The sequence below is a fragment of the Papilio xuthus genome, unplaced genomic scaffold (genome assembly GCF_000836235.2).
Source record: "Papilio xuthus unplaced genomic scaffold, Pxut_1.1 DF826938.1, whole genome shotgun sequence".
Lineage (NCBI taxonomy): Eukaryota > Metazoa > Arthropoda > Insecta > Lepidoptera > Papilionidae > Papilio > Papilio xuthus.
In genome coordinates, this window is record NW_013531711.1 from 392,404 (window position 1) to 536,582 (window position 144,179).

Sequence of the window (144,179 nt, forward strand, 5' to 3'; positions counted from 1 at the left end):
TGGACCAGTTTATCTTGTGTCGACGCGAGGGGGAAAACCGCCGCAGAATCACACCTCACTCACGTCACTTTGTCGTCAATAGAGCTTTTAATAACTTTCAATGTAGAAAAATGTAATCTAGAAAAACCACGTTACTTTCGTTCTGAACTGTGGATAAAAAATCCACTGACTTGTTTATAACAACTCCGACCCGAACTACGAGAAGTAACAGATTTTTAAGAATTATGATGTACTAGCGTCTACGTACGCGCGAATTAAAAAAAAACTTAATGAGTAGCTTATGTGTTCTTCCAGACTATGTTCTACATCTATGCCAAATTTCAGCTAGTTCTGTTAATCCGTTTTTGAGATACCTTCAAACAAACATCCATCCATCCATCCATCTAAACATTCGAAATGTTAATATTAGTAAAATTTTATTTACATTTCATACAAATTGAGAGTAAGTAGGTACAAAAATTAATTATTCTAAATAGGGATGGCGTCAGGCTGTCGGCGTCTGTAAAAATTAAACCAAAAACTATGTGCTCCGACCCCAATTGTGTGGGATAAAGCCATTTAGATGAGATAAAATTCCTGATTCAATTTGCAATTGTCAGGGTCGAGTAGACTTAACTAGACAGTGTTTATAAGAAATTGACCATTGACCTACCTCAATTATATTTATTTTCTTTGAATTTACGCGAGCATGTGGTTTAGGTTTCCCGCGCTTTATCTCTCATGATTGTAACATCATGACCAATATTATAAACTTGCGGTACATTTTTTACTATCAATGCTGACATTACTTACGCATGTTTGCGGTATGAAATTCTTGAAGGTTTTTTTTAATAGGTTAATTATTAATACCTAAGTATGTTGAAAAATAATCTTGAAAGTTCTTCATATCGGTTTAATGCTAGCATTTAAATTATTTCCGTAATTTAAAAATAAAAATAAGTATATATTAAAACTGGTTGGTTGCGAATCGTAATATACACCTATACCCAACTTGTTAGGAATGAGGAAGCTGACATGAGCCAACTTTTTGTTTAGAATTATTAATTATTTCTATAATACAAGTTGTACAAGGAAATTATGATTCTAATCAAGCATCTTGCATCTAGTTTTGCATCAGCTTGCATGTTTTCAAAGCCCCCCAAAATATTTAAACTTGTTACTCTTTAATTCCATTCATAGGAATCCTAAATACATTTTTCCTTACATTAAATGATCAGCTTGTACTCACCGTTGCGTTTTGCTGTCAAATCTTTGTATTAACATATCGTCATCCCTGTCATTATCTTTGACAAAACAGACATAACAGTATGTTTCAAACTGGGATTCTGGTCACAGAAACCCGCGAAATTATCCTGTAATGGCAGAAAAAACCCTAATCCTTAGTCACAGGAAATAATTGACAATTAAAACATAATTTCAAAGTGCGCGGGCGCTAGTGTCGGTCAGGACTAGTTTATAATTGTCATCAGACACGCGACGAACTAACGCCGATAATTATGTCAGGTTTTATATAAAGTACATAATTAAGTATTTACATTTACAAACGATTTAGGCCTGTAACCCAAAGGGGTAGTCGGAGGCCACGGACCTCCATTCAGTATGGCCAAAAGAAACCGTGCATACCACTTTTCGCCTATTCGAAAGACGGAATGTGACGTGTGGCGAAAATTTCTTATGTATAAAAAAATCCTTTTTTCCTACGTTTACGTTTTTCCTACATCACATCACTTATAGCAGAATCTAACATAAACTTTTTTTATTGAAACTTCTTAAGCGATTCAGAAATTTATTAATGAATCGCTAAACTTGTACGACTTTAGACCCTTTGATACTTATACCGGAATATGCTTGAGTTTATGGTGTTTTTTAAAGTTCCAAAATGTCTAAAGTTCTTCTTGTGATTCATGTTCTTCAAGACATACTAATATTGTTGCTGGACGATGACTTAGAGTCCTCTGAATCATTCGCTCGATGATAAAACAAAAGGAAACGATGCTGCGACTACAGAGCGACAATAGCAAAGTTTTTCCCGTTATTATACTTATAACAGTTCAACAATATTTGAATTCATCATAAGCCGGGAATTACTAAATTGAAATTTTAAAGTTAATTAACGCCTAAGGATTATCCTATAACATTTATAATCAAGAATTTTTATACTGAAATCTAGAACGTACAACGCCTTTTGCCTTTTATAAAAAAATGGCACCCAAAATAATACCACATCAACAGAGCAAAGAAGAAGTAGGTGACCAACCATAGCGTTTAACATATAATACGATTTTAACACAGGCAACAAAAAGTCTCCTTCGTTTAAACTTCGAATAAAGTGCTAAAGGACTAATTCCTAATAATGCATTAAGAAGAAGCAACAGGTTTAAGGTGGGGAATCATTCAAAAAGTTAGACTCTCCGTATCTCTTTATAATCTAGGTTCTATCATGTATAATGTCTTATTTTCTGTATTTCAATAAAATTGACTGAAACCTGTTGACGTTTCAAACATATAAAGGCGGTAACCATTTTAGTATTCATCATTTTTCATTGCAGACAACTTCCGTCAGTATCAATAACCAGCTGCGCATTGTCGTCATAAACACACCGGTTGTACATTTTTGGAGGTTAACTACGTTTATTGTAAAATATATGTAAAGTAATAATATATTCCTAACATATAAGCAAGGTTATAAAGGATTATAGTGTTACTAAATATAGTTTTAAGTGATAATATATAGACCAGAATAAGAAAATTGTCAATAAACACCATAACAGAGAGAACAATACAGATTTATGACAATTAAAGGACATGATTGATAAGTTATGTAGTCGAATTAGATAAATCTAGGTTAGAAGTGACTCGTTATAATTCCCTTACAATCGTATCTGGTACAACTTCTATTCGATGTGAACAGAATTTCAAGCCTTTATTCAATATGAAAATTAAATTTGAAAATGTAAGTCAAACGATACTTATATTTACACAGTTTGTTTAAATATAAATACACACAGTGTGTGTCAGATTTTGTACAAAAGGAAGATATATCTTTTAATTAATTTCCAGTACGCCTGTAAAAAATAAATAGCAAAATACCAGAACCCTAAAAATCGTAAATTTAAAAAGTAGATTATCAAAAAAGTTTAAATTGTCGTTTTTATACAATCTAAGTGGCATATTTTTAAAGTAGAAACAGAAGAAATTAAACCCTATGTATCCTAAAACTAACACTTAGGAACTACATTTACCTTCTAAAGTATAACAGAAAAAGGCGCCAAATGCTTTGCCAAATTATAGCTTTTCGTTTCACAACATTGTTCTTTTAAATTTATATGTATAATTACCGTATGATAATATATATTTATAGCACCATAAAATTTCATTTGAATTCAGCTATCAGTCGTGGGGAAATCATTAAAAACCGATTCACTAGAAAAATATACTCGTATAGTCATCAGCTTATCAACGTTGATAACTCTTTATGTTTGATGACAGCCATTTTGTTGTGTCAGTGGACTTGCAAGTGAGGACGCGTGCGCACATTGTTGTAATTTTTTTTTTATTGAAAAAAAAACAATCAAAATGGGTTGTGGTGAATTCTTAGTTAAATACATTTTGTTCTTTACGAACTTATTTTTCGCGGTAAGTATATTTTTTTTTCATCAATCAGATTTTTTTTAAAAGTGGTCCTAAGCGTGTTCATTTTCAATGAGTAATATTTCCTGACACACCTCTTTTGTTCTTGTCATATCCATTGCATTATTACATACTAGCTGTCGCCCACGACTCCGTACTCGTAGAATTAAAATGAATTTACAAGTAGACTATGTTCTACGTCTATGCCAAATTTTAGCCAAAACCTTGCAGCCGTCCCGGAGATACCTTCTAATAAACATTTATCCATTCATACACAAATCTATCCATACATTCGTATTTTCAATATTAGTAAGACATGCTCTTGAGTACTTTTCCTTATAATCTAGTCACTCAAATTGATACTTAAAATAGTATTGTTATCGTAAGCATTTCCTATAGAAAAGTGACATAACTTAGATTTTTCTATTTCTAATTTATTTTCCATTTAATATGCTGGGAACTATACTCTATCTTATATTAATAAGACCCTAAATATTGTTTATAAGATCTGTTCAAATTGCAGTAACAATAGTAAAGTGTAGGTACTATGCGTTGTAATAAATCGATTAGTAATACATTTTTCAACGTATTTTGCGTATGACGTATCATATTAAGGATTAATATGCAATAACGTAGCTTATATTTACAGTAATGAATCATAAAAAAGGGTATTGACAGACAGATAGACGGACGGACAACAAAGTGATCCTTTAAGGGTTAGTTTTTTTTTCTTTTCGAGGTACGGAATGAATGCATCACATAATGTATTAGAGGTTATGATGTGATGTTACCAGACGTTGAAATGATTAATACGAGGAACATTTTAAGTTTACACAAGTGTATAAAATATGGAAATATAAAGAACTATATTACTTATTGTAACTGATTACAAAGCACGCGCATCGTCCGTTTCTGAATTAAATTGCTTGATTTTACGCATAAAAGAATGTGAATATTTCAAACGCAAAAATTATTGCGCTGGCATTTTCTTTTAACATATTGTTATCTATACTAATATTGTAGATAAAAGATTTGTTTGTTTGTATTGAATAGGCTATGAAAATATTGAACCGATTTGAGAAGTTCTTTTACTGTTGGAATGCTACACTATCCAATAAAATATAGATATTTTTACGACATTTTTTTTAATTCCGCGCGGACGACATTGCGGGCAACTACTATGTTCTATAAAATAATTTAAAATATAGGAGAAAGATGTAAGGAATATTATACTACTGATGTTATAAATAAACTTTAACACATACTCTTGTCATTATCGTGGTACGAATCTAATCGTGATTATATTATCGTTCAAGTACTTGTAGAAAATCAATTTACCGCGAAAAAGATTTAACATTACAAGTAAATTGATAAATGTTTATGTATATCACATGAATATTCATAGCGCTTAGTCTTACATATTTTTAAGAAGTAAATAGCCTAAATGTAACAATTTTTTCTATGACTTTTTTTTAATTTTTATACGCATTATGAAAATGAACTCCAACTATACTAGCACCATTCGTAAAAGATCGCAGAAGTGATTTACGAATTCTTCTCTGGAAATTTCACTAAAGAGTAGATATATTATATTAATCTTCTCTATTCTTTTTAATAGAGAATCTATTGCAAATAGATAATGCCCCTACCATTAACATAAATTAAAAAATGTGTTCTCGAAACAAAGGATACACGAGTTAATTTAATTCATATATGAAAAAATCCTTAATGTCCAGTCACGTATCTTGTTTACATTATAATTTCGTGAACGTTGTATTAAAGAGTTAACCTCTTTTCCCGTGGCTCGCTATCAACTTATCAGTACTGATAACGGCGGCGGCCATCTTGTGATATCAGTTGGCTATCGATCCGGCGACACGTTTACGCATTTTTTTGCATAAAAAAATTAAAATGGGGTGTGGTGAAGTACTTGTACGATATATCCTGTTCATTTCGAACTTATTATTTGCGGTGAGGATTACTATTTTTTAATATTATAATAACTTTTGATCAAAGTTCAAATTTAAACGACACAATTTGTATCATATTCACTCATGCGCAACTATTAAATGTTTCCTTCTTAAAGTCTGATTGTTCATGTCGGAAGGAACTTCTTTACACTTTAATTTAAAAACACAAACAATATAAATATATAGTAGATAAGAATCTTTGGTCGTAGAAGAAAATGTAGCGCCTTGAGAACACTGTGACATAGATTTTAAAATTTCATTCTGTTATTATAACATTCTAACTACACTAGATTTTTAATGGTGTATGGACCAGATATATGAACAAAGATATGAGCTAGTGACGCTATTGAAAGATAAACCACACCTAGAAAACAATTCCTTGAACATAACCTAAACACCTTTTTACCATTATCCTTAAAATATACGACATATATTTTTAAAGGATAAGTATATAAAAAAAGCAGAAAGATTGATGAATGAAATATCTCGAGCATTAAAAGTGTTAAATAACACTTGAATGCAACATGCGCAGGAGCTTTGACTTTGAGCGAGACGACAACTTGGAGCTCAATTAACATGTTCCACTGTCGAAAAACAAGACGTCGATATGTGTCGACGTGTGTTGAGAGAGAGAGAGCATGTTTTGATACATACTTTAACATAATATATTGTTTGTAGCTCGCAGGTCTGGCACTGCTGGGCCTGGGCGTGGCGGTGCAGCTGCAGGGCACTGCGGTCATCGACATCGCCGACAGCAGTTATCAGGTGGCGCCCATCGCTTCCATGGTAGTCGGCGGCGTCGTCTTTCTCATCGCCTTTTTCGGATGCTGCGGCGCAATCAGGGAAAGCAACTGCATGCTCATCACTGTAAGAATTGTCCCTTAACCTACAATAAGTTCCCGGCGTGCCAAATGAAATGTCGGGTAATGTACCAAACGTGAATTATCATATGACGTAATCCAAAAGGAAGTAAGCAAACAATTGTCTGTCGTTTTATTTTTATTATTTGATGCACATATGTTATATTTCATTGTATCATAATAATGAATTAAGAGTTAACGGGGAAAGTTAATCAACACAACAACATAGTAACAAGTTCCTACATATTTTTATTGCAGTACTCGTTGTTTATGATTATCCTGATGATCTTGAAAATAACGCTGGCGAGTCTGATCTTCGTGAACCTGGACAGTCTGGTGCAGGGCGTGCCTAACGTGCTGAATGACGCTTTCAATAGAGATAGGGTCGCCTTCCAGGAGATTGAAAGAGCTGTGAGTACAACGCATTCAATATGTTATTTCTTAATTATTTAACACGTTAACCATTATATAAAATTGACAAATCGAAAAGTTTTTCGGCAATATTTTAATGGTATGAAAAGATGGAAAGAACTTTTGAATTAAATTGTATAATATAGGTTTTTAATGTTCTAATTTGTTGTTTAATCATAGTGTTTGACATCATATACATTGATAAACGGATAACATATCCTATGATTGCTATGATGTGCCCGTTTCACACGAAACAATATTATCAGTCGTAGCGATAACGCTGCGGATGCGATTATCGTGAATTCACCATAAAAACACATGAATAAAAATGTATTTTCATCTCTGTCACATATTTTGATGAGACAGAGATAAAAACACATTTCCGAATATGTTTTTCGTTAGTGAATACTTCATTTATGCTTCGTGATGAATAAAACACTTTGTAACAATGCGTTTCTAGAGGCACGATCTTTGTTATACTCTGTTTTTAAAGAGCATGTGAGAATCCTTTTTAGGCAAGCGTTGAAGAGGCAACCGAGATTTTAGCATTATCGTTAATTTAAAAAACAGGGAAATGAGAGGGACGGCAAATAAACTGGGGTGTGTTCACAGTTCACGTGCTGTGGTCCGACGGGTCCGTTGTCGTATATGAATATCGCTCTGCCGGAGACTTGCTGCGCGTCTCAGCCTTGCACTCCACTTAACGCGTACTCCGGCTGCGACAAGCAAGTCCAGGGTCTACTCGAGACCTTCGGACTCGCCATCGGCGTCGTCTGCATCGTTGTTGTTGCTATTGAGGTCAGTTTCGAGGTTTATGTTTGAGTTTTACTGTAATGTGACCCATTCGAAGTTAGGTCACCTGTGATGTTAAGTATTAAGCAGACATTCAATCTTACAAATATTTTAAATAGAAAATAGTCCGAAGGAACACATAGACTATTTTTTTTAATCCGCAAGTTACAACCGTTTGCGTTTGTTAATTTTTTACCTTTTGTTTTGCAGCTTGTGGCGGTAGTGTTCGGCTTGTGCCTGGCTAATCACGCGCGGAACAAGAACCGGCGGTCGCACTATTAGGCCGATAGATGGCGCTTTACTACATTAGCATATAAGTTTACTAAATGCAAGGCATAACGTCTTTAACAATTTTGATAAAGTTATGTTAATCGACCGATTATGTAAAATTAACCGTTAATTAAATAATTGTATGTAATAATGTTTATGTACGCATTTAGTATTAGTTAAGGCGGGTTTTGTGACCCAATGTACAGTCAGGGTGAAATGAATGTTACGTTTTTATAACTAATAGCGAAATATTTTAGGCTTCTAAAGAACAAAATATATCTTTTGTATTATTTTACATTTCCAAATGTTTATCTACATCCGAAATTGTGTAAATGTACTAAACAATCCAAATAAAAAAATAAATCTAAGTATTTTTTTGGTTAAATATTTTCCCGTCCCTAAAATCTGGAGAGGTACGAAATAAAACGACATAATTTTCATAATCCAAATGTATTGAATACAAAACAAATCTAATAAAATTGTCAGATGGCAATTTCAAAATATTCTATACATAATAGTTTTATAATAGAGGAAACGCAGAGGCGCGAACTAACCTATACGCGTGCACGGACGTGGGGGGGCATCTCCCAGCCGAGCTCGCGCTATTGCCAATTTACTATTTAATACTAAAATCATTTAAATATAAACATCTGATTGGAGCATTAAAATGGTGGTGTCCTCGTGTTTGTGACAAATACAGCCGCAACAGAAAGTATTGAGCGCTCGCTAAATTAAACAAATTTCATTCAACACAATTCCAGCCGCCATTCTCAGTCAGTGCGCTCTCCGACTTGATGTCAAGCGTTGTTTTGTTTTCATCCCAAAAAAATATTAAAACCTAGACAAAACATCTGACTTTGCAAACAAAAAACTTTATTAAACCTTTCATATTACGAATCATTATTGCAAATTCTTAAAATTCAATATTTCATGAATAAAAGACAAGGTTTCCTAGGCGATATTTTCGCTTGCAAGTCTAGTTTTGCCTGATTAAATAAACAATACTTGTATGTATAGGAACAATTATTAGAGATAGAAAATTGCTAGAGGCTAGTTCTCTAAGCGATTACGGATACACGTAGATACAAATATACATACAGACAGACAGACAAAGTTTTTATTGAGGACATTGAATATATAAGTTGAATACACCTAATGTCTAGTAATAATTGATTACACATTTTATTTTTAGACGTAAATCAAGTTGAATTTTATTTCGATCCGTCTGTTCGATAGACACAATGAGAATGTACAAAATACAATTGTTAAAATATATAAGAAACAGCAGCATTCGTGTGTTAAGAAAAATGAATTTAATTAAATCCAAACAAATATTCGTCTATCACAATGATGTGTCTACCGACAAACAGCAGGTTTCCCATGAAAAATTTCTCGTACAATACAGTTTTGAGACACAAATTTAAAGTTGATAAAACACATTTGAGCAACAAAGGGCATATTCCAAGGTTTCCAGGTTACATATAACATTGAGATATAATAATTTTCCCCATTAAATACATACAAATGTCTGTACGCAGGACAGTTACATCAAGATGTCCGCCGCTACTCGGCCAGACCACGTAGATTAAATATTCCACTAGCTTATTACCGTAGTCAAATCATGAGTAAATATACGATATTGTTTACAAAACTTTTGGAATTCATTATGGGTACAATTTAACATTGATGCGCAAGATGTTTTGCGGAGGCGGCCGCCGATGACGTCACGACAGCGCTACGTCCTTACAGTGACTTCAAATTTATTTTTGACCCGACTCTAGTGATTAATTAGCAGCTGATAATATATATAGTAGGTATCGGAGTGTAACAGTGACGTGACCGGCGCGGGGGGCGGTGCTGCATCACAGACTTAGATGGCGTCGATGTCGACGTCATCCTCGCCGTCGTCGGCGGGGGGTGCGGCGGTGGGTGCGGTGGGCGCGACGGTCGCGGCGGCGGGTCGCAGCGGCGCGCGGTCGTCGTACTCGACGTCGAGGTCGTCGGGCTGGGCGTCTTGCGCGTCGTCGCTGTCCTCCTCGGCCTCGGTGAGCCACTCGATGAAGGGCTGAGCGCGGCGGCGCACCTCCGTCACCACCTCCTTGGGCGCGTACTTGCGCGACGGCTTGGCCGCCCAGTCCAGCACCGCGCGCTCCTCTATTATGTCCGTGTCGTACAGCAGCTTTAGTATCGCCGGCACCTGCACACGTTCAATAACAATATTAACAAACTGACGAATTGGAGCATTGAAATATAATAACTTTTTTTTTAACTTAAAACAATGGTAAATTTAAAAGTAGTAAGCGACATGATGAGCGTCACCTTGGGCAGCAGGTTCTGATGCAGCGCGCAGAGTGCGGTGAGCGCATTGAGCACGGCGCGCTGGGCGCGGGGCTCGCCGCGCGTCAGACGCAGCAGCAGAGGACGCTGCTTCTTCACGTCCGCCGCCAGCGAGTTCGGCCGCACCAGCACCTCGAACACCACCAGCGGCGCCTTCTCACGCACCTCCAGCCTGCAACCCACACATATCACACATTGTTTAAACTTGCAATGTAATATACGTGCAAATTATCACAATAGTACAATAGATGTCGCTGTAATGTAATGCAAGCTAGTTGTCGCGTGCGATAGATGTCGCTGTATGTAGCATGTCTCACCGCTCGGCCTCGTGCACGATGTCGGAGACGGCCTTGCTGCCCTCGGCGGCGGCACTGTCGGCGCGCTGCTTCACGAACGCGTAGAACAGATCCATGCGCTGCTTCTCGTTCTTCTCCGTGTCCTCGGACAGCGTCATGCTCTTAGCGCCCTCCGTCAGATCTGGAACATTCGTATAAACACGTACAGGCTAACTTAGTAATGATACGCGGTTTGAGATAAGTTAATATTCACATGACGTTCGTTTAAAAGTTTATCTATGTGAAAAAAATATTGTTGTGAAATGGAAGATAGTGCACCTTGCATGCGCGCACGCACGGCCTCCTCGCTGACGTCAACAGTCCAAGTGCCATCGTCGTCATCGTCACCATGTTTCGACTTGTCTTTCTTGTCCTTCTTGCTGCTGGGATTGGGTGTAGTCGGGGTTATTGGTGCGTCGCCCTCCTGCAATAAATCATTGTACAAATTGTTTATTTTATACATATTTAACTCTAGAACAAAATAATACTATTTTAATACTACTTTAACCAAGGTGTGTATTTGTAAGGTTGTACATACATTTTTGGCATCATGGTTCTCCTGGCCGTCGTGGTTGCCGTTGGCGGGTGGGCCGGAGCGCTTGGAGCGTTTTCCCCGGTTGCCCTCTGTCAGCGACGAGCCCTGCAAATATTTAAAATGCAGTCAGTATATTGAAGATGACTTTAATTCGACATAAGTGAGTGATAATGTACCTGTACGCTGGGGTCAGCGGCGGGCGGGTTCTTCAATATGAACGTATTGAGCTTGTGGTTGAACTCGAGGGCGCCGTGGTAGCCGCACGCCTTGCAACCCTGCGAGATGCTGTTCTTCTTCGTCGACACGATCAGCTCCGTCTCCGGATTGTCGCACTCCGGGCACAGCACGAACTTGCGAATGAACCTGACCAAAAAACAAACACGCTATTACTTTAAACTCAAAAAGCATCCGACACGTGCAAACTATTTGAGATTTTTCAATGTTAGAAACATAGAGAGTATAATTATACTGACCCGTCCAGCAGGTCCTGAAGTTTGGCAGAGTCGTGACTGCCGTTGACAATGAAGCGCTCGTTCTTGAAATCGAACTGGGTCTGCGCGCCCAGCTCGCACCCGAAGTACTTGGTGGGGTCTGTAAATTTAGTAGGGAGAAGTTTAGAACAATGTACTCGTGTGTACTTAACCTTGAGAATGTGTGAAAGTGTAATTGCACTCACAAGTGGCGGGTCTGCCGAGCGCCTTGGCCACTTCGGGCATGTTGACGATGACAGTTTTGATGCCGTTGCCCTTGCCCTCCACCTTCGCGCAGATGCGCGGCATCTTGTAGCGGTAAAATGCGTCCGCCACATTCCGGTTAACGTTGACCGACCCCATGGCGACGGCCTTATGCTACACTACGCTATGCTACAAAACTAACTAATTGTCCTCGAGACGGTTGGATGGCGACACTGAATCTGAAACAACAAATATATTGTTAGGTAACCGGAACACTAGTAAAGTCTAGTTGCCAGCTGCAGGGGTTGGAGAGTGGAGTACCTGCAGTAGAGAGCGAGAGGCGCGAGGTGCGCGTGGTGCGCGTGGTGCGCGGGGGCGGCAGGGGAGCGGGCGGGGCGGGGACCCGCGCGCGCGCCAGTCACGTCTGCCGCAGCGGCAGCAGCTTCCGGTGCCTACTGCTGCTTAGCTTGGATGCTCTGCGACACACCACAGTATACTTTAGTATATTGTTGAGGTGGGGACATGTAGTGAGTTGCGTTGTGTTGGGGTGCTGTTGGGGTGGTCACCTGCGGGCAGTGGTGCTCGGGTTGTGTAGCGTCATGCACGCTCGTCGGCAGCGGCGCGCTCCCGACGCGACAGTCCGCCCGCTCTCCGCGCTCTGTACTGATGCCTCTGCAACAACACGCACACATACATCAAACCATCTGTTGTACGACAACACATTACAAAAAGATTAATTTAAAAGGCATAAGTATGCGTTAAAACATGATTCGTAAAAAAAATAGTACATTTTGAATTCCGAATCCCTTAACCTAAAATAATGTGTAATACATATAAATTTGCTTATGGTTGAACAACGAATACTGGAGCAAAACGGAGACTGGTTGACATCAAATGGTTCAAATAATTTGAATACCTTCAAAGTGAAGGAAGGGATAATTTGTTGAATAGCAGGATTAGTTACACAAGATCATCACTGGAAATCTGTTCAAATAAAGGGACCTCTTTCTTTTATCGTATAAAGATAAAATGCAAACATCTTGTAAGACACGACTCAATACAATGCCCTGTACCAACATACATATTATATCTATTTTTATTCATTAAATAGACGGTAATAGCTTTCTTTATTGCGCGCTTTATAGAAAAAGAAAAGAGTAAATACGTCTTTAAGAGGTGAAAACGTCAAACAAGCAAGCGTTGTGCGATAATTTGGTTAATTTTATATTCCATTAATCGTCATATCACACGTGTGACGTGCGACAATATCAAACAAGGCGGCTATCACTTATTTGACGTCTGAACACTGCTATAATATTAACACATATTGTGTAATAATATTTTAACCATCCAGAGCTTATAAGGGGCAATAAAAAAACTTGAGCGCGTGTATCGCAACACGAACCAGTTCCGTGCCAGTGACAAATTACCATGCTGACGTCACAGCGGCAAAAACAAATTTACTAATCGTTTTGTAGTAAAAATCTATGCGACTTGTAACGGTGGAAGCCGCACCACGCGGTTTCGTTGCAAAAACGTTGCCATGTAGGTTAGAAATGTCATACAATATATTACGGTATTATGAAAACTGCAAAACATTACTTAATTTATATATAAATGCCACACTGCCCGCAAGAAGTTTAATCACTTAGGCAGATCTTACTGTTTTGTTTTTATTTCCTTTGTTTATGTCAAATTATTTTCAACTTAACCTAATTATAGAATATTAAGTATAATCATTTGTTTTCCCTTTTCGCACAATCAACAATTGAAAAAACCACTACATAGACAACCCTATGCAACAGATTCGCGAACTCCAAACATCGTATAAATTCACGTGTACTGAACGATAACAGCTCTACTAGTTTGCTTCCAGACGACTCGTGACTTTATTACATTGTAGTAACGACCAAATTCCTTTGAGCAGTAATGCCTGTGACAATTTAACTAGTCGTTATAGTACACCTATGTCCTTGAGCGATGGTCAGCGATTGGCCGGCGGTTTACGGACCACGCACGTAACGCAGCAAAATTCGCAATAAAATTCCGCATACGTAGAATATGAAAATCGATATGTAGGAACGCAAAAAAATAAGCATAGTTCTATCGCTACGTCTCTATATAATAGTTATACTAATATTCATCTCTCTATAATATGCTTTAGTTGGTTTTTTTTAACAAGAATAACAAAGCTTCAACTCGTGGTATGCTCTCAGCGAACACTACTAGAGAGCTGTTCAGGGGGTGCTCAAGGTAGGTGTCGCTACAAAAACTAAAAGCCGGGGTCGGGCACGCCAATCTACGCCATCCGCAATGCGGCCATGAGTACACGTGGAGTTGCGACACAAGACGACATATTGCCGTTTACTACTACTACAACCAACACTTTTTCATTGTTTTTGAGATACCTTTTTTCAGGTTATTTCGCAGCGAAAACATATGCATTGCATTTATTATCACGTACGCCATAGGACCACCATCTAATACCCTTATCCATAATACCTATCACAAACTAAGAGGTGAATCTTCATGAGATAACAAAGTTATTTTGTATATACTATGAACTATGATACAAACTGCATCATTCAGTTGCTTAGCAATAGCACTAGTAGATAGAGACCCGGCCGACACTGGATCGCATTCGTAGCCGCCTCACGCCCACAGCCACGGCCAAGGACAAAATGATTGACACTTGCACATGCATACACGTCGTTACATTTGGGACAATTATTCAATTAACGGGCAAGAGAAAAACTAGCCGCATCTGTATAACATTTTTGGCGTATCCCTGAGAAAGATTAGTCGTATGTCGAGATATACGACAATAAAATCGTACTACAAAATGTCTGTGGGAAATGTAATGAATGAGACATTGTGTTTAATTGTGAGAAGTTATATGTTAAGACGCATCTGGCTGTACACAATGCTGTGTTGTTGATGCTCATTTACTTAAATACATAATAAGGTTTGAAAAAAAACTCTAATATGTCGTACAAGCTTTCCACGGTGCTGGTGGAATTCGCTAAAAGAATGCATAATTAAAGAATGTAAGCTTGCTTTCAAATGGATTAATGCGTTGCGGATCATTTTGCGCATAGCTTCGGCAAATCACAGAGCGCTCAGTTTACAACTCGACACAGAGATCGTGTTGCTTGCATTCCACAGTATCATAGTGTCATAATAACACAACACGGGAAATCTTTATAAACACAAGCACACCACCGTATGCATACTTGTGCAACTTGGGCAAAATGTTCCTTATCTCCTTGGTGGTAATGGTTAAATTTGAATTTTGGTCGTATTAGTTGCTACGCTAGTTGTGCGCAACCTACGACAATGTTGTCATTTACACGACAATCATTAGACAAACATTTAATCGACAGACCGACATGATTCGTTCTCTAGTGCACAGCTGTAGCGGTACGATGCATTGTTCAGCATATTCAAATGTCGGTTAATTTGTACAATGTTTTTATTTAAATATAAACGTATAACCTTAAGTTATTAAATCATATTTGCAGTATATATATTTGAAAATATCGTCAATCTAATGTGTTTACTGAAATGTCACGTGTGATTACAAAGACTGTGATATGGGATATGATGAAATGACTACCCACAAATCATAAACCATCATTATTTATAACCGCTTCATCTTGTGTGATGCGGTGTTCACTAGATGTCAATCAGAGGGCACCCGAGCGCGGGATGTAATCACTTCACAGAGACTTCAAATCTATTGATATAAAGTTTATAAAGTCCTCACACGTCTTTATAAAATGAATTATCGTGACTAGTATAAAGTAATACAAATAATCAATTGAACTAAAATTTAATTGACAAAGATTGACAAAGATAATTGACTTATTAATCGTAGTATCTCTCTTAATGTAAAAACTTGGCAATCTCGTTTCAAGAAATAAGGATATGGTTCAAATAGTGGGCGCTTGCTTCACAACTTTTTGTTTATCGCAATAAAATTACTACAGCCGCGACGCGAACTAACCAAAAGTGAAATAGCTTTTTAATCACATTCACTTTGATTGCATAACTCACGCGCTGACGAAATGCTAACGTCCAAGAAAATATTTCTCCTACAAAATCTTTAATTGGTCACGAAATGAGACTTTAAATTTAGATTTCTTATATTTAACTGTAACCAATTATCGACATTTGTAAAGATAATACAGAAACGCAGCAATGACAATGAAATTACAAATGTCAACAGAAATCTTGTTAAAGGCGCGCACTTCAGTCCCACGGGCCGCGCGACCGTACCCTAGTCATCTCTTAGTGCCTGAACTGTATCCTGTTTACATATAGTCTAACCATGCAGGGTTGTCATGTTTGCTTCAAACGGTAATACATTTAATTATTTTTTAATAATGAAAATATTTTCTATAACAAATAATTTCTGATGGAATATAAAATAGTATTTTGATTTCCATTATAAACAGAAACATACCAACGTGGCGGAGATATGTAGTAACCTATACTATCATAGTATTCGATAAGATGTTAAGCAATAATCATTTATTTATAGCAACAATGAACAAATAGGCTGGCAACCCTACAAGAGTTGCACCCGCTACATGACACTACGCAGAAACCGTAGCACGAGTCAAGGTTGCTGATCGATAAAGTGCAAATTATCGCTAGTGATGTGACTCCTTCACATCGACAATTCACTGTGCCATTAGAGCAAACTTCATCGTAAGATTTTCACAAGTAGAATTATATAGGCCCGCGCCGGACGAACCGCATGCACGTATTAACAGGATTGATGCGATGCGGGCGGCGCGGATTATGTACGCAGCGCTGCGTAAAATCATAGAAAGAAAATTAAAATCCGTTGCGAGCCTTGAGTACGGTGTGTCCGGCGCGGGCCAATGAACGCGTACCTTAAATATTATAAAAAATATAGGTCCATTACTACGGTGCAAATTTAAACTTTCCGTCCTTCAATATCCAGATATCGCAAACCGATGACGTCACAGTCTTCGGCCGGACGTATCACCAATTAGCAGCCAGGATGCTAATTGACACGTATGTGCAGTGGAAACTGCGCCTTTTTATATATACTCTACTTACATAGAGTATGTCAAATAGAGTAGTAGTCATATATTTTTCCTAAACAATGAAGGCTAGAAATGAAAATAATTTTAATAAAAAAGACTACAGATTTTAAACTTTACATCTTTCCTTCTTCAGTACCTTTTTAGCTGTTGTAAATGTTGATATGATTCCTAAGTAATCTAAGTAAAATCGAGAAAATTGTAGCCGTCAAAAAGGCCGACGTAGTAAAAGTAATTAATATCAATGAACAAGTAAAACTTTCAAAAGTTGCTAAATTAAAAATCAAAAACTCAATTACCGGAAGTAGCGTGGCCAGTAGTGCGAGCAGCTCTTAAGATTTAAAAAAATAATCACTCGTCTATGGCAGCCGCCATTGCAGCGCAGTTTGGTACAGATTGCGTCGTCGGATGCAATTTATCATTGTGTAGGACTGCAATTCGGCGTCCTTATGAGGCATGGGGTGGCAGAGAAGGCTTCGCAGGACACGGCGCGGGGAGTGAAGGGTTAGGTTAGCTGGGGGATGGGGGATGGAGGAGGGGGTTAGATTGCGCGGGGCTCGAGCAGCCGTACGCATGTGCCGTGCTATCGATTGAGCGTTGTCTGCCTCCTGGAAAGCCTAAAGCAGTTTGTAAAATACACACCCACGCGAAAGCTGCTGATATTAAATACGCACATGTATGTAACATTTTGAAAGTGGGAGATAGTCGATAAAAGAATTTTTAGCATATTGATAATACGCGGGCGTGTACGAATGGAGCGTGAACGGATGACGCAAACAAATGGATGTCCTATCAACTCTATTGTTATACGAGATCACTGACGCATAAAGCAGGATACTGTTTGAACTACTTACTTAATATTATTTAAAATTACAAACTTTATCAGTGACTTTGTAACAACTGATAATGAAGCAAAGTTCTGAAATAATTTAAATGGTGGATTAAATTCGTAAAGATTATTTTATAATTGCTTCCAAAGCGAGTACGACTCTTTTTCACTACATTTAAACTTAATCATTACTTCATCCTGTACCACAAGCCTTTGTCTCATATACTTTAGTAATAACTCTAATCTGTGCGTTCAAATGTTCAAGACAAGTCAGCGTCCGTTGCGATCGAGTCATCCTCCGAGATCCCCGGTGAGTCATTGCGGTGGGCAGCGTTCCCACGTGCGGGCACCATCTCGGCGCACGACACGGGGAAGACACGATACTGGCAAGTGACACGACAAATCGTCTCTCGATGGCACGATAAGGCCGCATTACTAATACTTCGCAATGATGTTAACCAAGCAATTAAATATTTGCAGGACTTTCTTATAGCTTTCAATTCCTATATAACTTATTAAAATAAAATGTCTCTACGAAAATCTTTTATAGTAATTACTATTATAGTAAGAAAATGAGTAACCAAAGAAACATGTAAACATATCGTTGTCAATACAGACTGACATTCTTAGACCTAGACGGTAAACAGTTTGGTGAACCTAACGCGCTCACGTTTCGCGGCTCTAGGGCCATTGAACTAAACAAATGTAAGGTCGCACAGTATAGTGCATCGACGACATAACTCGTATTGGCCTGCATTCGAGATAAGTACGGAATGCAACGACAAAAACAACAACCTGTATGTTTGTATTAATATCATAATGTGCAACTAGTAGACCACATATGATTACATGATGAATCACCTTTTATAACAAAAGGCAAACTTGTGGCAATCTAAATCGAATGATAGATATATCCCTGTTGCTGTGGTGTTTGACTGTAGTGATCCTTCTATTCACACAGGCATTTCAAAGGGACAATGTATTTAAGTTTTAGTGCAGTGGAGTTCTTCGTTAAGAAGCTAAAATTTACATCAGGTTGACGTAGTTATAAACACTGGAACTTTCTCTGCCCGGTCAAAGATGACATTTTGATTTATCATAATATTTTCGGTATAATTTTGATAGATGTGAACTGAGCAAATATATGGTTGTTTCATATCCTTGACATGTTTATCATCGATTTTATACCAAAAACTCTATAACTCTGACCTGAAGATGAGCAATGTCTCTTCTAAACTTATCTATTTATTTCGAAAAAATCTATTCAAGTTACAATGACGGTCTTTATATTGTTGTAAATAAAACTAATTCCAAGACAACAATCTATCAGCGATCAAATCTTCTAGACAGGTTAAGGCGGACTATATGCCAACTGGTTGGCACCAATGTTTTCATTTAAATCGTTACCTAGGCTATGGGTACTTGCACTTTTGGCCGTGTGAATGCAAAAGGCGAGTGCGTTAACCTCTGACATAACGAGGCACGAACCAGCACCGCGCGCTCGCCGAGACGGCTTCCGGCAGCCGATGCTATAACACTCTTATGTAAAACTTGTCAAATGCGAGTCGAGTAAAAAGTACCTATGCTAAAACCATCACGCGACTCATCTTGAAAGTGAAAACTAGATACAGCGTGTGAAAAATAAATTATTCGCTCCGATTCACTTTGGACTTCGAGCAGAAAGCAAGAGAAGGGCGTGAAGGAGCAATAATTATAAAAAGCTTTAGTCGCATCCTGTATAATCTTAACTTAATTGACGCCTGTTGACAATGTATGTATATCCAGACCCTACCAGGTCAGCGCGTAGGCTGCATCGATCGCAGACTGCGCCTTGCACCCTCCGCCATTGCGCCCCCACACAGCCACCCCCCACCACACTACGACCGTAAGCGTACACGTTTACAGTGACGGCATACTAACGTAATATACCGTAATACTACTGATTTAGTGTACGACCGTCTCGTTCATTAAAATCACAGGTTGACATAATACCAAGTAGACTTTTAATTAATAGGTGGCAAACGAGTAAGCGGCCATCTGCATTCGTCGAAATAGCAAAGCGACCGCTGCACATAGACATCGCAATTGCAGATGCGTTTGCCTACCTTTAACAAAGGAGGAGACCCACAGAAAAAGAATACTTTATGCCTCTGACACGCTCATCGCGCGGCTCATGATACTTAGACGCCAAACTTCTGTGTGGTCGTGGTATTTCACCGAGAGAACCGGCCAAGTCGTGCAATAGATGTTGGTGTTGCTACCGTCACATCTATCAACAAAGGGATGTTCAATGTTCTCACTTTGTATAGGAGCTATTGTTGAACTTTCTTTAAGTCGTAATAACATGCAACACTCAAATTTTATAAATCTACGATATTACCCTAACTACGAATCAAAATCAATAATCATACGATTATGACCTCTGTCCTAATTAGCATAAAACACACATTTTCTTGTGCATTATTTATGAAAGCGTAACAAAACGTTTAATGTATTATATTGGGTATAATATTGGGTTGGCCTTTAGTATTCCAGGCATCCTAAATTCAATTTAGTGTGAACGAGCGTGTAGCCTGTGTGAGGGGGGTGTAGGGGGCTGTAGAGGGAGAGGCTCGTAACGATCGCGGAGGCTGCGCCGGTGCGCAACTAACAGCCCCGGGGTTGTACCTACCACCCACGCTAATGTAATACACGGAAAATTATACATATATCATTCGAACAATGTGAAATTTAATGTTAATTTTTATTAAGCTTTAGTTTCGACATTTAAGCTTATTTCGAAAACAATTTAATCTCGCTAGTGGTGTTTCTTTAAAAACTTCAATCTGAACTCAACTTGAATAACACGTAGACTGCTAATAAAGTTTTTATTTTAAATCCACGCAAACGGAGTCGCGGGATGACATGCTACTTTTATAATAGTTAAAACATCGAAAGGAAATGGATATAAGATTGAATTCCGCTCATGGAATACCAACATAGATATTTCTTCCTGCGGATGGCGCAATATGCTAGGGGTTGGGGAGGGGGTTAACAATTGTCATAGTAACTGTAGCGAAACATCGCAAAACTTATCAATGAGTCTCGTAATATTTTCTATTACATACATTTACAACATTATGTTGTTTAAACTTCAATATCAATGAAGTGATTCGATAATAAGATTTAATCGATCGAATTAAAAAAAAGCGTCATCATTAAAAAAATGTACATTACTTTTTTGACATAACCAGTATAGTTATTACACAAAATCAAGTGTCACTGGCAAGGCACGAGTTCGCTTATCACATTAGCATGTTATCGCCACGCTTTTATATCTATTAAAATTATCATGACATCAAAATATTGAGTAAAAATTTACCGCCTGCATGAAATTGACTAAGTAACGACGGCACTAAAATATACATCATATACTGTAAAAACTGTCCAAGAAAGTTAGTATTAAAATTTTGATATTCTAAAGCAAACTATTCAGAAACTGTTTTTTTTTGTTACAACAGAAGGGGGCAAACAAGCAGCAGGAACACCGAGGTGTTCAACGACATCCATGGACATCAGGTCATGTTTCAAAAGTATAATTTTATGTTAGCAATAAGATGATGTAAACAGTCATGTCGATTAACATTCCTCCTTTTCATGTAGTATTATACTGTTTGTAAAAAATTACATTCTCAAACAGATTGATTATGCCAAGAATCCTATTTCTTACAAAGATTTATTACAGGTAGTAACAAAACCCATATACTATCAACTTGTATAAATAAAATTAATTAAAACTCATACACCATTAATTTTAATTTGCACTTTGATAAGCAGTTTATGTGCAGCAGTATAAAGCTGTAGACTGTCGCTAATTTTATTTCCCATCATATCAGTGGTTACATGCATTTCTTATATACTTGAACTTGATATGTACATAGAATTTAAAAACAAATTCTATTCTAAAAAGAACTGTTTATTATGTCAGCCAAAGAAAAGAGTTAAACGATGGGTTCTCTCAAGATTTAGCACTTTTCATTGCACTGGTTGCAGGCAATAGATATAAATAATGAATGAATATTTACTTTTTATAATAACCAATATCACATTCTCCAAGGTAATATATAAAATTCTCACACAATTCAATGCATTCTTGGTTCAATGGTTTGAATGTACAGGGTTACAAAATTTCAGATAAAATATACATATAGAACTTACTGATCAAATGTACATGAAGAATTGTGAGATTGGTGTTAAATAAATATATGGCTTCTATATGTTTCTTTTCATATATATCCCACTTTAAGTATATATTGTAAGTTTCTTGTGACACATAAAATTTGATTTACATCTTCGGGTACATGCTTTTAATAAGTTATAAACTGTTACATTCTGCTATAAAATGATTGATTGCTAAATATGTGAAGCAATGTGAACTGTATTACAACATTAATGATTTCATTTTTAATTTCATGAAATACCAAGATATTGTGGTGATATAAGGTTTCAGATCTATTATTGGAGAACTAAACTGTAGTGTTAAGGTTGACTAAAGATATTGTCTTATTGGACAGAGTTAATAGAAAGAAGGGAGAAATTATCAACAGTATGTGGCTATGAAATTATGATTATATTATAAATATAATAAAATCATATCACAATAATATCATTCATAAAGGAAAATATTAATGTACCATCCAATAAGCACAATAATAAAATGAACAATTTGACTTCCGAATTGAGTTTTGATTTTTTTTTAATATACAAAAAGGACACTTACCTTTATATCTTGCTAAAGTCATATAAAATGGTAGCGCCCCACTGGACGAGAGTTCACAGATGGGATGAATTGTTGATCTTTCGAAGAAGCTGGCACCAGCGAAACACGCGACTAGCCGGGGTAACCAACCTGCCACAATACAATATTACTTCACTACGGTCTGGAAATAACACACACATACATATTGCTATAAGGAAAAATAAATCAATAGCAAAACCAAATTTGCAAGCCGAAACGCACCAGCTGGCGAAAACGTGGTGTCTAGTCTAGTGCACTATACGTATACCTATATAAGTAAATATGGATTGAAGATATTCGATAGTACCTTCCTCTGTATGACGAAGCGCCTCGCGAATTCTTTCTCTATGTTATATGGTAAAATTTCACGAAAGAACTTGATTCACACTACTACAATCGAACGCAAAATAAATTAAATATCATTAAACGCGTACACGAAACCGTGGCCAAAAATGACGACAGAAAATAAATGAAAATGCACACTTTCTTATGTTTCTGGAACTACGTTCACACCGGAAGCGAGAATTTTTTTTAAACTCAAAACATCGAGCATCTTACATTTGAAAACGTTTAAATTTTGTTTGATAAAATATTTCATTTCTATTTCTTAAGATGCTTATTACTAAAACGAAAATTTACGATATTTGTACTAATAGTAAAATAGAAAAAAACGTTTTATAACAAAATACTGAACAGGAAATATAATATTTGAATTAAATTGTCTATGAGAAATGACAATGACAGTTGTTTTTTCCGGATATGCGAAAAAGAGGTTTGTTGGTTAATTGCGCGATTTCTTCGAAATATTAAGTGATATTATACCTTTTAAAATGCTTTTGTTGTTAGTTTTCTATTTTATAGATATTAGTCGATTAGGCGTAAGTAAAAAATGATTTGTTAACTTAGAATGTTTGTTCAAAAACTCTGTATCTACAGCGAGGAAAATTAAGTTTTATCTCAACTGTATGAAACATAGATCATAGACTGTCAAACTGTCAAATCTAATCCAAACTCAAAAGTCGACTAAAATGCGAGACTAATTTAATTTTTTACCATTATTTGGTATTTTCTCTCATAAACCGAAAAATCGGTTGTGTTACTATTTGAATATTAAATTGAACTATAAAAGTTAGTGTGTATAGGACAGTAAATATTTACAACTATGGTAAATGCAGTATAACCTTCTTGTTACATAGTTCATTGATAAGGTTATAAAACTTACAATTATCATATTTTATTTCAGCATTCGTGTCGTTTAATATTAAATAGCCCTGCGCGCTGGAAATGTGTCGTTCCAAACAATTTCAAACCTTCTGTAGTTGCTTCATGTCAATCGGATCAGGTAAGCATCAATTATCATAAAATGATGAAATTATTGGTTAAATTTGACCAAAAAGGGAAATACAAACTACTATAACATTAAATTTAATTTAATCGAAAGGAAAAGATGATGTGCAACTACTGCATACTTAATTTTTAAAATTTGGTGTATTCTCATAGGAATTTTATTAAATATATAGAATGTATTTTTTGTACAAGTCAGAGGAAGTTTAATATTTCAATACATACATTGTTTGCGCCTTTTCGTATTCTTAATTAACTTGTAAAAACAATTACACCATCAAACAAGCAATTAACTTATTATTATCACTTATAGTTTGCAATTCAAGTATGTCGCAGTTACTCAGCAAGAAAAGGTTTCTTTTCATCCATCATCGAAAACATCAAAGAAGATATTGCGAAAAACAAAGAGATGAAAGAAAATATCAAAAAATTCCGAGAAGAAGCACAGAGATTAGAGAATTCAGAAGCACTACAAGCAGCGAGGAAAAAGTTTCAGGCTGTGGAATCTGAGGCATCAAAAAGCTCAGAAGTTCTTAAAGACACATTAGAAGGTATCAAAGGAAAGGTTGAACATGTTTTAGAAGAGGCCAGTAAAACGGAATTTGCTAAAAAAGCTGGTGAGTAGAATTGTAAATAAATTCTTTATTTATTATCTGACTGACAATGAGGGTAATGTTTTTGTGCATATGTAAGTTTGTTTTTATGTATTTGGGCTTATATAATACATAATACATATGGAAATTCTACTGTGATAGCCTGGCTTTTTCTTTATCTTATATTTATATAAATTGTTGATTATTGAAATATATTCATATTACAAGGTTGTGATTAAAATAAATGAATTCTTACACATATATTGATATTGCAAATATTACTAATATTATAAATGCAAATGTTTAGATGGATGGATAGATATTTCTTAGAAGGTACTCTCCGGAACAGCTCGAGTAGACCATAGTCTGGAAGAACGCAGAGGCTACCAATTAAGTTTTTTTTTTAATTCCTTGCGAATGATGTGGCGAGCGATAGCTAGTTGATAATAACTTATGTGGATATAAAATTTGTACATATCTATGTATAAAAGGACATACTGTACTTTTAAATTTCAGGGAAAATTACAGAAGATATATCTAAGTCAGCTAAAGACGCGGCGGAGAGTATAGCTGATAAAGGCCAAAGGCTCGGACAGACATCAGCTTTCAGGACCATTTCACAGGTAAAATTACAAATAAACTAGAAATATATCATGTATATCTTGTGTCGGAAGTCAAGACGCATTTTGGGACACTGTACCAGTACAGTATGTTATGTAGTTAGTTGTGAGTGCACAATTTCCTCAACTCAACAACAGGCCCATATTTTGCTTGTGAGCTGTATGTTATGTATGAAATAAATAATTATTGTAAACTGATTAGATCAGAAGTCACATACAAGACTTTCCAAGATATGTAAATAAAACTTCATCATGATCAGGCTGCCAAATTGCATGGAGGGTTTCCAACTCTATCGAGTTGGAAGAATTCTGAGCCGACCCTGAACCCTGGATCACTTAGAACTTATCAGTTGTGATATCTAAATTCACCCCATTGGTATGAATTTGTTTTCAGGCAACCGAGGTAGTGAGGAACGAGATGTCGCCGCGTGGGCTGGAGGGCCGCGTCTACACCTCGCCTATTGCACTAAGAAAGCGAGTTGAGGTGAGCACATTTTTGTATTTTTATTTTAAATCTTTTAACTAGAATATAGTATAATGTATACTAGCCTAGCCTATGGTAAATTAATTTTTTATTTTCCCTTCATATTACATATAATGGCTGACTAATATCGTAATATATTTGTGTGTGTCAGGTGGCGGACGAGGAGCGCAGCTTCGCGCCGGACACGGAGACGCTGGGGTTGGAGCTGCACAAGGACTCCAAATTTTACCAGCAGTGGGAGAACTTCAAGAACAATAACCAGTATGTCAACAAGGTCAGTACATCTATTAGTTTATTCTGGTCTCAATAAGATTCTAGTTATGTTCTCAAAAATGATACAACTTCATCTTATTTGTTTTGTATTATTAGAAATCAGTAGTCATGTAATATTGAACATATTGTTATTCTTTTATTTTGTGTTGTAAGTGTAATAAAAATTCAAATAGCCATGTATGTATAAAATGTTAATTAAAATTATTTTGTAGGTTCTCGATTGGAAAATACGATACGAAGAATCAGATAATGCAGTTGTTAAAGCTTCAAGATTCGTCACTGAGAAAGTCGGCAGCCTCTTTGGTAATTTATTCGAGAAAACTGAACTCTCAAAGACCTTAACCGAAATCTGCAAAATCGACCCAAACTTCACCGCACAGAAGTTTCTAGAAGATTGTGCCAATGACATCATACCTAATATCCTAGAGGCAATGGTACGAGGAGACCTGGATATACTGAAGGATTGGTGTTACGAAGGGGTTTTCAACATCCTGGCCACACCAATCAAACAGTGCAAGCAACTTGGCTACCGACTGGACTCAAAGATATTGGACATTGAACAAATAGAGCTGGTGATGGGCAAGATGATGGACCAGGGCCCCGTCCTCGTGATCACATTCCAGTCGCAGCAGATCATGTGTGTCAGAGACGCTAAGAACAACGTCCTCGAAGGTGACCCCGACAAGGTGATGAGGGTGAACTATGTGTGGGTGCTGTGCCGGGACCCGCAGGAGCTGAACCCCAAGGCGGCCTGGAGACTGCTGGAGCTCTCAGCAAACAGCGTGGAGCAGTTAATTTAAGTAGTTGTTGTTTATAGTTGAATTAAAATCGTTGGAGCTCTAATATGGTTTTATATCAAACCCTCAACCAATTTAGGTAGAAATCTTAGTACAAATTAACAACTTAAGGATTCCATTTTGACGACATGTGATATTTTTCAAATGCGTTTTAACTATGGAGGTTAAGGTAACTTACAAATTTAATAGTAATCTTGTCCATTTTTATTTATTTATAATACGATGGAGATTTTAATAAAATGCTTTATATATTTGTGAAACTATACTTATTTTCCTTAAAATTTCTCAATAGACCTTGTGTTGCAAAGAGCAAACTTTCAAGCAATGTTAGTGTTAGGAAAATAAAAAAACAAATTTCATTAAACATGTTTCTTATTAGAGGCACATTCAAAAAGACGGACAAAGCCATCGTACAATAATATATACACAAAGTACCTAAAAGATTATAGTGCTTATAACTAGGGAATGAGAGTCGACTGAAACCCAAAGAAACGATCTCAAACGGTGACTAGGTTACATGCGGAGAAGTAAGAACTGATACGATGCGAGCTTTTTGTACTGATATTTGAACATTTAATTCTACGATAGATAAGAATTAGGTACAGTTTAAGCCGGAAAATGTGCGTTATTGCAATTATATGCAACAATAAAAATTATAATCAAAAATTAGTCAAATTTACATATTAAATAAGTTAAAAAAACGTTGAGTGTTAAAAAAAACTTAATCTAATTTGTAAACTATACGATTAAAAACAGTGCCAACTTCCCTAATATTATGCTTAAAATATTTGAAAATTATGCTAAAAAGCTCAATCACATTATCAACTACATTACTCAGTGTTGCAAGTTTAAAAATATTTAAAAAAATAATTTCAATGTTGCCAACGCAATAAGCTAAATATAACCTAAACGTGTCAACAATTCGACGGAATCCATATCAGACATAACCAGAACTATTCTGGCTCATCAAATCTTGTGTCTTTTATACATTGTTATAAAAAGCTGTGATAGAAAATTATAGATAAAACAAATTATGCATTAACACATTAAAAGGCCATTTTTAATGCCACACTTATAGTCGTCAATTAAACGTTGATTTTTAATTCTAAATCAACCCTAAGGGAGATTTAACTACAAGTGTTGCATTAGATCTCAAACTTATATACAAAATATTGTATTTTCACAGCAAATATTGTACAATGGGTTAATTTTTAAAAAAAATCCATTTGAATTATTGTTTTTTCATTTGTATGTAACACAGAATTTATAAAAAAGAAAAACCTTTATTCTGATGTTTTAAAATTAAAAATAAAAAGCAGTCGATTTTTTCGCGCCAATCCTAAATCCGCCATTTTTTGACATTACATTGAAACGCGTATTTAAAATACTGGATACAATAGAAATATTAAAAATCACATTAGAATTGGAATTTGTATTTATAATACGCATAATATAGAATTCAAAAACCACATTCATCAAATCCCAAACGCACACATACTCGTAGTGGTAAATTTCATCCAATTTAACTTTCCTTTCACTCATTTTAAAACAGGTAATTTAAGGAGAAAATAGATTAAAATCTCACACAGAATGCAAACATTTGTGCAATAAATACGCCCTAAAACTAGTCCAGTTGGACTGTTTTGAAATTGGATTTTAGTGCGCAGATCTCAATAAATTGGTTACTCTTTTCCTTTGAACGACGACCGTTTTAATGTAGACCTCTTCACGTATACGGAGACGGAAACTTATCATGTGTGACGTCATGACTGCCGACCTTTGCAGTATGTCTCGAGAAAGAGGTCGTGAGGTTGTGAGGTGGAGAAGCACAGTAGAGGATCCACTACAGCAGGGAGGTGGTGAGGCATGCAGTGTGAGGTGGTGAGGATCAGTCGAGGATCCACTGCAGCACTGCGGTGTCGAGTCCGCCGGCGGAGAGCAGACGCGAGTCGTCAGACAGGAAGCGCACGCAGGTCACGTGGGAGGAATGTCCGCCGTACGCGTGGCTCAGAGACTGAAATATACCAATATTACTCTAACTTTATATTGCATACACAATTGTATAATAACATCACTCTCTTGAGTGAGTTACACAACAGTAGTAACTATGAGTTATAGATCATCACGTACCTTGGGCTGAGTGACAGGGTACGCGAACAGCTTCACCTTGCCGAAATCATCGCCCGTCGCCACCAGACGTCCGTCGTTGGATCTGTTCATACAAGATATATTAGTAGCGTTACACTAAATTTAGGATCAAAATGCAATCAGTTTATGACATTTTTGTCACGAGGAAAAATTTACATTATGTGTTTATTACATAAAAACAAAGAAAATGTGTAAATTACAAAAAGTAGTGAAGTCAGGTAGTACAAGGTACCTGGTGCAGGAGTTGATGTCAGTGCCGTCAGCGTTCTCCGGCCAGACGCCCAGCGTGTGGAAGGTGATGGGACAGCTGGAGGTGGACCACACCACGTCACGCATCGAAGTCGGGTTTGTGATCTGACGGCATGTCGTCGCGTTCCCTACATATAAATACATTTTTTATTACGAGATATTACGAACAGATTGTTTAACAGAAAAATAAAATAAAATGATGTTTAATATAACTTTAATCTAAAAGTAATATATCTAGAAGAATCCAGAAGATGAGAGAAGATACTCACAGAACAGCAGTTCATAATCTCCGGAGTTGCTCCTTATGTACTGGCTGTCCTCCGACCAGTCCAAGTGTGTTATGTAACTCGAGTGACCCTGACAATATATATCTCATTGTTAGGTATTTTACATAGATATTTGTATATACATTTAACAATATGTTTAACTACATAGCAAAGGCGTAAACACTAACTACTAAGCTAGTTTTAACTACACTACTAATATTACACTACAATTTAAGATAAAAGATAAATAAACTTGTATGAGAATAAATATTAATTAATCAATAGTCCAACAATTTTCTTTTTTATTAATCCAGTAATTCTATCACTATTTCTTCAGTAATTCAGTCTAAGCCGAAAAAAATTAAATTTTTAACAATTTTTTTGGGGGTAAAAATCTGCTTTTTCAATTTCTTATATATTTTGATGTCAATATGATATATATTTTTGGCGTGTCTACATATTTTTTTTCAATTACAGAAATTATAAAACATATAAAAATTATGTGGGACAAATTTTTTTTTACTATAATTAAAATTTAATAAAACACATAAACAACTACTATAAAAGCCTCAAGTTTATGTTAAACAAAATATTGTAAAGTATAAATGCGGTTGCGATGCTACATAATGTATTGTTACCCGTCTACGTTTTCTCTCCGTGCACTAGAAATGCATGAAATCGTCATAAAATTCACATAAAACTTTTGTCTAATATATAATTGATGATTGTGCATGTTGTAGTCAAATTGTTTCATATTTATCACTAACAAATTAAACAGTAATATTGTGTAAAGACATTTCAAAGATGACACAGTATGGACAATAAGAAATTCAAAACCCATGCATGAGGTTAAATATATAAACCTTGGTTTGGTGGATAACCACTAGGATGATAAAATGGATTAAGCGTTGGTTTCTAAGACCAAAATCTCTGTATCGTCATCCCTATCATCTTTATTAAAACAGAGTTAAAAATAAGTATTTAACGAGAGATTTTGGTGTCAAAAACCCACGATAACACGGTTAAATTTATAAAAAAATTCAGAATAAGATGTAGGCAGTGTAATTTGGTATAAGTTGTACTAACCAGACACTTGCCGAGGCGGGAGTACCGAGCGCCGGAGTCCTGCACCTGGTACACGTAGATGAAGTTGTCGCGCGAGCCCAGCGCCACCATCTCGTTGTTGGGCGAGTACTGGATCGTCTGGATCGGCTCGCAGCTGTCAACATGCGTTGTTAAAATCTTTATAAATTGAGGTAAAGTTTAGGTAGCTTTTTTTTTAGTTATTTTTAGAGATACTTTTTGGTAGAATAATGATGTGAAATGTAATATTTACCCATCGTGATGGCTGGCGAGCAGCTCCCTGGAGTGAGGGTCGAAGACCAGCCAGCGACCCGACAGGCAGCCCACCGCCACCGCACCGCCGTCACGCGACCACGCGCAGCACTGCGCGCGCTCCTGAAACAATACATTGATGAATTCATTTTAAAAGTGCCGCTAGATGGCGCTGTAATTTATTTGCAATTCGGAAGATGGCGCTGTTTACATTATTTGTTTGCAAATCAATAGATGGCGCTGTTAGTTTTTTTTGACAAGACGATCTTGCATGCATTAGTGTACCTCGATGTCCTTGCTCCAGACAGTGGAATGGCTGAGACCGTCCCACAGCTGCAGCAGGCGGTCCCACCCCGCCGTCACGAACTGCGGCAGCGAGGGGTGCGCCGCCAGACCCCACAGCTCCTCCACATGACCTGACACAAAATTTATTACATTGTAAAAAACACTAAGATGGCGATTGGATTTTTAGATAGTAAATATGGAGGAATGGTATGCGTATTACCGAGTACGGCTGGCGAGAAGCCGAGCTGCAGGTCTCCGTGCAGGATGCAGTTGCGCGTGGTGCCCACGTACAGCTGACTGCCGCGACCCTCCGCCACCACACGCACGCCGCCGTAGTGACCCTCGATCTGTACAAACATCAATGTTAGTAATACACAGAGCTGAAGATGAGGATCTTCGTAGTAGTGATGTAAGCTGACCACATTCTCGATGCCGGTGGCGTTCAGCTCGGAGTCGAACATGACGAGGCGGCCATCCTTGCCGCCGCCGGAGAGCACGCCACCGTCCTTGAGGCAGCACAGCGAGAACACCGGCCCCTCGTGCACGCCGCGCACCAACTTCGCGATAGTGTTGGTGCCGCGCCCCCACACTATTATGTTGCCGTTGGAATCCCCGGACAGCACGTCACCTGCCGCGTTATTTGGACATAAGTCAATAAATCCGACTCGGTGAACAATTTCAGTTAATGAATTTTGACTAACCGTTGGGATTAAAAGCCAAACAGGTGACATATTTGGGTTTATCCCGTCCCTCGAAGACGCCCATGCGCTTGTACAGCATGTTGGTCTGGTCCAGGGTCCAGAAGGCGATGTGGTTCTTGCCGCACGTCACGATCTGGTTGCGGTCAAGTGGGTGAAACTCTACCGCTACCACCGTGTCCACAGAACACTGTAAGCCAGAGCACATTAAATATTCAAGTTATGAAAAGACAGGAGAGTGAAGCCGAATGACATCTTAGATGAAGAAAGTACAATGACAATGTTTAGTAACCTTTGAAACGTTGAATATTTGTGGGCTATTCGAAGTAGGTGGGTGCATACCTTGGTCTCGGCGAGGCAGTGCTTGTCGGGGCGCTGCCAGTCCCAGACGGCGATGGTGTGGTCGGGCGCTTCGTCCAGCGCGGCGAGCAGCGCGCCGTCAGCCCGCGAGAACGCGAGCCCCGCCACGCCGCGCTGCAGCTGCCCGCCGCCCAGCACCGCCAGCGTCGCCAGCGACACTGAGTTCCACACGCGCACGTGCGGCTACACGATTAAATACATTTCGAGTCACTTCCGTTAAGCATATCAAACAAATTAAGGCAAAAAACTACCAATGATGTCCGACTCGAGTGACCACTTTAGTCAATGGTTACTAACTATTCAAGAAAAACAATTACACTCCGTCTTATTCGTAAATTAATTAAATAACGACAGTGATTTGTACTTTATTAACTTCACAATAAAAATTCGAACTCACCCTGGCATCGACCCTGTCGTGTCCGGCGCACTGTCCGCTAGCCACAATGAGCTTGTTGGGGTGTATGGCGAGGCACTTGACGTCGTCCGTGTGGCCGGTGTAGTGCCGCTGGCATTGCTCCTCCACGTTCATCAGGACCACCACCGCCGCCACGAAGTATACGATCTCACCGGTCGGCAGAAGATACAGATTGCTGCGACAATCCTTGCCTCTGGAACAAGAGGTAACCAGATTATAAGAAGCATTTTTACCTGTACAGGTACGAATCCTATGATGAAAGTTGAATGACGTGACAACCGAGAGTCGTATATATTTTACGCGATGTTTAAGAAAGGAGAAGAGACTAGAAATAGGAAATTCCTGACTTTAACAAGACAATACAGTTTTAAAAGGTTACCTTGACGTTAAAAAGGCGGCTTTTGAAAAAGCCAAGACAATGATTTTAAAATAATTAGGTACTAATCAGTACATAGTTTGATTCAACGTAAAAGTAAACATTGGCAAATATTTGTTGTGTATGTATTTATTATGTTAGTCCGCGATAAAATAAATAAGACATGTATACAACTTGATAACCTTAAGTATACATTTCATGTAATGCGCGATGAAGAACCATTGTTATACCGAAGTACATCTACCAGAAGTATTCCATTGTACAGTACTTGTCTAACAAAGCATTGAGACCGGTCTAGGTTTGTGATAGACCGATGACTCAGTGGTCATCGGCCCACTTCCACAGCTGAGCGGCCAAGCGTGACGGCGTTCGGATCCGGCCTTGGGCACGTGCGTACTCCGAATTAGAACACAAAATACAGAGTACAAAAGATTAAAAAATGGTTGATTTTTTTCTTTTGTGGTAGATTAAGACGTGATCAGTGAATGGAGAGCAATTCTGTTTTTAACCAGCTTGTAATAATCATAGCGTAAATGTAAGTGTTGTGTTGTGTTTATACGTAAAAAATAAATATGTGTAAGTTCGTTCTAGTCACGTAGACGACCATAATTAGCTCCCGCACCTGCGGAGTCTCGCGGCGCGGATTAATATTGCAAAGTCCGTTCTCAGTCGCTCCTTGTTCAATTGCTAATTATTCTTAAACAGCGTGGATTACGTTTAGTATGGGCACTGCGAAAAACAAATGAAAATCGAGACCGGTAGTCAATTTTGCAATACCAATTACTAAGAGATAAGATTCAATTGTAAAAGATTATAAATCATTGTATTTAATTGCCTTCTATAAAAATAATCAACGGTTACTGCGACACACCAGTTTTCGGAGGCGTACGTGGGCTGTGAACTATTATGTGCCTTCAACACAATAACGCCACAATTGGTAAATTGACCAATGAATTTCAGTCCTGCTAAATTATAGCTCCTGTATATTTATAGTGTTGAGTTTTATTTTTCCTAGGTTTCTAGTACACAAAGATAGAAAAATGTTACTAATATTTTAAATGCGAATATTTGCATGTATAAATGGATGTTTGCTAAACGGTATCTTCTGAACAGGTACATGGATCTTGATGAAATTTGGCATATCATAGTGTGACACATATGCTACTAATTAAGTTTCTGTTTAATTCCGGCGGACGGTGTCGTGAACGACAGTAATCGTAATATTTTTTTAACTTCGAATAATATACCTACTATAATAGATATTTTCTTAAAATCATCGAAAATATGTAGAAATTCGACAAAGGATTGTTCCTTGTCTTATAGGGGAAAAAAATGAGCAAACAGAAATAGATAGCTGTTGTTGACATAACTAATTCTTCACGAATTCTTTATGCAATTTAATTTGATAACTTAATTTAATTATGTTATACCGAATGTATTGTTTTCTATAGGGAAAACATTCCGCTTTCAAGTAAATTAAAGTCATGAATAAATATGTTAACATTTACTTAATTGTTACTTGTCGCAATTACGTAATGTGTAGTGACATTCAACATTTTTATTGAGAAATATTGAGTTTGTTTTTATATCATAAGGTGGCAAGCGAGCGAGCTGCCACCTGAAAACGCTGAAATAGCGACTGTTGCCCATAGATATATGCAATTGCATATGCGTTGCCTACCTTTAATCGACGGAGGAGAGGATGCACAAAAAAAAATCCTTTCCATACATCCTCTCATCCGGAAAGTTCACTTCCACTTTCCATGCTTTCCTTATAAGAAAAGGGGTGGGAAGAGAAAGAGGACTAAATGAGGCCTCCGGGACGCACACTCATCAGACGAAACGCGGAATTGCTTCCACTTCACGCCTGTCTTCTATGTGGTCGTGGTATTTCACCGGGCGAGCCGGGCCAATTCGTGCGAAGATAGAAGCGGGCTCTACCACTGTTTAAAAGTTATTAATTTAATAAATGGTTTTAAAAATACATATTTTCTGTAGGTATATATTCTGAAAATTGGTAATTCAATATTGATTTTATCAAATAATTTAAATGAATTATGGTATAAATAATTAATAACAATTTTTCAACAATATAGGGCTGTCACGCAATACGGTTGTACAAAGCTTTGGTAGATAATGATGAGAATGACATTGTCGTGCTGGGCGCAGTCATAATTGATGTGGGCACTATCTGCCGGCCTTGAGGTGCGGGAATGATCGATATGTTACCGTTGTACATACATACATACAAACAAAATGGTGCTTTATTAACTTGTAAATGCTGATATGGTCATGGTAAATTTACTGACTTAATTCTTATTTCGAATTTCCACCTTAGGGTGAAAGAGGGTTATGATAAATCGCCCTGATAAACCAAACCAGACAATGCTTGCTTTGCTTTAACCATTTTTCTGGGCATAGTTGACTTTGGTTACTAAGAACTCTACATTAAGCGATATTTATGTAACCTATCCACGTCTCTGAGTACGGCAGTTAATCTTCTATCAGTAATAAAGTTCCTTCCACTCACCTGTAGCCATAGACCCACTCTAACTTGAGCTTGCTCTGCGGCGGTGGCGCGACCTTGGCAGGGTCCAGGCCGTCCTGGTCGGAGGGCCCGTACAGTACCACGGGCCTGCCGCGCAGGAACATGCGCATTGACCCTTCCTCCTCATTGTACTGACAGGTATGGGTGCTGCATGAGAAACATCAATATACAACTGTTTTATCTTTTCATTAATTACTCTTACCGTGAGTTTTTGAGACCAAAATCTCTGTTTAAAACATATTGTTATCTCTACTTTGTCAAAGATAATGACAGAAACGATATGTTTCATACAGTGACTCTGGTCTCAGAAACCCACGGTTAATGTTATATCGCTTCTCGTTATAATGAATCATTAAAATGCGCAGAGAAGATAATCCAAATGTATTTTTGAGAGCGGATACAAAGAAATTCATTTATCCATCTTATCTTTATTTCCTTCGATTTATTTTTAAGAAGACAAACAACTCTTATATTATTAAACTCATAAAATTCTTTAAAATACCACACGAAGTCATGTACTTACATCGAAATTCAGTGTTACAAAAAACTAAATAAAAATGTATAAGGCAGACTGCATACAGTAGAGACACACCCAAGCCAATCCTACAGAGTTATTGTAAGCCCGAGTTTCACTTTGGTGCGGTACAATTTATTAAAAACATTGCAATATTGATTCCGATTTAATCAAACATAAATATAAAGTCTGAATCTATATAAAGTCTGATATTAAGGATCAGTATCCAAACTTTAAAGTGTTAAAAGTACTTATGGCCATTGGTTGTCTTTTTAGCACCAAATTTGGATAAGTATCCATGTGGGTCAAGTTAATACTTCTTGACCATACGATACACAGTCCATTTAAGGTCTGTTTATTGTTAAAAAAACATGTTTTAATCCAAAAAAATTAAAGTGAAGTGAAATGTTTTTTTTATTGCGACAACAATTATTATACCATACCAATTTTGTAATTTTTCTTTTTTAACAAACGATATAATAAAATTAATTTCAACAGTATTTCAAACAACAACCATTTTAATTACCCAACAAAAACTATATTAAGATTAGATTTAAACAGTGAAAACCCAAACATTTTATTAGTAATTTAACACAAACTTTCCCATGACTGTTAGTCACGTACAGGTAAAGTAAAGCTGTTAGTGAGATGTGTGTTAGTAGGTGAGAATAACTTGCGTGTGTTAAAGCTATGCGTTATTTTAACTGATTTGCGGTTAAAATGTAACAATTTGAGTTAACGCACTCATATAAACATAAACATTGTAAAATGGAATTAAGGTTACTCAAATGTTCTTTTTACCAATGGTATCAAAAATTGTATGGATGAAAAATCCTCATTGATAAGCATAAATAAATGCTTTAAGTTATTAAGTAAATGCTTAAGTGCATCCGTGCAATGTTTCTTAATATTTCCCTATTTTTCCTAACTATATTTACGACCTTTCAATCATCGAGTTTTAACAGCAATACATCTAATTATTTATTAAACAAAAAAAAAATGTGCTTAATTTAGAAAAAATGCGAGTAATCACACAATTGGCAGCATGCTGGTGTACAATAAAAAGTTAAATTAACTGAAATTTGTAATTATAATTATGCATAAAACTCCCACTTACATTGGAGTGAATGACATCTCTAGTCGTTTAAAAAAAAATCAGCTCCGAAACCAAACAGACGCCTACACGCTGCGCTTCCACAAAGCGTACTGACTACATGAAAATAAATCTAAAATAATAAAATAAAACAAGCCTTTATCTTTATCTAATCTAGATATCTGACTACGGTTATGGTATAGTAAACACTGTTATTACCTTTCATCCATGGCGGTAAAATAATGACAGTTGTTTTTTTATTACGTATCGGGCAAATGAATCGAAATCGGAATTAAAACTTTTTAAAAACCGGTCCGCGGCGCTGACACCGTGCAGCCAGATACAAGACAAGTTCCAGACTGCGCATTCGCATGAATACAACTCTGGCAACTAAATGACCTTCGTCGTTGTGTCACATCCATTGTCGATTTACTAACCTATTATTCTGCTTATATACAACAAAGTAAGCAATGTACAGCGTTAACTTTAAATAGTCCGTTTTAAGTAGAATTTTCAGAACAATTGTCATCAAAAGATAAAATAGTTTGCACGTTACGGCGTTTTACATTGGTATAGTGAATCATTCGTCAACGTAGACCAGATGACGTCGTCTTTTGAAGAAAAGTGGACATTTAACAAGGAAAACAAGTTTACACTTTGAAACTAAATAATTACATCTGTGGTTTATATGTACTGTGGTCACCTAGGTACGTTGAAACCGCAGGTTTTAAATAAATATCTCAGGGTACTTGTTACTTGACAAAATAATCATTTGCCTCACATTTTGTATATTAACATAGTAAATGTTGTGATAATGAGAGAAAATATATTTTTTTAACGATTTTAAATAAAAGTCGAACTTTAAAATTTGCCGTCTTTTTCAATATCGCCGATGTTTCCAATTTAACAGTAACGCATATAAGGTATCGTATTTTACGTTCAGAAATTATCATCACCGAACCTTTCACGTCTCCTCTGCTAAATTTCTTTCAAACGCATTGTGTCTCATATATGTAAAACATAATATAACCGTGAAAGTGCTTCATGATAAACATTTGCAATAAAACTCAGTCAACATACTTGCGTTGTTTCCCTCGCTTCCTGTTCAACAACCATGAAATTATCATTTATTTTGCCGATTAAAAAAAAAGTAGAATCTTATATATGACTAGCTTTCACCAGTGATTTCCGTCAGCGCGGGATTAAAATATAGATAGTAGTCGATTCTCAGAGCCACTAGATGCATATAAAATTTCATAAAAATCGGCCAAACCGTTTCGGAGGTGGTATGGTGATTAACATTTGTGACACGAGAATTTTATATACAAGACTAGTTGGCGCCCGCTTCTCCTTCTGCGCAGTATTAAAAAAAAAACTTAATTTGCAGCCTATGTGTTCTTCCAGACTATGCTCTACATCTATGCCCAATTTCAGCAAAAACAATTCAGCCGTTCTGGAGATACCTCGAAACATACATTCATCCTAACATTCACATTTATAATATAATGTTAGTAAGATATACAAATTTACTCTCCCTGGGTGGTAAATAAACTTATTTAATATACTGTCAAATATCCATCAAGCCAATCCAATCATCATCAGATAAGAGCGTCGGTGGCTCTGGGGTCAAGCACTTGACTTGCAATCTGCAGGTTGTGGGTTCGAATCCCGCCATGTACCAATGTGTTTTTCGACTTCCGATTTACATATGTACATTTATCCGATGTTCTTACGGTGAAGGAAAACATCGTGATGCAACCATATCTGAGAAGGATTTCAAAGATATGTGTGAAGTCAACCAACCCGGATAGCGACGTATAGTGAGCTGATGATAATATAATCAGATAGTTGTCCAAGAACACAGAGACTCTTCATAACATGTTTACCTACATTATAGTCCTCTATGTTAAGTCTTTTAATCTTTGCAACTTATAACAGTTTTGTATCGATACAATTTTAATTTTAAATTACTAAATAATCCAAATTAGGTCGTGTTATATGGTTTAACTTATATTTGAAGGACGTAAAATGAGTTAATGTAATCTTTACTTCATAGTTACTATTGTGAAAAATCTACGTAATTTTTGCTTTGATTATATATTATGTAAATAAAATTATATTTGAATTATTACTCTATTTTAAATGAAATAATTTAAATTACTTAAAACATAAATTTATTATCGTAATTATAATAAACCATATTTATTTTAATATCATTGCATACGTTAGTTATAATACAAAATATTAGTATGAAGTGATCTGTGGTATGTTATACAAGTCGATAGTTAAAGAAAAGCTTTCCCAGAAACCACCACCATAATAAATAGACTTACCCATGTTTCAATATGGGTCCATTTTGCGACGGCTTAGAATATAAATTTAACAAGGATTTTGTTGTTGTAAATCTAAGGACGAACAAAAACATAGATTAGATTTGAACTGGACAAATCTAGATAGATCTAAACAAAGCACAAAATGAAGTATAGTGTTAGAAAAAAAAAGAAATAATAATAGTAGTAATATTTTGTTCTCTTAAGCTACATACGTTTAGTTTTAAAAACAGTTTTGTCTGAATATTTAAAACTGTCGTGTATATAAGTGAAAACTGTTTATTTAATATATTTTCTTGCATTTTTAACACGTAAAATATTAGTACGAATTTTCGTCTGAAAGTGAATCCGCAAGACGATTCGGTGGCAATGAATGTATTAAGTAAAAAACATAAATAACTAGCTGATGCTTTCGACTTCGTCACGGTATTAAAACACTTAGTAGGTAGTCTGTGTTCTTCAAGGCTATGTTCTATATGTGCGACAAATTTCATCAAAATCCAATGAGCCTCCGCAGAAACCTTCAAACATCCATCCATCCATCTAAACATTAGCGTTTATAATATTAAGTTATTTACGTATGTTTTCTGCAGCTAGGAACAAAATACTAGGGTCTTAATTATGTACATAAGATAGTATTAAGATGAGACAAAGTATATATGATATGAAACTATGTACTAACCTGCTACTTGGCAATAATCCTTGAGCATTGAAATCTCCAGTAGAGTTCCACCTCTTTGTCAGTGCGTTGGTAGCGGAGGCGCTCTGGTTACTCGATGTTGAGTTATTGCGGGATCTACATGATGGTCTACTTGGTGAAAAGCTCTTGGGTTATGTGGTTAAAGTTGACGCAAAATGGCTGACGGCAGGATAGACTATCTACTGTTATTTAAAAAATTATTTATAAATATACGATATTGGTTATTTTTCTAAGAATGGATTAGATTTTACAAATATATTTTGTATCAACTTTTATCACATAATGGATTATTAAAAATAATACTTTCTAAAAAGCATGGGCTGCAATAATTTTAGTAACTAATAAATAAATGACAGAAATATTAAAGTTGTTTGATTCTTGTCTTTTTTTATACATAAAAGTCTAAATGTTTGGGTCTATTGTTTGATGGTATTCCTTGATGTTTTTCCGTCACTCATATAATATTTTTTTTTTATAACAGAAGGGGCAAACGAGCAGCGGGAACACCGAGGTGTTCAACGACGCCCATGGACATCAGCAATACCAGAGGAACCGCAGATGCGTTGCCGGCCTTTGAGGTGAAATATTGAAATTAAACCATAAAATAACTTACTTCTAACATACTTCTACTGACCGTTAAATATGCTATAATACTATTGAATGAATATGGTAATATGAGAAGAATAAATTATTTCGGCCACTTTCGTTCAGTTGTTTTGGATATATGGGAACAAACTACTAGGGAAATATTTACATTTATAACAATAATGATTTAATGACTACTGCTTGTTAAAAAAACTTTTTATTCACGTAATAAACTCTTAGACGACACTTGAAGTTAAAAAAATAGTAACAAAATTCTTGCAGTGCCACCCCTGTTTGCGCGCTCCTCCACACATAGAGTTGCCCATCTAACAATGGTGCGGAGTTGCATATAACCATACAGTTTACTAACCATAAAGTTTGTATCTTGTATACTTGCGGTACCCGAAGTGAAGTTACCTGTATGTCTGTGACGGGTGCGGTGCGAGGTGCGGGGCGGGGGTGGCGCGCGGCGATGGCGAGGGCGCGGGGGACAGCGAGGAGGAGGACGCGGGTGAGTCTGACTGCAGCGACCCCGTCGACTGATGCTGGGGGCCGCGTCTGCAAGTGTAACATATCACAGTAAAGACAACGTTCTATTATAATACTAGCTGCTAGAATTCAGATAAGTTACAAGACAATTATTTTGAAAAAGTTTGTTTATTCGATAGTTTATTTTCTCTGAGTAATATTTTGTCAAATGTTTTTTTAATGACATATTACCTCTGTGGTAGTGAACTGGCGCTGGATCCGTAGCTGGAGGTCCTTTTGGCCGTCTCTCTGTAGGAGGGCTGCCTCAGCCGGACTTCGCGCGTGGGTGTGCCTGTTGTCCCTGTAACCAAATAAACATCGATTTGTTATTGCTTCTTTTCTACTATAATGTTATTAGAATGATAGACAATTGGTGGATTATATAACCTTCAAAACTGCTTAACAAAGCCGTTTCTCTTGCCAAAAGTATTCGTTATTTTTTATAGTTCTTTGAGAGCCTCTATGTCACTATCATTAATGTTAAGGTAAATAATTTCTCACCAGTGTAGGTGCCGTTCCTATGCGCAGGCGCAGGGGCAGGAGCTCTGCCTTCGAGAGCGTTGAGACGTCGCAGCGCGTCGGCCAACGTGGAGCGCAGGCAGAGCAGCTCCTCCGCCTGCCGCGCGCACCGCACCTCCAGCTCTGCGACGCGCGCCGCCAGCCCGGCGCCCTCTCCTTCTAGCATCTCATCTGGAAAACAGTGTACAGATAATTAAATAAAGATAATCTATAAATATTCTAACCTAAGATACTGCGCGGAATGTTACACCGCCATCCAATATCAGCCAAGCAGTATAGAAAGAGGTCAGAATGTAAACAATAGCCATCCGAATTGCAGTCGGACAATAAGCTTTCGTTTATTCCAAGTAAGTAAAATCCGCAGAAATAGTAATCGTTATATCACTTCACTGAGATTGTTAGGTACAATTTGACCTTTAAACTACGTAAACAGGCGAGACCCTGTAGCAATTTTTTTAATTTATGTTACCGAGTAAACATCACACGATTATTAACTTTTTAATGGTTTAAATTCTGTGCATTATCATATTAAAATATAGCTTAAATGCCTTTTGAAATATAGCTTCAACGTTTCCGTGTACCGTTTTGTTTGCTCAACAAAGCTGTTTTGCAAACGCTTTGCTAGCCACACATTTCATTGCGGCTGAACGGAACCGTTTTGCAAAGTCGTCTAACAACTGTTGACATCTCATTGTCTTCAACAATGCGAGCCCAATTGTGTGTAGAAAGCATTCCAAGCGATTTTGGCTTCTATTGTTCGTTATAACGTAATACAGAAGGAAATTTGTATATTGTGCAGGTGACGAAAGATAAATTGACGTTACATTGCTGCGTTAGTATTTAGTGAAATCCTATATATTCTTTTAAATTGCTCTAATTTCCTGTCAAAGTCCTATCAAAAACGGGCTAACCATTCATTTTTGTCTTACACTGTAATTTATTGCTTATACACTTGTAATTAAGTCTATTATGTGTTACACTTACACCAAGCGGTGTAGACATCGTTCATCGTGTCCCCGGGAGAGTCGCTCGCCCGGGAGCTCTGTTGACTATCCATCTTCTTAACTCTACTCAAACTTGCTTCTCAATAATACAATGGGCACATCATTTACATAGACACGCCTGCATGTAATAAAGGTGTTATTAAATAGTGAAACTGATTCTGGCTGTAGGTATAAAGCTATTCAAACTTATAGCTTCATTCAATACTACTACACTAGAAATGATTCAAGAAAACAGTGTTTCGGCCTTCCTCACACCCCTACTTAGATCTTTGATACGTAAACTTACGCTTTATAAAAATGAATTTATGCTTTGGTTACAGCATAATATTTTATTTAACTCCAAACAATTGAATACCGTTATACAACAGGGCTTTACCGTAATTTGTTATTTGCTCATTGACTACCATTTTTAACTTGTTTAAACACATGTTCCATTTAGTTTCATTGTTTTAAATCGTTTAATATGACCTGTTCTGAATTAACAATGGTTTTGGTTTACCGTAAAAAACGTACATACATGTATGAGACTGGAAATAAACGGTAACGTACGGTAGGTATAAATATTATCTGTAGAGTTCCGTAAACCTTTAAATTAGTTTTATTAATTTTTAGAATACTTAAGCTCTATGAATTACGTGCTTAAATAATGTCTTGGTTCTTACAATTTTTTACAGCAATGGTTTTTTTATTTCGAAGTTACGGATCACTAAAACTAGAGGGAATATATAATGACCGGGATTTTCCTTTGTAATGTAGTGATGGATTTAAAAACGCATCAGAATATCGTTAAGTTATCTAAGTTAGAAGCGTGGTGGGAGCGGTGGCTTGCTCTTGCGGGTTGCAATAGTTCAGGTAACCGGGGAATTATCATTACAAGGATTTTTATTATATTTTATTATTATTCTAATGATAAGAATAAAGATTTTGTTAAAATTTAGTTACTGATGCATAAATAAATATTTTTCTGTAGCTGCAATGTAGAATAAAAATATGTAGCCTATCTGTTCTTCCAAGTTATGTTCTACATTTATGCCAAATTCCAGAGAGATCCAAGTAGCCGTTCTGGAGATACCTTAAAACATCCATCCATGTATACATTCGCATTTATAATGTTAGTAAGACGTATTTATGTAAAGATGCATAATGTTTTTAACAAGAGGCAGATATGTGTATAAACAAGTAAACATGTTTTTCATGTTCCAAGGTCGACATAATGGATTGCATCATGGGTTTTGTATTACCTTAAGCGATGATAAATAACACGTAGATTGTTGTCTTTTTTATCGATTAATAGAGGATACAAAAAGATTGTCATTGTTGTTAACCCAAAAGCTGTTATGTCTAACAATATCATCCATGTAGTGTAGTTTAAATAAGCATAGCGTCAGCTCTATACTCAAAATTCAAACGTCTATGTCTATCATAATCATTGACGATTTTGAAGTGTCAATAATTGGATGACAAACATATTGCACGAGTCAATTACATTAGTGACGATGAAAGCTTTTAAATGTTCCGTGAAAATCTGTAAGTCACTAACTCGATTGCTATCGGGGAAATCGTGGTAGAGAAAACTAGAAAACATAAGCTAATATTATTCGAAAGCTATACGAAACAACAGTCATGCTGTTATTAGAAGTTTTGAGTTAGAATTTTATTACTACGTAACGGTGAGTTTCCACTAACTAAACCTCTCATTATTTCTAACAAAACATAGAAACATAACGACATTCTTCTCTGTTATTCAGGATGTAAAAATATGAGTGAATAAACAATACGAAAATCTCTTTGTATATAATACTATTCCACATATTAAAGGCTGAAGCGTGATGAAGAGAAACAAATATCTTTCAAGCTATTGTAAGTAAACATGTATATTATTTAAGTATAACATTTCTTATAAATTTTTACTTGGTCTTTTTAAGAATTCTCTTTAACGGACTTAATTGACATTTAACCTTTTCTTTTTAATTACTTTGTAAATCCTCGGCATTTAGTCAAGAAATGATAACGGTAAAGGTTAAATACCGGAGAGTGAGTGTCAGGGTGTTAAATGTTACCGTAGATGTCCACTGCCACACTTTAATTAATACCAATTTACGTCTCTATTTTTCCAAAGTAAATGAAAGGGACAAGAATGTGCATTGTAAGTGTCACGGTAGTGGAATTCTACGGTCAAACTGGTAGAATGGAAATGACAGCCGACTGACGACAGCAGGAAATCTTTATTTGGTAAAATTGGATGGAACCGGTTCACACTGGTTTGACTGTAGTTGCAACTGATTTATTGCCGATCACTATTGTTATATTAACGTAAACAAATTGCTCGTAACGTAGTATTGTGTATATTATTTATACCATAAACAACATGAACAGATTAACAAGATGGTAGTTATGAGAGAGATAAATTTACTTTTTTAATGCGAAGCATCTATGGAATATTCTAGTCAACCAACTCGCACTTGGTCAAGGCCTAGTCGCCCATAACTTAGGGTAGGCTTCGATTCGAGCTTCTCAGTGGGGACTTATAAGTCCCCACTGAGAAGCTCGAATCATCATCATCAGCTCACTATAGTGAGCTGATGATGATGATATCCTTTGTAATAGGGACGATACATTTGTATGTCTTTAACAACTCTCTTAGGGTTATTTCTCTATGCAAGTTACAAACAAAAGGAAACAATTTAAACGTTTTATTTGCCATGATCGTTTACTAAATAAACTTTACGGTAAGGACGTAAGATGATATCAGTATGCCGACCGCCATAGCGCACGGAATTCGAAACGGTACTTCGAGGTAACATTTGCATCCAGAATTAACATGTTTCATAATTCACGAATGTTAAATAACTGTACATACCTAATATATAGAAATAAGTAACATAAAGTGAAACTTTAAAGTATGTGTTGGATTTTATGTTAAAACTTTAGTTATCTTATCGTATAATTTAATCATTTAATCCTTGCTATGGTAATTATTAAAATTATGAGCAACAAAAAGATAATAATTTTAGTATCTTAAATAAATGGATCACCTTATCAATCTTGACCCACTGTGTTTACATCGTTTTAAGATATAAATAAACATCCGCCATGATAAAAAGGTCATAATATACTTCTTGATTAAAATGTATAGATCTTAACAACAATATTTTTAAAGGCAAAACCTGACAGTATCATCGCAGTATTTATTGCAAATACTAAACAGTTTTCTGCCCTTTTTACTCCCATAATGTTAGAATAAGACAACGCAAATGTGTACAGGCATTCTCACGCCGAAGAAAGTTAAGGTCGTGAGAAGTTTTCACATAAAACAAAGACGTTTGTTACATTTTTATCTATACCAGTACTCCACGAGCTTTAGTTTCTTGAAAATTTATTTTTTAATCTGTATCTTTCTTTTAAAAACAACTTGTAACAACATAATCACTTGCACTGCCTTGCCCTTTAGTTATCGTCCGCGACCTTCATGCAAATCGGTAAAGTGGTTGGAATTCGCACCGCTGGCGCGTCGTGGCGCTGCCGTCGCTAACCTGTTTGCAAACCCTTTCGCTGTCAGGCATCGCTTGAAAGCTCTAGGTTAAAACTAGTAACGTTTGCACAAGAGTTATAAAATCACTCTTCACTTTCTCACTTACGTGATAGACAATAAAAACTACATATTAATTATGGCGACAAACAATACATCTTAGCTAAATAAAGTAAAAAAAACGGCTAAAAATCGGAAAATGCTATTGATATCGCATAGGCAGTGTTGTAATTAAATAGACCAAAAGTTACTGAAGGTAGGTTCTATATCCAGTTTTCCAATAATCCTTCGCTTTAGAACTTAAAACTGTGAACACAGAGGGCAAGACTTTAGGCATAAAGCTATTTATAAACTAGAGAAAATGTAAAAGTGTCAGATGTCCCTGACCGCGACTGACACCGGACGCGTTTACCTGCAGGTAGCCGCGCGTCACAAGACTGCTTGGTATGCTACACGGGTATTCATGAATAACTCATTGTCTGTCCGTATGTACCAAGCCCAATGTCGTAGAGGTCGTGTACATGTCCTGTTCACAATTACCGTGTAATTTGGACAGCCTTTACACTTTATTATGGAAGAAATTATGAAAGGAATACTGATTAGGTTATCTTTCAAAAGTTTTGGTGAAGAGATGTGACTTTTGAGACGAATAGAATGCTAAACTAACTTTGATCTTTAACCAATAGGTTAAACCACAAAGTTGGTTTAAAAAATTATTTCACTTTTAAACACAGTAAGATCATGTAAAACATGGCGCGCGACAATATAATTTGGACACATCACTGATTAAAAAAATCATAATGTAGTATGAAAAAGTGAACTTGGTATTATATGAGGAGTAAACACGAATGTTTCCTACGATACAAAAAGCTCACAATAATAACAAAGTCAAAATTATTTGAAGACAAATTTATGATTTTAATAAACATTTCTTTAGAAAAATGGCACGTTGGTACGTAAAGGTTCGTCACCCCTGGCACAGATGTATAGTACGTATTTACAAATAAACTAACTTCGAAAACCTGATGACGTCAACTAGTTGTGATACAAATCGAGGACAATCGCATATAAACATATACAACTATGTTATGTTATACAGTTTACATATATATACCATATTGCTTAGTATGACGTCATGACAAAAATCGTATAGCTTTATTTTTTATCATATGAGCTAATCGAAGAGATTATCAATAGCGAAACTAACATAATAATATTAGATTAATAGCTGCGCCCGCGTCTTTGACATTGTGAAATAAAAAAAAATACTCAGTTACTTGCTATAATCTATCTCTGTTCCAAATATCTAATTCCGTTTGGATGTTCAGGAGAAAATTTTGGAATTTCTGTTAGAAGTAAGAAAAACCATTTTGTCTTAATTTTATGAATATTTTCCATAAGTTTTTAGTTCTTAGGAACTCAAATTATAATAATTTGTAATACAATAGGTCACCTTGGTCATTAGACAGTTCTTATAATAGAATGTCCTAAATACCTTGGCCTGTATTGCCAACCTTCGGACAAAACGTCAAACTAACAAAGTAAATTTGGGGCGATTAACTTAAATCATTTCAAAACAAAACACAACTTTACGACAAAAAAAACTTTGCAATTGTTTTGATTGATGAATGATTTTTCGAAAACGAAAAATTGATTTTTATTTTTTTATTTTTGTCCAAAACCATTTGAATGGTACCTTGCGGGACACGCTGTATACAACAATTCGATTAAAAGCTACAGCGAGGTGTTGAATAGAAGTATGGCTTGTCGGACACTAGTCTGAAACGGCCTGATTGAAACAGCTTGTCGGACATATAGTCCGACATGGTAGCTAACGTGTTAAGACTCGTTGTCAAGCATATTTATGAAGTGAAGAAATTATTTTACGTGCTTTGAATCTGATAAATCATTTTCCTCTTACTTATTGTCTTTTCGTATTGTTATTTAATGTAAAGGCGTGGTTCGTACAGAGATAGTTGGCGTGATGTAATTAATTGGCCTACTGAGCCGTTTTTTTTTCAACATGAAGATGATACAACCTTTCAATTCAATTAGCTTAAAACGCATCCCAAATAGCACATTTCATGGTTGTTCTCATTCCTTTTAGGTGTGACCAATATGATTAGAAATTTATTTAGAGTGTACCTAAAAATCTCTAATTAAGCTACCTAAGTCACATGGATCTTTAGAAAATGACCAGACTGTAAAATTCTGGATTACGTCGCAAAGCAAAATTTACAAATAATAGTACATCTTTTTCGATTAAAATTTAATAGCAATTCATTGATTAAATGGAAAATCAAATAAGTTATAAATGGCAAACAAAAGCCTGTTGAATATTAACACCTAATCGATATTATTGAAAACATATGCATCTTTGCATGCGTGCAAAACAAGAGGTCGTTCACCGGTCAATGAACCTAAACTATTAAACCAAACCATAGCACAGCATTAACAATCCGGAATCAGTTGACACTAGTTTAAAACACCACTTAACACTTTAAAACACTAAAAACACAGGTAAACCGGACGATCTAGGCAGCACTAACTGAATTATCAATTGGGAAAACCAGCTGTTCAAACATCACTGTGACATGGTTCCCAACTGGGAAATACGAAAACGACCTTAAGCGTTCCACGTAAGAGAGAATTGGATGCATCTTGGGACTCTGTGGTAATAAGGTAGCTTAGGGCATGCGCAAAGGATTCTTTAGGGGTTGAAAATTCTCCTACTACAGTAATATGAGCTCTATAGTTAAGTTCCAAAGGTTTATTCTTCATTGTACGTTGATTTCGCATGCGCGGTAATGTTGTAGATTTGACACATAAGCAGAGTCGAATGTGACACGGTTTAGTTTGGTGCGTTACGCAATTGTCCGCGACACTGTTGGAGGCATACAAACCACCTTTATGTTTGGTAGTTGCTCAGTTGCGTCAATTCAATTGCTTATTGCTGTAATCAATTTTTATTGTTGACAATGAAATTTTACGATTGGAAAGAATTAAAACGCAATTACTGATTAAAATATTTGTTTATTTAATATTCATTTCTGTCCATCTGGATGTCCAATTAGGTATTCGTTTGTCATTATGGTATGCATACAATCTTTAGACAAAATTTACCATACCATCTTTGAAAACAACTTTTTGTAATTTTACATCAATTAAGTTAGGAAACAGATTAAAAATAAATGTGTTAACTAACAATAATAATTTTAAAATCTGGACTCCTTGTTTGTAACTAATGGATGAGGTCGTATCTCAGTTACATCATTACTGCAAATTGATTGCAAACTCGAATCGGATGGTAAATCTAACTCGTGCAATGAAATCATCACTAAAAATATGTCCACATAAAACACACGTAGACTTGCCAAGGCTATTCGTTTTGTAGTATTGTCATATCACGTAATTGTAGGTGCGAAGACATCTCCTGTTTAATAAGATCGTTTATTCTTGTAATTCTAAAGTATTGAATATTATCGCTAAATACACCAAAAATAGTATCTAACCAGGGTCTTACATTTTCATTCATTTCTCACTCTAACCGTAGGTTTCTGACACCATAATCTTTGTATAATCATCATTGACAAAAAATGGATAACAATATGTTTTAAACGAGAACTTTGGTTTTAGCAACCCACGGTAAATCGATTGTAGTTCTATTACATATGTATCTAGCCGTCGCTCGCGATTCCCTCCGCGCGTAATAAAAAAATAATTTGTAGCCTACGTGTTCTTCCAGACTGTGTTCTACATCGTTGTCAAATTTCAGCAATATCCATGCAGACGTTCTGGAGATACCTTCAAACAAACAACCAGTCATCTAAACATTCGTATTATATTATAATAGTATGACATTAGCTAAAAAAACAAATACAGCACTGAATCATGCCTTTACATTCTCGTACATTTCACGGACTAATTCAACTGTGGTTCTATTATCGATGTACAGATTATCCATCTGTACATCACTAAGTGTCAATATTGTGATGACAGGCGGGGCAAGGTCGCTGACGTAATGTTGACAGAGGCAATCAATAGTCAATGAGTATCCGCTTCTGTCGCCAAACGCGACCTTCGGCGTCACATCTCGTGTCGATTGCCGTTTACCTTATCTGATAATTTTTCTGTCGTGATTAGAATAATGCAAAAGGATCTTTTTGTTGTAAGCCACTATATATAGACACTCGGTTTATATTAATGTTCATTGTGACCTACTTTACTCTATACTTGTATCCACAAAAACAAGATTTATCTATATTTAAAAAAAAATTAGCCGTGCTATTGTCGAGCGAAAGTATTTTACAAATGTTGGCAGATTTATCTTAGCAAGGACGTCTCGGATACCGCGCAGTTCCTATATTTACTATAGACTTATTGACACAACCACAATGCTTAATAGAATCTTGTCAGAAATTTGAACACGTTAGTTTCTGATCCTTTGCAAAAAGCTGTGTAAGGACAAGACAATGTTTTAAAGAACTTATAGAACCTTAAAGATGAAATGTTACAACAAGTAGCATGTAACAAGAAGCATGTCCTTAACGTCATATAATTTTAGTCATTGTAAAAAAGCGTTTGAGAGCGGCGATGGCTCAGTGGTCAAGCACTCGACTTGCAATCTGCAGGTCCTGGATTCGAATCCCGCCATGTACCAATGTATTTTTCGATTTCCGATTTACATATGTACATTTATCCGACGTTCTTACGGTGAAGGAAAACATCGTGATGCAACCTGCACATATCTGAGAAGTAATTCAAAGATATGTGTGAAGTCAACCAACCCGCACTTGGCCAGCGTGGTTGACTATGGCCTAATCACCCTTAGGGTAGGCTCCGAGCCCCTCGGTGGGGATGTGTAGTGAGCTGATGATGAAAGCGTTACGATAATTAAGACAATACATTTTGTTTGTTCGTCGTATCGCGGAATTGAATGCAAATTTAATAACTGATACAGTCACGACTACTGATGCGGATAATTATATTCATGAATATTCATTAATGCCATATACTGATTGATTTACATATCTTTTTAAAAGAGAAAAAAAAGAAAAACCAATGATATATCTTTCCACGATAATTTAAACCTTTAAAGATGCTTTCGCGCAGTTGTACGAATCTATTGAATAATTAATAAGTGTCTCAATCTGATCCACAAGTACGTCCAATCTCTTTCAATTGTCGTTCAAGGTCTCAGTAATGATTTGCAATGTGACGCCACTTACGATACAACGTCTGGTCTAAGACATTAGCACACGTATGTAAATGTACGATAAAGTTTTGGATCTTTTTTCCGTGGTTATACAGTTTGTTAAATCGATTACTTTCCGTAAAAACAAACGTTGTTAAAATTGCACACATGCTAGTTATAATATTGTTATTAATAAATCAGATTAAGAACAAGAAAGAGAGAGTAAGGCGCGAGAGGGAGAGGGAGAGCGAGAGATAGAGATAGAAAGCGAGAGGGACATAAGTAACAAAAAAGAGAGACGTGATTGAGAATTTCAAAGTGCACTCATGTTGGAATTTTAACCTACGTATATCCATTTTTGCAATACCAGATATAAAATACATCTTTGTACAACAGTTTCTTATCTCAGAAAAATGATAGGATAGTGATACTTGACCAATCGAACCAAGTAACATTAATTCTAATTAGTAATAGTATCATTAAGCCGGGATTATTCGCGTTGCAACCTTGCGCGGGCGCAACCAGCGGAACTCACTCGTCTGGGTGCTATTGCGACAGTGTTGAGACCTATTGGCTCATTTGCTATGTACATAATTTATTTTATATTGCTAAAGTTGTATTAATCTATATTTGAAGATCACACTTTGATTGTGACTTTCATAATTTAAACATGTACCAATTTTACTAACTTTAAAACTAATCTAAAGATATGTAAGGGTCTGAAATAGCTAAGTTTACTTTAGAAATGTGCAATTTTTCCTAATTGACTAAATCATAACATGGATAGACTTAGTTTGGACTATGGGATGTCATTGGGTGCGGGAGGCGGAAGACCGCTAATTCTGGAAGACATTAGGGAAATTCCATATACACCAGCAGACAGACAGATTAATTTTAAACAAAATTCATTAACTACGAACATACTTCAGTAACAAAAATTAAAAAATCAACAGTTCAATGACCCGCAAGCACTTAACTTCACTAAATATAACGTAATAATACGTTGTCCGTTACAAATGATATAGGCTAGCGGGCTATTTGTTTAAATGTATATAACATGTTATTATTCAATGTAATGACTTTAGCATGTCTATTAAAAGTTATTGAAAACACGGACAATAATAGTTCATAAAGTAATAAGATTTTTGTTGAAAATTCCCTAAAGATATTTTAGTGTATAAAATATATAGAGACTCCAAAGAATTAAAAAAATAAAGCAAACAATTAAAATAATTAATTAATTAATAATTTATAGTATTATTTTGGTAGTTTCATTAATTAGTCACTTAATAATTAACATAGAGTTAAGTAATTCTTATTTAAATATAATATATATATTATTTTAACAATTAAAATCTAAGTTAGAAATTATAGGAATTTTTCATTAAACTAGGTTAATTTACTACAATTTTGAGAAATAATATAGTTAGATAATTATTTAATGAATTAAATAATATTCATTTAAAAGCACGTAAGGGGCGTTTTACGGAATTAAGATAACGGACTCAAATTAATATAATATACATAACTGTAAATCAAAACACGTTAAGCGTAAAACATGAACATTGTGATTGTGTTCCGTACAGACGCTAAATATTATACGACTAGCTGTCGCCCGTCACACCGTCCGGAATGTCATGTCATGTCATGGGAAAAAACATAAGTAAGCCTATATGTTCTTCCAGACTATGTTATACATCTATGCCAAATTTTAGCGACATACATACAGCCGTTCTCGAGATACTTTGAAACAAACGTCCATCCATCCAAACATTCGCATTTATAATATTAGTAGATATATATTAAGTAAGATAGGGTTGACCCTTTTGAAAGAAATTAGGTCTCCAAAAGTAAACATTTGTATATTTTCATTCTTTTCAAGGAAAGGAAAGTTATTCGTTGAGAATATTTCCAAAGTATATGTATTTTTTTTTACAATCAAAACACTTTATATATGAAATCTGCTTTTTAATAACCCTATTCGAGGATATATAATAGCAGATGTTGATAACATAACCGACTGAACATACCGTATCTAATTACACGTGTTGCAATCTCACACGAGCGACATTTGTTTTTGTTAATAAAAAATAACTACGTATACAATGTTCTAGAAAACTGTCTTGTCCATACTTAAATGACAATAATTTCTTTAGCGCTGATAAAGTTCAGGAGTGGTAATAACTCATCAAATAACTCGGTACTTGATTACATATTTCTGAATTGTAAAGTTCGAACCTATTTATGTAAACAGCATATGGCCAATTATAACTTCAATATTTCAGCAATTTTAGGTGAACTCTTGCTTTTTGATAAAGGTAGAAAAGTCATAGATACACAAGGGTTAAAATCACTTTTCCTTCCATCTTTATTGAAAAGCGTCAATAATAACCAATCAGCACAATTAACCGACAGTACTACGACTCTACTACTACTACTACTACTAGTTTCCATCTTTCGACCAAATGTCCACTAAGACCAGGTGGGATCGTGGTCAAGTGCTAGCTTATAAAACATACTACGAAGGTCAACACATTTTATTACAGAACATTGTAATATAGAATACTCGAGGGACAGTTAGGCGAGTCAGCGAAGCGAGTCGTTGTTGCCGGCGGTCACAGGTTCGCTTCCCGCGCACAAAGCACCGGACGCGGCGACCGGAAGCAGGTGTGCCGGTGCACGGAGACCACACAGTTAGTCTCATATGTCAAACGTTATGTTGCATATAAAATATAGTAGCATTTAACATCTGGTAGTTAAGTCAAGCACCTGTTTATTCCTTAGTTAGGAAAATGTATTTAGAGAAGTATTTATACTTTCGAAACATTGGTATTGTCATTTCTTTTATTCTTTATTGAAAAAACAAAGACAAAAGAAAAGCGTTACTGTAGTGGAATTTTACGGTAATGTATCCTAGAACAATTTCCTTTATCATATTTCTAGTTTATTCATGAATTAAAACAAAACAAAATTAAATCATAATTAAAATGTCATAAGTTCTAATGACGTCACAACGTAATATAATTATCAAGTACGTGTAAATGATCTGTCTTTGAACGCAGTAATTAAAAAGCATTGATTGTTGAAAGTGTCGATGTCAGAGGGCGCTGTCTCCTCTCAAGAAATTACCAAGCTATTGTATTACATCGATGTTTTCTCATGACATGCTCTAATTATTCCTATTTATGTATGAAGAAATCTTGTATGCAATATCACTAAACTAACTAAACAGTTAAATATATAGTGTTATTGAATTTTTGTCAGTTTACACTGAAAAACTTACAAAATATAATTGTTAACTATCACATTATGTAAAAAAAAACAGAGATAATATTATACTAGCTGTCATCCGTGACTACGACCGCGGGAATTTTTAAAAAACTTAATAAGAAGCCTATGTGTTCTTCCAGACTAACGAAAAATTTCATCAAGATCCATCGAGCTGCACCGAAGATACCTTTCAAACATCCATCCATCTAAACTAAACGTTCGCATTATATTAGTAAGATTAAAACTATCTCAAAAACTATCCTAAACATAGTAATTTTACATATATTAGTAAACTATTATTATAACATGTTGGCAAAACATATATCTGCTGTTACCGGACGGCAGTTTGCAGTCATGTTATTCCCAACATAATAGCAGCAAAAACCATATAATAACGGTTGCGTGTCCACAATAAGCATTATGTTACCGTGTGTACGCACCATAATGTAGCACATTAAACATCAGACACGACAATACATAATTATTGTCCGTAGCAAGAACTGAATAGACTATTTATTTACTAGTCAAGTCTAAGTCCGTTTTAATCTCTCAAGATCGCTTATGTAGGTTTATATTGCATCTTGAGATGAATCTTACTAATATTGTAAATGCGAATGTTTGTATGGGTGAATGGTTGTTAAAATATATCTCCAGAACGGTTGCATATATCTTGCTGAAATTTGCCATAGATGTAGAACATAGTCTGGAAGAACACGTAAGCTTCCAATAAAGTTTTTTTTCCATGTTATAGGGTCTTTTAAGATATATTAAGCAAAATACATGTAACAATTCGTATTAGTATACATTTTACATAAAACTAATTATGTAATAGTGTATTTACTATGTTATAAGTTATAGTTACTAAGTTTAGTCACGTTTGTGTTGGCGGATGTCACGTAGTCGACATCGCGACGGCTCTCTAATTACAAAAACATGCGCGAAAAATATTCATTGTTTACATTGGTGGCAAGGGAGGGGACGTAGAGGGAAGGGACATCTGTACGTCCTCTGTCTATTAGGCAATGGGCAGGGGTCACTTCGATGTTTTAGGTATTATAAATGAACGACTATGCCTGTGACAGTTAGGATTTATTAAATTGTATGAGTGGGTACTTACTGGCGTGGTCATCGTCGAGGAGGTTGTGATAGCGGTGCTGCTTCTCGGGTGCTTCGAGCCTCATCATCACGCCGCGGTCACCACTGCATCGCAACTACCTGATAAAACATAATTAGTACTACATAAGAAATACTACAAGTTTACTAGAAGATGGGGCATTAAGCACTACAAGTAGTGAATTTTAGTTTTACCAAATAAGAAACTAACTAATTAATAACTAAACTAATTAACAATTAACATTTACACTTTACATATACAAGATATTTATAGTCGAAATAAAATGGCAATCAATTATCGACCTAAACCGTGAATTATACAGAATCGGCATACGGTAAAGACGCGACGCAGACGCAGAGCAGGCGTGCAGCGAACGACGTGCTTGCGCCACGGCGCTTGAGTGTAGTTCACATCGTGTCGCTTAACTACATTTTGTATGGAAACTTTTTGAATTAGCAAGATGTCTGCGCCTCGCCTTCATTTACGCCGTTTCTGTATAATTCACGCCTAAGTATTCCTTATGAGTTACTCTGCTACTTGGCTTCCCTTAAATGCATGATTTTTAATACCATAAATTGACACAGGTAGATAATTAAGCATAGATAAAGGGAAAAATAAAGAAAAAAATATTTATTTTCCAAAAAGTATATTTTTATAAAAAAATAAATAATTTAATAAAAGCAAAACATACTGTGTTTGAGTTACCGTTTAGAAATTATGTAAGGACAAATACACTGATGTATAAATACATCATCATGCACCACGGAGTTATTTCTGATATGTAGTGACTGTTCGTATGTTTGTATGACCAGTTGCGGTCGTAATACGTAACAGTGGGTGTTGCGTTACCCTTCGCTTCAACATCTGATACTTTTGATATTAATCTGTTTAAGAAATGACGGCCATTCGGTTTGGTTAAACTTGTTACTGCAATCGTAACTCCAGTAACTAAATTATATAATTTATTTCGCCAATTAGTAGTATTCGAATACCAAAACTAATTTTATTAATGTGATAAATGCCTGGATAAATAAGCCAGTACAGTAAAACAGTAGGGCTTAAGCTTATACAGGCGACAGAGACTCCAAGCTGTATATACCAAGCCAACGTTACTGTCCTACTGTACTGGCATAATATAAACAAGACACAAGTTTGACCATAAACAATTGACGACACAGAAACAGTAGGCTATGAAAGAAATAACAAAAAGCGAACGTCAGTTGTCTACGTAAACTCGTCGATAATCACGAGCGTGACAGCTGATAACTGTGATAAAGTGTTACGAAGCAGACTGGCGCGAAATCGAGCTCAAACTATACTGATTTATGTAGAAAACATTTGCCGTTTAATACAAGCTAAGAGTTGGACGTTGATTGAAGATCTAACTGTCTTATGCAACACGTAAAGCCTGGAAGAAGAATAAATATTGTGTTTAACACATTTTAAAACATCGTTGGATGCTTACTGTTTAGTTTACTATTAAGCAATTTATAAAATATCTCATGTACAAGGGTTAAAATTTCCAGAAATATGAGCCTGTGAATTTCTTTATTCGTACGTAGATGTGAAGTAATTGCGAATGAAAGGAAAAATAATGATTCAAAAAACACTACTGAATAACTATTGAGGCTAAAAAAAACATAATAATTACATTTAACAAAATGATAAGTAAAATATTGTTGAAACTTAGAATATTATCTATTTATATTCATTTGCATTGGGACAAGGTCAAAGATAGGCTTATCTTAGATAACATAGTTATCTGAGATGATATCGTTCTTATCTTTTACCTTTCAATTTACCGTTTGAATACCGGGACACAATATCTTCCGGCTATGTCTCCTCTCCCTCCTTTATGAACCGAGTTTTGCGACAAAAATTTCAACATTTTATAAGAAATGTAGCTCTTTCGTCGAATGAGTCGATGTTTTGTTAAAAGAACATGACAACAAAATTATCGTACTTAGAAAAAACTTCCTTTAAATAGTACCTATACATGGTGGAAATATCCTCTTTCTATGTGTCCCCTCCTCTGTCGACTTTAGATAACGCATCAGCATTTACGGATTCCATGGGCAGCTTTCGTTTCGCTATTTCGGCGAATTCAGGTGGTCGCTTTATCTGATATAAAAATGCTTTAAATTGCTAGATATGAAAAGCCATATCAATTAACAAATTTAAATATAGAACTTCATTATTAAAACTTGCCGACATTTTAATCCTAATTTAGACGCCTAGGCATCGATTGTTATCGCTGTGATTAAAAGTAATTTATCTTATTAAAATATCACGGCACGTGTGTGTAGGCAGGAATAAGTTGAAGTATTACAATAGACAAAAACAACAATTACAATGCAACAAGCCAGCGTAGGAAGAGCGTTGGTGAAGTAACAAAAAGTAGGCGCCGGCGCGCTACCTGCGATTACATCCCAAATATTACATCGTAATATCAATAGATTTAGTAAAAATGAAACTTATTTAATTTCCTAAAAGACATGATTTAATATACATTTTTAAACCTTGAAAACATTATACGAAAAGAAACACACAAAAATAAAATTGTTTTTTTGTATAAGAGAAGTGGGCAAACGAGCTGTGGGACCCTTGATAAAAAGAGATCACTGGTGCCCATCGAGTGAACCGCAGATGCGTTGCCTATTTTAACAACAGCGGTACGCTCGCTTCTTGTAGAACCCTAAGTTGTAGTGATTTGGAAATTACACCAGACCAATTTACAACGTGGCAGTATGTGGCAGTAAGTGGCGCGAAAGGTTTGTATTAGTGACAACCATAATGTAATAGGTAACTGAATGTAAACCCACGTTAAATCTAACTCATGTAGGCATTTCACGGCGCGTGTGCACTCCGGTCCACTTTTATAACATTTGAATTGTCAACGTATCACAATATTATCAATTTTATAATCCCTGGCGCGATTATAATCACAATAGTCCATTCGAGCGCAAAGGGTAACAATAGACAAACCACAGACAAGGCATTGAGTGTGATCAATTGATGCGATTGCCTCATAAGTGGTCCAATGAATGAGGTCCGCGGACCGCCTGCAACCTGTTGTCTTTATGACATCCTGTCAATCTGGCTTGTGTGGGGCCACAACAAGAGCGTCTACATACAACTATATAAAAATAGCTTTAGGTACCCGACCTACTGTAAGTACTCCGAGGAGCTGTAACTCCAAAGCCTGCGGGCTAACATTGGCAAAAAAATCGTTCAATAGATTTTTCTCCCGCTTCGAGTAATTTGTAGATAGTTCGGTTCACTATGCGAAACCTAAGATAGTTACAAATTTCTGCTTTTAGGTTATTTAAAATATAACGTCATAAAAGAAAAAATAATTACTATTTCTTTGATTTCTTCTTCAGTTCTTTCAAAACTTACTTAACTTTTACTAAAGCATAAACAATATGTAATTTATCTTCGCTCTTCGCTTGTTTTATGGCCCAAATAAACAAGTCTTTGTGTGCAGATTTGGCGGATGGCGAAAGTGTATGCCGCTGGGGCCCGGCGCGGGAATCGAACCGGCAACTTATACTGCTTGATATATAGCTCATTTAAATAACTTATTTAGATTATGTACATACAATTAAGAAAGAGGAGAAAACAATCTTTAGTATAGCAATAAATTGAAATTACTGCAATTATTATAAACAAATATAACTAATTACAAGACTTTTAACAGTGGTAGAGCCCGCTTTAACATCTTCGCACGAATTGGCCCGGCTCGCCCGGTGAAATACCACGACCACACAGAAAACAGGCGTGAAGTGGAAGTAATTTCGCGTTTCGTCTGATGAGTGTGCGTCCCGGAGGCCTAATTTAGTCCTCTTTCCCTTCTCACCCCTTTTCTTATAAGGATAGGATAGGAAGTAGAAGTGGACTTTCCGGATGAGAGGATGCCTGGGTAGGGAAAATGTTTTCTTTCTGTGCATCCTCTCCTCCATCGATTAAAGGTAGGCAACGCATATGCAATTGCATATGTCTGGGCAACGGTCACTTCGCTATTTCAGCGATTTCAGGTGACCACTCACTCATTTGCCACCTTATAATATAAAAAAAAAGACTGACTGTCTGTCTCTCAAGTACGATATTTCTAAACTAGAATTAAACTTGTAGAATTATCGAAGTATTTAACTGCTTTTTAATTTTGAATCGAGGTTTATTAACAAATGAGAATAGCAAAAGTACAAAATTAAAGAGTTTCGGTCATCAGATTTTTAGACTTTTCAATTCTTAGTTATATGTTTCTAAGTATATAAATAGGATTCTTTCGTAACTGAATAAACGTGACCGATATAAACGAAAGTAAATAATGAACGATAATAAAATTAAATATCTTATAAAAAATTTACATATATTTATATAATTTAACCAAATACAGTTATTTGCAACAGACACGCTCTAAAATGAAACGATTTGCGCAGTCGTTCACCGCTCCGGTCACTTGCACAACTATACACGCTAATTGAAAAGGTCGTTACTAAAGTAAAATATTTCATTAAAAAAATTGAGAGAAATTACTGCAAAAATTATTCTTAACTAGCTTGCCCTCGCCACTCCATACGTGCGGGATTAACAAAAATAATTAGTAGCCTATATGTTCTTCCAGACTATTTTCTATATGTATGCCAAATTTCCATCCATCCATCTAAACATTCGCATTTATAATATTAGTAAGAAATAAGATGAGTAAGATTAAAAATGCTTGGTTACAGCGATGATGTTGAACAATAAAATATTTAAAAATAGTTTTTATTTTAAATAATGCAAATATTTTATACGTAATTTGTCTACAAAATACCATTGATAACAATAGACATTCATTTAAATATAAACACTTTACTACTGCAATGTACTTTCATTCTGCGTTATGAAAGTACAATCGCGTAGCAATGTGTTTACCTTATAGTTAGAGGTAATGCCAAACACCATACGTCAGTGCGATCGACGTCAAACAAAAAATCTTCTTACGTATTGTATTCAACAACTCACGACTGCATCCCAGAGGGGTAGGCAGAGCTATAACTATCGTTTATCAAGGTCGTCTCTTAAAAATTTCCTAGTATTCTGATCTATTTATATTCTGTAATTTTATTATCACGTAAAACATTGATAACTGTGTTAAAAATACAATATTCTGATAACTTCACTGTGTCCGAAAATTCAAATGATAAAACGAAAAGAGTAAATTTTAAATGGAAGAGTACACAGGTAACAAGAAAAATTATCACAAACGTGTCAAAAAGATACCTTTTAAAGTTATATTAAAGATTCATTATGCCATAATAGGGTACAGCAGCAGTGTAACAAATATGTTCAGCATAGTTAGGGGCGCTGCTATCGGTTGGTTCTGTCAGAAAATATATAATAGAAAAAAAGTTGACAGCTCACTATACGTCTTCACTGAGGGGCTCGGAGCCTACCCTAAGTTAAGGGTAATTAGGCCATACCAGCAAGCGTACCCGTAACCCGGCCATATGGCGAGGAGGAGGGCCAGAGGGGTTTTAGTGGGTATGGCCGCACGACTGTAGGCGAGTCCCACACTCCCTGCGCCACTGCACAAGTGGCCCGGCGCAGGGGTGTGGAAGTGCATTTCCCCTCAAAAAAAAAGCCATACTACGCTGGCCCAGTGCGGGTTGGTTGACTTCCAACTCAGATGCAGAGACTCAATGCTCAGATATGTGCAGGTTGTATCACGATGTTTTCCTTCACCGTAAGAACGTTAGATAAATGTACATATGTAAATCGGAAATCGAAAAACACATTGGTACATGGCGGCACTCGAACTCAGGACCTGCAGATTGCAAGTCAAGTGCTTGACCCCTGAGCCACCGACGCTCTTAAACTATCTATTACTAGTCCTAAATTGATTCTTATGATTTGTCAAACAATTTAACCGTAGAAAATTTGAGGAAAAAGGTTAAGTTATATGTTATTCAAGTGATTATGTAAAACACTGCATTCCCTTCACTTGGTAATTCCGCGTCTTTCAAAATACCGTTTAAGTGCTGCACTGAATTACTTTACATAACTTATAATCTTCAAATGTTTTGATCTAGAAGGTCGCAGAACACTAAGCTGTCTTCAAATTGATTACCGAAAATATTCTTTTTCTGTTAGACTATAAATAGACATCTTCAAAATACTATATTATTTTGGACATTATTAGTTAGAATCCTTTGGCGCGAATGACGTGCTTTCGTTACAAAGTTCAATGTCAGAATGAATAGTGAGGGGATTGAAACGTCGAAATTTTAGTCAGGCTAGTGTTTAGTCAATACACTGCCCCATTTTCGGATTTTCTTCTTAATTATTTCTCCATTAGGAAATATCTGTAAAATCATAAAGTAAGTAAACAATTCAAGAAATTAATTTTGTTCCATTTAACACGGAAAAAACACTACTAAACTATAACGAAGAGATAACATATTTTTATCAGTATTATTAAAGTGCGAGCATTTTATCATTTTGTACTAAAAAAACAGATTTACGGAGCGCAATTACGTAATTATTGTTACGTTAGAATTCCCCAAAATAATATAGAAAGTATCAAATTGTTTTAAATTCAATACTCGTAAATACCTATGCAACAAATGCAACTGACAACTTACAAATTGTATCCGTTAGTTTTACATAAGTTTTTTTTTCTTAATCTGAATTCGAAGACCATTGCGAAAAGTATTGCGTGAATTTTAAACATGATTTCCGTAAAACAAAACTGAAATTATTTAAATTTCGCGTCTGTTATTTTATAAATTTGTAATTAGGTATTTTCATTTGTCACGTGATTTTTTTTAATATTTTCAAATAACGTAAAATTTTTTTCAATGATTATAAATTAACCTTTTTGAATATTATAATGGAAAAAATGATGTACTATTTATTCTTATTAATTGATTCTAAACGACCATCGAATATAATAACGTCCATTAGATCTTATCTTTAATTTTTTTATTAACAAATAAAAAAATAGTTACCATCTATACTAATATTATAAAAAGGATTGATTTGTTTGTTCGACTCCGAAACTACGGAACCGATAAATATTACTATATTTTTTAATCCACACGGCCAAAGTCGAGGCAACTGCACTATCAAAAAAAATGTCAGTAACACAAATTAAATGATTCCCGTTGTTGGTAATGTCCGTATTCTGTGACCTTGTATTGTATTCATTCACATACGTTGACAAAAAATCAATTACCATCAGTACGCGACTTGCACTCACATACCAAAGGCAATTGCGTAAGAACTTTTTTAATATAAAACTAATAGAACATTTGCATTTCCTACAATTCCCAAGCCAATCTCTTCCTGCCTCCTAATTTTTTAATTTCTTTTCAAGTATATTAATGCTCAGCTTAACCTTATAAGGTTGATAAAGGGTTACGTTAAGATTGCAACACAACATTGTCAATCTTTTTTTTAAATTATTTGTACGTCTTTAATCGTTATTTCTCATACGTAGTTAGTGGAGGTAATATTGAGGCCCGTGGGCTCTGCCTACCCCTTTGGGTTACGGGAGTAAGTTGTGTACTGTTCTCCTACTTGTCGTCAACCGAAATAAGAAGAATATTATATTGTCGTTTTTAAACTCTTCACTACAAAAGAAAAACTTGAAAGTGTAAATGTGTGGCCGCTTTAGAATCCGGTTCGTGGTTCATTACCGCAGCTACGGATTAGCAAAGACGCTATGCAAGGTGCAGTGTCGTTGACTCTGACCTTACCCGAATTCTTTGAGAGAAACTCAAAATTTATACATTTTTACGACGAACTTTAACATCAGTGGCATGTGTTTATTAAAAGCAAGTAGACAAAATTAACTATGAAACAGACTATGATACAGTGAAAACCTTATGAAATTCTAGAACTTTTTTATCGTAGCCAAGACAGGAAAAGACAAAAATCATTGGTGTGAATCATGCGGTAAAGATCTTTCCGTATTTATGACCTCGCGCTAAATACATAGAAGTCCATGATTTTACCCCTCTAGCATTACTTTAATGAAACATTCACTTTATTATTAATAACCTCTCACCAGTCCACATCATTTTTAAATTAACAATCTAACGATTAAGAGTAAATGTGTACTTTCATAAACCTAGATAGCCAGTGGGCATACACATTACACGGCGGAAGACAATGTAGTGATAAACACGATCGACTTTCACTGAGCGACTTGACCTCCACCTATCGGCCAATTTCAGACAACTCTGCACTAATTCACACGTATACCGTGAGAACTTAAATCTGCAGCCAAATCTTTTCTCAGACTATATTGTTCTGTATCAATCAGATCGGAAAAGGGATAATCTAGACTAGAAGAGATAGGCGACTCTTTCAAACTGAGTTTCAGTATTTCTTTGAATTTAACGATGTCTCTAATCATGTTTGTTTGTCTAGTCGGTCAAAATAATGTTCTTTAAAACATTCAACAACGCAAACAAAAAGTACCTACTTCTTTAAAATACACAGTAACATGTTCTAGTTACACGAAAGTAGTTGACACATATGTTCAAATATTTGGCTAGACAATTTCACTTTACGTTGACTATTTCTAAATCCCTACGCACATTTGATCAAACATTTGCCCAAACGTTGCCAACATGTCAACAAAGTGTTCCCTGTGGGGACGGTGACCTCGGCTGAATGTTACCTGTACGACGAACTTAGGACGCAGGTATAAGTGTTATAAACACTCAAAAAAATAAAGCCCTTGGAATTTTTATGTTGGTATTGCACGTGTATTTTTTTGTTGTGTTGGTTCTGTATACGTTTTCGAAATAAGTGTTTCAGATAAGATAAATGTAACTGGAACCCTCTTCTGATGCACTCGAGGATTCCACTGAGAGGGTTTTAGCGGGTCAAACCCCACATATAACCCTACCTTCCCCCATGAGGCAGGATATCTTTTACAGATGATAAATTTATTTTTAAAACTATAATATTTTCTGTCTAATGTTTCGCCTTGCTCCGAGTAAGGAGAGATTACATTAATATAATATGTGAAATATTTTAAGATAAATTGGAATGTTTGTGTCAAATGTGGCATTTCTTTTTAAAGAAAGTAGAAATATATATTTCTATTTATGTTAATCCGTCTAGACTTTCAAATTGAGTGTTAAATCTTCTCCCATTAAATTACGAAATTAAAACATATGACTAGAAGTAATAAAAACATAATATCGGTATGTTTTTGTATTAATGATTGAGAAATTATTCAAGATAGACCAACACGGAAATATATTATTTTCTCTGTTTTCTTAGCAAGAATGAGCGAGACAGCAATATTTTTGGGTTTTAGTGTTTCGACAATGAAAACCCAATGGTTATAACGGCAAAAAATTGTGTTATACATAATCTATACTTATAATCAGTTCTTTCGATCGAATTTAGTCAATGATTGTGTTATCCATTTATTATTTCTTCGCAGTAATTTTCAGACGGGAATGATATTATGTTACCAGTACCCGTACAATCCCGACCAAATAACTTTCAAATAAGTTCCAATACAGTTTTTGTTACGAGTTTTTATGATGTCTATAAATAAGCGACGACAGTTAAATATGCATAAATCACCAAACTGGTTATTAACTAGTTATATCTACAACTTATACGACAATCAATTCCGGAAAACCAATGTCGTAGATGTCTTTTTTTTTAAATTACTTAAATACAATTTTTTTAATATTTTGTGTAGATTTATTTATTCAAGTGATAAGAGTACAAAAGGATTTACTATAAAATTATTTGTTAATTTAAAAATATTACTCAAGGATAACACATATTCATTAATACTTAGCATTGGGACAAAATACTTTTTTTTATATCTACACTTATAAAGGGCAAAATCTGTACACTAATGTGTTTGTAAGGAATAAACTCAAAAACTATTGGGCGGATTTCAAAACATCGTTCAGCATGCACGCTAGATGCACTGGTGCCATATGAAAGACTATACATTTGTTAGAAAATATATAAACACGCGAAGCAGTGGCCCCTCTTATTTTTACATTTTTTTTTAATTTTAAGTAACCGAGCAGCATCAATTACAAGAATCTACTTATCGGAAAGGTCACGGAGGCCTCTCAACATCACCAAACAACACATCACGTTATTTTAAAGTATTTCAAAATCGTCGCATACCGTTAAAGGTCACCATAGAACTAGAAACACCATAGAAAACTTACCGAAGAACAGAAATAATCCAACACGATCGGTTCCGTTAAAATTATTGCTACGAGATTTCTTTGACAAAATCACGAGAAAATCACGGTATTGCACTTAAATCACAAATTTTAACAACACACACTTATTTCTCACTTCACAAATTGTCATTATATCGTATCGTTTTGCGTGAGAAGTTTTGAGTGGAGATAATACGGTACGTCGTCGCTTCGATAACAAATTCAAACCGTGCGCTGACGGTGGCGGTTGGCGCGACACTAGCGCTGCGCGGGCGCTCGCCGCGGCGGCAGGTGGCACTACTCCTACCTGTCGATGCAGTAAGGTCAGCAAATATGTATAAGCAATATATCATTTACATTTTTTATCTTAAAGAATGTCAAGTAATATGGAAAAATAGTCAGATGCAGAGCCAAAGCTCTATTAATTTTGAATTTAGGTATATTAGGCCACAGGCATCAAATAAAAAATTATTTTAGTTCTAATTTAATTTCTGACCTAATTTACTCGATAAATAAGGGAAATGCAAATTTTTATATTAATTGCTGATTTTAGTTCGATTATGATATAAATGCATCATCTTTTTTATTTGAAGACAGTACTGCCTTATGAACATTTTTATAAGAATGAACTTTTGTAATGAAAAAAAAAATGGAGATGACAGATGTTAGTGGCAGATGGCAATAAAAATATTCGCTGCTATTTCAACCGAGTGCTCAACTGGCCACAGTTTACTAATCAGGTGTGTTAAAATGTTGTGGCCAGCTCTTTATTTTGATATACATTCGAATACTTTATTCGATTTTCAAACATCTTTAAAAGTAAATAAAATATAGATTATAAATATATTATACAACCATGTATTGTTTTACTTAAGTATTAATAACATTATTATTTAAAAGAATCTGGTTTGTGGTTGATGTGGGCGAAATATAAAAATATGATCTCTTACTTCTACGTAACATAAAACAGTTCTGGAATATTCTGATCTGTCTATAATTAATATTTATACTAGCGGTGTCTCGTGACTACGTCAGCGTCTATAATATGTTTGCGTTCATCAGCTACCTTCCAGTCAAAGTCCCGTAAAAATCGGTAGACGCGTTTCGTAGATTAGCCGGAACAAACGCAGTTATGCGGACAGACAGACAGTACGAAATATGATTTACATATAGACACTTAAATTTTATTAATATGTTTAATTAAAAAAAAACTATAAATAGTTTTACAAGCTGGTAAACATAAAATAAATTAGACAAATAACACACCCATTTTAAACGTCCACAGTTGCATTTGAAAGGCCAAGTTTTTGCAACAACATGATTTCTAAGTTCATAACAAGTACCAAGTTTTCGCAAGCTACATGTCGTACGCACCGCGCCTACTTCCACATATGAAACACATATGAAAGTAAAAGTTACTTCATTATCATTTACAAGTATCAATATGTCTTAGTCGTGCTATATGCGTATTGCTATCAAATGATTGGGGTAGATTCTTTGAAAAGAATTACTCACGTCAGGAAGCGTGGGTTTTTACTAACAAAATAGTTCTTTTTATTTGTATATTTCGAAAATGGTACGTCTTCTAATACAGCTAATTATATTATTCATAGTATTTTAATTGTTTCTCTGAAGCTTTAATTTCGCTCCCTGCGGCGGGTGCGGCTGCGGGAAGGTTAATAACAAGTCCATCGATCAATGAATTAACTATTCAATTATATATTATTTTTAACTTTCTTATCTACGGCTCTTTGATATTGTAGCGACGCGTAAGGCTGCGTCCACAGTTAATAAAATCTAGCAAAATTTATAACAATTTTACTAATACAACAATTAGAATGTTTGTATGGATGTTTCTTAGAAGGTATCTCCAGAACGGTAGCATTTGGCTTAAATTCACTATGAATATAGAACATAGTCTGAAAAACCTAGGCTAATAATAAATATTTAAATGCCCTCCGCGGACGGAGTCGCGGGCGACAGTTACTTCAAAAACGAACATTATAAGAAGACATCTTTAGTTGGATTGTCTTTCTATTTAATTTTCGAAATTTTAACTCAAAATTGTTAATATTTCGCAAATTCTTCGTGAATACTTCTACAATTTCCTTATGCATTAGCCTTTACATTGCGAAATGTAAGCTTCAGGCGAAGCGTAGTCTCGTTAATACAAATACTATGCCTCAATTTATTCAGCAATGTCAAAATAGAATGCGGTTATCTTCGATCACTTCGCTAATGCGCAGCTGTCTCAAATTTGTAATTACTTTTATATAGTCTGTATCACATCTTAAATCCTTCAGAGACCTAAAAGTTTAATGTAGAGGAGTGGGCGTTTGTATGGAGATATATATATTTTTTAATCTTTATTTCAAGCCTAATTATACTTTTTACTATTATTACAAATGCGAATGTTTAGATGGATGGGCTTTATATAGGTATATTCAGAACGGCTGAACGGATCTCGATGAAATTTGACATACATATAGGACATCTGGAAGAACGCATAGACTTATTTAGTTTTTTCTTAATTACTCACGGACGGGGTGACCTCAAGAAATTTATTATGTTGTTATAAGTTAGTAAGTAACTTAAAATATGTTGGTTCGGATTTAATTACTTTTCCTACCCCAAAATTACATAACAAATTTCATTGAACATATTGTAATCTGTACTATAGTCTTAGGCAGCTCTCTTGCAAAATTCCTTGGTAATAATATGATCGAATAATTTATAATAAGTTATAAATGCTTGACTCAGAATCATTCAACTAATTGGTAGTTAGCATCTATTAGTGTACAACACGCTGTCACCTCCAAAGGGCGGGAAGGGTCAAGGCAATCGAGTGACCAATGCAGTACCGTTTAATTCATGTTACTAAGACGGCGCCGGACTTTCAGTTGCACTGATTAATGTAACTTAGTTAACTTGGTCCGGTAATGTATTACCAGAGTAGTAAATATATTAGTCATTTAAATAGTTAATTATAATTAATCGTTAGGTAACCTTTGTGTCTTACCCAAAAATAACTAAGCGGCGATTTCCTTTTGAAAGTTTGATAGTAAAATTAATCACGTATCCTTTGTCCAACGAATTATATACGATATTATTCATTCAGTAAACGTATACACAATGAAAGTTTTAAACGATACTACAGGATATATTAAATTCTTTTTTATTGAATTTAGTAGCTATATATGTAACTAGCTGTCGCCTAACTCAATCCGGGCTGAGTTAAAAAAAAAAATAGCAGCCTCTGTGTTCTTCCAGACTATGTTCAACATACATGTCAAATTTCAGTAAGATTCATGGCGCCGTTCTGGAGATACGATACATCCATCCAATTATTCGCATTAGTAATATTGGTTAGATAGCTGTATACATTTCTTGGAAGTGTGTTGTTTTGACTTTAAGCAAAGAAATAATTATAAATTAACCACTATATCATACTTCATACCGATTGCTTTTATTCACATTTTTATCGACGTTCAATTTTATCCTTACTTATGTGCTTGGTCTACTAAAGTCTAATAAATTTTTCCTTGTTATCTTGTTAGTAAAACGCCTCAATAACATGAAGGTTAACCATTAAGTTCAAACGCAAGGTTCCCTAGGCGGCTCAATGTTATCCCTTATTAGTAGATTAAGTCCGTAGTTACACAGGTCCTTATAGAGAGCGCCATCTGTCGGTCGCCGCCGGAAGGTCGCAACCGAAATGGTTAATACGGAACATCTTTTCTTAGGGTACTGTAAGCTGAGTCTTCGCAAAATACAATTTACTACAAGCAGTCTACCTATTTTGCAAGTAAAAATATTTCTCGTCTCCGTCTTCTACATTAACTGTGAATTTAAATTTTCTTACGACACGTTTGGAAACAAAAATTCTTCTCGAAAACCAATACCTTGGAAGTCCCTAAGTGATAATAAAAAAAAAAATTAGAATTAACTTTTATGTTGAAAATCAACTACTTATTATCCTAAATTTTACGGAACCCTTTGTTCAAAAGATGTTTTCACATGTAATTTTGTCGAATCGATATTCCAGCTTGAGTTTAATGTTTCGGAATGTCTTCATTACCTGCAACTTTTTGTTGTCTTGTGCGATGTTCTAAAAATAATTCACCACCTTGTTCTTCTGAATTTTTTGTGGTACTATCATTTGCCGTCCTATATTTGGTATGTTTGTATCATGCACCTTTTGTGTGTTGTTAATTCACCTGTCACATTTGTTTAAAAAAAAAAAATAGATTTCTCATACTAATCCTACATAAATAGTGCCTTAATAACCATTTAACATAGACTTAGTTTTAATATACATACCTAAAGAATACAACTCACCGGAACACAACGAGACGGCTTTACTATAGATCCCACGATCTCATTTACAAGACCAAAATAAATTCATTTTATCTTAAACATAATCGTTTCCTATTTCGTATCGATTACGCAATTCCTCACTAACTGTAGACGTTGTTAATTATACGAAGGATATTTAGAACCAGTTCGTAATGTGCTTGTCGGGCCATATCCGTTCCTAGGCCGGCCTTTGTCGTCCTTTTGCGGGGGTCGAACTGGCCCCACGCGGAATGCAGCTGACTCACGACTGGTGGGCCGTTTGAGGCCTAAGTTTGTAGAACAAAACGTATTTGTGTCGTAACCGAAGATAGCAAGTCAAACTGGATTGTGATTAATTTTATTGGAGAATGTCAAATACAATATTTAGATTTTGTATAAACAAGCGATTGATCTGATTCACGTTGATATTTGTTTTTGTGCATTGTTAATGCGAATGTTTGAATGTATGGACGGATGGATGATTGTTAGAAAATCTATAGAACGGTTCAACGGATCTTGATGAAATTTAGGACATATGTAGAACATAATCTGGAAGAATGTATAGGCTAACTAAGTTACTTACTAAGGTTTTTAATACCGCGCGAACATATTCACGGGAGACAGCTAGTCGTCAATAAATATTTTTAATGAAAACAGCTATACTTAAGTATTAGGAATTTGTAAAACAATGAGTTGTATTTCTGAACATTTGCTGCGTAGAAAATCTGGTATTGTGTTAATGTATTTGCATTCTTTTACTCCAGAATTACTGTAACTTGTGGATACATTTAAAGCATTTTAGCACAGGGTAAGGCAAGTAATCAACATTTTAATTATGAGTGAGAATGTAATTTAAGAAGTAATAAGATCTAATGAAAGTTAAAGAGAATTGAACGGACAAGTAGCAGCGAGAAAGTGACGAATGTGTACTGATGTCGAACAAAGATTAACTTCATTAGTAGACGTATGGGAAATTGACGCGTCAAAAGTACTGCCTAAGGGTCCTTTCACACACACCGAGGCTGGCAGCAGAACAGATGACTGAAACAATTTTTTTTTACTTTGAACATATTTTTATCCAGAGTTAGCTAAAAAAAGACATGAAATTAAATCTTGTTTTAATCTTATAAAGCTCCATATTATTTATAATAAAAATCTGCTCAGTTGTCGTGAACGGACCCTAATAATACTTTAACTTTTTTATTGGAACTGTGAGTCGATATTTAGTTATTTAATTGCTTATAGAGTCCTTTAGTGTAGATTTCTTATAGTAAATCTAGAATCTACACTATGAGAGCTACTTAGTGTTCATTTGACGACTATCTATATGCAAAAATATTATTTACCTTATCTATTATTTACTAGTTTCGCAATTCTATATAAAACCCAGAACTGTTAGTACAAAACGCAAGCACATAAGTTTGAAGTGCTTAGTTAGTACTTAAAGCGGTTAATGCTTAGCTTAGCTGGAGAAAGGCCTAGGCTGGACACAGGGCGGCTCAGGTCGTTCACACCGCATACCGCAAATGCCTGGATCCGGTCTTTCATGCTTTATCCCGGTTTCATTGACTTAGAGTCGAGGTGGAGCCACAGTGAGAGCGAACTTTTGTAACAATAATATTGTGGTTTAATAAAGTTAGTAACAAGACTTGGTAGCGAAACAATCTTAGGAGTAAATGTAATTAAAAAAGTAGAATCTCAAACTTTCTATTTTAATTTGTATAACATTTGAATTTTTAAAAATAAAGGCTCTTATTTCGTTTAAATCAAAGAGAATTTGATGTTTAAGTAAACCTGGTATATTATTGCATGATGGTAACATCTATGATATTAAAATTGACTTAAATCTACTACCAATTTTAGCAAACGTCCGCTGAAATGGCAACCCCACACTAGATGTACACAAATAGCTCGTGCAACGGGCAGACAGGAAGCACTTTGAAGCACACAGTCGCAAGTGACCAGTCTAAGCGTGTTGGGATAGGCAGGGCAACAAAATGTGCTTATCGGTGCAGTTAAATTAAACGAACTTCCTAGTCTCAGATAACTTTATGGAAAACTAGCTGTCACCCGCGACTCCGTCCGCGGGGAATTAAATAAAAACATAATAATACGCTACTATGTGTTCTTCCAGACTTTGTTATATATCTATGCCAAATTTCACCGAGATCCATTCAGTCGTTTTGGAGATACCTTCAAACATCTACCTAAACATTCACATTCATAATATTAGTAAGATACGTGATTGATTAATACAAGTTTGCTGTAAATATTCTTGGTTGTATAACGTATAACTTTTTTATTTTAAATTAAATATAACTAATCGTTCCAAAGACTTAAACTTTTCATATAATAATAGAGACCTCTGAATACTTTGTAACAAACTAGGGGCGTTCTATAATCAATATATTTAACTTAACGATCTTTTTAAATCAACACTAACAGCATGTTCAATACGGGCTCTAATCACATCGTGGCTTTCATTTGCTTTGTTATCAGCGCTCGTTATCGCACCATCAGCAATTATTTTGTCAGCTCTGCCGCCTCCCAAATACTTTCACACTTGTATATTGAGGTCACATTCAATTTATGCCAACAACTACTATTACGTGTTAGTAATGTAGAGACTAAGAATATTTAACAGTGGTAGAGCCCGCTTTAACATCTTCGCATGAATTGTCCCGGCTCGCCCTGTGAAATACCACGACCGCACAGAAGATAGGCGTGAAATGGTGCAATTCCGCGTTTCGTTTGATGAGTGTGCGTCCTGGAGGCCTAATTTAGTCCTCTTTCCCTTTCCACCCTTTTCCTTATAAGGAAAGGATGGGAAGTGGAAGTGGACTTTCCGGATGAGAGGATGCATGGGAAGGGAAAATATTTTCTTTCTGTGCATCCTCTCCTCCGTCGATTAAAGGTAGGAAACGCATATGCAATTGCGTATGTCTATGGGCACGTGGCCGCTCGCTCGTTTGCCACCTTATAAAATAAAAAAAAATAAAAAATCCTAGTAATTTCCATAGCTATTGGTAGTGAAGGGAAAGCAAAGTTTATGATTTATTCTATTAACTGATAATTGTCATCACATATTTATTGTGTTTGTAGAAATATAGTTTACGCTTCAAATAAGATAAAGAAAAAACATACAGACGAATTGAGAATCTCCTCCTTTTTGAAGTTGATTATAAACAAGAGTAATTAGTGTGGAAAACATTTTTTGTTGTAATTATTCATTATTGGTATAAAAAATTGAGCTGTAAAAGGATTTATTGTTAAATCATAAAAAAAAAATATTTGTTTCCGATTTAAATAAAACGTCCAATAAAATTGTCATGGGAATTGAATCTGTGAATTCACTTTCAAAAGTAAATTTGGCAAACCACAATCAGTTTTTTGTTGTGTATACACTTAGGTACACAATTCTCTTATACAAGTTTTTACTTTCGTTCGCTCTGTTGATTTGTTTTCATTATCAAGCTGTTTGTTAAGTTTTTTATTGCGAATATTTTTTTGCGTGTCGAAATTTGTTTTACTAACTCGATAGATTAACAATGTTTTTTATTACTTAATTGAAATGTAGGCAATCGTTTACTCGTTATACTGAGTTTAGTTATGAAGAAGTAATGAAATTAACAGAGGAGGCGACGCACAGAAAGAAGATATTCCCAACCTATGGGTCTCCTTCCCCGCGAAAAACTTTTCTTCTGTTCATCCTTACCTAGTGCAAAAAGGGTGGCAAAGGAAAGCGGACTAAAATTAGGCCTCCGGCATGAAACGCAGCGTTGTTTCCATTTTATGCCTGTCTTCTGTTTTCTTGGTACTTCACCGGGCGAGCCAACACATTGTTGCAAAAGATGTTTATTACGGGCTCCAGCAATAGCGAAATTTATCCAAAACTCTCTAGCATTTCCAATGTTACGAGAACATGACTGTGGAACCACAGTGTAAAAGACTACGATCATTTTAGCATACCTGGGATCTTTTTTCTCACAAGATTGTAAACAAGCTAGTGAAAATTGCATTGTATCAGTCCATTGAACCGTCAGTTGGTCAACGCGGCTTCGCTGACTTGCTGGGAACGCGGCTGTTTTATAGGATTGCATTACTGCAACGACATTGTTGCAGCCTCACAACTTGAGGCGATGCTTCCTAGTCTTGTACCGTAATGGAGTACCGAAAAATTATAGTAGATAAAAAACATCTTATTTGGATAGGAAGTATGTTTAAACACGTTTAATTGTGTTTATAATGTGTAAATTTACATGCATAAATTTATTACTATGTTTATTGTTATTACATGAATTTCTTAAAAGCGAAAACAAATAGGCAAAGTTGAATGACTGGTAAAGAATGCAATGCAATAATTTTTTTTATTTCGAAGTGTTGTTTCTAAACAATCGTGTAACCTGGATTTAGGTAAAAGTGCGTAATAAGCGCCATTAGATGTCTTCACTTCGTTTACTATTTGCTCATCGTTCTAAATATCTAATTAAAGAATTCGAAACATATTATAAAGCGTAAAAGTATTGCCTTCTTTCTACAGTAAATTGTGGTATCGTTGATCGTAGCGTATTGTTACTTTGTCAATTTCAATTAGTCATTAATTCAATACGAAAAATATAGTCATTTGGCAATTAAATAATAATATCACAAGGGATAAACATGTGCTTGAAATATACACGGTAAATATTTACATTAAACTTAGTGAAAGCGCCATCTGTTAATATAAATACGAAGTCTTCTTTTATAACTTAACATAGCAATGGAAAGATGGCGCTGTTACATATAACGGCTAATAAAATTGCAACGATTGAACTTTTTAATTTCACTGCTGCATTTTGAGTGGTTTGCTATTTGATATATGTTCTAAAAGCTAGTTAAAAATAAAGTTGGTACAAAAATAGGGAGAAATAAATTTTATTTATCACTACATACATTTATATTAAACTTAACTATTCATTTTGGTATTTTCTGTGATAAATAACATCTCTTGTTTTATAATTGTTACAAATATACAGATCAAAAATAATAGATGATAAAACCCTGGATTGTAATAACAAAAAGTGTGAGCTTTCGCTGTGGAAATAGAAGTACTAAAATTTATTGTTTTTCTTGTTTTTAAACAGTTATAAAGCAGTGCTAACATACAATTAACGACAATAATTATTAAAATTATCTGCTTCACACTGGCTTATTTAAATTACATAGTTCTTTTAAATTAAAATTTACAATTTTTGTAATTTTTCATTTCGTGTCATCAATAAAGTAATTTATTTCCTTATTTTAACATTAAACGTGAAACAGCATTGCTGGGACTTGTTCTCTTCATTCCAGAGAACCATCTTGATGGGGAATTTGCCCTGGAAAATAACAACTATTCATTACAATACTTGTCTAAATAGATTTAATTTTATCTTATTATCAAAATAATGACAATGGTGATGCAACCTGCACATATCTGAGAAGAAATTCAAAGATATATGTGAAGTTAACCAACCCGCACTTGACCAGCGTGGTTGTCTATGGCCTAGTCAACCCTAACTTGGTTTAGGCTCCGACCCCTCGGTGGGGACGTATAATGAGGTGACGATGACCAAAATAATCTTTTATTTATTGTTAAAATTACAAATTATGATAATTGATGCATCTTAATAATACCAAGAACAAATCGCCGACTAATTCTATCATCGGATGTAGCCTTTGATTGATTGCGGACGCAAATTGCTACAATCCCATAACATCCGGTAGTCACTAACAAATCATGTAATAACTCGACCTAACCTCTTGAATTTCTATATCTACTCATTGTCTTTTTACTGTGTACCTAAAGGTTTAAGCGAGATATTAAATATCCTAGTTCCTTCAATAATAATTAGAGTTTGAAATTTAAAGAGGATTTATTACGTATGATTTTTAGTGCTTGAGATTTATCTAGGCAATTTCAATTGGAACATACCGGTAGCATCTTGCCCAGAGTGAAGTGTACGTCGAAGTTCTTCCTCTCTTCTGCCTCTAGGGGACAGTTGACAAGTCCGCATATCTCCTCAGGTGTTTTGATGATAGTGTCATAAGTATTAGTTTTCTTATCATCACTGTATAATGCCAGTTTTATATTGTTTGCGGGGAAATCTGAAAAAAAATTGATGATGTAAAATATTATTTGACTAATTTTTAACATGCAACACTGTTATTTATGTTAATAAAAAATTTTGAATTCGTCTCAAATACGTAATGATATTTGTTTAACTTCTATAGAAATATTCATCGTAAATAATCTTTTATAATAATAGGTCGCAACATAAACAATTATTATCTGTCCTACAACAATAATTACTGTTAGCATAAAAATAGACGTTGTTCTCGCAAACTCGATGAGATTAATGTCAATGAACTCGAATATAAATTAATATTTAAAACAAAATAAAAAACCTAGATTTTCAAATTAAATCAAATCATTCGATTCGAATGTAGATTTAGAATTTTATGCGATAGATGGCGTTGTTTTTAAAATTTAAACAGAACCAAAACATGCGAGAATTGTGCTAATATGTGAATATCTTACGTGGTGTAAAGTCAACATTGACGGAGTAGGCTTTGTCAGGCTTGACGACGCAGAGGCGGGGGCCGCGGGGGCAGGGGTCCACTGCCACGTTGTGGATGCTGCACTGCGAGGTATCCACTGTGACAAAACAAGCAGGAAAATCAACTCTTCCAGCAGGACCGTTACATTTTTAGCAGGAGTTTTACATTAAACTCTATTATAGCAGTATTTTAAATATGTACTCTTCAAACATATTGTTTCTTAGCCTTGAAAATGCACCTAATTAAATAAGACGTTGTTAGCATTTAAAAACTGTAATAATTGTTATTCCAATTTTAAAAATTTTGATGTTAATTTTTTTGCTTTTAATAGATTATAATTCGAAATTTAAATTTAATTCAGTGAGGTTTTGCTTTATTCATTTTAATTATTAAATGCCAGTCGTCTTTATATACTAGTAACGCTTATGTGTTATTCAGCTAATCCAGTATACTCATAACGTATGCCTGTGCCGTCTACACTGGAGAATAATATTTAAGTACTTCAGTTCCATAGCGTTAGTCTTGTTTATAGATGAAACTAGAACTATAAATTAGTAACTTCGATTGATCGACAATTTGGATTATGGTCCATAATTTGAATTAATTATATTTTGTATTGGTTTATTCTTCTTAATTATTGCTATTATTTTTCACCTTTTGTTGAATATTTACTAATTAATAATTGTGGTTGTTAAAATTATATCTCATCCCTTTCCTTTCCTTTGTATGTATAGAATGATGTATCAGTAGCTAGGTCGTTGCTCTTCCTTGTTAAATTAATCTATTATATTAAGTAGTTATGTAAGTAAACTTTGATTGTATCTTCTGAGAGAAACTGTAAACCAAATCTGTGAGAGCATTAGTGGATATCTCGACAACATTTGGGTTAAGGCTAATTGGTACGAGGGGACCAGGCAATTTTACAATCAGCAATTTCAACGACCAAATGCTTAATACAGACCTTTGAGTACATATTGAAATATACAAAGTAATTTAAAGAGTTCTTACCATCTTTGCAGTTCTTTTTAATAACAAAATCGGATTTAACGAAGAGGAAGCACAAGGAGATGATGATGATACGAACGTCCATGTTGAACGAAATACCGCGCGCGACTGCGGTACACCGATCATGTTTGTTATAACAATTGGCCATTATTATTAAACGTTTAGCTTCTTTGATAGGGCTGTGAACTCAGCATCCGTTATGTGGAGAAAAAATAATCTTCCTAGATAAACTAATTTGGGATCCAATTGTTGGTACTATAATTTTTAGGCAGTATTTATGCCGTTTTCGTAAAGTTTAGACATGGATACATATCCCCGCAGCCTCAACTATGATAGACCACTGCTATATCTACTGCTATAATCCCTTACCATTTTAAGATATATCAATTATTCCTACCATCATTTCTATTTCTCTTCTGTTTTAAATACATCTCTCTCAGAAAGACGAGAAAATCCCAAGTCAACTCCAGGTACGACAACTCTATTTTACGACAGAAATAGGGATTTAGGTCATAAAATGTCCGATTGTCCCTTGAGGGCCTCGCAGAAGATAACTCGCACACATGAAATTCTGCTCATGCTCCGCCACTGTCTCTCTCTACATTTTTTTTATAAGAGAAGGGGGCAAACGTGCGGCGGGAACACCGAGGTGATCAACGACACCCATGGACATCTGCAACACCAGAGGAACTGCAGATGCGTTGCCGGCCTTTAAGGAAATGGTATGCTCGCTTCTTGAAGGTCCCTAACATATCGCCTTCTGATGCGTTTGATGTTACTATTGCAATGCTTATACCTAAGAAAATGGCTTAATTGAAAGATCTAGATGAAATCTTTATTCTTAGACACCCCTGAAATCCGGTGCGCGGCGGACGAGCTATGTTTGAACAACTTCGCAATTAATAACTGATAACAATGAGTTAATACTCTTCCTCTGTCGAGCTCAATACATGAGATCAGAGATCGATACCGGGTTCATTGTATCGACATAAGGGTCATAAGCAATTTGTTTAGATACTCTAGTTGTAACATACTATAATTTGTGTTCGTAAGCCTATCATCATGTTAGCTACAAGCTCTTCTATTAATCTATGCTTCAATATTCTATGCCCTACTCTATCTCCGAAATATTAAAGTTTCTTTTTAATTTTTTTTTGGGATTTTTGCCTAATGCCATGCTAATACCATAGTATCTTTCTTTATAGTTTAATGAACGTGCTGGTATAATTGTACCGCCGAGATTAAAGCCGAGTTGGACAAGATATGTATTAAACGAATACAATTTAAAATGAATAATTACTGTCACATAATGGTATGACGAACAATCTTGGGGCTATAAAGAAATTCATTTGTTATTCAACTGTTTATTGCGCATATTTGGTTGTGAAATTGTTATAACACTAGTCTGTTAACAGCCAAATCGGTCATCATTTACAGCTTTACATTAAAGTTGGTTCAGATTCATTTTTTTAGATTCAGCGCCTGCTGATAGAGAGTTTCGCGAGGAAGCAGCACTCCTGCGCCGGATTGGCTTCGTTCCACACACGCCATTTGATAGGGAAGTTACCCTGTAATATTAATCAAGTCTTAAATAATTATGTTACAAACATTTTAAATAAACAAAATAAGTTTATTTAAAATACGTATGTTATTAATCATGTAATGCTTAGAAAAAAAGCTAAAGAACACTTCGAGACAATTGGGGAGATGTCGTGAAATATTCTTATCCCTCCTTCAGGAACCGTGTCCCCAGATAAATGCGAGTAACACGCCAAACTGTAACGCTATAGTCTTAACACTGCGACTTTAGTCATCAGAAGATCGTTAAATATGACAATGGACCATGGCCAGCAAAAGTTCACTAAATTCCAGTGGAAATGATAAAGTTCAGTATTTACGCTGGGCAGTTTCTTGCCGAGCCTGAGCTTGTAGTTGAGTTGCTGGGAGACGCCGGGAGAGACGGGGCACGAGGTGTATAGGCAGCCGTCCGCGTCCCGCAGCTCAGCGAACGGAATGTCCTGGCCGGCATTCACATAGTATACTGCGGTCTTCAATTTATCAGCAGAGAAATCTAGAAGATAAACACAATAATACTGAAATCTACCCTACTTGTTATGTACTTTCTGCATAGAAGGTTCCTTTAGAAAGCCTTTCTGTGACTTTATGTTGATGCCTTTTGTTATTTATCATGTAAGCTCGTAAGCATGTTAGTTAGGGATTATTACTCACTGGGTGTAAAGTCGAATGAGATTGCGTGCTCTTTGCCCTTCTTCAGTCTGCACTCATCACCATTAACACACGGCGTGATTCGGCTTTCTGTGATCGTGCACACATCTTCCGGCACTGGAAACATCAGGTAAAAATATTTATAATAAATATTAGTTGGTTTCTGATATTAAAAAGAGTTTGTATAACATATTGTTACCTCTATTTCGCCAAATATAATGAGAGGGATGACGATATGTTTTATACAGAGATTTTGATATCAGAAACTAACCCTTAATTCGACGAAATTTTCTTTAGCAAAAAAACTGTTATTTTTAGTAAAGTCATACTTACGTAATTTTCTCTTAACTAGTTCAGTAGTTTTTTTTAATTAGTTGTTCGTCACACTGGACACCATCGAATTAAGGGTTAACTTACTTTCCGTCGCCTTAGCCTGTGGTACTTTTGGCCGAAATCCGAACATACATTCATTCATTCATCATTCATCATCAACTCACTATACGTCCCCACAGAGGGGTTCGGAGCCTACCCGAAGTTAAGGGTGATTAGGCCCATAGTCAACCACGGTGGCCAAGTGCGGGTTGCTTGACTTTGTTAAGTTGAATAAGTACTGTGTATTATGAAAATTTTTCGAAATTCCCTCAACCCCCAAGAAAATGACTCCTACCATGATCAACTAGACACATTTATCTTCATATCCTCAAAATTTCATTTCTGTCCATACTATTTGCCCATTGACCTTTACTGATAAATCATTATCTATGATCCCAGGTCACATTTAACGTATTTCTACTAAATTATATGTATATGTTTACATGAATAGTTTTTATCACTAAATATGTTAAAGGTCACACTCGAAATTACGTAAATAGATCTGTAACTAGGAGATTAGTCATTTTTATTGTTAAATTAAAAATAATAAGACTTAAAGTCTTGTCCATTGGTTTGTTGGTTGTTACTTTTTGATTTAAATTGTAGTTTTTAGTAGTTTTAGTAGTTAAATAAAATTGTTCAGTATATAATTTATATATTCCGTTCATCGTTAGCATTTGTATTATATATTTGTAATAAATGAATCCAAACATGTTTTATGTATTAAGTAATGTACAATACGTCTAGTTTTTATTTAAGTAACAAACTTTTGCCCGCGACTTCGTCTGCGCGAATAAATAAATATGTTCCATTTGAAAAATTTAATAGCGATACTAACTTTTCTATTATATTTTCTTAAATTTTCTATTTTAAAAACTATCTCCTGACAATAACAAACACAACAAAAGAATTAGCGAAATCGGTTCAGTCGTTCACGCATGATGCCAAGGGACATCTTTTAGGGATTCATTTATATGTCTAAAGCGTGTCCCAAAATTCAACGATAAACTGTACTTGTGTATAGCCAGATCGATAACTACACGGGGAAGAATACTAGAAAAAAATCCAACTCTTTTTTCAAAAGTGACATTATCTTTTGTAACTTTTCTTATAATTGTTAACCCACCACCATACGATTAGACACTGTGGCTGAAAATACGAAGATATACCTCCAATTTTTTATAGAAGATATCAGAAGTAAGGAAGACTAAGAAGAACGTATATGAAACAATAGAAAGATAAGATAAGATAAGCCTTTATTCGCTGACCAATTTTTTTTTTAAGAAAGATAAAGTAGACGTCAAATCAAGAAGTCTAAAATAATGGTAAAGATAATGAACGTTGGATTGTTGGACCTACTAAAACGATGTCGTGCCTAAATTATGAGTATTAAAAAAAACTTACCATTTTCACATTTATCTATCTTTATAACAGTCGCGGAGGCTGCAGCGAGGAAAGACAGGATTACAATTGTTTTGAACATGTTGACGCGCTACAATCCCACGAGCGAATGCCGGTTGAAGCACTCGCGTCCTGCTTTATACTTATCAACTTTGACCCCAAGCAAGATAAAACAAACGAGCAATGTCTATCAACGTGTTAACAACCGCAAATTAATTAATTATCCATCATTACGAGTATATATTTATTTAATGTAAATAAAATTAAAGTAATTTCACTCTGAATGTTCACAATAACTATTGCAACATTAAAGATTTAGAAAGGAAATGTTTGTATGTCTGTTCCATTGTGGTCGTAGTCTTAATTAGTAATTAAATTGTTTTTCTTAACTAGCTGTTTGAATTTAAAAAAAAAAAGAAAATTATTGGCCTATGTGATCTTCCAGACCATGTTCTACATGTATGCCAAATTGCATCAAGATCCGTTCATCAGTTCTAGAGATTCCATCAATCAAACATCCATATATCGACTCTCCCCTCAATCTTAACATTTACATAAATAAGATTATGGATTTTAAATGAAGGGAAAGTACATCGTATTTTCTTATCTTGCTAATATTATAAATGCGAAAGTTTGATTGTATGGGGGGATGGATGTTTCTTAGAAGGTCTCTTTAGAACGGTTGCTTGGATCTCACTGTAGATAGATGTCATAGATGTAGAACATAGTCTGGAAGAACATATAGACTACTAATTAAGTTTTTTTTAATCCGGGCGAATGGAATCGCGGGCTACAGATAGTTAGTTATATATAAATAAATTACATAATGATGCGATGAATAATACTTAATTATTTATTGTTTAAATAGTGAACAATTTTGATTTGGGTTAATAAATAAAAATCAAATGCAAATTAAAATAAAATTTAATTAAAATTATTTACACTACACTTCCCTACAGGGGGATACAAACAAAATTAACTAAAAAATACGTTGTCTTTTCGTTGCTCGGAGTACATTTTATATAAAATTATGTATTTACATTATATACAAGTTGTTAAGTACATGCCGGATAAACTCTTTGGCAAACCATTGGAATGAAAATGCATATTAAAAATCATAGAAAAGTTATATGCGGTGGTAACTTAACTAAGTACATTTTAAATTTTACTTAGTAAATAGTTCTAGTACATAAAATTACTAGCACCGCGAGTATTTTATATAGTCCATTTCTAGAATCTGGAGTAACTACTCTTATGAAATCTTCTAACTTTTTTCATTAACAACACTCGAAATATACATAGATGAATGTTATAAAAGAGTGTCAGGATCACGCCAAATTGACGTCTGTTGTCTATACCTTCCCTGTCCCTTTGAGTTGTGTTGTGTTGCTTTTCTAACAGAGCGTCGGTGGCTCAGTGGTCAAGCACTTGACTTGCAATCTGCAGGTCCTGGGTTCGAATCCCGCCATGTACCAATATGTCTTTCGATTTCCGATTTGCATATGTACATTTATCCAACGTTCTTACGAAGGAAAACATCGTCATGAAACCTGCACATATCTGAGAAGAAATTCAAAGATATGTGTGAAGTCAACCAACCCGCACTAGGCCAGCGTGGTTGACTATGGCCTAATCACTCCTAACTTATGGAAGGCTCCGAGCCCCTCAGTGGGGACGTGAGCTGATGATAGTATATATTCTTTCTAATATAAGGAATGGAGACATTTTTATTTAGTATATTAGTATTTGTTATTTATGTTATTTATGAAAATATTTAATACATTTGATAGTCACTGTTATGATGTTTTTACAAATAATTAAAGTATGATTATGTATCCTTAATAACCTCGGATTACGCCAAACATCGGGAATACCGTATATTACCTCAATTTTATGATGCAATATTATGAAATAGGAATAAAATTACATGTTTTTCCTTTTTCTATACCACTGAAATCAATATTCGATAATGCTTGATTCGATTTGAATCCACCAAAAAAGTTTAAAAAATACTTCTCTCAGAGAGATGTTTTTAAAACTTTTTAGAGAGATCTCTTTCAACCGCTGTCATGAGATATATGTCAACCCCTGGTGAGATGGCTCTATTTTACGAATGAAATAGGAGTTTCAGTAATAAAATGTCCGTTAGTCATTTGAAGGCCTCGCAGAAGATAACTGTCACTCTCTACATATCACCTTCTGATGCTTTCCCAAGCTTTGCTGTTACTATTGCAACGTTTATGCCTAAGTTTTATCACGGTTTAGCCAATACCATACTCCCTTTCTTTATAGTTTAATGAACGTGCAGGTATAATTGTACCGCCCAGATTAAAGCCAAGTTGGACAAGATTGTAAAAATCAAATCTTCTTTCCATATTAAAGGAAACCCTAAATACAATTTAAAAAAAATATTTAAATATGATAATATATCCTTAATAACCTTGGATTATGCCAAACATCGGGAAAACCCTAAAATTACCTCAATTTTATGTCACAATGAATATATAATATTATGAAATAGGAATAAAATTACATGTTTTTCCTTTTTCTGTGCCGCTGAAATTGAATATTACCCTCTCAGCAATACATCAAGTTTTTTCGATTTATTATGCGATCGTAAAATTTGCTTATATTTGTATAAAATGGATAAAAAATGTAATTTAAAAATTCTGGAGAGAAGAAAAAAATGGTTCAAGGTCGAATATTGATTTGAGCAGTAAATAACTATTGTACATTGTTAACTAAACGATTGCCAGTGTGGTGGTCGTAGTATTGTGGTCGTCACGAGCATGCAGATCCTGGTGGATGCCAGCCTCCTTTAGTATTCTCATTCTGGGCCCGAGAGGCACGCCCAGCGCGCGCAGCTTGTCCTCGCCGACGTAAGGCAGTTCCGCTGCACCTACTTTTTCCTTCTCCAGCAGGGCTGCATATTTCTGTAAAGGATACATATTTTTTACTTTTATGACATTGGGGATAAAAACTGTTTTTAACTTGAGATTCTGTTGTTGGAACACACTGTATAAAGTCATGCTTTGTGAAAAAATAACCGTTTCCTTTATTTCAAACCACTACATTTCATATTATCAATATATTTATGTTGATTTTATATAACTAATGTATCAGAGCCCTACGATAAATTACAAATACTTTATCGTCATAGAATTTATTACATTTTTACCAAAACTTTATTGGTTTATTTACCTCGTATCCAAGTTTTTTGAGGAAGAGTCTCATGAGCGGAGGCTCGTCGCCAAAGAACTTTGTGAGCCGCTTTACTCGGTCCGGGTTGCTAAAGGAGTACGGGTCCAGATGCCGCTGGTGCCCGGACCTGATGTACTGCTGCGATCTGGAATTATATGTAACTTTTAGTCCCTCTCTCCACTTTTAAAACTTAAATCTATACATTCTGCACTGTATCCTGAATTAAATAAAAATAATTAATGTTGATAATATTTAAAAAAAAATGAATGACCAAGAGACATATGAAAAAGCTTTTAAAAAAGATAACAGTTCTAAGTGATGATAAGTACTACTATAAAAATATATGTTTTACTTATGTGTGTAACATAGTAAAGTCGTGCAACTAACTTGTACATGTGCCTGAGGGCGGCGATCTCTGCGCGGATGTTGTCCATCTCCTGCATCACGAGGTGCTGCGTGCGCATCTCGCTGGAGAGGTGCGCCACTGAGCGCGCCAGCGTCACCACGTGTGATTCCAGTCGCTGGAACCTCTTGTTGATGCCCTGAAATTAATGTGTAATTAGTATTGTCCGAAGCATAGAGAAAGTGAGAGTTGTGTGACCCTGTGTGTGTGATAGAATTGGCGAACTGACGAAACTCAATAGTTCGTATCTACCCTTTCGGTTCTAAGGTTTCCGAGGAGATCGGACTACATTTATTGCTTTTAAAAATCTGTTGTCAATATGCTGCTTTACCTTCAGGTCGTGCTTCTTCCTGTGATCGTTGGAGCTGCGTCGCTTGTCGCGCACCGGCCGGCTGCTCACAGAGCTTGACGGCAGCGACGACATGCTGCCGTAACGTCGCTTTGACGACAGTCTGCGTATGAAATAACAATTCTTAAGACTAATAAATTCTAGCTTTGCTAAAGTTATCTTAAATTGGATTATAAAGGGGGTGAAGAGGGGATTTAAATAAGTCTTTTGGGACGTTACCTCGCGTCCCAGGCGGGCGTGTGGGGTCCATGGGCGGCATGCGCGGGTGCGGGGCGGCGCACGCCAAGCAGCTGCAGCACCTCGGCATACATGTTCTCAAGGCCGCGCAGCTGCCGGCGGATGGCGCGCGCGTCGCCGCCGGACGCGTCGCTGTCGGAGCGCGCGCCCAGCAGCGACGACAGGTCTAGGCTGCGTGTCGTTGTCGACGTCACGTCCGTTGTATCCAAGCCGAACACTGGAATTTTTTTTTTTTAATTATATCTATTACAAATTATGGTGCATTGCGCATGCACATGAAACGATGAGGTAAATTTCGGAATTGTTAACGGATTTGTTAACTTACAATGTTTCTTATAATGATGGTCTCGTTTAGAAGAGTGTTTCTTATGTCCGTGCCAGCGTGGGGACTCGCGTCCGCGACGCCTCTCCTCAGGGTACTCTGACGACCGACCCGGGAGACTGAAAATGAAATATTTAAACATTAACTATGCAATTGCTCAGTTGAGATTTTTAAACAATGTTTCATAATAAGAACCATAAAGTCTTGAGGTATTATATATGTATTAACAATTCTTATGGCGCTATTCAAGAATATTGTATCTTGTACCTATTTCTCTTGTGCAAGTCAGAGGAAGGCGATAGGGGCGGCAGAGGTGGCGTCACTGACCCATCCGAGCTCGCGGACGAATCAAGGCGCAAAGCTGACAGCTTGGGCTCAAGTATTTGACGCAGTTCGCATTCCACTAGATCTGCCCACTCGTTCTCACCATCTGGAAACGTGAAAGATAGAATCATATATTTTTATTCTTAGTTTGTTATCAAATTAATTTCATTATTAATTTTCCCATCTAGCAAATGCCTTTTTATCACTGTTTTATATCGGTTGCAGTTTTGACTTACTTGGTACAGTTTGCTGTTGACTTGTGCCTGGTTGAGGTTGGTTTCTTGCATGAGCAACAGCGTCAGAATCTGCAGACGTATCATGCGGACTGGCCTCAGGTCTCCGGCCACTCGAATACGCGACGCTACCTCTGCCCGAGTCCACGTTTGACGACTGACCACCGTTTTTATCGTAATCTGAAAAAAGTTTTTGCTTGTTACGAATAATAGCTCTGAGAATTCGAATTTCAAATACTCAAGTATTTAAAGCTGATCAATACAAATTCTAATAATTTTATTTCTGGAACATAATGATTTTTTCTATATTATTATTTATTTTTATAAAAAAATTAGATGTGATACCTGAGCTAGCTCCTGAACCATTAGCCCCTTTCTTACCATGAGCTTTCAGGTCTTCTATCCTATTAGGCGTATGTCTGGACGATGATGGTTGAGGATGATAAGCTTCAGCTTTCCCACTGGAGTTATAAACGCTATCTGCAGACTTTTGACTTGCACTCTCATCATTTCTATCAGGTCCCTGATGATTATTTGGTTCTTCTTTATGTCTATTTCCTAAAGAATCTGGCGTTCGTCTAGATTCTCTGTGACTTTCAGGCGTCCGTCTATAAATGTTTTCTTGTAATCGTTCTTGTCTATTTGATTCTATTGATCTACCACTTGTACGAATACGTTCTTCAAAACTGGATCTGCCTTGAGCTGCTAAACGTAGTCTAAATCCACCGTCATCAGATTCTCTTTCCTCTATCGTATTCCTTTGTGGGCTGTTCTCTACAGGTAATCCCTCTAAAAGATTTCCGTGTGAATTTCTTCTGGATCTCTCGTGAATTTGAGGAGTGTTGACTTCTTGTCGCTGAGGCGGTTCATCAAGGAGATGGGGATGTGACGCAGCTCGCCTGCCTTCTACTAAACCTCTTTGTCTTATAATCTCTCTCTCCAACTGTTGTGGACTTCTTAAGTCAGGTCTTGAATGTGAATTGTCAAACTGGAATGATAAAGTTAAAATTATACAATATGAATTTTTACATACTGACTACCATTTTGTAGGTTTCTAATTCGAGTATCCAAAAATAAACAAATAATTGCTATTTTAATCAACAGTTTTATTAAAGAAATTAGTTTTGGCTAAAGTTTTCAATTAGTACTTAATGTGTGGATTCCATTAAAGGTAACAATGATCTAATAAATAAATCAACTTTCTCAAAGACGTAAAATCTGTTTTAGAGATGTTTAAAGTCACGAAGAAACAAGCACTTGTTAATATAATTGCGGCACATTCCGTGGGAAGAAATGTTTAATTGTTGGGAACGATTGTGCTTTGTGTGGAGGCCGGTGACTGGTGAGAATAGGACGGGGCCGAGTAAGAAAGGTGTTGCATTGAAATTATTGTCGTAATTTTCAACCGGGCCTTCGGACGGTGGCTTTTAAGCAGACCTATATTTATTCGTTCATTTGCGTTGCAAAATCGGCTCGTAATGATATTTTGTTACAAATTTGTTTCTTACATAATTAGCGACTAAATATGTATAACTTAGATGACGTTTAGTTTAATATTATTATTGAGATTTGCATTCATTAACATTGTTAATAGTATTTTATTTACTCCTGTTAACGATGATTCGATCTTCTTCTATGCGTCGAAATCATTTTAATTTAAAATTTAGTGTATAGAATATAATACGTTATAGATACCTGATTTTGTGGGCCTGATTTTAAAGAAGTGAAGTTAGCCATTGATCTCACGTCCATATCTCTCTGGTATACCGCACTTCGTCTGCCCGGCGGACCATACTGCTGGTACAGGGCATCCGCGCCCAGCGCCTGTGGGCGGGAGTGAGGCGTCGAAGACAACATCTCTTGAGATCTCGCTTGTTGGTTGAGTAACATTTGTTGTTGGACTATTTGTTGTTGCTGCATCAGTTGTCTGTAAGGTTGTTGAAAAATAAAATATGAAAATTCTTCATATCAAAAGCGACTAGCTGTCGCCCGCGACTCCATCCGCGCGGTATTAAAAAAAACATAATTAGTAGCCTACGTGTTCTTCCAAATTATGTTCTAAACGTATGCCACATTTCATCGAGATTCGTTTAGTCGTTCTGGAGATACCTTCAAACAAACATCCATCCATTAATGGGAACATTCGCTTTTATAATATTAGTAAGATTTGTTACACCTGAAGTATTATCACAAAATAAAATGGAGGAAATATTTCTCACCTGTGCGGTGATGGGCTTGGGTATGCCATATTATTGGACATCCCATGTGAGTACTGCATGTCGGGTCTCGCTTGAGGCATGGGTCTTCCATAAATCCCTTGCTCCACCTTCCTTGTCGGTGTTTCTCTCGGTGCCACTTGTTCCGGTTCCGGTCTTTTTCTTTCTTCAATGTTATTGAGGCTCGGTTCTTCAGTCTTTTCATTTTCATTGCTGTCTTTGCCTTTAAATCTACTGGATATCATATCTTTCAACGTGTGATATGTCTTGCTTACAGATTTCGTACTTTTTGGAGCATCTCTCGTGTTATCTTTGCCCGTTTCGACCGTAACAGTGATATGATGTGAATTGTTTTGCATATCGGCTTTGGTTCCATAGTTTTTGGCAGGTATTGGCGGTTTGGGTGAGTCATAGTTTTGTATGTTTCTTGCAACAGCGCCTTGATTTTGATTTTGGTGCATTGCGTAGCTGTAATTTTGATCGTGATATTGTCGGAAGTCGCCCGATGTGCCCGCCTGCTGATTCTGTAAACGAAACAACACTGAAAATGTTTATCCCTTTAGGCATTTTTAATATTTTCCATTTCGAATAAGTATGGGAATAGAAATCGAGTCCCACTGATTTCGAACCTGTCACTATATCGCGGAACAAAATGAGAACGCAAAAGAAACGTTACAACGCACAAAAGTACTGTTACGACAATGTTTTGTGGGAATCTAAGGAACAATGGACCATTGGCTACAATTGCCGGCAACAAGAAGTCTACAGACAAAGAAGAAATGGCACCTAAAAGACAACGACAGTTGTGATGTAAACAAATTGTTATTTCTAAACGAACTCGCAAATTAGATTGAAAGGTGAAAGGTAAAACCATTTTGTAGCTACAAGACAAAATGTAAAATAGGATAATCTAGATAGCACGATAGGATAGGATAATCTAAAATAAGTAGATTAAATTAGGATTAAATATTTTAAATCGGGCTTAACTAAGTGTTAAACCCGCAATATACACTTTTACGATTATTAAAGTTACATTAAATAATAAATTAAATAGCTTAACTATTTAATTATCAATATTCGTGTCAAGTATAAATTTTAAAAAAATATATTCAAAGCAAATGAGTTCGTTTCAATCCTTGATTTTATAAAAATACTTAAAAAATGATATCGTACATTTTCAAGAGCAAACTCAACCATTTTATTTAGAAATCATTTAACAAAAATTAAACTCATTTTTATCAACTTATCACAGCACTTGTAACAAAAAATAACACTTTTAAATTGTCACTGAATTTCATGATAATGTTTATGAAACGTTTGAAATAAACAAAGAGATTTTAAATTATTATTGAATATAATTATGATGGTTCGTGGAAGTGTAACTTGTGTCGGAGGCGCTGCGGCCACACTGCGGGGACCGGATGCGCGCGCGCATGTGTTCCCGCGCGCACTGCTCGGGTACCTCAGTAAATAACGTGCGGCTTCGCTACGACGAATTATAAGGAAGGGAATTCTTACTATGTTTGCTTATTAACACTCTTTCAGTATTAAAGATATATTTTAAATTGTAGAGAAGAGATATGCATTGCATTTTGTTTTTATCGACTATTGGTAATGAAGTTCTTGTGAGGAAATGCGGTAAGCTATGTTGGTTACGTTAATTCTCGACACTACTTTTGGCATATTAATGATATTACTTACAAACATATTTAAATCGTTAAAGAGAGACTTTGTCAAGAATCAAGTAACTTATATATTTTTTATTAAAAGTCTCTTCATGATACAATTGTTAAAAAATCGTTAAACTTTTTTTTATGTTTACGAATCATTGGCGTAGTCGGCGCGTGTACAAAATGACCGTTGGGTTGATTACTTCGATTGGCCTCTACATTAATTCCATCGCGTCTTTATCACGCTCCAGTAGTTAGCATTCGACACGGTGAATCCACGGGTCGAATAATGGATGACTTTCACTAACAATGTTTAATTCTAAGAAAGCACGTACAAAAGTATAACATTAAAATCTTCCAATTAATGTTTTTCATCATAAATGAAAACAAAGAAATTCTATTATTTTCAACATTTAAATAACATATAATGATGATAAATAGAAATATCTTAGTTTTTAAACGAATCTAAACGTAATGACCCGTATCATTTTTTTGCGTGGTCATCTGCTCGAACGATTTTCTCGTTTATGTAACAAACAAAGCTATAAATTGTAACGAACGCCCGTTGTTTTTTGATACGCGTATCTTCTATTTTTTAATGATAATTTAATGACGCGTCTCTAATACACATTCACAAAGCTGAAACAAAAATTGAATTTTATTTCGTCTGTAACATAATATTGTTTTGTTTTCCCTGTTCTATTATTTCTCAAAAATAAACAAGTATAATGATAATTTTATTTCTCACATATCGATTAGACTTAGGTAGACCGCAACGATCGTGTTCACCGTTGCTTCGTCGTAGTTAACTCACCGCGAGGGACGCGCCTTGAATTTATATCGTGTGTTGTGTAGCGTGGCTCCACAAGACAAGCTTTTGTTCTATTCAAATCTTTTGTTACAACTTGGCTTTTGGGTTTAACGTCTATTATATTTAGTTAAAAAGCTTATTAAGCATAATAGTGATTATTATCATTGACTGTTTAAATATTAACTTATGAGAATATTAAATATTTGTAATTATAAGTAGACTTATATTGAACGATTATAAAAATTGTTTATAACTTTAATGGGTTCATTAATAGAAAGTTGTAAGACCTTGACCTCATCAAAATCATGAAGATCAGCAATTTCATATCTAAATGAAAAGGATTTTAAAATGATTCGCTTTTATTTTTTAGCATTGCGATAAACCACAATAATTGTAATAGCAATTAAGCGAAACAGGACCATGACGTACTCTTGCATTTGACTAAAATTTATGATCTTAAGTTTCCTCGAATAAACTGAAGTAAAATATTTAAAAAGCACGATACTTTGTACATTTTGAATTCTAAAATCACTTTTTTATTTACCTTAAGTTAACTTATACTTTACTTACGATTTCCTCAAACTACAACGAACCTATGACGTCACTTTTACGTACGGTCAATAACATCGAGTAAATTTTTTATACATCGATGTGTAGACATCAGGTACCAGGGAGACATAAGCGCAGAGGAGCGCAGACGGTTGACCTGACTGACTGCCGGCATTAATATCATATTTTAAGAAGCGCCGAGTGAAATGTTGCTGTGTTATACGATACTTAAGATGTTAAAGCATACATAATTTTGCATTAATATGCAGTCCCGAACTGTTTAGAAAAGCAGCGGTTATAGTAATCAAGCGGAGCGGAGCGAGTAGCGTATTTAAAAAGTCACATATTGAACCTTAAAGAACTACGGGTATTATTATGTATCATAGCATTACAGTCGTAAACTGCCACACTCAAAGTCTTTAAATGATCACTAAAGACTATCGTTAGTGTAGTTTTAGTGTAAGAAACGACAATATAGAATTTGAAATATTGCACATACATACTTGGCAGAACACTTTAACATGAGAAAGTTTTTATTTTCATTACATAATTAGATATTTGAATGTGAGTTTAATTTAAGCAAAATTATATATTTTAAGATTAATAATTCTTCTTTAAACATTCGTTCGCTATTCGCCAATAGTATAGTGTAACCACACCATTACCAGACTCCAGACATCGTTCATCAAATTAACAACATATATTAGCAAGCCATCTCAATATTATCATTTAAATGTGATTCAACGCTAAAGTTTAGCATAAATCAACTCGCACGTCAGATAATATTGTGGACTAATTCATGTTAATGATTCATTATTTCATCATTTGTATAATTTAAAAAAAAAATTAACAGTGGTAGAGCCCGCTTTAACATCTTCGCACGAATTGGCCCGGCTCGCCCGGTGAAATACCACGACCACACAGAAGACAGGCGTCAAGTGGAAGCAACTCCGCGTACAGTCTGATGAGTGTGCGTCCCGGAGGCCTCATTTAGTCCTCTTTCCCTTCTTACCCTTTTTCTTATAAGGAAAGGATAGGAAGTGGAAGTGGACTTTCCGGATGAGAGGATGCATGGAAAAGGAAAATATTTTCTTTCTGTGCATCTCCTCCGTCGATTAAAAGTAGGCAACGCATAAGCAATTGCGTTTGTCTATGTGCAACGGTCACTTCGCTATTTCAGCGATTTCAGGTGACCGCTTGCTCGTTTGCCACCTTATGATATAAAAAAATATCAGTATGCAGTAAAAGATCCTAGCATTTATGTGTAAATATAAACTGTAAACAGTAATTAATTATATTAAAAATAAGCACCGATCTTAAACAATGCTTATCCATTTCTATCTTCATATATTCCATGAAACATTTTTTGTATTTTTTATATGATATTAAACTCAGTGAACAATCACAATCTACATTTTCCAAGCACATTTATAAAAGTGACATAAGTAATTAAAACATAATATAATAAAGTATTGCACCGTATTCTTACCTATCGTAAGGTTGAATTTACACTTTTGTGCTTGACAGTACCTGTTAGGGCTTCGAACCCGTCTCGCCTGGTCGGCCGACACGCTCGTTAACTCCCAGGAAAACGAAGTAACCCATCTCTATCTCATAAAAATAACTGCATTAAGTTTTCTATACGATAGTACTTGCACCTATCACTAATATAAGAAAGTAATTGCTTCGATTTTAACTTTTCTACTACACAGTACAGGATTGCGACCAATCTATTTCATGATTATACAGCGTCTAACTTTTCTACGGCATAGTACATTGCGATTGCGATCTATTTTATAAATTTAATCGCTTTTAACTTTTCTACACGACAGTACACGGGTTGTGTTAATAGCACTTATGTACGCAGTTATCCTTTAACTTTATTGGACGTCCTTACCAAGTTATGTAACGATTTCTAGAGAGTTTATAGCAATAAAAAGTAAAATAGATTATGAATGTTTAAAATGTCATAATAAGTTGTTTTTTTTTGTTTTTTCCGACCGTACCTTTGTGTTTTTCAGTTGTTCAAAACACGACTGGTCCAAGATTCGAAACAGAATCAAAACACTATATAACGTCGCTCAATAGGCATCGGATTTTGCGATATAATAAAGAGTGAACGTTAAATAGAGTGAAGTTAAAATATTATTTTTCTTTCTTAATTATTAATGTCAAAGTTTAGATAGATGGATGTTAGTTGTAAGACATTTCCGGAACGGCTTAACAGATGTAGAACGTAGTCTGGAAGAACACAGGTTACTGATTAAGTTTGTTATTAGGCGCATGCGAAATTGGCGACATCTAGTTTTGTAATAACTTACCACAACATAAAGAATGTTTCCAGAGTAATTTATCTATCAAAGATAAATCAAAGAACATTTGTCTTGATAGAATGAAAACAAGACTCACGTGTGGATTTTTATCGCTGTATTTAAATTCAAGGAAAATTCCTGCAAGCGCTTTGTTACTGCATTCCGTGAATATGTCAAAATGAGTGCGAGTTGAGTTGGATGGATGAGATAGATAGTGAAAGTGAAACTTGTGTTCGTAAATTATATGCGAGATATCATCACCATTATCTACTTATTATACAAAGAAAATACACATTAGTAGAGTTTTACTTATAAATAATTTTTATCCTTTGAGAGCCTTTGAATCTACGGCATAAATCAATGATTTAAGCTTTTGTTTAGTACTCAAACCATTCATATCTTTAACTTTTACTAAATTTAGGAGAAAATAAATAACTACTATTATTATTACTAGAACTACAAGAGAAAAACACCTAATTCATAATGTCAATTCGTTTGATTTTTTAAAAGACCGGTTTTTGATAGTTTATAGTTTGTTTTGTGGGTAAGGGTTTTTCCTACGCAAATCAAGTACGATTTTAACTTATAACTATTATAAAAAATGATTTATCATTATAAAGAACCTCCTCAGCGACTTGTTAACGACTCCTGAATGTAGCAGTACAAAAATGGTTTTATTTATTTACATTTATAGTTCTCCGTACCTCAGCATGTGTCCAGGCGGAGAGCGTCTTTGGCGGTGTATCAGGGGCCACGGCGCCCAAACGTCCACGCTTCCGCGCTTCCTGCAGGATCGGAACTTTCGAGTTCTTCTCACCAGACGATAGTATCACTTCACGTTCTATCTGTAAGGATAACATTAGTTCGTTTATGGTAAGAAGCAAAAGAAAGGAAGACCGAAGAAAGTATGGATGGATTGTGTGATAGATGATATGCGTATGGGGATAGATTCAAATATGACGACTGATAGAGATGTATGGAGGAGTAGTACATACTGTGCAACCCTCAATAGGGATAAGGGCAGGTTGTTGATGATGGTAGGTAAAAGAGTAAGTGGTTCCTTTTATGTAAATTTTGAAGTTATCGACAAGATAAGACAAGCTAAGACAAGATAAGACAATTCAATAATTTACTCATACTAAAGTAAGCGAGTTTGCAATATCACTGTGCCTGTTTTCGTATGAAAGTTACAAATATTTCGAAATAAAAAATTACCATAGTTATCCCGTTATAGGAGATTTTATAACCGAAATCTTAACGCATCGAATTCAATATGTTACGTACAAACGAAGAACACACACGCACATTTCTTGATTCTAACCTACATAATAATACTTTCTCTAGTGAAACTTTACATTATGATGTATATAAAATAAATATTTATATACTATCTGTTATTTATTTAACAGAAATATAAAAAGGACAAGATTTTCTTACATAAAATCCAACGATATTTTAATTGCACATAATTATAAAGTTTTTCATTAAATATAATTTGCATTTAATGCAAAATAACAGTTTAAGCATTTTACAAAAATAGTCTGTAAGAATAATAATAAGTTAATGTCTGATATCTTAATTTAGTTAATTAGTAAAATTCGTATGCAAAATTATCGTTAAATAAATTCAAATTATATTCTTAAAACGATGGAAATAAGTGGAATGAATTCGATAATAATTTGTACCTTTATTTGTTTCACGACGGTGAGCTATAATTTACCGAACTTTCCATTTTCCAAAAAAAAATCCAAACCAAGTTATTTCTCGCACATATTCCACTGCATTAAATTCTTGAGAAATACATATGTTTTTATCTATTGAAGAAATCTGATACGTGGTTGAGAATGCAAGTGAAAAAAAAACACTTTCAATGCTATCCCATCAATATGAAACAATCTTTGTTTGCGACAGATGGCGTGAGGGTGCATTGACCTTGAGAACTAGTCTGTCTAGATTGTAGATAGTACCTGAGTGGACCCGTGACGGAAGGATGACAGGTAAGATCTCCCTGTCTACGTTACCGGCAAATCATGTACACCGTTTGTTTGTTATTTGCCTAGGCAAATCGTAATCTCTCGCTGCAATTTGTAAAGGTAAAACCTCATTGGTTGGCATTGTATGCCAGTACGCGATTCTTTATTGGCTGTCTAGGCAAACTACAAACGGACCAAGTTCATGTTTTGATGGTGACATCTATAAATAGCTTAAACTTTCGTTGGAACGCCTCTGGAGATGATAGATTGCGGTTTTTATTTTTAAATCAGTCAAACGTGTTTGTAGATTGATGGACAGATTGCTAGAAGCATGGCAATGTTCTTATAAGTGTATTTAAACTTGTTAACAGTCGTAACAGTGCGTTTCCACTGTACTACGTTTTTTTTTTAAGTGCGTGAGAGAGATTATAATGTGTTTGTGTAAAAGTTTTCTGTGGTGTGATCCAATAAATCAGATTAAAGACTCAACAAATGCTTGATTATCTATGTACATAAATATAGATTTATAATTACTAAGGTACGCGATTATTTGACTCTACCCCAGCGCTATCTGCATTGTATTAAGTGGTAATTACCGGGAACTTGGCGGAGTGCGTGTGTAAGGCCGCAAGGGGCGCGGGTGGCGCGGGGGCGCCGGGCAGCGCTGCCTCGGGCGCCGGCGGCATCCTGTACGGCGGTCCGCCCTCAACTCCACCTGCACAGAACATATTACATGAGAAACACTCCAATTAATGAAAAGAAAGATGGTTACATTGTAAACTGATACATGATTGGGTAACCTAGAAATTATATTAAAAAATTCTGTGTAAAACATTAGGAAAATCTAGAATAAGGTCAATATTATGGTATAAAAACATATAGAACATAAAGAAATGCCATAATTGAGAAAAATGACACAAGGGAATGTCTTTGTAGAAAGTCACAGACTAATAAAAGACAGACATCAATGTAAGATTCAATTTCCATTTAGCTTCTTACCGCGCGACTCTAGCTGTGTGGTTTTTATTTGTATACGAGTCGTGGTCGCGCTAGTGGAAATAGGACGGTCCAAACAAAAAATAACCGCGTACGACCAAAGTCGCGTGGCTAACCTATACGTGGAAATCGGGTTATTTCGTCCATAAGCAAATATAACGGAAAACTTAATTACATATTCAATAACAGGTTACAACAGCTTAATTTAAACTGTATCACAAAAAATCATACAATGAAGTACCAAAGTCGTGTAACCTGATCTTAAGTGACTCAATCAGTGTAATGAGTACTTTACCAGTGTTCTCCAATGGCACCAATTTTTTGTAACCATTCGCAACAACTTACTGTTAGACACAGTTTAAACATGTGTTATCATTTTGACTACCGGTTATTGATATTATGGACATCATCATCATCATCAGCTCACTATATGTCCCCACCGAGGAGCTCGGAGGGGATGTATAGCCCTTTTTTTCTTTCAGAGGATAAAGCTTTATGCTCCGTGCCCCGGGTTGGGGGGTCACGGCAGTTATGTGTGGTTCACTTCCAGATGGGAAGCATACCCACTAAACCCCTCTGTTCCTCCTACGCATGATGGCGGGGTCACGGGGGGAAGTATAGCCTACCCTAACTTAAGGGTGATTATATGGACATTAACTTTACTTCATTTTCAAATAGTATGTTTTAACCTTAAAAATTTAAAACTAAATCTGCTTACGGTAAGTATAAGTACATAATTATTTGTCAAGGATCGTATTTTAAAAGACCACGCGTAATTATATTTATTTAAAAGAAACATTGTTTTTCCTAATGTATATTAATGTTCTAAGAAATAATAACTGTAATATATTTTTACAATTATACAACATGAACTTGCAAGTTTGCGTTAACCTTTTTAAGTAATTAGAAACTTAGTTACAAGTTACATTTCTCAGCCGTCATATCGAGATTATTCTAGTTAGAAAACATGCATGACATGTTTTCTTGAGAAAAAGAAAAGTTATGTAGTAATTTGTAGTAATTTTACATCACCATAAATATTAAGAAAATTCACTTTAAAATACAGTAAAATTACGTAATGATTAATTGCATCGTGACTGAAAAAAAAACTAATTGAATCAATCAATTTAATTATCAAATATACCGTACTTCCTTTTTTTTTATATCGTAAGGTGGCAAACGAGCGAGCGGCCACCTGAAATCGCTGAAATAGCGAAGTGACCGTTGCCCATAGACATACGCAATTGCATATGCGTTGTGCCTACCTTTAATCGACAGAGGAGAGTATGCACAGAAAGAAAAAATATTTTGAATCAGTGAAAATTTAGTACGATAAATGTACATTGCATTACTCTGAGTTACAACTAAATAAGTACGGCAGTTTTTTTTTGTGGCTGATTCAAAACAGTATCAAAGATAGTTTGTTTAATAGAGCGAGACTAATGGTCACGAATATTATTTCCTGTCCTCAATCGTAGTTAATACATTGACTGAGTCGCCAATAAAAGTGTAAGACCTCAATTCACGGAAATTGATATCATTATAGTATAAATTAATAAGCGTGATTCGCTCGACCCTATTCTGCTTACTCCAGTTCTAGTTTCTTCAAAATAATCTATGATTAAGTTGTTTGAATTTTGCGGTTTGAGATTTATAAGAAATCAAGTACGATTTACGGACGATAGATACGGAGAAAGTATTATTTGAAGGCAAAATACTGTGGTTACTTTTAACAAAAGCGCGAATTAAATTCATGTAGCACGTGTAAAAATGTATTTTAGGACACTTATATTGTCTTGTTTCTGAGAAAGATACCTTAATCTATTAAGAACATTCGAAAGTATGATTTAGAAACTTAAATTGAGTACCGGAGAGTTGAAAATTGTAGTCAGATAGGTTCTAAACGTAGAATATAATTTGGGCAGGTCAGCCGTGGAGACCGGTCTAGCGGTATTATTTGTAGGTGTTCAAGACAATGCAGAGGACGTGCGAAGTCGACGCGCTTCGGATTCTTTGCTAATCGCTTTGTTAACTTTTTTTGGTATCGAATTTATTTCATTCGAATCTTGGTCTTTGTGTTCTATTGTTTATAATATCATACCTATATTTATGTTCTTTAAAAAAGCTGTCTTCAAAGGTTTTATAATTTATATAACAAAGTTATGTAGAGTTAAGTAGTGTACGACGGTTTTACATTTTGAGAATTGCAAATTACTTAATAATAGAAGCGCCAATAGCCTAATGGTTAAGGGATCTCCGATCACGTGGTTGATAGTTCGAATCCCATCATCTGACTATACTGCATAGAAGCCTACAGCTTACTTGGAATGGTGCAAGAAATATGAGTAAATTAACATAAATATGCAAATATTTTATAAAAAATCAGACCATAACAAATTGTCATGAAGTCTTCTAACACGAAAACAATAGACTCATAAATAAAATCCTTAATTTTCTCTTGCATAATATAACCGCAGCTGCATTGTGTCTATGTAACATACCTGTCAGGCCGACTAATCTATTCTCGTAACAAACCTGTCAGTATGTAACCATAGCATTTGGATCATTCACTTGTTTATTATATGCTAATCGTTATAGCTTTTAAAAATTATAATCTTACTAATATTAAAAATGCGAATGTTTAGATGGATGGATGTTTGAATTTTCATAACGGCTGCATCGATCTAGATGAAATTTGGCATAAACGTACAACGTAGTCTGGAAGAACACATGGGCTATTAATTAAGTTTTTTTTTTATTCCGTGCGGACGAAGTCGTGGGCTATAATTAGTCTAATATTCATTACACAATTATACCAATTCTGTAATATAATACTTAATTGTTAATGGTTACTCAGCAGTCCCTCAGTAAACCATTATACAAATTTTAGAGATTATCGTTAATATATCGTGTTTCCTTTATTTAGGATAATGAAGTAAACGAATTAAGTAAACGTATATTTAAAGTTTTCAATTCCCAAATTACTATTATACGTTGTCTTTACGACAAAGAAGAATTCACATTTTTACTTACGAGTTTAAATAAATTTTTGTCCAAATTATGCCTGTATTTATATATTTATACACGGAATAATATTTAAATATCTCCTTAGAAATAAATTAATAACCAAGAGGATCTTATTATTTAAATTCTTTAGTCTAAATTGTAAAGTATTAACATAGATGCAAATCGATTAAAACAGATTACACGAGCTTTGGCTCATTAACTCGATGAAGTTGATGTAATCGATTGAAATCGATTATTTAACGCGAATTACGAAAGTGATTTACATCGATAAAGATTTATTTATGGATTTAAAGCAAATTGGTAAAAAATGGTAATGACAAATGATAATTTGCATTTTAAACATTAAATATATTTAATAGAATGATGTTAGATTTCCTATTATTTATGTTTATGGCAGCGGGGTTGATTGATTATAAGAATTGAACAAACATTTTAATATTTAATTTCATGTAGACAAAGTCGCGGGCAATACCTAGTAACAAATAATACAACGTTTTGTCACCAAAATAGGAGCTATTTCCATGGAGATATCTTTAACAAAATGGCGTCGGGCGGGAAATAAATTACAATCAAAATGGACGATAAAATGTTGACTTGTAACAATGCAGTCCGAAATACTATTATGCAATTTTGTTTCGTAAATTCTTAAAGATTTTCGTATTTGGGTGTCGATATCCGAATGAACGAATGAATCTTAAATAACGGATGAATTAGTTTATGAAGTGAAACTGTAAAATTGTTTATAAGTAACCAAACTTCTTTTAAGGAATAATCATTTACCGTTGGTTTTTGAGACCAAAATATCTATAAAAAACAAATATTTTAATCCCTTTCATTATCTTTGACAAAACAAATATAACAGTACGTTTGAAAGAGGATTTTAATCTCAGAAACCCACGATAAAAACCGACATCGTATTGAGTTTTTTATATAATATAACTGAACATAGTTTAGGCATCCATTGTTTAAATTGTATCACAATAAGAGAGAACAGTAGCTTTACTCATAGAAAACCTGAATTCCCTTACCTGATATCCCACGACGCGTACATATCGGTATGTACCGAAATGCTTCCGCTGCCGTAAACAGACAATATATTCCATCAAACGAATTTAAACCTTAACGACATATAAATAAAGTTTATACTTCAACAAATAAAATAGAAAACGAAAGGCTGACTATCTAAAATAATAGGCTTCACGTTAATTTGGATTTTCAACTCTTACATATAAGATTGATTTTAGATTAAGAGAAATATTGATGGACAGATGCGTTTAACCTTTATTTTTTGTTCCAGAGTGCATCAGTTTCATCCTGCGTTTATAAAAATTTATCAAAAATTATGATGCTTTTTGTATTTAAGTTGTCTAGAATAATACTTATCTTGTTCTATAAAGTTATTAATATTAGTTTGAATTTACTAAATTATGCCCTGTACCTTATTGTTTTAAAACAAATCTTTTAAAATTTATATCTTAGTGTTATGTTTTAAATTCAATATGAAACTTTTTGACATGTATGTATTTACAGAAAAATAGGTAAAACGGAACGTACAAACTCTGAATATACCAATATGACTCTCTAATATCTTGCTTATAAACCTGTAAAGAACCGTTATAGTTTTGAATTTCGAACGACCGTAGACTTATAGAAGGTCTCGAATGTTATAAAAAGCTACCACCATCTTTGTATCTCAATTTACGTAATATTTTTTTTAAACACACACCTAACAGCTTAATTTAAACTATAACAAATGTAAATTATACAATGAAGTACCAAAGTCGCATTACCTGATTTTTATCGGCTTAATCGCAATCAGTGTAATAAGTACTTTACCAATAATCCACTTTCTACGTCCGTTACATGTTTTGCGCCGATGTAACCCACACATTTTGGAGAACACGGTTTGAATGACACATCACTTGTCCAAATCGCTTGAATAGTTCTAAACTTACGTACGCGCCAAAAACATTACTCTTTTCTCGAATAAAAACAAAATATATCTCTATGATTTTATTTTAATCTTAATTATTGGGTAAATTTAAATCTAATACCAGTAATGTCTATTACACTTGCGCAGTATTCAACCTGCTTGCACAGATCTCGGTAGATCTAGCTTTCTAATGTCTAGACTTGGGTTCACGTTAGAAATTGTAGTGCATAAAAAGTTTATCGATTTCTCTACACTAAGTTCTTTACAATTTAATGATGAGTATTTCACTTGAATAAAGTATTAACTATGTTATAGTCATGTAACTCACAAAATAAATTATGTGCGTTTTTCTGGCACTACTACTTTAATTATGAAATTTATATTAAATCCAAAATCTTATCTATGCGACTTGTCCAATAGAAGAAGAGTAATTTATTCTTTAAAAAATTTTTGTCTAATGTAAAAAAAAAGTTTTGGTTTTTATAGGCCAATCTTACTAATATTAAAATGCGAATGTTGGATGGATGGATGTTTGAACGTATCTCCAGAACGGCTGCATAGTTCTGGCTGTAATTTAGCATAGATATAGAACATAGTCTGGAAGGACACATAGATATAATTAAGTTTTTTTTAATTTCTCGCGCACGAAGTCGCGGCTATTCAGCCGTACTAGCTAGTACTGTTATAAATTTAGTTTTTTGTTCTTGTAAACTACACAAAATATATGAAATTCAATTTTTACATAATCTATTTATGTGTAAAAGAAATTTATAGCCAAAAAATCCCTTTTTAATTTATCTATTTTATCATTAAATTGGAAATCATTATAACTATAATGAATTCAATAAACATATAAAAAATGGTGTCGTGAAGACTTACGACTCAAATAACAAACGACGTCATTAAGTTTGTCAAACAAATGACTATCGATAAGCAAATAGCAACAAATCGAATTTTAAAATGACACATTCACTTCGTTTTTCTTATTTATTACTTTGTATCAACCGAATTGCAAATAATAGATAAGCAAATAGAATATAGTTTGTTTGTTTAGTGACTTCTGACACCCTATTCAATAGTATGTCCGGGTTCACTCTAGAGAATAGAACCTTTTTGGTATTTAATTATTATTTTACTCATCTTAATAAATAAAACATACTATAATAAATATAACGTCGGTGGCTCAGTGGTCAAGCACTTGACTTGCAAACTGCAGGTCCTGGGTTCGAATCCCGCCGTGTACCAATGTGTTTTTCGATTTCCGATTTACATATGTACATTTATCCGACGTTCTTACAGTGAAGGAAATCATCGTGATACAACCTGCACATATCTGAGAAGTAATTCAAAGTTATGTGTAAGTCAACCAACCCGCACTTGGCCAGCGTGGTTGACTATGGCCTAATCCCCCTTAACTTAGGGTAGGCTCCGAGCCCCTCGGTGGGGACGTATAGTGAGCTGAGGATGATGATAATAAATATACTAAAAAAATTGGAATCTAAGTATAATAAAGCAAGGACTCTTTTTACATCGTTTTTTTGCTAATTTCCTAACATTTCTTGTACCATTTCAACTAAGCTCTAGCCTTGTGTTAGGATACGATTTACGATAATAGTCAAATGGCAGGATTCGAACTCCCAACCACGTGATTAGTAATCCGTACCCTTAACCTTAGAGTATTGGTGCTTTAAGTTAGAAGTGTGTTACATTATAGTAAAATTTAATTAATATGTAATTAGTCAAAGCGTATTATACAATTAAATAGAATGTGACACTACGTGATCCATCAGCGTGACACGTGATACGTCAGCGTGACACTCGATGTACTACGTCAGCGTGACACTTGGCGTGACACCGCGCAACACGCTGTGACCGCGTCACACGTACAATGTATACGGTTATTTGGCACCCCCATTGTAGTGAAGCGTAACGGTATTAATCAATTTAGTATTTTAGATATTTCTAAAAAAAAATAAAAATAAAAATAATAGCATTTTGCTATGATACAAATGCTTTCATTCTCTAGATGTGAAGTAAATAAATTGAAGAAAACCAAACTATTTACTAATATTATACGGAGGAAAAATTTCTTCAGGCTCTCTCTTCTCTCTCTCTCTGGCTGTGAAACTATTGAACCGATTTAAAAAATTTCTTTCACTGTTGGGAAGCTACAATATCTATGATAACACTGGCTATATTTATTCCTAGATTTTTTTTTAATTTCACGCGTACGAAGTCGGGAGACTGCTGAGCAATAATAACAAAATTTACTTTTGTCAATCCTTCATGTGTATTGTTTACAAAATATCTATAGACAATATTATAAGAAAGTAATATTGCAAAACTAGACTAAGTATTATAACATTCAAGACGGTTAGTGTATTAAAGTGATTTATTATAATTTATTGTGCAAAAAACTGTGTATATTATACGATAATTTAATAGTCTAGGAGCTAACGAAATGTCATTCTACCAATACAATATAAATAATCTGTCTCCTTTATAAACTTGATGTATTATTTAAGTTAAGTACCCAACCGGTCTGAACTTACTACTTAGCGAGTTGCGAATCCTTTCTTAATTGCATTCGATTCATAGATGTTTTGCATAATATTACGTGTCACGTATATTTTACAAAAATGTTTTCCGATTTTGAATCTTAACAAGCTCAAAATAAGAGCGAATGTAATTTTATTTCGCGCAGTTCAACTCATAAATGAGCTTGTATCTGGTAGGCAATATAAATCATTAGATAATTCTATGACAATAAATTACACCGTAATCTGCTTAGAGCTTAGGAAATGCAAAGCTTTTTAGTACCGTGTATTAGTAACCAGTTAATACGTCACACTGGATATTTATCACTCAACAGATGATACCAACTTTGATAGATTGAAGAGTAATCGAAGAGATACAAAGAAGCAAGGACACATACCGGACCGTCCGACTCGAATAATGAACTCGATCAAACAACCGTTACGAACACAATGCCATCAGGTGCACATGAAGACACAAACACAGCCGGGAACTGAGGCGTCAGAACGGACACCGTAACTCGGATAGAACAGACACATACGATACAAACTGAATAATTGACACGAAAAGATAAATCGTCCGCGCTACAAACAGATCGTGAGACATTCACCTCTGGCGGTCGCGGGCCGCGCACTGGTCGCCGCGCGCGCCGCAGAACTCGTTTCGTAGAAAAAAATCCTTCCCGCGTCCGCCGTCGCCGTCGCCGCCCCGACCCTTTGCATGTTTCCTCGATCGCTATTCATGCCTCCAGTAACATTATCTGTGCGCGCCTCTTGAAGCCTTTCTGGAACCAGTTGCGTATCACAGTGATTCGGTTGCTCGGCTCCGGCCGAATTCGGCGTACCGTTAATTACAGCATTCCTAGGCGCGACTGGTATCCGCCCGTATACGGCCGAACCATGTTTCTGAGTAGACGCGATAACTCTCGGTTCGACAATCGTCTGCGACTTGGCAAACGTGTTGACTTTCATTATCTCGTTGGCCTGCTGGAGCAGCCGTCTTTGTATATTTTCTATTTCGTTCTTCGATGCTCTCGAGTTTTCTGATAGATTCGCTATCAACTGTCTCACGTTGAACTCAGTCATCGTGTTGAATTTCGTTTGTTTACTCGTGTCGTGTAAGTTCTCGTTTAAAATTGCGTTATTAACATTTCTCACTTCCCCAGATTGTTCCGGTGCTTTGATCTTCATGTCTCCTCCGCAGTCTGGCGGGGTGACAATTATCGCGGGGAGCTGGCTAAGATAATTTGCAGATTCCTTGGCCCGGCCGCGCTTCAATTTCCTCACGGTCCTGCCGGCCATTGCATTGTTACGACTCCACCTAATGATGATTGCCGCGCCCTTAACATTTTTTTGCTCCAAGTTTAAGTGCTCGAGACGAGATCTAGAACTGTTAAACTGATTTAATTATATTAAAAGAAGCGATAGCGAAGAGTTCAGTATACTCGAGATGTGTTTTATTGAGGCTTAACGAATAACTATTTAAGGAATAAGAATGGAATGATGCTTTTATGTAAGTAGTCAGACTTCAAATGGTGTTTAGTAGAATTTTATTGCCACAAGCGACAAATTAATAGTCTTCGCACGAAGATGTCTCGAGTTAATTATAAAATAGCTTTAAATTTTTTCACATCTTTTATATTGCTAATGCATTTACGAGTCGAATTGACATTTCATTTTAGTGAGATTTTGTTAGTAACGATTACACAACTAGATGGCGCTGTTCGATAACGAAACGCGATATGGTTTGGTTTAACTATTTTGAACATACATTGTATTAATTTAAGATTTTTTGAGTTGTTCCATTTATTGTGAATTGTTCTTGTGAGTTGTGAGTAATAAATCTATATCAGTGAGTGAGTGTCTAGTGCTTTCCCCTACAATTTTATGGTCCAATCTACGCCGGATTTTGAGATAACGGGACTTTCGATTATTCAAACACTTAGAATAATTTGGAGAATTTCGCTTATAAGCGACTTAGAATATTTTACTGATTACGAGACTTGTAAAATTTTCAAGTTCACTGATCAAGGGACTTAGAAAAATTTGAAGAAATTTGGACTTAGAAAATTTTTCAATAAATTTAGACTTAGAAAATTTTGTAAATTCGAAGTGAATCAATAACATTGCAAATGGAGACCTTTATATCAGAACAAGAAGTTACTTTAGAACTTATTAAAAAAATCGGAGTAAATTTCAGAAAATCATCTAAGTCACGATTAAAGGTTGCTACAATTCAAGTGAAAGTTGAGACGTTAAATGAGTATTGGACGAAATTCAGAACAACACATTTTTCTATAGTTCAAATAGCTACTTCTGAGCAAAAATTAAAGCATAAATATTTCGCTATAGACATGTTTGGCATAGGAGAAGAGGAATATATCAACACAAAATCAGACATGTTAGAGAAAATAGAGGAGTTAAGTGAGAAAGCACCTGAGTCATTAGAGAAAAATATAACACATAACCAAACACAGGAAGTCAAGCTACCAAAAATTAATATACCCCAATTTTCTGGAAATTATCATGACTGGAGTACATTTAGAGATTTATATACAACACTTATACATAACAATCATTCTTTATCCAAAGTTCAAAAGCTACATTATTTAAAATCAAGTATAACCGGTGAGGCAGAGCAATTATTAAGACAAATACAAATCACGGAAAGAAATTACGATGTTGCATGGGAGACTTTAAATAACAGATATAATAATCGAAGAATAATAGTTCAAACTATACTAAATCGACTTTTTAACCAAAGAAAACTATCCCAAAGTACAGCCAAAGGAATCAAGGATTTATTGGATACGACAGTCGAATGTCTTAACAGTTTAAAGAACAATGATGTGGAAACCACAAACTGGGACATCATAGTTATCCATTTGATAGTCAATAAGCTAGACGATGAATCACATAAGCAATGGGAAGAAGATGTTGGAGAGTTACCCATAGATATCTTACCCACTTTTGAGAGATTTACGAAATTCCTAGAGACAAGATTTAGAGTCTATGAGATGATGTGTACTACTTCAGTTAATGTGTCAAGAGAGAGAAACCCTTCAAAAACAAAATCATTTATTACAACTAATAATACTCAACATTGTCCATTTTGCAGACAAGATCACCGCTTATCAGCATGTACAGAATTTGCGAAATTAGATGTGAACAAACGAATTGAACATATACAGAACGCGAGATTATGTTTTAATTGTCTATCACCGAGTCACAGTGTCATACATTGTAGATCCAAAGCGTCCTGTCATGAGTGCAGAAAGAGACACCATACATTAATTCATCTAACCAGAACAGAAAGAGAGAGTGAGCCTAACAGGTCTGAAAATACAACCATAGAGACTCCAACTACATCTGAATCGAGAGTTATTCGATCACATCTTACAGTACAAGGAAAAACTGCATTGTTAGCAACTGCACTGGTTAACATCGAAACCAATAAAGGACCTCAAACCTTAAGAGCTCTTATAGATCCATGTTCACAAGAGTCCTTTGTAAATGAAATAACTGTGAAAGGTTTACAATTACGCAGAAGAATAGTGGAAGGCGAGGTGAGTGGTGTAGATCAGATGACATCAAAAATCAAATATGCTACTGAGTTGGAGATCACTTCGAGACTTACAAATACATTCAAAATTAATTGTACAGCATTTGTGGTCAAACAAATCACAGACTTTTTACCCACTTCAAGAGTCAATAATGAATCTTTCTCTCACATCCAACATTTAACTTTGGCAGATCCAACATACATGGAGCCAGGTACCATAGATTTACTTTTAGGAGTTAATGTATTTACTGAAATAATAATGAGTGGAGTAATTAAAGGAAGTGAAGGGTCACCGATCGCCCAACAAACACAGTTTGGTTGGATAATATCTGGAGGAGGTATAAAAGAAAATATAACAAGGGGAATAGTAAGCATGCACTTAAACGTAAAACTAGAGAAAATGTTAGAGAAATTTTGGGAAGACGAGAATATGGAGATTAGAACTAACACACCTTATACATTAGAAGAGTTACGAGCTGAGCAAATTTACGAGAATACTACAACACGAGAACCTAATGGAAGATACGTCGTGGCACTTCCGTTTAAGCACGACGAACCTAAACTACCTACACATACTTATGAGAGAGCACTAGACAGATTCAAGAGATTAGAGAAAAAACTATCACAAAATGAGAAACTGAGTCACGAGTATAATAAAGTCATGAGAGAGTATCTTACTTTAAACCACATGGAGCCGGTAAAAGAAAGAACGAGATACGAGAGAGCCATATACCTACCGCACCATGCAGTATTGAGAGAAGATAAAATTACGACAAAAGTTAGAGTTGTGTTTGATGCTTCGAGTAAAGGAAGCAACAATATTTCACTTAATGATGAGTTATTAATTGGTCCACCGCTACAAGAAGAATTACGTAGTATTTTGATGAGATGGAGAATGCATAAGATTTGTTTTACAGCGGACATAATCAAAATGTACCGACAAATAAGACTGAGAAAAGAAGATACAGATTATCACAGAATATTATGGCGTTTTAGTGATGAAGAAGAAATACAAGATTATAGATTGCTAACAGTCACATTTGGCACAGCATGTGCGCCATACCTTGCAATAAAAACACTTAAACAAGTAGCGATAGACGAAGATAAGGATGAGTCATTACAAGAGGCACAGAGAGCCATCCTTAACGATTTTTTCGTTGATGACATTTTATCAGGAAGTTGCGATGTAGAAACTGCAATCGACATTCAAAGTAAAGTAACAAAAATACTACAATCAGGAGGTTTTGAGCTACAAAAATGGAATTCTAATAGTAAACAATTTATGGAAGAGATCGAGAATAGTAAAAGAATATCAAAAAATGAGATAGAGCCAAACATAAAGGATACAATAAAAACGTTAGGTATTAACTGGAATACACTAACTGACAAGTTACAAATAACAAATACAGTCCACAATTCGAAAATATCACTTGAACCAACTATAACTAAGAGAAAGGTACTTACCGTAATAGCTTCGCTATTCGATCCTATGGGTTGGCTAGCACCAAGTATTATTGTTGCAAAAATCTTCATGCAAAAACTGTGGGCAGCAAAGATTGCATGGGATGATGAGCTACCAGCCTCACTATGCAATGAATGGTGCAAATACAATTCTCAGTTAAACAAACTTTCTGAAATAAATGTAGATAGATGGATGGGTACCTCGAATACACATCGTAGATTTGAGTTGCATGGTTTTTCAGACGCAGCAGCAGCATATGCTGCAGTGGTTTATGCTAGAGTTGTGCAATCCAATGATGAAGTCAAGGTTTCGTTGATAATGTCAAAAACAAAGGTAGCACCTTTGAAACAAGTAACGCTCCCACGTTTAGAGTTATGTGCTGCTCTTCTGCTGACAAAACTTTTAAAACATGTCGGGACCGCATTGAGAGTTGATGAGACACATACTTACGCTTGGTCCGACTCACAAGTAGCTCTATGTTGGATTAACGGCGATCCCAATAGATGGAAACCATATGTAAAAAATAGAGTGATTGAAATATCAAATACTTTCAAACCAAATTGGTCTTACATACCTACAAAAGAGAATCCTGCTGACCCAGCATCACGAGGAGTAGCGCCTGAAAAATTAAAATCTCATGAGTTGTGGTGGCAAGGTCCATTATTTCTAAAAGATAAATACATAAAAGGACTTACCTGTGAAGTACCAACTACTACATTGGAGCTAAAAGAAACAGTTTCTTGTATGACAGTTAAGTCGCAAGAGTCAGAAGATGGAGAAATACTTACCTTATTAACTAAATATTCTTCTTTGAGAAAACTAATAACGGTGATAGCATACTGTAGACGATGGCTGCACCTGAAAAATAAAGACAAGGTTAATACATCATTTATAAATTTTGAGGAAAGAGAAGAAGCACTTACCGTTTGTTTAAAGTTGTCACAAGGCATAGAGTTTAGAGATGAAATTGAGAATTTGAAAAGGGACTTACCTCTACAAAAGAAAAGTGGTTTATTATCATTAAAACCGTTCTTGGATGAGAACGAAGTGTTAAGAGTCGGAGGTCGCCTAAAGCACGCTCACATTCAGTATCAGAGTAAGCATCCTGTAATTATATCAAAAACTAATGTACTTTTACCATTATTGTTAGCAGATGCTCATTTTAATACGCTACATGGAGGGCCACAATTAATGTTGTCATACTTACGTGGCAAATACTGGTTGATAAATGCAGGCAATACTGTAAAACGATTTGTGAGAAATTGCATGATTTGTTCGAGACAACGCGCCAATAACACTACACAGATGATGGGAGATTTGCCAGAGTGTCGTGTTACTCCATCGAGACCATTTCTTATAAGTGGAGTTGATTTTGCAGGCCCTATAGATGTACGTATGAGCAAGGGTAGAGGAGCAAAATCCTATCGTGGCTACATCGCATTATTCATATGCATGGCTACAAAGGCTATACACGTAGAGATAGTGAGTGACATGACCGTGGATGCGTCCATGGCTGCATTCAGACGTTTCATATCAAGAAGAGGTCCATGTAGAGAGATGTGGAGCGATAATGGAACTACATTCGTCGCTGCCAGTAAAGAAATTTTAGAGATGTGGCACCAAGGGAAGGCATCGATACCAAAAGATCTTGAATCACTACTAGATTCCAAATCTACCAAATGGCGTTATATTCCACCTGGATCACCAAATTTCGGAGGATTATGGGAGGCCGGAGTGAAATCTATAAAATATCACATAAAGAGAACAATAGGAGAGGCAACACTTACCTTCGAGGAGTTGTACACCGTCCTCGTCCAAATCGAGGCGTGCCTAAATTCGCGACCGCTCTCTCCCATGAGTGATCATCCTGATGATTTTGAACCTTTAACCCCAGCACATTTTTTGGTTGGCGAATCACTGATCACAGTTCCTGAGCAAGATTTAACTGATTTCAAAATTCACAATTTAACACGATGGAGACTTCTACAAAAGATGATGCAATCCTTTTGGAAAAAATGGCATGTCGAATATTTATCACGATTACAAGAGCGACCAAAATGGATGCAACTAAAGAAGGAGTTTAATGTGGGTGATTTAGTCCTTATGAAAATACCTAATCTGCCGCCAAGTAAATGGTTTCTTGGGCGCATCGAGAAAAAATATCCTGGCCAAGACGGAATAACGAGAACTTATGATGTACGAACAAAGGCAGGAGTCTACACGAGAACTGTTGGGAAACTATGCCCATTACCTGATGTTTAAAGGACTATCGTCCTTTCCGGGGGGAGTGTGTTAGTAACGATTACACAACTAGATGGCGCTGTTCGATAACGAAACGCGATATGGTTTGGTTTAACTATTTTGAACATACATTGTATTAATTTAAGATTTTTTGAGTTGTTCCATTTATTGTGAATTGTTCTTGTGAGTTGTGAGTAATAAATCTATATCAGTGAGTGAGTGTCTAGTGCTTTCCCCTACAGATTTCAAGTGAGATATTATCATGTTTGTGTTGCTTATCAGACTAATTAAGATAAATGTTTTCATTATGCTCGTTAGTTCTTTAACGTAATGATTATTTCAAAAATAAAAAAAAACTTCTAATAAATTGACTTTTACAACCTAATCAGACTAACCAGAGAGCTTGATAATTATTTTTTTATGGAAATTTAAAGTAAACGACTTATTTAGTACCAAAAGAATTCATTAAACCTGTACGTCTTAGAAAATGAAAGTAATAAAGAGGATATAACGTATCTGTCTCTATTAAATTACGTGACATACAAACGCCGATTGCGCTCAATTTGACGCTTTTGGAGAATCAAAGAGTGGTTGGCCATCAGTCTAATTACTACGGCAGTATCCGCTCGGTACGTTACCAAATAATATGAATAGAATGGGAAATCTGTATGAAATTTTAATGCAACCTGCAATTATTTTTGTAAACCGGGTCATTGTACCGGTTGCGGTCTCACGTTACAATTCAGAGAGAATCAGATGTTTATACACTTAATCAATGAACCTATGTACTGTAATTTTGACTGCGTATTTTCTTTTTTTTTAAATCATAAAAGTGCAGGAAGTGACCTTGAACTGTATGAACATAAATTTTAGTTATATAAATGCGAATGTTTGGATGGATGGATGCATGGATCACTCTGGAATCTAGCATAGATGATGAACATAACCTAGAAACATAAAATTAGAAGAACACTAATAAAGCTTTTTTTTAAACTTTGCGTAATCGGATTCTCGAGCGACTGCTAGTTTTGATATAAAAGATGAATATTTTTCAAGTTATTTTTATCTATATATATAAAAGAAAGTCGTGTTAGTTAAACTATTTATAACTCAAGAACGGCTTTACCGATATGCCTGAAAATTGGTGAGGAGGTAGCTTAGAGCCAGGAAACGGACATAGGATACTATTTATTAATTTTTTTTTCGAATTTATGCCTTGAAGAGCTGCTTTTTATTTAACTTACTAATATTATAAATTCGAATGTTTAGATGGATGTGATGTGTATAGAAGGATGGGTGTTTGAAGATATCTCTAGAACGGCTGAACGGATCTCGATTAAATTTGGCATACGTATAGAACATAGTCTGAAAGAACACATAGGCTACACTAATTAAGTTATTTTTATATATCCACGCGAACGGAGTCGCGGGCGACAGGTAGTTTAGAATAAAATCGAGTCATTTGACTAGTATCGTATTACATAGTCGTATATTTTAGTCTGATTACGTGTAATAAATAAATATAATAAATGCCTTCCGTAAAACATAAATAAGAACTTGATAATTTACATTTATAATTTCTTTAAATATGAAACTGTAAACTTAGAAATGTTGCTTAACTTACTTATTTTATTACTTATATTTAAGCATACAAATCCGTTGAATATAAAATTACTTCTTAAACAATTAAAAAAAATATTCATTAAGGAAAATGTAGTCTACAAATTAAACTTAAGAAAATTTATATAGTGGTCGGAAAAAGAATAATTTTGCCGCCATAATGTAATACTAATATTAAATGTAAATAAAATTTAATAAAACACTAAGAATAAAGCTGTAAGCTTTTGAAAGCAATCAAGTATAAAACAAATTAAGCGCAACTTTTTTTTTTGTCGCGTGATAAATTCATTTTTAAAGTGCAAATTAAGTAGAGAGATGTGCCGTTAAGTGTGATGGCATTGGTTTTTACGAAAAAAACTTCGAATTCCTAGCGGGTACCGAGTACAGATGTCAGACTCGAACTGAATAAAAAACGTCCACTTGATTGAGTACATATAATGATTCAGTTGAACTTTGATTATGAAGAAACGGACGAGGCAAGAATCGCTGTTGTACACACTAGGAGTGAGATAAAGGTATCATACACGTATTTACCAACGCGTACTGATACAAAAATTTGCACATTTACCAAAAAGGTACCGACAAGTAAGTTTATTTCTTAATGTTAATTTTTTGCTAGATCCTGTCGCTTAATAGTCAAAGTTCTCAAAACGCGTATTGGGTTCTCGGTAGTCGAACGTTGAAGTCTTTTATACTAAAACTTTTCTGGTGACGATTCAATGTATGTTTTTGTTAATACTTGTTAATAAGTTACAATTGAGGTCCACTGATCAGTATATTATTGATTATATCTATATATATAAGCTATTATATGTACTCTGTTTGATATTTACATATCTCAAACATAGTAAGAAGCTTTATAAATGGATACTTACTAAATCTATTCCTACTTATCTTTCAATGACTTTCAATTCTAATTCTCGTCTTTAAAAAGCACTTCCGTGATAAACTTCCGCATTATACAATAGTTGCAGTGAATATGTTCGGATGTAACATTTTTTGGACAAAGTTATGTTGCTGACAGTATGTTTTTGTCATTGCATTTGCATTACATAAACTATACTTTCACTATTCACTAATTTAATATATAAGTTCATTGAACTTTAAATTAAGTTCTTAGTCGCCTTTTGTATACAGAAATAACACTTCAAAATTTTATATACTAGTTTAAAAAGTATTTTTAAAAATTCGTGATGTTTTTGAAATTTCTTTTTTAATTTTATTTTTAAGTGCATTTCTACAAAACTAATTAATAAAGGACATTATATATGTGCATTCCATTGATTGACATACACGTAACAGCCTTTTAGTCTGCCTATCTTTGACATTTATTTTGTTAATTTGACACTTAAAAATGTTATTTAAAAGCTTTATGCTAAATTTAGATTATTAAGTGCACAATGTATTTAACACAATTTTTATAAGAGAAGCGGGCAAACGAGCGGCGGAACACCGACTGATCAACGACACCCTTGGACATCGGTAACTCCAGAGGAACATGCGTTGCCGAAAATGGTGAATAGCATTAACTAATTAACATTAAATAAATTATTAGATGACGAAATATTTACAATACAATTATTATCCATGATTTTTCTTACTAAATAAAGCTTAGTGTACATAGAGTTACAGTCAGATGACGTCATAGTAACACGAAATTGTGGGTTAATGTATGTGGGTGGTACCTTATTTGAGAAAGATATTATGCCGAAAATACCCAGTAATTGTACCATAAACCCCGTTGTTTTATAACATGTTGGCTCTCTCTTTTAACGCACCAAACACAGCTTGAATATATAATAATTTTCCCGTACTATTATAATAAAAATGTACTATATTTAATTTAGTCTATGCAAAGTATTGTGGTTTTTTTTATAAGTAAATGTAAACGTATTATTAGTTTTTGATCGTGGAAATGAGCACGACAAGACCTCGTCTGTGGGATCTGCATCTTAGTATCAAATATTAATTTCAAGGTTTAAACTGTAATGTTTTAATACTAAAGATGTTCATTCACCGAACATTTTCCTATTCTTTTACTATTTTTTACGTAATAATTTAATCTACCTTTATACTCTACTAGCTGTCGCCCGCGACTCTGAATTAATAAGAAAAACTTGATAAGTGGCCCATATGTTCTTTCAGACTGTATTCTGTATGTATGCCAAATTTCATCGAGACCCGTTCAGCCGTTTTGGAGATACCTTCAAAGATTCATCCATCCATCGAAACATTCGCATTTATATTAGTAAGATGTACTACAAAATAGACGTTTTGTACCTTCAATTGGTCACAACTCCAAAAAGTCAGAACGTTGTAATTTATACAATATGTATTGTTATTTATATCAAATGGCACGATCTGCGTGGGCTGTAGGTCCAAATCTCGCTGTTAATCGCGCAATACATATTGCTAAAGTACGACGAAACAGATCACTTCTTCGAACATAGCAAACGAGCTTTATTTCTAGTGAAGACATACATTAAAAATGCAACTTACTAAATAACGGATGCAATTTAAAGTGTTACGTAAATTAGTTTAAATATTGCTTGTGTTTTAATTTATCTGTAACAAAGTTATTTTGAATACGACTTAGAAAAAAAATCTAAATTTGTCTATGTTTTTTTTTAAAAAGAGAACATTTTATTGTTTTTTAATCTAAATAAAAGTCGAAAGAAATTACTAAATTGATTTATATATTTCAATACGAACTAACTGTCTTGAATCAACAAAAAACGTACTATGTTTTTAATACATCCTAATTACCTACGAATCCGGTGCAAATAACTCTCAATTTATTTTATATTCAAAACATATTTAGTATTTGTATTGTAACTAAGTATAACAAACGGCAATAAAAGTCAACAATACTAAACTAAGTTAAGATCAAAGTTAGAGATAAGTTACGACAACTACAGCGCCCTCTAACGAGGTGCGAAAGTATCAACCGGTTTTAAGATAATCGGTGTAAGTCTATTTGCATACAATGTTGTGAAACTAAAAAAAAAATTGAAATAATTAATTATATAGTCAACATATTACAACTACTTATATAATATCTTACTAATATTATAAATGCGAATGCTTACATGTATGGATAGATGGATGTTTGTTAGAAGGTATCTGCAGAACAGCTGCATGGATTTTGCTGAAATTTGGTACAATTGTAGAACATTGTGTAGAACACATAGGCTACTAAGTTATGTTTCAATACCACGTGGACGGAGTCGCGGGGGACAGCTAGTACTTGCACAAAGAATTATGAACATTGGAACTTACTAGGCCTACAATGGCACCTAAGTTCCTAATTAAGAACTCTGCTTTATTTGAAATTGCAGTGTTGAAGAGCTCTTTTAATTAAATTACATCGCTTATGTAGTTAACGAAATAAAAACTCAGGGTTTAACTGTCGTGAGAATTAGAAATCTTGTTACTTTCACATATAAAAAATATACAAACGTATTGTTATGTGTTTCGACTGCCGAAACATTCACACAAAACACAATATGACCTTATTCAGACTTACTACAATTGATAATACATTTTGTTGTTATTTAAATGAGAAGAATGGTTGTTGATTTTAACCAAATTATTCAGAAATGTAACTAAATAAAAAGCTTTAAGAACTGTTACAAATCTACGTATGTAAATGTAAGAAACAAAACATTCTAAAGTAGTCAAACTAGGTCTTGAATTAGAATTCTATCAGCTGTGAAAATCTCACGAGAAATGTTACAGATAAAGATTTTATTCATATGAAAGTAAGTTTGTATTATAACTTGTTATTTATGCGAAATATAAAGGAATTATTTTCACTTTTGACATAATTCCTTACTAAATATTAATTATGACTTAATTTTTGATAAACTGAACGGTAAAAGCTCTTAGTTACGGTACTCTATTGTTTCGTTCACTAATTAAACGACTAAATAAACATTGTATTGTGTCAGAGCATTCGTCTGCGAATCCGTTCCTTTACCCAAATACAATTAGGGTCAATGTCTTTATTTCGACAGTCAGACAATTGAAAGCTAAAGGATTGAGGATTGAATAAAACAAAAAATTAAAAAATTATCTTGATATGATGTGGTATCATTGGTTGAATTTTTCTATGGTTTGTTATTAAAATTACATATTTATTTAGAAGAAAATATACTATTTTTTTACCGATGTTCTACCTGATTTTAAGATTAATTCAATGTAACTCTGAGTGTGTTTAACGATGTAACGTGGTATTGAATGTTTCATTTGATTTAAATAGTTTAAAACATAGCTATGCATCATCGGTTTAAGTACAAAAACACAACGTAATTATTGACAAATCACTTTTCTTTTATGTGTATTTAATATCGCCTAATTTATTTCAGTAAAGCCTCAATAAAACCTTATTATAACACTAGAGAACTCGAAGCATACATTTCAGAATATAACAATAAGACACTGGTGTATTTCGCGCGCTTTCTGTACTTGTAACACAATGTACATTACGTCATCACTTAGTTCAAATATTCATATTTGGAACCAATAATTGCTATGTTTTTTTAAATTTGGAACACAAACACGATTTCGAGTTGTAACACAAATTTTCCGTTTGATTTTAAATTGTAACACAAGTCACGTTACAAAATAACTAGATGTGTTACATTTTGTGAATTTTTTCGCGACGCTTTTCGGTTTTTTTCGCGAATACGTACAGTAGAGCACGTAAAGAGTCAAGCGCGCAATTTGAACTGAACGCCTTTTGCGTCCGTACATTGGGCCACTGAGATTTGCTTGAGTAGCAACCTTACTGTGATGTCATAGAGTTGAGAAAATTAAGAAGCGGCGTTACAATGAAGTAACAAAAAAATGAAAATATATTTTCTATATGCCTAAAAGCTTTTTGAACGGTTGCGTCGACAAATTAAATTTATGATTTGCTCAAAATCAAATATGTTTAGTAATAGTAAAAACATTCCTAAAGCTATTTAATTTATATCTGTTTTCTCTATTTACTAAGTAGTTACCATTCTTAAATGTAAGTTTTAAGTTTACTAGTCAATTAAATATCCTACCAATTCTAAGATTTATGTAACGCTATACAATTCCTTCGATCTATTGTTTGTCACTGTTAATTCTGGGAACTTTACTATTGAATTACGTAAATGTCTTGTCTATAAGCTTCGCATATCTGTGGCGTGCACTACCGTCTGTCACGGCGGCTGCACCAGCTAATGTGTTGGGCTCCGCTGCACACGAAGATGACCAGGGGAGTCCAGTCGCCACAGAGATAGCAGGGGAAATATAAGGAGTTACTGTAGTATTCTTGTAAAAGTAAAGTTAAAGTTTTTAAGAATGTATTGTGCTGTAGAGTAGTGCGTTATATTTTTATTACAAATCAATAGAAAAGAAAGGAAAAAGATTGATAATGTAGATCTTAATTTGCAAGGTCCGCATCCAGCATTGGATATCTATTGAAGGGGGAAGTAAATTTAAATCCAACTAAATAACAAATTGGTATAGTTAGGCAATAAAATTATATCAATCCATTACGTGTTATTTAATTCTAAAAGTGTCAATCATACAATTAAAAATATTTTTTATAACCTTATATTACTAATAATTATATTATTAAATTAACAGAGCCTCGGTGGCTCAGTGGTCAAGCACTTGACTTGCAATCTGCAGGTCGTGGGTTCGAAACCCGCCATGTACCAATGTGTTTTTCGATTTCCGATTTACATATTTACATTTATCCGATATTCTTACGGTGAAGGAAAACATCTTGATGCAACTTGCACATATTTGAGAAGAAATTCAAAGATATGTGTGAAGTCAACCAACCCGCATTTGGCCAGCGTGGTTGACTATGGCCTAGTCATCTCTAATTTAAGGTAGGCTCCGAGTTCCTCGGTGGGGACGTATAGTGAGCAGATGATGACGATGATTATGATATTATTAACAATTGGAATAACGCTAAATATATGTTGACAATAGAATACCTATAGATTACGTAAAAGCCTATTGTTTGCTATTCACGTTACAATACTTATAGTTTCTCCGGCGATGAGGTGATATAAAAAATGCGCTCTATTTTATCGCGATATGCCACTCGTATGGGCACAGATTAAATAATAAACGAGAAGTTCCTATTAGGGTAGCCATGATAAAATTATTTCACGGAATAGGCTCTGATAGTAAAGCGTCCAAAAAAACAATGGAGAACCCCCGACACGTCTGAAACTAATCGGTACATACACCGAAGTAAAGTGAAGCCGTGATTTTTAATTAATTTGATACTAAAGCTAATAATAGCCTACAATATAGGCTATATAGGCATTAAACCTATTAAGTCTGTATCCTCAAATAACACAGAAAGCTGGTGTGTGTAGTGTCGAAGGAGATCGCCACGCGTGGCAGCGCGTGACGTGGCGTAATCGTACCGTCTGTGAAGTAATCGGCCGCTGTAACATACTACGATATTCGTACTTCTATGTGCATATCATTACACCTTACTTAGTTAACGAGGTAGACGGAACTATTAAGATAACGCTGTAGAAATCGAGTCAGTAACATTTGCAATTATCAAGAGATGAAAGAAGATATTTTATAATACCTTTATCAAATTTTAAAGTGAATTGTTTATTAATTCTTTAATGTGTAGAGTAAGTTGTTAGTGGTCCATAACTGTGGCTTTCCTCTGCAGTGAAACTTGTATTTAAACATATTGCCGTCCCTTACATTATCTTTGAATAAACAGAATAAACAATAAAAGTGTGACACTAGTTAACACAGCGATGAATAAAGCATTTTGATTTAATTTCAAGGTTACCTGAGGTAGTAGTATATAATGGATTTAGTTTATGTACTTAGAAACTATTTAAAACTTACATGTTGCATATTTATGCAACACTAATAGCGGCACAAGTTTGTACTTTCTTCAAAAATATTTAAATAAAAATGAACCTTCTACTGTTGAGTTATGATAGAAAATAGAATGAATTTATTGTTATTATAAAATGATTAATTCGTCAATAACGTAATTGAATGAACAAGGTTTTTTTTAACAATATTTATTTAACTGCTTACTAAATGAAAATAATTATCGTAAGAGTTCACAAAAATGTATTTACAATTACAAAAATATGTAACTTAAGTTTAGCTCCGTATACGTTAATAGGTTTTTTCTTTATTTTGATTCAAAATAAAGATGCACACAACAATATTCTTTCTACTGTTAAGAAGAAAATCCGACAATGTGCCGGTGTACTGGCGCAATACTTGCATTACTAAAATGTCTACGTTTATGTCCTCTCACTAATCATTCTGACACTTGACTTTGTAACGAAAGCACGTCATTCGCGCCAAATGATTCTAACTAATAATGTCTAAAACTACTAAATTACTTATGTAATTATATACAAAGTGTAAATAATAAAATAGTGCTTTGTTTTTTTTAATTTAAGCTAAATTATTTGTGTACACATATAGAAACGTATTATAATTTTTACACAGTCCGAGGTCACGAGCAAAGCCCACGTATGATTAGACGAGATTCCAAAATGATTTATTTGTTGGTTCACCTTCGTCTGACCCGATTTCACTGATGATTTGATAATGACCATAAATATATGACGAATATTGCCCAGGGACTTGGTCTCAGCTACCTTTATTGTATATCATACTAATATTATAATATTTGTTATAATGCGAATGCTTAGATGAATGTTTGTTTGATGTTATCTCCTCAACGGCTCAATCGAACTCGCTGAAATTTGGGACAAATGTAGAACATAGTCTGGAAGAACATATATTGAAGTTTTTTTCTAATTCCGCGCGAACGAAGTCGCGGGTTACAGCTAGTATTTTATATTTATTTAATTTGTTATATCAAAATTATTTCCTTTAATGTACTTTTAGCTTAATAGATGTTATTATTTTCTTTCTGTTATTGTTTTCTTCCTGTTTACCTTCTAACGGAATAGAGTCGCTAATATATAATAATATTTTTAATCAATTTGCTTTGCAATTCTGTTGTAAAGTTAACATTAAAAACCTATTTACTGTTCACTCAACTCTAACCGTCTTGTTTTCAAACTTTCTTCATGTTGGGCCATGACGTTAGCGTTATTTAGGAAAAGAAAGTTATAGTCACAACGATGTATTATTAAAATTATGCAAGTATAGAAACCATAATAACTTTAAACTGTTTCACCAAATCTTATATAAATATGTTTTCATTTTATATATAAATTAATTGACTTGATTAGTTATAACATATATCACATTTATAACATCATCATCATCATCATCATTATCACTATATGTTCCACCGAGGGGCTCGGAACCTACCCTAAGTTAAGAGTGATTAGGCCATAGTCAACCACGCTGTCCAAGTGCGGGTTGTTTGACTTCACACATATCTTTGAATTTCTTCTCATATATGTGTAGGTTGCATCACGATGTTTTCCTTCACCGTAAGAACGTCGGATAAATGTACATATGTAAGTCAGAAATAGAAAAACACATTGGTACGTGGCGGGATTCGAACCCAGGACCTGCAGATTGTAAGTCAAGTGCTTGACCCCTAAGGCCTCCGACGCCCCATTTATAACAACAAACTAATAAATAGAAGACTCGCAATAGTGGTCACATCCAGTCTATGAAGCAGCTGATTCAGTTAACACACTCGTAGTAATAATCGCGTTTTCCCTGGCCCCACCGCAACTGTATCCAGGTTACCACAGGTGGAGTATTCACAGAGGGTTGCAGCGAGTTGCGCCCCCACTGGCAGGTGTGGGGCAGATGCGCGCTGACCTTACAATGATTTTTTTTACTAAATCCACTGTTGATATACGTAACGTATTAATGTTAAAATACGTAGACTATTTTGCTGTTAGGTAGTAGGTAGTTAGGTAGGTCAGAATGATTAGTGAGGGGACACAAACGTCGACATTTTACTAAGGCTAGTGTTGCGCCAGTACACCGGCACAGTGTCGGAATTTCTTTCTAACAGTAGGTCGTCTATTTAAAATGGTATCACAATTTTTACCTAATAGTAAGAGAATCGCTCCGACATAAGTTCAAACTTACATTGTAAGTGAATTTAAAAGAATAGATTATAAAATGTCTCTTTTTAACATAATACGCCAATTAAACTCAATTATTCTCTAGAGTTATGTCTCAACTCAAAACGGTTTGACCTGAGCACAGTTTTGTGTCATCAATTATGCTTAATAACAAGACATGCGCTACAAAATGTTTCAAAACGTTTGCATTCAACTGTTTAACGTGCAATTATTACGTGAACGTGAAAAAACTTAACAAAGAATTGCAAACAACAAACGAATATGTATCTTAATGCAATCTAATTGAGTTCAAAATTGTTTAGCTCCAAAATGTATTATATGCTACATTTAATAGTTTAGTATAAAGCCTAAATAACTAATGTTAAATTTAACTAACTATGCGATTTTTTATTGTTATACTACATGAACTTCGAAGTCCAAGTACTTGTGTATAAAACGATTCAAACTTTATGGAGGCTCGTGATTACTCGGGAGAGCCTGTCTGCACAGATGGGTTCACATCGCGCGAAAGTGCGGGCAGTGGTTTGACCCCACATCCCTTTACGTGTCGTCGATATTTAAAATTGTGTCCAGTGCAGCGAAACTGGGAGCCTCCATAAAGTATGGATCGCAGTGTACTCTGTACTTACTGATAATAATTCTACGAGAGCCGTTACTATTTGACATTTAAAAAAATTACAACACAAGGCGGCAAATTATGGTTTTTTAATGTTATTATTATCAAAGGTCGCTTGTTAAGTGTTAGGAAATAAAAGTACATATAATTTTTCATTACGAAATGTGAAATTCTTTAAAATTATTATATCTAGAGTTTTATAAGAGTTACTCAATAATAATACTTATCTTTAATTATTAAATAACTCAATTAAAAATAAGCATAATTGCTCTAATATAAGATTGAATTTGTTTTCAAAATTACCTATTATTTTTTATTAAAGCAGGAACTTAAACCAATTATTACATTAATGTATAAATGTTATTTGTTAGATGTTTAAATATAATGTAGGCGGACAAACATCATGTTTAGATTTATCAAACATAATTTGGATAGTCTTAAAATGCTTCCTTATAGCCGCTCTATTTTTTAAATGGAGTTACACCCACGTAACGCTAAGTTATGGGGAAAAATCCCCTTTAGGACTAAGTTTAAATTAGGTTTATATTTTTCTTAGCATCAAAGACAGAAGACAAACTCACTTTATAAATTCTATGATGATAAATTCACATTACTAACAAACATTAATTAATTTAAGTATTACTAGCTATCGTCCGCGAGTCCATCCGCGCGGGTATAAAATCTAATTAGTAGCCTATGTATTCCAAATTGTGTTTTACATCTAAGCTAAAACTAAATTTCTAGCAATTGTTCTACGAGATGTTACATTCATCCTTCCATAAATCCAAACAATCGCAATACATTAGTAAGAAATATCATACATCAAAACGGCACTTCCTCGATCAGACCGCATCTTTTTATTGATGTTATTATATTTTATAATGTTGAAATCAATTTTTATTATTTAAAAACATCTCCATGTTCAACATGTAGGCATTTAATTGTCAATCAAAATGATTCGCGAAGTCGTTACGGTTGCCTTTTGTGGTGCGGCCCGTTGCTCAGACACGGAGGACACATCTTGTTGGACATTTGTTCAGTTATGTAATTACTAGCTATCGTATGCGACTCCGTCCGCATGGAATTGAAAAAAAAATTAATTTGCCTTTGTGTTATATATTTATGCCAAATTTCAGATCAATGCAGTCGTTCTGGATATACCTATTAATAAACATCCATCCATCCAAACATACGCATTTATAATATTAGTAAGAAAAACTACTATAGCTCAGTGGTTAGAAATTTCGCCTCTTAAAGTAAAGACAAGAGATTGAAGTCACAAAAGTTAACAATTTTGTTCTTCAAATTGATAGTATTGGAATAATTTTGGAACTGTAGTTTTCTAATATGACAGGCATTATTAACAATACGATACTTTATTACTATTGTTTTACATTTTCTACGTCTCTGTTGGTTTTTATTTCTATTTTTAGAATTATATGCCCGATATCTTATAATATTGTAGTAAAAAAAATATTCGTTAAGTGTTCAATACGCGCCTTTTCTAAACTCAATGTAAGAACAGATTCCTTTCAAACAAAGAGCTTGCGTGTACAGGTCGGCCTTGCGAACACGCGATGTAACCAATTAAATTTCTTTGTTACCCTTGGAGCCCTATTTTTAACGGCTATGTTGAAGAATTTACTATTAAGGTGATACAAGGAATAAACTTCTTGAACACTTTGACGACAAATTTGCCAATAATTTTTGTTGATATTTTTGCTAGACTAAAACTATAGGATAATTGTAAAAATACTTATTGTTGCTTGATATGTTTCGATACCAATTTTTTAAATAAAGAACAAAAGCGTGACGTCTTAATATTATTTTGTGCAGTCTACACTTTGTAAGTATGAACTAGAAACAAAATTGCCAGTACCGCCATCTATTGGATTACAAAACAAACAATTGACGAACAATTTTTTAAATTGTCAAAATTATTTATCAATTATCTGAACTCACCTGGCAATATCAGAAAATCATCACCGTGGTCCAAAATTCCTGTTCTTCGAGGATTCAAATTAGGAACAAGAATTTTACATTTACGTCACTACACAATTAGCATTTTACACAAAAAAATAAAAAAGATGTCTATGATATTATACAAAAAGGCGCGAAATATATTTTTTTTGTTTTTATTGGGGCTCCTTTGTCCGGTCGGTTTGTACTGAAGGAGAGATTTTGATCAGTGTTTGTGTGTTCTGATCACGCGTGGCAGGTGTCTTCGGCTCTTTGTGTTTTCGTACTGGCCATTTCGATGTTTATATGTGTAGATGGAAGAACTGACGAAATGACTAATACTTTATTGGTTGTTTCCATTCGATTGATGAAATAAAAAATTGTTAACAGATTTAATCTTCTTTACTTCTTAGTTAAAAAGGAAATTATACCTATATTAATAAATATAACAAAGGCTAAATCGTATAAGTTAGTTGTAAAATAGGTATGTAAATATGTTGCTATTTACTACAGATCCAGTTTGAACCAAGTTGAACATTTGGATTGTTGCCAAACTGACCGGCTGTGAGCTTTTGTATTTATAATATACTAGCGGTCGCCCGTGACTCCGTCCGAAATTTAAAAAAAAAATTAGCAGCCTATGTATTCTCCAGACTGTATTCTACTTCTATACCTATGCCAAATTTCATTGAGATCCATCCATCTAAACGTTCACATTTATAACATTAGTAAGATTTAATTTGTAGTTAGCACAATATTAAACGTCGAAGTGATATAGAATACAAAGAAAATGTGTTCTATTATGTGTCAGGACAAAGAACCGATAAAATCCACGACCTTAAAGAGGTCGTGTAAATCGTAGAAGACCATAAATGTACCGAACAGTGGTTGAGCCGACGTTACTTCACAGAAACGTGCATGCGAGAAATAAACGGACCTTATTTGAATATTATTTAATTTCATATTGCATACTGACCGCGATACGTGGAACCGATGCCGGCCCTCGTGACTTGGTTCAGGATGCCCTGCGCCCGTTGGGTCACTGACACATCCGTCGCGAGGCCCTGGTGATCTTGGCGGCATGATTTCTGTCGAAAAGATTGAATAAATTAGTATAAGCTGATATATTTGAAATTTATTGTTTACGTGAAAAGTATTTTAAGATTGCAAACAGCGCCATCTTTACTTGATAGTGAAAACTAAATTGTTTTTAGAATTGCTTTTATGATCGCAGTAACGTTTTGTATCGATAGATGGCGTAAATAACAATACATAAATTTTGTATAGCTCAAGTTTACGCATCCATTTTACGCACACAAAGTTGATTGACTTATAGTAATTATTTTCAATTATCTCACACATAAAAAGCGATAATAGAATTGTGGCCTCTTGCTTTTGCAGTACTTATTATTTTTGCTCTTAATTTTGAAGTAATTAAGTTACTAAAGATTAGAGTTAATTTAGTTAATTTATACTCGTCATCGTTGGTTTTTGAGACCAACATATTTGTATAAAACATATCATCATCCTTGTCATTTGACAAAACAGATACTAAGTTTTAAACGGAGATATTGGTCTAAGAAACCCACGTTTAGTTGTTATTTGTTAGTGTAGCTACTGGTACTTAAGACTTGAGTTATGACGGCGCCGAAGAATTAACAATCTAGACACATAACTGTGGTAGTCGTAAAATCTTGACAAAGATATTTATGATTCTTTTTAATTGCGATTACGTGAACATATTCACTATACTCGAAGTCAAAGGAAATGGGAAATTATATTTACACATTACATTGTGTGACAATGTAATTTATTGTCTATCGATTTATTTAAGAAGTGGCAGTATTTAAAGAAATACAAACATGTCTATCCTCAATAAGACTGTAATAACAGTCTTCTGAAGGTAAAATTGCTAAGATAGGTTTGTTACAATTTCTGATTACTATTGAAATTGATTCTACGGCTGGGATTGTCATAACTTTGAAAGTTTATTGTTAATGTTGTGCTTTACCGATATAAATATTCTGTTCCTAAATATCTATCTATTATATGAATATTTAAGAACGTAATTCTTTATTTCCTTTTCGATTCAGACCTGGTAGATTTAAGACAAAACCTCGATAAATTTATAGACGGACAAGGCTGTCACCGGGTGGATGTAAATGAAACAAAATTATCATTAAAAAAGTGTCACCAGGATTTTTTCGCACTGTAGCTGTCAAGTAACTGTCATGTCGTGTTTTTTAATGTCATAATCTATGCCCATATTATTAACAGAACTAGCCGCGATAACAGCGCCTTTCTCACTGGGCTAGATGTTATTTGTCTTTAGCCATTTTGATCTCAAGTTAAAAATAAATAAGTGGAAATGAACTGACCTGTAGATCACAGTTGTCTTCGTTTGTCTGTTCTCGGCTGAGGTTGATGTTCTTTGTTTGCATTTTCCTCCCCCCGGGGCCTCTAGGGCTCCACCTTAAACAAAAACAATTATCATTAGAATGATTTGAAATTTCTTAAACTAGTACCCCATTCCCTTAGAAACAACGTCGAGCGATGTTCAAGGACCTATGTATAATATAAACGTAACATGGTGGGAGAGCCTGGCTTCTATCTTCTTATAGCCTTTTAACCCTTTTACTGGTGGTGCCAATATGTATGCCAACCACATTATTATAAATTTTCCACTTTGTAGCACCAATACCTTAAAACATGTTTTCAATTATTTCACCAACTGCAAGAGGAAAATCCATGAACAGAATTTAACAGAGCTCATACTGGTGTTGGCAAGGATATTGCCACCGTGTTTTTTTCTTTCACTAAATATGATTGTTTTTTTTTCTTTAATAAAAGTTATTAAAGTACCCACAATAAACCAAAAAAACGAGTTTTTATTTTTTCGAGACACAAAATTGCTTCTACCAGTTAAAGGGTTAATGCCTCTCTATTACCGGTTGGCCGACAGCTCATAGCTTTTCAGAAATCAAATTTAATAAAAGTCCAATAGTTTAAAACTAAATAAACACACAGATTAGTCAATCTAAAACTCTCATGTAGATACTAACTATTTTGCATATCAAAGATTTCCTACACAAACTACAGCGCTACTATGACGTCACAGCGGTAAGCACGCTACGTGACTATGCATACTGTAAAGTACTAAAAATGGCGGGAATTTAAATATATAAAGCAAACAAGAATAACCTAAACTTCTTTTAAAAAGTGGATGAGAAAAGCGCCATCTATTGACTGCTTTTCAAAACATAATTTTTAATTTAAACAAAATGAACTCCTATATTATAATATTACATACATTTAACTGAACTTCTTCAGACTCTAGGCCGTTACAAAGAAATTTACAAACATACAGACTCACATACATAAAAACAAACTAAAAAACGCGCGAAAAAGCTTACCTATTAGTCTATAACATTGTATTCATTGTAAAGATTTTAATTTGGATCTTAGGTTTTGTTAACCTTAAACAATATTTTTTACTGTATACTAGTAAAAAAAAGGATAAACAAATCGTGGTGCAATGCTTGTGTTACATTGCATATATATATTGCATTACATTTGGTACAAGGGCAATCGATATCTATTTATGGAACAAATCAATAATGGTGTTCAATTTACTTCGCATCTAAACGTCCAGTCTGCGGTAACCATAACCGCAAACTTTTTTATTTTGCTTTCGTGAGGTTTGTTATATTTATTGCAATTTTCTTCATAATAACTAGTTAATGTAATAATATAAAAAACACAGCGTTGATTTGCAATTCATAATAGTTTTTGTTGACTTTATTTTGAATAATTTTATTAAAAACAATACTTAACTAATACAGTGATCATCGTACGGATATTTGTTACAATCACCTTTGTATAGTTATTGTGAAAACTAGCCATTGCCTGCGACTCCGTCTGTGCGGAATTAAAAATAAGTAGCCTATGTGTTCCTCCAGACAATGTTCTATATGAATGCCAAATTTCATCATCACATCAATTCAGCGGTATGTAGATACCTTCTAACAAATATACATCCATCCATCCAGACAAACATTTACATTTATAATATTAGTAAGATTTGCATGAGATTTTTGGTTTACTTTAAGCCAGATAGGGACAATGCACAAATTTCGTCGATGACTGTACGATGTAAATACATAACTAGAGGACAGTATTAACACAATCGAGCTAGATTTTCCATCGAGTCACGAACCCACCTTATATAGGTGTTGTTAACAAACCCGTCTGATGGTAACATCCAACCATGAGAACCAACGATCTTTGTTAACGACACACAGTTAGTAAAACGGCTATCAATAGCGGAAAACTTTTTCTTCAGAGAAACTTAGAAAAAGTTATATCGCATGTTTTAATACCATTTCTAACCGTGTGAAATGCGCTGTTTTGTTTACATCTAACGTACGTTGCTCTTTTGTTTATTGATTACAGTATATCTGATACAAGCTGTCACCCGCGACTCCGTCCGCACGGAATAACAAAAACTTAGGAGCTTATGTGTTCTTCCAGGCTGTGTTCCAAGTATGCCAAATATCAGCGAGATCCTTGCAGCGGTTTTGCCATTCATCCATTCATTTAAATATTCGCATTTATAATATTACAGACAAAGATTACGAATAATCATGGGTTAAATTACAAAAATAAATGTATAAAACGTGCATTAAATCGTAAAGTGATACGGAAATATTAAGTTTTAATTTTTTATATTGTTTAACGAAGACAGTCATCAAAGAAGACCCTAGGATTTTTATTATCTATAGTTATAGTAAATAGCTATATACAAACTTTTTCTACTTCAGAATACCTGACCTGACCAACCAGTAATACCTTCAGAATAATTAGAAAATGCTTGCATCAGCCGCAAGAAAACCAGTCCCTACATATCCAGGATAACACTGGATGGTTTTCGACTAAAACAAAACAAGCGTGTAAGTCCATTGGCAATGATCACGGCGTTGCGAGGGTTGGCCTCCACGTAATGGCCCCGGGGGCAATTATTGGCCATTTCATTCACAAAACTGCCTCGGCCACGCCACGGGAACAGATTATCCACGGCTTTGATGTTAAGAAGTTTTTACACAGTCATATCAACTCGTCGCGTTTCACGTTATATTATAAAATAAAATTTTTTAATTCACAAAATAAAGCTTAATTTTTACATATTCCAAATTACACAGACTGAAATATTTTTCTTATTAACTACAACTATCTATTTTTTACTAACTACTATGAACTTTTTTACCATAATCTTAAGTTTTATTTTACTTTATAGGTCAGTTTAGAAGAAAATCGTACGAAAGAATAACCTCTAAATTATTGTATTTAATTCTAGTGAAGATCCAAAACAAACTACAGCCCCCTACTATTATAACTAGGTGCACTGTATTAAGTCCTTCTGTATTACTAGTATAAAAATGACACAATGATGAAATAGTCCGATTCTATGTGTGAATGTGTCTATTGTACAGGCTCCTTTACAGTTTCGTGTTAACATTTTAAACGCAGCCAGCACTGCGCTGGTTTCGGTTAAATTTTAATCTTAATTTAATGGTCGCTATGAGATAATTGCACCACTTTTTCTACTCCACCTAACTAGTCAGTTATTTAACTCGCCAGCGACCTTACCCCTTCGCGAGTCAATTGTTTTTTATTACTTTTTATTTAAACGATGCTTGTTATATTATTCTTTGTTAGTGATTTAGTTTTTTTTCTGCTTAATAGTGTTCGGTTTTATCATCAGCCTGTATCATTTTACTAAAGTTAGGTCTTTTATTATTCCTAAAATATTGTAAATGGTCTTCTGCATGATAAACGTAATGATTTTTATGCATGCCTAGCTGTGGCCCGCGACTCCGTCCAGACTGTGTTCATCATCAAGATCTGTTGAGCAGTTCTGATGATTCTAACATCCATCCATCCATCCAAAAAATGGCATTTATAATAATAGTAAGATGGATAATAATGAGATACTTTCGTGCAAAATGGACGTCGATATAAACAAATTTTATACATAATATTTTGATATAATTTACCCAAATATTTTATCCATTTTGATAATAGAAATATAAATAGTAAATAAAATAATTTAAAGAATAATAAATTTGTATGCTAACGATGTAGCCGAAGCGCTAATTATTTAGCAAACTAAAATGTCTAGACGTAATATTTTAGCGAATTTTTTAACGAAAAATTTCCTTAATCGATTTATTTTTGATAATTTTACTATAAAACTATTACTTTGTTAGATAAGAAATGCATAAAAACTTATTTCTCATGACACTCTTATAATGACATCCAAATTTAATACTATGACTTTATCTCTTACCTTTGTGAGATCGATCGTTTATTATTTGCAGAGGTCAACATACGGCAAAAGATAAGAATTGTGGATAGTAAGCAATACTAGTTATAGGTACTAATATAAATCAGAAGATATAATAAAAATAAATGCTCATGACAACTTCACAAGTTAAGAAGTGCAATTATTTATTTTGTAAATTCACTACGTTTTTTTAGAACAATCGCTTTAAAAGCTCTTAAAACTATTCGGTCAAATATCCCTTTAAGATTTTTTCTCTATTTTCTTATTCTAAAGAAGTATTTTCGATGATTCATATCTTCTTACTATCTTTGTATATTTTTTTTTATATCATAAGGTTTCAAACGAGCGAGCGGCCACCTGAAATCGCTGAAATAGCGAAGTGACCGTTGCCCATAGACATACGCAATTGCATATACGTTGCCTACCTTTAATCGACGATCGTAATTAGAAGGTACGTTCTGAACGATCTTGATGAAATTTGACATAGATGTAGAACATAGTCTGAAAGAACATAGGCTTATTATTCTATTTTTTTTTGTGGGCATGGAGTCGCGGGCATAGCTTGTAGACTATATTTCTAAAGAAAAAAACATATAAACGAGTCACCTCCTTCGGGAATTCGGTTAATAATAGTTGTGTTCTTTTTGGATTTGTAAAATAATCGCAAAGTTAGCTTTAATCTTCATTGCGCAACAAATCCTTATAAATTTATTCAATAGTGTTCGAAACGGATGTGGGCTCAATGAAATAAAAAAAAGATCTTCAAACAAACAATACACCAATTTAGTCACTATTCCCCTGTAATAAGTGTGTCATTCGTAGACTTATCATTACTATTGTCTTGTCGTAAACATATGTAATTTGTAATTTAAAATTCAGTATAAAATCGTTGCATAATATTTAACTTATAGACAATAGTTGCTCAGCTCTGCGAAACTAAAATACATTGATACTAAATAATAGGAAAAAAGGGTCTTGACAGACGGACAGACGGACAGACAGACAACAAAGTGATCCTATAAGGGTTCCGTTTTTTCCTATGACGTACGGAACCCAAAAAAGTGTAAATAATCTTTGTTTTTAATCTGCAGTTTTTATTTTTATGGCTTATTCGGTGGCTTAATGGCAAAAGTAATGCTTTTTGGCTTTTTGCCTATAAAATATCTAAATTAAAAAACGATAGCTTTATGAGTGAGGATTAGTAATTACTATGAATATATACATATTTAATTACGTTATTAATTATGTTTGCATTTTCGTAAGTTCGATAACATCGCTACTTAGTATCGGATAGGTTTTTAGTTTAACGCCAGATTATTTTTATTAAAACAGACTGCAAAAGCCTGATTCCTCATACAATTGATTTTGAAACATACGGTAGAAACATGACTGCAATTAAATTCAAATATAAAAAAAAATTGAATACCAAATTAACCAAAATGTTAGTTTAGTTTTTACAAAAAATAAAAACAACATTAAAAAGAAGCAATTTCATCATATAAAAATATGATATAAAATATCTCAAGGGTATCAAGAAATGTATTAAAACATTATAGTAATTACTACCAAAGTCATTATTACATCCGCACGGGACGAGCTTTGGACGATATGAATGTACAGTCAGCTGCATTAATATGTATACATTTATAAAGCTCCAGACACTTCTATGCACGTAGCCATTCTCGTAATTATTATAGAACTATGAATATTAGCGAACACGTGATTGCTTAGTTTTGGAAACCAGAGGCGTATAAAAAATTCTAAAGTTTTGTAAATCTTACTAATATAAAGCGAATATTTACATGTATGGATGTTTATTACATTTATCCTGAACGGCTGAAAAGACTTCGCAAAAATTCTGCGAAGATGCAGTACATGGTCGGGAGAACATATAGACTATTAATTAAGTTTTGTTTTATTCCGATCGGGCTGAGTCTAAGACGATATCTAGTGTTCAAATATTAATGATGCTGACTGTACAACATATACAGTGTAATCTTATCGTGTACAGTGTACAGTGTACGATGTGTACACGGTTAATTGATTATATTTATGTTGTAGACCAGTTCGGTTTCTGGTCGAGATTGCATCCGGCTTCGCGGATCGCCTTTTATGCATCATTCTCACGCTTCCCTCGGCAGGAAGCTGCGTTTATGTCACCGAATGATTGTCAACTTCGTCAGCTTATAAACATACTAGGCATATTTGTACATTACCAAAATAGTGATGCATACTCTAAGTCAATTAATTATCAAATTGTCAATTGTTGAATTGAAATAGTCAACCTTTAAGTTATTATATAAATTGAAGTTTAGTTAATTTGAAATGTATAAACATAGCTAAATGTTTATAAAAAATGGTGAATCACGTTTAACATTAGGTAATTTGTGAAATTGCTTTTAAATTATTGACTTCACAATCATCTCCTTGGTCTATACTATGACTAGTCGAATTATAAACTGTCCAATTTCACAATAGGTTGGTGACATTGATACGTTTCTATCAGTACTGAAGATGAATGCGGTTACGACAGATGACATCATTGATAAATATTCATATTAATTTTGTTTTCATTATTTTATAAGAGTTATGTTAGTAAATAAATAAATAATACGGTGAATAAGTGAAAAAGTGTCATCATTTTAATTTCCTTAAAAAACGGAAAGAATAATATGCGTATGTTTATTAATCGACAAGAACTTGAGTTTCTGTTCTACTGATTATGTTTTATTATTATTGTTGACTAACTATTGCCCGCGACTCGTTCTATTGCGTGGAACTATATTAAAACTTAATTAATATCCCATCTGTTCTTCCAGGTAATGTTCTACATCTAAGTCAAATTTTATCGAGATTCATGAAGACGTTCTGGTGGTACCTTCTAACATCCATCCATCTAAACTTCCGCATTTATATTAGTAAAATTAATTTTTAGAAGTACAACAACATAATTCACACCCATATCGTATTTTTAAGTATTAAGCTATAATTATTTAGTTCATGATTACATATTTATTTTTTAATTAATTTTAAAAGATAAAAACTTTATATTAAAAACATAGGAAACCCAGGCAATAGGCGTCTACCGGTCGTATAAATTAAGCTACATTAAGGTTAATAAACCTAGAGATGATATGTCAATTGTTTTGGACAATATAAGCTAATAAAGCTATCAAATTAGCTAAAGATAATAACGTTCGAGATAGTTGACACCCCTACTATTATGTATGATTATATAGTAGGGGTGGGGAGGGTAATGTAAGCCTATTAAAATTTAACATGCCCCTTTCAACTTAACCTATGGCAGTGTAAGCCTCGAGACAAGTGGAAACATTATGTAAATTTGTTCGATGTAATTACTATCCAATTATGAAGTGTTGTTGAATTCAAATAAACATATTAAAAGTTGTGATAAATATACGACAACTAAAATTGAAAATCATTTGTTAATATGGGTTTATACTATTGAAACATCTCTTCAAAAACATATTGACATCCCGCTCACTTTCTTTTATAAAATCGAGATGAATGTATGTTTTATATGGAAGTATCGGCAGTGGAAACCTAAGGTTAACTAAATTTGTCTCGCTATTTACACATTTTAAGGTAAACTTCATCTTAGTATTATAATTTTGGTTACAAACTAATGTGACTTGTCAAGCGAATTTGTTAATATCCCGAAAAAATCTTACTAATATTATAAATGCGAATGTTTGGATGTTTGTGTGAAGGTATCACCTCAACGGCTGTATGAATCTCACTTAAATTTAGCATAAATGTAGAACATAGTCTGGAAGAAAACATAAGGTACTAATAAATACATAAACTCTTAAATCTATGATATAAAATAAAATTAAAAAAAAAAAAACGATTAAGCTACTAATTAAGTACTTTTAATACCACATGGACGGTGTCGCGGGCGAGCTAGTAGTGTAAAAACTAGATTTAAACAAAACATTGCAAAAAAAACCTGCAGTTGAACGACCTGACACTTAATATACACATTCTTAGTCAAACAATGAAGTTTATAATTGTGACCTTGTTTATAATCTGTGGTCTTGGAGCTATTATTTTTCTGTGGGAATGAACTAGTCTTCCGGTACAAAACATCGATAGAGCAATTTACGCGGTCATTGAGAAATTAATTTTATAGCTTATTTTTATGATCTCAACATTGTTTATATTAAAGTTTATCTTTTGTATCAAATTATTTTTATTTAATATAATATTTACATAATTAACCAGATGAAATCGACTTACCAAAAGGTTTTAACAAATTTCCTCTCTGTTTATCCCATACTTAATGCGATATGATTTATATTAAAATAAAAATAAAAATATGTTTTTCATGTCTTTACTAGAAACATTTATATAAAATGTAGAGTATATATTAATGTCTTAAAAGTGCCTGTTGGTAAATTAAAATAAAAAAAATAATAATATGAGATCTAGGTCATGTATTTTCGATTTCTGACACTCGATGTCATTACTTTATTGTAACAATACAATAGAAACATAATAACTATTGTGTATACAATTATCAAGTTATTTTTGTCTTTGTTAGAAATCATAGGCGATCGGAATTCTAATTCAATAGCATAGCAATACTAATAAGAATTTATAATTGTTCATCCAAAACATTTTTGTGCCATTACAAACAACTTAACGATAAATATTTTGTAAAAAAAAAATAAAGAATAGATAAAAAATTATACAAGGAAACTTACTTCAAAATGTTGGCCGGTTATCCGAGCACTTAAAGAAAAATAAATCCAAACAATTCACACACACAAAAGTTTATCTTCAACACCACATCGTCACAATATCAATAAATTAAAAAAAAAAAAAACAAAATCACACCGCGAAATCCAACTAGACGAAACGCACAACCCGGCGTTGGGGCGTATATCACACACGTGTGATAGAAACACACACACGCACAAACATACATATGAAAACACACTAACGTATAAGGGGTGTTTAGTTTTCGTATCACGGCTGCGCTGGCGCAGTTCGTAGAACGCGTGCGTAATGTGCGCGACCGGCCGCCGTACTGTGCCTCCTGCCTAGCCAGACAGCACCATACACTTCGGGGAACGAATTTTTTGGTACTGGTATTGAACAATAAATATGTTATCATCCTTTACATTCAAACTGGAAAAGAATAAAAAATTATGACGTCATTATTGATTTTTTTTTCATGTTACATTTCAATTTTATTGCCAGTACGCGTCTATGACTTAAAATACCTTAGTAAATATAAAAAGTCTCGGTGACCGTTTTCTTTGTTCCTATCTAAATATTATTAGGGCTTCTATTTGACTCAAACTCATCCTTCTATAAGAAAAATCTATTTTAGTCTTCAGTTTTAATAAAAATAATTTCTTTATCTTACTTCTAATATGTTCAATGTTTCGATGTATGGTTGTTTTTTACCCAGCAGAGCTGCATGGATCTTGCTGAAATTTGGCATAGATGTAGAACATAGCATGGAAGAAAACATAGGCTAATATTTTTTTTAACTCCGCGCGGACGGAGACGCGGGCGACAACTAGTCTGAACATATATTTATTGAGGAAGTAAAAAGGTAAGGAACTTGTGGTATCTGTTACGGATCGTAAGCACTGCTGAGGTCGGGATCAGAGGAGCGGAACGAAAGCCGAATTACTCCTTGCGCTTCGCATATATTGCGGCTGCAATCCTTATCTGTTCATTTCCACTATCGAAACATGTATAAAAACAAAACCGCAACGTTTAAACTCAAGGCAAATGTTTCCTTTCTTACACCTTTTGTTATTTTATCTACTATTAAGCTGTATCCAGGCTTTACCAATTTTATAGAACGTCAATCGATTTACATTCGTCCCTGTGGTCTCACAAGGGACTAGGTAGTCTGGCAAATAACAACGTCATCATCAGCTCCCCATACGTCCCTACTGACGAGCTCGCAGCCTACCCTAAGTTAGAGGTGACTAGGCCATAGTCAACCAAGCGTGGTGGCGTGGACCAGCGGGTCCAGTCCGAGTTGACTTCACTCACATCTTAGAATTTCTTCGCAGATATGTGCAGGTTGCATCACGATGTTTTCCTTCACCGTAAGAATCTCCGATAAATCTACATATATAGATTGAACCCAGGATCTGCAGATTACAAGTCAAGTTTTTAACCCTTGCGCCACCGACGCTGTATAGTCTAGCAAATAATTATTTGGAACTAAATATTTTGTTCAGAATCAACTCGAGTTCAAAGACCTTGATGTTTATTTTGGTTTATATACACCACAAACAGATATGTAATTAGCACTTGGAGGTAGAGATGGTACAGAGCAACTGCGCTCACTCGTTAATTAATATCATCGTAAGGCTGCGTTTCAGGCTGCTGGCTTCCGTTCACAGAGTAATTAAATTACAGAGACTACAAGCTTATAGAAATTAAAAATGTATCATAATAATATGTGTTACATAGTCGTAAATTTGAAAGGGTTTGTTGAGATTATTGTAAAGTTAAAGATGACAGTATTACAATCCCGAGAGGAACACGAATCGAATAAGAAGTCTGTCTTCGACATACGACAAAACATGACCGCGAAAACCCCTTTTTCCCACTATCAGTCGGACAAGGCACAGGGAATTTCGAAATTAAGGAAGTCCATGAATAGAGTCATATTGTATACGAGATTAATAGCTCAGAAAGGGAAAAAAAATTTTTTTACAGCTTATGATATTAAACTCAAAATCATCAAAATTAAAAATTAATAAAGTACCTGTTCACTCTACATATACTGATGTCTACTGATTCGGAAATATTTTGATACTAAATGAAAAGCGGACGCTTCGCTTTTGTTATTATAATTAATAATTCCCCGCCGGCAGCGGCTTGTTTGATTCTTAAATGGAAGGGAAATATTATTTGCATTGCCACCACAACATTGTAGCTTGCGTTTTACCTTCAAGTAGCTGTTTGAATCGGTAGATTGCTTTATTTCGTGGCAATCGGGCGAATTTAAACGCCACAGTAAATATAAATTTCTTGTTGTCCGCGACTTTGTCTGATTGGATAAAAAAAAGATTAACCAGTCCGTTCTTTATACTTTAATCTATATCTGATCCAAATATCATCCAGATTCATTCAGCTGTTCTGATGCTACGTGTTATCAAACTTTTTCATTTATAAAATCCTGTTAGGAATCGGTTTATAATTATTAAGCGAAAGGTTGACAACACTTTATAGGGACATAAACTACAGCAAATCTAATATTTTCTTTTACAAATTATAAACTTATAACCAGTTATTGAAAATAAGTGGTTTGGTTCCCTTTTGGTATGTGATTTGTTGTTTAGAAATTACAGCAAGCGACAGTTGATTTCACAGGATATAACTGTTTATAGTACAATTTGCTGGGAAAGCATTACTCTATAAATAGAAGTAGATGAAATGTAAGATATTGTTGATATATAAAGCAAAGTATGAAACGAAAAAAACAGTAATTACTGTTAGGAAGAAAATCCGACACTGTGACGGTGTATCGGCGCAACACTAGCCTTATTAAAATGTCAACGTTTATCACCTCACTAATCAATCGGACACTTGACTTGGCAAGAAAAGCGCGCCATTCTCTCTAAATGATTCTTACTAATAATGTCTAAAACTACAATGATGAAGCGCCAATAGCCTAATGGTAAAAGACATTTCCGATAACGAGGTCGAGAGTTCGAATCCCGCTATTCGACTATTGTAAACCATATCTTAACACAAACCTTAAGCTTGTCTGGAATGGTAAAAGAAATTTTAGTAAATTAAAAATATCCTTTTATGTTAAAAAAAAAACATAATATATTTAGTTTTTTTTAACACGTAATGCCGATGGCTGTGTCATGTAAACTACCAAAATAAGTTTTCCATCCATATGCAATGTATCAAGGGACACAATAAATCCTAGGACAGTTTAATTAAATTAAATTTAATAAATAATTATTGCTGTTATTATTATGGAAAATATTAAACAAGAGCAATATGCATATTTGCCATTTGTCCATTCTTTGTGTCCATCTGTAGCACGTAATCTGACACTCGACAATTAATATAAGCTAATTTAAACTTTATCACATTGTGTTAGAGTTCTTAATTTTATTTTTGTTAGATTTTCTGTAGACTTGGTGCAGAGGGTTGCATACGCACATAAAGCATCCGTTCGCAAGGCTCAAGTTTTTTGTCCCTTCCTGTATATCCATAGTTAATACTTCCAGATATCGTACATCTGTGCGGAGGTATTTCACATGTTTTTATTATTTGTTCCGTTGTCTTTAAGAATTTCTGTTGCATTCTGTTTTAAGGAAAGGAAGGAATGTTTGGAGTACAAGTTTAAGACTAACGACTAACTGAACAGAAGTTGTAAAACATTTTATTGTCGTTGGAATCCTACGAATTTAACATCTTACTAATGTAACTTATATTATAAATGCGAATGTTTAGATAAATGGATGTTTGTAAGGTATCTCCAGAACGACGGTATGGATCTCTCTGAAATTTTGCATAGATGCAGAACATAGTCTGGAAGAACACATTGGCTACTAATTAAGCTTTCTTTCAATTTCGCGCGGATAAAGTCGCAGGCGACAGCGAGTAGATTGTAAGACTACAAAACCCAATAAATACACACCGATGTTGCATTCAGTTTCTGAGCTAATAGTTTGTCAGTTTCTATACAAATATAATCGAATCTCTGATGAATTATACTAATTAGTTTGTTAATTATTTTCTATCTATAAAAAGGTTAATCTCAGTTTGTATTAGGAATCTTTTAATTCCATTGGGTCGTCCATTAAGAGGCAATAAGCAGGCGGTGGGGGCTTCAGATTTATTGTATTGGGGATAAAAAGGATAAATTACCTCGAGGGCGTAACAAATAGACTAAAATGTGCGCAAGTAGAATCGCTCTCTGGTTTCTTATTGTGTAGTCTAAAATATAAGAGATAGCGAATTAACAATTATATTATGTTACTTATATTCACATGATAGAAACGCTACTGGAATGCCTGTAGTATACTTTAATTATGTTTAATTTTGACCAACAGCTATACAGTTTATTGAAACCTGAATTTGTTACAATTTTTTTTTTGTAAAAAGCAGTCAGTTCAAGCGGAGAATACTTGTCTTTATTGCGTGTATGTAACTTATTTTTTCTTTAAGTATTATAATAAAATGTTTTATTATTAGGTGCGCAACTAAGTTCTCGCTTTTTTTTCGATAAAAGTATAACTTTATTATTAAAAAATGTAACTTTATTATTAATAAAATGTTTTTTATAATATTTAAATCGCTACCGCTCGTCGCTTGCCGCGTAACGCAAAGGTGTTAGGGCAGTGCTCGTCGTCAATCACCTGGAGATGACCGCGTCACTGGACCACGAAAACACCTGGTCAGCCACAATACTAACCCTCTAAAGTCTTGTTATATTATATGCTAATTGCAAAATTATATGACGAAGAAAGTGTGACGAAAATCATTCACTTAATTATTACCAAGGTGGTTAAGACATTTAAGGAATTTTTAGCAGCTTCGTTCTTGAATATTTTAATTTCTAAACAATTATAGAAAGGTTAAACGACCACTAGACAACCATATTGATAATTTCAATAGTAAACTTTTATATAGATACTTAAATGGATACTTTAATTACAGATAACAAACCTACTCACAGTGTGAACGCAGCTTTATTTGCTGATGTCAGCTGAAACGACATTCCCCAGTAACCGAATTTAATCTCTATTACGTGGAGACAAATCGCAAAGTTATAAAGTCGTGTTCAGACGCGCTTAAGTTATTAGGGCGGGGGATGGATTCAAACTCATTATTCGGACAACTTTGTGCCTATAATAAAATAAAGATTACGGTTTGTAAGGTCAGTGTAAAAATATTTTTGCACAAAAACAAAAATCAGATGTGTTCGGAATGTTCAAGCAGGTGTAACTGACAAAATCAGAAGCAGGGTAAAGCGAATTCATTAGAAATCTATTTGTACTAAGCGTTAACACGTTCAGTGCTACTCGTTTCTCCTTCACATGAAAAAATAGTACGCATGGAACGTGTTAAACAATCAGACATCCAGCCAAGAACTTATAGAATACTATTATATTAAGCGGATACGTTACTAGTAACAATTTGAATTTGGCGCCAACAGGACAGCGATGTCAGTTCTCTAGAAGTGGTCGAAACCTTACCCACGCTCGCTGACAATAAATCGCAGTATTAAACGTAAAGCTTCACTCGTGATGTGAATTTAAATATTAACAATTAGTCGGTAACGCGTCATTTGTTTACTAAACCTATGGGCCCACACGGGCTCGTGTTAGGCCAGGATACACTGGAGCTTGAGTTTTGTGTGCCCTCAACTAGGTTGCGTTTAGTGTGCACTGACCCTTAATTAGAATTATAATGCAATGATAATGCAAGTTAATCATTAGCACAGGCAGGAAGTCTTTTACGCTTGGCAAATATATAAATGTTGCATGTTCATTCATCTATGTCGTAAGTAATAATTAGAACTATCACGTATAAAAAAGGTTCGGTATTTTTTACAAAACAACGTAAAAATGAACACAATAATTTCATTACTTGACCGTAAAAACTCCTTATAAGGTAAGAAAAATCATATTTCTTTACTATTTAAGTATGTACTATGTAAGTTATGTACAGTAAAATTGTAGTAAAAAAAAATTGCTTACCGTTTCCTTGAGGCCGTCAACGCATCGTTAGTTCTTCTGCTGTTGTCTATTGTGGATGTCCAAGAGCGTTGTTGATCTCCTCCATGTTCCCACACATCATTTGTCCCCTTCTCTAATATTAAAAAAAAACTGTTAGGAACGTAATTATTCATCTTTTATCTAGAAAATGTCAGCCGTACTTATGTAACTCATATAAAGTACTTGATAACATTAAGCAATGCGTTTCGAAGTGACCACAGTTTATCTTGTTTACACCAAACACATTGTATTCCATTGACGTTATTAAGATGTAAGCCGCATCTCTTCCAATAAATCTGTCTGCAATTGAGCTTGCATTAAAAACGCATAAGATCGCGTGTGATCCGATCACATGGAGATATTTATTGTTTCTTTGCCCTTTAGCGTTTGTTTTTTTGGAAGTTTTGGGAAAAAAATATGTGTGTATTCCGGTCCAAATTTGTTTTTATGAGAGAAGGGGGCAAATGAGCAATGAATCGCCTAAAACTATTTGATCCGCATCGCCAGTATGTATGCTCTTTTTTTGAAGGCCCCTAATTGTTAAAAATGTATTTATAGTTATAACAGTTTTATAGCATATGGGAAAACCCAACGACAGTATTCAAATTGTGTAAAAAGTAAAGTAAAATTACCATTTTTACTATCATTTAGTCGATAATAAAGGTGCGTGTACACTGCGATATGTCGTCGCACGTAGCCTCAGGTCCGAAAACACGTGTTATAATGACATTAATATTCTGTAACAGCTCGTGCGCTAAATCACACCGATCAAACATGTTGTACCTCGCGAGTTGCGCGCACGTTGAGAAGTAAGGTGTAGTGTACACCGCGAACAAAAAACAAACGCAATAATAGCTCTATAAACCAATTTGGACAGAGAGAGAAAAAGAAAGAAAGAGATAGAGAGAACTTTGTGAATGTTAGTAAAATAAGCGGAGACAATGGGGTACACAGAGTTAGTCGTATGCTTTGATTATTGTCCCTAAGGTTGTTGAACTCTGCGCCCTTATCCAAGGGCTTCAAACACAGACTAGACTTGCTTATACTGAATCTAATATCTTTATAGCCAATCGGCCATCAATTTTAATAGCAAATCGGGATTGTCGTTTTATAATTCTATTCAATTTTTAAAATTTAATTAGTCATTATTAGACTTTCATATTATCATAGTATTCTTGCACAGTGTACACTCACCTTTTATGTTTATATTATAACTACCAAGAGTGGTCAAAGTTCTGTCAGCTATAATATCTTCGGGCGCGATCTATTTGATTTCATTTTTATGTAGTATCACCGTTGCTAGTTTCACACGTAGGCAGAGCTGTGAAGCAATGAAGAACTGTTTGAAAGAACAAAAGTAATCTTTTGTTAGTAAGTGTGCGTTGAAACAATAGGTGTACTACACTTGTCAACTGCTCTGGATGTTTTACCCCGGTGAAAAATATGAGGTCATAGCAAATTGTGACGTAGTTCGCTCCGTGACTCCAGCCGGGTCAGAGAGAATACTAATATCTCACTGTATTATGTGGCTTTAGGACTTCTGCAAATAAGAACTTATTGCTTTACAAGTTTGTAATAAAGCTCTGATAGACGACGAGTCAACAATGCTTCGAATTCCAGAGTCCGTAATATCAGAATTATATTGCAAAGTTTTTTTATTTAATATTTTTTGATCTGTGGTACTATA

The 144,179-nt window shown here is 34.7% G+C and overlaps 7 protein-coding genes across 14 annotated transcripts; 2 read left to right on the plus strand and 5 right to left on the minus strand.

The window, feature by feature from the left end:
• Positions 1–3,458: 3,458 nt before the first annotated feature.
• LOC106121716 (leukocyte surface antigen CD53-like) lies at positions 3,459–8,305 on the plus strand. Of its 2 annotated transcripts, none has more exon segments than NM_001312824.1 (5): positions 3,459–3,636; positions 6,279–6,467; positions 6,719–6,871; positions 7,484–7,669; positions 7,874–8,262. In NM_001312824.1, coding segments are annotated over 5 exon segments (660 nt in total). In that variant the 5' UTR covers positions 3,459–3,576; the 3' UTR covers positions 7,946–8,262.
• Positions 8,306–9,773: 1,468 nt separating this feature from the next.
• On the minus strand, positions 9,774–23,186 carry eIF5 (eukaryotic translation initiation factor 5). Of its 2 annotated transcripts, none has more exons than XM_013317492.1 (12): positions 22,803–23,186; positions 22,478–22,606; positions 12,381–12,486; positions 12,136–12,290; positions 11,817–12,053; positions 11,614–11,731; positions 11,317–11,503; positions 11,144–11,245; positions 10,885–11,029; positions 10,588–10,747; positions 10,253–10,442; positions 9,774–10,130 (listed from the first exon to the last, which is right to left on the minus strand). In XM_013317492.1, the coding sequence occupies exons 5-12, from the start codon at positions 11,971–11,973 to the stop codon at positions 9,804–9,806; spliced, it is 1,386 nt and encodes a 461-aa protein (XP_013172946.1). In that variant the 5' UTR covers positions 11,974–12,053; positions 12,136–12,290; positions 12,381–12,486; positions 22,478–22,606; positions 22,803–23,186; the 3' UTR covers positions 9,774–9,803. The 2 variants fall into 2 exon arrangements, with proteins under 2 accessions (XP_013172946.1, XP_013172947.1); XM_013317493.1 differs by lacking the exon at positions 22,803–23,186 and adding an exon at positions 22,718–22,746.
• Positions 23,187–23,495: 309 nt separating this feature from the next.
• Positions 23,496–26,650, plus strand: LOC106121596 (mitochondrial import inner membrane translocase subunit TIM44). The gene is made up of 7 exons (XM_013317307.1): positions 23,496–23,660; positions 23,739–23,837; positions 24,153–24,456; positions 24,949–25,055; positions 25,447–25,536; positions 25,688–25,810; positions 26,022–26,650. The coding sequence occupies exons 1-7, from the start codon at positions 23,658–23,660 to the stop codon at positions 26,607–26,609; spliced, it is 1,314 nt and encodes a 437-aa protein (XP_013172761.1). The 5' UTR covers positions 23,496–23,657; the 3' UTR covers positions 26,610–26,650.
• Positions 26,651–27,850: 1,200 nt separating this feature from the next.
• Positions 27,851–66,141, minus strand: LOC106121732 (echinoderm microtubule-associated protein-like 2). 2 transcript variants are annotated; one of them, XM_013317524.1, is made up of 20 exons: positions 65,875–66,141; positions 55,670–55,767; positions 41,538–41,726; positions 41,229–41,337; positions 40,926–41,066; positions 39,906–40,019; positions 39,227–39,298; positions 35,269–35,433; positions 32,345–32,555; positions 31,930–32,130; positions 31,591–31,777; positions 31,309–31,517; positions 31,110–31,236; positions 30,890–31,020; positions 30,606–30,727; positions 30,356–30,488; positions 29,273–29,360; positions 28,987–29,131; positions 28,737–28,818; positions 27,851–28,620 (listed from the first exon to the last, which is right to left on the minus strand). In XM_013317524.1, exons 2-20 carry the CDS (start codon positions 55,734–55,736, stop codon positions 28,495–28,497), a joined length of 2,619 nt encoding a protein of 872 aa, XP_013172978.1. In that variant the 5' UTR covers positions 55,737–55,767; positions 65,875–66,141; the 3' UTR covers positions 27,851–28,494. The 2 variants fall into 2 exon arrangements, with proteins under 2 accessions (XP_013172978.1, XP_013172979.1); XM_013317525.1 differs by lacking the exon at positions 39,227–39,298.
• Positions 66,142–75,104: 8,963 nt separating this feature from the next.
• LOC106121803 (MD-2-related lipid-recognition protein-like) lies at positions 75,105–77,879 on the minus strand. Its single transcript, NM_001312088.1, is given in 4 exon segments — positions 75,105–75,563; positions 76,160–76,332; positions 76,766–76,882; positions 77,794–77,879. Coding segments are annotated over 4 exon segments (462 nt in total). The 5' UTR covers positions 77,876–77,879; the 3' UTR covers positions 75,105–75,473.
• A 1,259-nt stretch (positions 77,880–79,138) lies between these two features.
• LOC106121804 (MD-2-related lipid-recognition protein-like) lies at positions 79,139–81,881 on the minus strand. The gene is given in 4 exon segments (NM_001312094.1): positions 79,139–79,358; positions 79,689–79,861; positions 80,020–80,133; positions 81,793–81,881. Coding segments are annotated over 4 exon segments (459 nt in total). The 5' UTR covers positions 81,872–81,881; the 3' UTR covers positions 79,139–79,265.
• A 2,205-nt stretch (positions 81,882–84,086) lies between these two features.
• On the minus strand, positions 84,087–136,784 carry LOC106121753 (uncharacterized). Of its 5 annotated transcripts, XM_013317552.1 has the most exons (16): positions 136,478–136,784; positions 127,786–127,879; positions 126,384–126,495; positions 96,986–97,104; positions 95,121–95,261; positions 89,078–89,598; positions 88,554–88,785; positions 87,204–87,846; positions 86,862–87,038; positions 86,569–86,731; positions 86,305–86,420; positions 85,962–86,196; positions 85,725–85,845; positions 85,378–85,532; positions 84,991–85,135; positions 84,087–84,722 (listed from the first exon to the last, which is right to left on the minus strand). In XM_013317552.1, exons 2-16 carry the CDS (start codon positions 127,846–127,848, stop codon positions 84,531–84,533), a joined length of 3,135 nt encoding a protein of 1,044 aa, XP_013173006.1. In that variant the 5' UTR covers positions 127,849–127,879; positions 136,478–136,784; the 3' UTR covers positions 84,087–84,530. The 5 variants fall into 5 exon arrangements, with proteins under 5 accessions (XP_013173006.1, XP_013173005.1, XP_013173004.1 ...); XM_013317551.1 differs by lacking the exons at positions 126,384–126,495; positions 127,786–127,879; positions 136,478–136,784 and adding exons at positions 105,491–106,269; positions 118,181–118,421 and having other exon boundaries at positions 87,240–87,846; XM_013317550.1 differs by lacking the exons at positions 126,384–126,495; positions 127,786–127,879; positions 136,478–136,784 and adding exons at positions 105,491–106,269; positions 118,181–118,421.
• Between the last annotated feature and the right edge of the window lie 7,395 nt (positions 136,785–144,179).

What these genes read in the sequence shown, in the direction of transcription:
- LOC106121716 (XM_013317496.1), top strand. Translation starts at nt 5,542, where the DNA reads ATGGGGTGTGGTGAAGTACTTGTACGATATATCCTGTTCATTTCGAAC. An exon ending in GCAACTGCATGCTCATCACT is followed by an intron (nt 6,468 to 6,718) that starts GTAAGAATTGTC and finishes TTTTTATTGCAG; the next exon opens with TACTCGTTGTTTATGATTAT. An exon ending in TCCAGGAGATTGAAAGAGCT is followed by an intron (nt 6,872 to 7,483) that starts GTGAGTACAACG and finishes GTGTGTTCACAG; the next exon opens with TTCACGTGCTGTGGTCCGAC.
- eIF5 (XM_013317492.1), bottom strand. Translation starts at nt 11,973, where the DNA reads ATGGGGTCGGTCAACGTTAACCGGAATGTGGCGGACGCATTTTACCGC. An exon ending in CCGCTGACCCCAGCGTACAG is followed by an intron (nt 11,246 to 11,316) that starts GTACATTATCAC and finishes AAATATTTGCAG; the next exon opens with GGCTCGTCGCTGACAGAGGG. An exon ending in AGAACCATGATGCCAAAAAT is followed by an intron (nt 11,030 to 11,143) that starts GTATGTACAACC and finishes GATTTATTGCAG; the next exon opens with GAGGGCGACGCACCAATAAC.
- LOC106121596 (XM_013317307.1), top strand. An exon ending in CTTCATGTCAATCGGATCAG is followed by an intron (nt 23,838 to 24,152) that starts GTAAGCATCAAT and finishes TATCACTTATAG; the next exon opens with TTTGCAATTCAAGTATGTCG. An exon ending in GGAATTTGCTAAAAAAGCTG is followed by an intron (nt 24,457 to 24,948) that starts GTGAGTAGAATT and finishes TTTAAATTTCAG; the next exon opens with GGAAAATTACAGAAGATATA.
- LOC106121732 (XM_013317524.1), bottom strand. Translation starts at nt 55,736, where the DNA reads ATGATGAGGCTCGAAGCACCCGAGAAGCAGCACCGCTATCACAACCTC. An exon ending in GAGTGGGTCTATGGCTACAG is followed by an intron (nt 32,556 to 35,268) that starts GTGAGTGGAAGG and finishes CTCTTGTTCCAG; the next exon opens with AGGCAAGGATTGTCGCAGCA. An exon ending in ACCCTGTCACTCAGCCCAAG is followed by an intron (nt 28,621 to 28,736) that starts GTACGTGATGAT and finishes GGTATATTTCAG; the next exon opens with TCTCTGAGCCACGCGTACGG.
- LOC106121753 (XM_013317550.1), bottom strand. Translation starts at nt 106,181, where the DNA reads ATGGCCGGCAGGACCGTGAGGAAATTGAAGCGCGGCCGGGCCAAGGAA. An exon ending in GCGGCCCGCGACCGCCAGAG is followed by an intron (nt 97,105 to 105,490) that starts GTGAATGTCTCA and finishes TGTTCTGTGCAG; the next exon opens with GTGGAGTTGAGGGCGGACCG. An exon ending in TCAACAGCAAACTGTACCAA is followed by an intron (nt 86,732 to 86,861) that starts GTAAGTCAAAAC and finishes TCACGTTTCCAG; the next exon opens with ATGGTGAGAACGAGTGGGCA.